At 38.4% G+C, this 135,093-nt stretch overlaps 3 protein-coding genes across 8 annotated transcripts in view; 1 reads left to right on the forward strand and 2 right to left on the reverse strand.

Annotated features, from left to right (window-relative positions):
* Positions 1 to 49,775: 49,775 nt before the first annotated feature.
* On the reverse strand, positions 49,776 to 106,329 carry HEMK1 (HemK methyltransferase 1, mitochondrial release factors N(5)-glutamine). 4 transcript variants are annotated; one of them, XM_087924062.1, is made up of 12 exons: positions 105,116 to 105,452; positions 103,291 to 103,739; positions 101,024 to 101,115; positions 97,654 to 97,747; positions 83,878 to 84,039; positions 82,523 to 82,587; positions 71,222 to 71,271; positions 68,210 to 68,315; positions 66,620 to 66,715; positions 56,537 to 56,650; positions 55,586 to 55,687; positions 49,776 to 54,942 (listed from the first exon to the last, which is right to left on the reverse strand). In XM_087924062.1, the coding sequence occupies exons 2-11, from the start codon at positions 103,549 to 103,551 to the stop codon at positions 55,633 to 55,635; spliced, it is 1,095 nt and encodes a 364-aa protein (XP_087780188.1). In that variant the 5' UTR covers positions 103,552 to 103,739; positions 105,116 to 105,452; the 3' UTR covers positions 49,776 to 54,942; positions 55,586 to 55,632. The 4 variants fall into 4 exon arrangements, with proteins under 4 accessions (XP_087780188.1, XP_087780189.1, XP_026581103.2 ...); XM_087924063.1 differs by lacking the exons at positions 49,776 to 54,942; positions 66,620 to 66,715 and adding an exon at positions 106,294 to 106,329 and having other exon boundaries at positions 55,327 to 55,687; XM_026725318.2 differs by lacking the exon at positions 49,776 to 54,942 and having other exon boundaries at positions 55,327 to 55,687.
* Positions 106,330 to 106,412: 83 nt separating this feature from the next.
* On the forward strand, positions 106,413 to 121,553 carry C2H3orf18 (chromosome 2 C3orf18 homolog). 2 transcript variants are annotated; one of them, XM_087924065.1, is made up of 5 exons: positions 106,413 to 106,564; positions 112,341 to 112,766; positions 115,010 to 115,035; positions 115,840 to 115,972; positions 117,914 to 121,553. In XM_087924065.1, the coding sequence occupies exons 2-5, from the start codon at positions 112,533 to 112,535 to the stop codon at positions 117,983 to 117,985; spliced, it is 465 nt and encodes a 154-aa protein (XP_087780191.1). In that variant the 5' UTR covers positions 106,413 to 106,564; positions 112,341 to 112,532; the 3' UTR covers positions 117,986 to 121,553. The 2 variants fall into 2 exon arrangements, with proteins under 2 accessions (XP_087780191.1, XP_087780192.1); XM_087924066.1 differs by having other exon boundaries at positions 115,843 to 115,972.
* Positions 121,554 to 129,335: 7,782 nt separating this feature from the next.
* LOC148126875 (uncharacterized) overlaps positions 129,336 to 135,093 on the reverse strand; it is a 14,042-nt gene continuing 8,284 nt past the window's right edge. For both annotated transcript variants that reach the window (XM_087924060.1, XM_087924061.1), the window contains 2 exons: positions 132,496 to 132,580; positions 129,336 to 130,208 (listed from right to left, as the gene is read on the reverse strand). In XM_087924060.1, coding sequence (XP_087780186.1) covers positions 130,126 to 130,208; positions 132,496 to 132,580 — 168 coding nt within the window. In that variant the 3' untranslated portion in view covers positions 129,336 to 130,125. The remainder of the gene's footprint in view (positions 130,209 to 132,495; positions 132,581 to 135,093) is intronic.

Raw genomic sequence — 135,093 nt, forward strand, 5'->3', positions numbered from 1 at the left:
GACTGTTTTTCACACTTAAGACCAATGCAGTATCCCGTGGTCATGTAAGCATTTATATTTGCTCTATCAAGGGATTTATAAATATGTTGGGTAAAGCATATACATTTAATTAAAAAATAGGGAAAATAACAAGGGCAAGGCATGAAAAAATGGTTCTATTGACAGATATAAAGTTTAAAAAATTAAGGTATTAAAATATATTTATTAATGATATGAATAATATCCTTTAGAGATTTAGTATTTCTGGATTTTAAGTATTGCTGATTTTAAGTTGTTCTAAGACATGCAACTTATGTCTCAGTTTCATTAAATGCCCCTGTATTCTGAGAAATATGTTTCTTCCTCATTTAGTTAAGAAGAAGTTGGTACTACTGAAGAGGAAATGACAATTTAGAAATGTCTCAGTGAAGACATAGTTGATAGAGAAAATAGAATAGTTACTGAGGGCAGCAGCCTCGGAATTTGCATTGTGAAATATGTAGGGATTTCTTTGTCATTAGCTTTCAGTTACATACCTAGAAATATAGCTAAAGGGTAGGTAAAACATGAATACAACTTTTTCAATTCAATTCAGAATAGAGCTGGCAGGGACCTTGGAGGTCTTCTAGTCCAACCCTCTGCTCAATCAGGAGACCTTATACCATTTCAGACAAGTGACTTTCTAATCTCTCCTTAAAAACCTCCAGTGATGAAGCACCCACAACTTCTGAAAGCCAATTGCTCTCAGAGTTAGGAAGGTTAATTCCTAACTTTAATTCCAAGTTGCTTCTCTCCTTTATTACTTTCCATCCATTGTTTCTTGTCCTGCCCTCTTGGAAAATCAGTTGACAGGCTTCTTCTTTGTGGCAGCCCCTCAAATACTGGAATAGTGCTATCATGTCACTCCTAGTACTTTTTTTCTAGACTAGCTATACTCAGTTCCTGCAACCATTCATTGTTTTAGTCTCCAGGCCCTTATCAAAATAAAGGTCACAACAAAATTATGTTTAATTTTTCTCAGTACATATATGACATGGTTAAATAGATTTTGTGTACTTAGCGCAGATCCAGAAATAACTGATGTATTACATTTATTTTTCTTCCAAATGCTTCCTTGTTTCATCGGCAGAGCAAATACAAAAACATATGAGAAGCTGTGGAGAGACTAAAAATTTGTTAGAGCATTCTGATAGCCAGGTGCTTTCACCTTGCCATCTTGACTGTTACTATTAGGGATAATTTTGCTTTGTTCATTCCATTTGATGTTGTTTTTAATTGATCAATGACCAAAATAAAGTTTTGGTCAGTCTATGGAGTGCTATTTATTTTATGCATGAAAAAAGCTGTCCATATGATTAGTATTCAACTTTACCACTTTGCATTTGAATCATCTGGTGACATTACTTCAGTCTAAGAATCGGCATTTGTTCCATTTGGGTCTAAGAGGCACAAATAAAATTGTGGTAGGACCATGGTAGTTTTGTTTTGCTATGATTACAATTTAAAAAAAGCATTGCACTTTTAATGGATAAGATTGTGCAGGAGCAGGAATTTCTGTTACATGGCATGTAATTAGCCTCGTGCAACACATTTCTATTAAGTAAATCTGACCTGTAACTACCTTGCAATTATAAAACCATTTAATTATAAAGTCAAAAGATAAATTATATAGAATTATAGAACGGGGAGGGGTCATTTAGGCCATTGAATTGAACATCCCTCCTCAATGAAGCACCCCAAAAGCACAGCCTTACAATGAACACATCCACTAAAAGGCAGCCAACTAATTCCCCTAGTAATAAATTCCACTATATGCTGCTCTTTGAGGAGATTCTTCTTAACATTAAATTGGAATCTGCCTTTATGTAACTTGAGATCACTATTTTATGTCCTTAATTTGGGATGTGTCAAGCTAGAATAATCTCTATAGTATTACTTCAGGTACTAAAGAAAAGTGTCATCATATCCATCTTCATTGTCCTTCCACAAGGTAAATATAGCTAAGGGAGTCCATGGTAAACTGAGACTTTATTAAAATGATGAAAAGTGTATTGCCATGCCATAATGCAAACTCTGCCTCTCATATATTTGCATGCAATCTTGCAGTCTAAATATAAGAGGAACAGCTTGTGTTATGACACCACATGTGTACATTTTGAATGCCCCTTGCATGAGCACCTATGATCCATGTAGAAATAGTTCATAATTTGTAATATTTCTTGTGGCTTTCTCAGAAAAGCCAGGTACTACCCAGAATCTCTTGAACCGGAAGATTACATAAGCAGATGAAAATGCATATATACATAAATGTCACATGCTTTCATAACATAGCACATTCACATGAATGTTAGGAAAGGAAGGAGTCTGATTATGGCATGCAATTACATAAGGGCGGGGATTTCTATCATGACATCCCTGTGTATGTGTCATCGTTCTGCTACTGTTGTTTCTGCAAGCCTCACAGCTTGGATAAATCACCATGTGGAAGATGTGTGTATAACTATGGCATTTTTTTTTATAATTTTACACTTGAACACAGCTTTTCCTAGTAATATCCTTCACCTTCTTTTACAATTCAGCATCTTTTCACAAATTTCAACTTTGTAAAAAATTACATTGACAATACGAGCTAATTTATAACGGTCAAAGTAGCAACAGAAATTGAAATTTAATAAAAGATGGAAAATACCATTTTGATGAATACATTAGAAGATAATTTTTCACTGATCTAGGCTACAAATATATTATGGGTAATATTGCAATTGTAATTCTTTTTCCATGGATTTACCAATGACAGGATATAGTAGAAATTACATTTTTATGCAAAAGTTTTCAATTTCAAATCTTAGCATCTGTAGGCTGTGGGAAAGTAGGCTGCCATTTTATGGAAAAAAATTCCAACTTAGTACCTTACAAATGTGTTAAAACTATGTCTCCCAGAATTCTTATCTATTAACCATGCTAATTCAGACTTTTAATTGCAACTATACTTCCCTAACAAGCTGAAGGAGGCTAGCATAGAACATACCAAGCATAGGTTGGATACCTTAATTAGTACATGTAGTCCTCATTTAGTAACAAAAACTGAGACCACCAGTTGCCTGGGATAATGAAATGTCTGCAAGCAAACAACCAAACTTAGAGAGTACCCAGGACTCTCTACTTTTCCTCTAGCTAGCATCTCAAGGCAGCCCACGTACTACTTCCTCCTTCCTCTTTCTTCAGAAAACAAACAGCCCTATAAGAAAGCTTTGAATGCAGAGGTGATTTCAAAACATCCAGGATGTTTTTATAGATGAAGGTAGATTTGAACTTGAGTTAGGATCTTAAACCAAGCAACAATATTACACCCCAGGTTAAGAACCGCTGTAATCTTGGGTGAGGTATGCATATGAATGGACACTTTCTCCTTCTGCCATTTAAAAATCCTTTGTTTTGTTCCTCCTCATTCCCACCCCACTTTTACTACAGGTAGTCCTCAATTTATGACAATTGAGCCCAAAATGTATGTTGCTAAGTGAAACATTTGAGTTTTGTTTCATTTTGCGACCTTCCTTGCCAGTTAAGTGAATCACTGCAGTTAAGCTAGTGACATAGTTGTTAAGTGAATCTGGCTTCCCCCTTGCTTGTCACGAAAGGTGATCACATGTCCCCAGGACACTGCAACCGTCATAAACATGAATTAGTTGCCAAGCGTCTGAATTTTTATCCCGTGCCCACCAGGATGCTGCCAACAGTCATAAGTATGAAAAATGATCATAAGCCACTTTTTTTCGGTGCCCTTGTAACTTTGAACGGTCACTGAACGAACGATTTTAAGATGAGGACTACTGTAAAAGAGTTAAGTAAGTTAAATAAATAAAAATTGGTGAATAGTGAATAGTGAAATAGGGTGGAGGAAGTGAATGCATTTTCTTGAAATGTTCAGTGTAAAATATTTGGTGTAAAGCCGAGGGCTAGCTGTACTTAGTCTACTTTAAATTGTGTGCAGAGAAGTGGATAGAGATACAATGCACATACAGCATAAACCTCATTATTGGCACGGCCTTTTCGTTGAGCTCTGAGGGGAACGTATTGCACACTGGGGGGATCGTGCAGGCTCGCAAAGATTAATGGCGCTCTTGGCTGAACAGAGCCCGCCACCCGAGTTCACCTCTTCTCGAGCTTAACAGCCGAACGGCGTCATCCATTAACCTGACAGATATCCCTTTTCCAAGTCCCGTGGCAGTTAACTGCCGCCCCCCACCCCTCGCCGGTTTCCCACACTTTCCCAACGGAATGAATCGTCTGTACGCCGAGCCCGACAACCAAACCAACTTCCTCGCCTCCCCACCCCCACCCCCGGGAGGGTGGGAGCTCTCCTCGCGCTACCGGCGTCCTCGTCTTCAGACGTTCTAACTAAGGTCACGGCGAGAGCGCGCTCGCTTGTTGCATTCCACAGATGGAGCCAGAGGATTCCCAGAAGCGCCGCTCCAAGCCTAAGCAGCCACGCTTCCAAGAACTGGAATCAACAGCTGCTGACTCCACAACCCTTTTCCTAGAAAAGCGGGGACTGTAATTGCCTCGGGAAGGGCGGGCAAGGAGAAAGGGGGGAGGGGGGGGGGAGAAAATCCCCATCCTGAACAAACGAGAGTTCACGGGCGGGGCTTCTTAATTAGAGAAGGAGGAGGAAAGACTTAAAAAAGAAAAACAGTCAGAATTGCCTCTACTATATATACACACTGCCTGTGTTTCTTCCTTTTGCACTTAATTCAGGCCCAAGTAAAGTAAAACTTTATTCCCTTTTGGTATTCCTCAGAAGCCCGAGCAAGTACAATTAGTGGGTGACTCAGTCTCATTGTGGGTTTTGCAAGATATTCCGCTTGTAAAGCCGCCTCAGAATTCTTTTTATTGGGGAGGAGTTTTCAGAAAGGTGAAGAAGAATATCATTGTATTTTTTAAATCTCTTTCAGCTTTCTCAAATTTACTTGAACTGCAAAGTTCTAGGTTAATAAAATAAAATTTGTCCTAGCACTGGGTACAGAAAAGAATCATAGTAGCCATCCTTTATGCATTAAGAGATCATTTTCTCTGTCCACTTCTAAATTAGTTTTTTGGGAAAAGTAAAATAGGTTTCAGTGAAATGTATTAATTTAATTGGCTTTAAATCACAGCCTGAAAATGATTTTAGTTATGATGCCTACATAGATGCTTACTCAATTTTTGTCAGTAATGCAAATAAGACACAGGCAGGGACAATGTTGAATAGTATTTAGATACTTCTCCTTGATGCTTGGTAAACTTTCTCCCCATTTGGCTTTAGTTTTTTTTTAAAAAAAAGAACTGGGTTTATTCAAGGCACCATACGTCTATAAACCATGGATCAGCATGTTAGGTGAACACAGCCTAGATATTAAGAATTTGGGTGTCTAAGCAGTGTTAGGGTGAGTAGACAATGAAGGTAGGTTCTGGGATTATTTCATTTGGGGAAGTCAAACATTAAAAATAATTCAATTTCTTTTCTTCCATTTTGTTTATCTGAAAATATCAGTGAGTTGAAATGTAATTGGTAAGATGAAGGATCTGGGACTGTACTGTAACTCCATCTTGTTCCCTACGTTTTGTAGTATTGTACTAGGTAATTGATGATGGATGGCATCATCAACCACCTAGTGCAGCAGGAAGCAATATGGTAGGCTGATTTACTCAGATTAAATTATTAATTAGGAGGCAGTGTGGGTGAAAATGAGATGAGACATTATTTGTGTAAGTTACTGTTCTCTTGTAAAAAGCTCACCTGAAATAAACAGATGATGCATAAGTTCAGCTATGTCCTTGTACTGATGCTATTGCCGATGCTTGTCCTGGAAACCTAAAATTTATTTGATTACTATTCTTCTAGCTTCCCTTTTTATTTATTTCTTCTGGAGCTGGAGTGTCAAATTCACAGTCCGTGATCCAAATATGTCACATGCTGGCCACGGCCACCCTCAGGTTAGCAAAGGGGGAAAAAGTTGTGATATATCACATGACGACAGCATGTCATCGCGAGTTTGACACCCCTGTTATAGACTAATAAGAGGCCCATAAGAGAAACTTGTTTTAGTAACCCATGAAAGATTTTTATTTTTTGGTACTCTGCATTCTCTCTCAAGATTCAAACTAAATGCAAATCCTATGCAGTATTAGATACTTCTGACAGTTTACTAAAGTTCACTCTTGATTAGGCATATTTGCTTTTCCAGCACAAAAGTATCTCTTACTGACCCATCATAACCAGAAATATTTTTCTGAAGGTTGAACTTATTTTTCAGCAAAGCAACCAATTTCCCAATTTAGATTGTTTCCCTTTTGCCCCAGTATGCCTTTGAACCGGTTATTGATGATGCTAATCTAATAGGCCACAAATAGCCTAAGTTATGATGGGTTTCTAAAAATTATGTAATAATGTTAGCAAAAGGGTTTCTTAGAAGAAACACATCCTGGAACAGTATTTCACTATGCTGCCAAATTCAGCTGAAAGATTGTGGGGACATTTGGACAAATTTTAAGGTCAAAATGCCCCAGAACATATTACATAATGGTCATTTTGGGGGGAAAATAACACACATAAAATACATGTGATACAGCAAATTGGGTGAAAAGAGTGACTTTTATGGATCCTATGGAGATGGCTGAAAATGTAAATAACTGGATTCATTGATAACAATTTCAAAACCCAAGGTATACATTTTAATTTTAATTTTCCACTGAACTTTGTAGGATTTTTAAAAGGGTATTTGTAATTTTCTATCACTCAATAAAATCATTTCTCTGAATTTGATTTTTAGAATGTATATTACTATGCATTTTAGAATATACTAGTATAAAGCATAAATATTTGAATTAAAAAACTTGATACACTGCTGTTTACAGCTGTTCTAGAACCTTGGAAAAAAGCTGAAAAAATACGCCGTCTCTATTTATTTATTTATAAATGTATAAGACTGATTTAGAGGGTAAGGAAGATGACCTTCATGGGAATATTCAGAAACTATTACTTAGACAAAAGGCAGTGGAATACTTTTTAAGCCCAGAACAATGTAATAACATTTGGAAGTGGCCTAGGCAGGTCCCTCCCTAAATCACTGGAGTATGAGGAGGAAGAGATACAGAACAATCAGACTTGCCAGATTTTGTTACTATAGCTCATTGCAATTAAAGTAGTTTTAGTTTTTGTATGGAGTTTATTTTATGGTGTGATCTATCTGTTGGGGCTGATAGATACCCAATTCTATAGAAACTGGGAGGCATATCTTAAAAACAGTAATAAAATACAAATTTAAAACCCCAAGCCCTAGAAGAAAAACAACGATGAAAAAACAAACACACAGAATCCACCACTCTCTCTTAACCTTGAGGGAGGAGCTGGATTTTCAAGATTATTTTAAATATCGCTAGCGATGGGACCGAATACATCTTGAGGAGATGATGTTCCAGAAGGCTTCCTCAGTCCCTTCAAGTGGCAGTGTTTAATGGATGGGACACTGAGTATGCTTACTCTGCCCAGTTGTATAGGCCTTAAAAGATATGGCTTTAGATAACTAGGCCCTATGCCACAGCCAGCTGTAGAGTAAGCTGATCTTGAGGGAAATAGGGAAGAACTGTTATATAACCCAAGAGGACTGATAGATTCCTTGAATCCCGGGAAACAGGATAGTACTTGGAAGTGATTCAGACAGGGTCCTCCCTGATTCACTGGAGTATAGGGCTGGGGTTCAATCAGATTGCAAGATTCCATTATTATAGCCCATTATATATACTTACTCCATAATTATAAAGTATAATTCTAGTCTTCCTTAGAATCTGTTTCCTGATCTATCCCAAATGGCTGACACTGACATCCTGAATTGTGTCAGAAGCCTAATAGCAACCAATGCAGCTCATGGATCAAAGGTGTTACGTGGACTGATGAGATATGCCTGTAAATTGTCTGTGTTGCTGTGTTTTGTGCTGGCAGCTTCAAAGTGGTTCTCAAAAAATACACTGTAGTTAGGGTACTCATTTCTGAAAAGACCAAAGTGTGACTCTGAAGGCCTCCTGATTCATGTAAGAATGCACTTGGTGCACCATAAGGATTTGTACAATGGCCTTAGCCACAGCTTTCCAAATTTCTTGCAATATTCACAACTTCCTATGACCTGTTAGGAAAATGATGTCCATATTTTTGTTGGAAGATTCGATTCCCCCCTCTTCTAGGAAAACAGCCCCCACCCTTTGTCAAGCAGGGCTATTAAAATAGCTGGAGCCAGCTTATCTGCCTTCCTATTAATAAACTGATTCTGACTTCCAAGCAGCTGACCAAATCATTTTGCATTTCTCACAGCCCGGAAATTTGAATGCACAAAAGGAAAGAACTTTGCCTATTACAAAAGGGCAAGGCTTCTTTTTCCTTTCCTCATTTTTTTTAAAAAAATCTTTATCAGATGTAGAATCTGAGAAAGCTGTACTGTATTATATCTTCCATAGTAGAAAAGGAAGACAAAGATGGACCATATTGAAAGATGAATAGTTACAAAGTTACATGTGGACAGCAATAAAAATTAAAATATTAAGTCATGCCTACTTGCATTGATGACTGATTTAACACACACAGAATGTCCATTAGAACTAGTGTTCCTGAGTGTACTTTGAGACTACAGGTAGTCCTCGCCTTACAACAGTTTATTTAGTGATTGTTCGAAGTTAAAATGGCACAAAAAAGTGACTTATGACTTTCACACTTACGACCATTGCAACATCCCCATGGTCACATGATCAAAATTCAGATGCTTGGCAAGTGGTTCATACTTATGACAGTTGCGGTTTCCCAAGGTCATGTGATTCCCCCTTTGCTTTTGTGACTTTTTGACAAGCAAAGTCAATGGGAAATACAGATTCAATTAATGACCATGTTACTAACCTAACAAATGCTACGATTCACTTAACAAAAAGTCGTATCATGGAGCAAACTCACTTAACAAGTGTTTCACTTAGCAACATAAATTTTGGGCTCGATTTGTCGTAATTCGAGGACTACCTGTGTAGTGTGCAGCAGCAGGAGAAATAAAAAAGCAGACTGTAATATCCTAATTGAATTTGGATTACAATATTTCCACTAATTGTATTCTGAAGGCATATTTTTTTTCTTTCTTTCAGAACGGCATATTTTGAATCTGATTGGTTATGCTTTTTAGAAAAACCCTGGCAGCAACAGAACAAGGTGATTATTTCTGGTAGAGATAGTCCTCAACTTAAAACCATTTGCTTAGTGACCATTTGAAGTTACAACAGCACTGAAAAAAGTCACTTATAACTATTTTTCACATTTATGACCGTTGCGGCATCCGCATGGTCACATGACCAAAATTCGGTCGCTTGGCAATTGGCATGTATTTATGATGTTTGCACTGACCCAGGTCATGTGATCACCATTTGTAACCTTCCCAGCCAGTTTTTGAGAAGCAAAGTCAATTGGGGGGGGTCAGATTCACTTAACAACCACATGATTCACTTAACAACTACAGTGATTTGCTCAATAACTATGGCAAAAAAAGGTTGTGAAATGAGACAATGAAAATTTGGCTCTCAAATATGATTGTACGTCAAGGACCACTTGTACCTAAAACTGCAGCCACCCTCTTAGCACCAAGCTGGGTGAGATAAGTAGACTTGGGAAATCAGATGGGGACCCCTAATACTGCCTAGAAAATAGTCAGTTAAGACAGGACATAGCCTGAACCTGCACACTGAGTGGAGAAAGAACGCAGTTGAAAAATCTATAATATGAAATCCCAATAAAAATAAGTAAAAAAATAAAACAAAAAATGTGGTAACCAAGGACAACTGTCTACAGTAATTAGCAATATCTCACAGGCTCATCTCATCTCGACATCTGTGCCACTATGCCAATTTTCTAAAATTATTACTTTAAAGAATATTTTAAAACTGTGGTGTGGCTAATAACTCAAGTTCTTTTTTTTTTAATGTATTCATTTGATAACCTCGAAGCTGAAGAATCAAGAAGTGATAATGTATTTCTCATAGTTATTTCATGCTCACTGTGATAAATTGTATCTTTTTCCAGCAATCTAGTGCAAGATTGTTATAATAATAATACCGCAAAACATTGGTTCTGATGACCCCGAACAGACTTAAGGAATATGTGAACTGAAGTTTAAAACATTTGGAAGGCACTAAATTAATGATATCTGCTTGGAATATTCATACACAGTAATAGATGTTTGCTAAGTGTGGAAAGTAACTTATATTTTCAGTCAGGTAGGTTAACTGATTACATATTTTTAATGTTGTTCTGTTCTTCTTTTCCGTGAAAATAAACTTTAAAAATGCTAACAATTGAACATTCAAAATGTAATGAAAAACAATGTTAGTTAATCAAACCATATATTAAGATATATTGCAGAAAAATAACACAGAATTTACAATAGATATACAGCATAAAATCAACACAACGAACTTTTAAACAGTAACAGTAGTGTAAAAAGCTATAAAAATCATAGCAGCATGAATACAATGTTAAAAGATTGGAAGTAAAAAACATCTTTGCTTGGCATAAAAAGGACAACAAAGACAGCTCCAAATTAGCTTCAAGGGCAGGCCTACATATGGCAGTAATCAAAATAGGAAGTTATCAGAGTATGGATTGCTCTAGTCATGCAGATTCCATCTCACTAGAGCAGACGTGTCAAACACATGGCCCATGGGCCAAATCCAGCCTGTGATAGGCCCAGAGTTGTCTTGCAGGCTGACCTGGAGATGGCGAGGGACCGGTCCCTGCTGCCCTGGCCCACCCTGGCCACACCTACCCAGTCAGCCATGATGACCAGGCAATGCCCCCCTGCTCCCCCAAGGGCAAACAAAATCCCGATGATGGCTCACAATGGGATCAAGTTTGGCACCCCTGCACCCCTGCACAAACCTGATGTAGTGAAAGATGCTTAATATCAGAGGCCCCTCTTGTGTCAATGGATCCAGAATCACCCTGGAGCTACAAATCTGATCTTTTATAGCACAGCAACCCATCTAAAACAGGTTGAACTCCACTCACATATAAATTATCTGCCAGTGAGGAAAGGAAAAAAGAAGCCTTGCCCTTTTGTAATAGGCAAAGTTCTTTCCTGTTGTGGATTTAAATTTAAAACCGCTCTTTTATACACTTCAGGTTCTTTGATTTGTAGGTGTGAATCTTTGAAGACTTTGATTTGTGTGTGTTGATTTCCTGTCTCTTTGGGATCTCTTCCTGGGGTCTTGGTTTTATGGTCCTGATCCTTTGTAGTTGCTTGTTTGCTATCATGTTTCCTTCCTGCCATGCCTTTGGGTTTGCTTTTCACAAGTTTTTATAACTTGCCATCTATTTGATTTCTATGGGAAAGGATCTTAGCTAGTTTGTAGGGTTTTTTCTCTGTATCTCATGCCTGTAATTTTCTCCTTCCTTTGTTGTGAAAAGTACGCAGGCTCCAGCTATTTTAATAGCCCTACTTGACAAAGGGTGGGGGCTGTTTCCCTAGAAGAGGGGGGAATCATAACTTCCAACACCAGTTTGGACTTTAATATACATGGCCCTTGTTCAATCCATACTACAGCCAAGCTATTTCAGGAATTCTATTGCCTCCCCTGGATGAAAAGGAGAGATAGAGCTGTTATCATCAATATACTAATGACACTTGACTAAATCTCTGAATGACTTCCCTCAGTAGCTTCATGTAGATGCATGATGGAAAAGATGGAAACTTCTAGAAACCCACAGCATAAATGTCATAAGGTCAAGTAAGTATCTTTCAGCACTTGTATTGAAGATAGCCCTCCAGATATGCATTGAAGCATTTTAAGTTTCTTCTATCCACAGCTAATTTGAAATCTTTACAGAAAGGTACCATCATCAAATTAGAATGGCTCCTGTTAGTACTAAGAGTTTAAAGCTCTAAACCTGGCTGTGTTCCCGAGCCTTGCGTGCTGAATGTGTCAAGATCCCTGTTTCCTGGCTTTATTGCTAACTGGCCAAGTATCTCATCTGCTATACATATTCATTTTTTATAAATATTTTTATTTAGTTTTTTATTGTTTAAAAATGTTTTAATTGTAGTATATATGTGTGAATTGTAAGCCACTCAGAGTCATTGATTGATATAGGAAGCTGTAGAAATTGAATAAATACATAAGTTTATCTGATAGATCCCAGGGGATCAACAAGGTTGCACTCCTCCCATCACTTTCCTTAGTTCTAGGTTGCTTCTCTCCTTGATTAATTTCCATCCATTGCTTGTTGTCTTGCCTTCAGGTGCTTTGGAGAATAGCTTGACTACCTCTTCTTTGAAGGGAAAGAGGGGACATGATTGAAACTTATATATATTAAGGGTATGAAAAAGATTCTAGAAAATAGTCAATATCAAGCAAAAATCAAGAACACATGGGCATAATCTCAAACAGACAGGAGAGAAGTTCAAAACTAATGTTAGAAAGTATTACTTCACAGAAAGAGTGGTGGAAGCTTGAACCAACTTCCAGCAGAGGTAGTGGGTTAATCATCAGTAACTGAGTTTTAAAATATTTGCCATAAACACACATCTATTATCTCACAAAAAATAATAAATACATCAATATAAAATAATAATTATATTATTTGTTTTCAATCACTGTATATTTGCAATGGGTAAACACATTTTTTTCCAGTAGTTCTGCAGGTGCTGACGCTGGTTGCTCAGCCAACAATCCTGAGTCTTTTCACCAGATAACTAGGAACTCCAACATCTAGTGCAGACCTTGCTAACCAGGTGACATCCGAGTTGGTATGGCTTTCTGAAATTTACATCTCACCGTATTTTTAATGGGAGAGACATTCTTTGTCTGACTCCTTTGATGAGACTTGTCCAGTATGGCTAAGCCTCTTGCATAGCTCTCATCTGGCTATCCCAAAACAACTGGAGCACCACTTGAACACCATTGGCATTGACAAATTCGCCATCAGTCAGTTGCAAAAGGCAGCTTTACTCGAACAACTTCCATCCTGCAATGATATCTGTAACCCCATCATGCATCCATATCTGCCTAACCAGTGATGGGATTCAAATAACTTAACAACCTGTTCTCTGCCCTAATGATTTCTTCCAACAACCAGTTCACCAAACTGCTCAGAAAGTTAACAATCGGTTCTAGTGAACAGGTGCAAACTGGCTGAATCCCGCCAGTATACCTAACCTAGGTCGTTGGTAAGGACTCGATAGGTAGACAAAAATGCCAAACCCAGTCTGAACATCTGGCTGACTGTGCGATGAACAATAATAATAATAAAATAAAAATAAAAAGTAATAATTAAAAAAGACCTTCAAGAAACGACATCCATTGTGTAACCTGTCAATATGTTAAGGTAGAGCCATAGTAGCAGTGAAAGGCTGAGCAATTCCAGTATAAATATTCAAAATAACTTTTAGGAATTCTCAATCCCATATTCAAGACCATCTCTATCAGGTGAGGAATGGAAACTGTTGGGCACAGGGTAGGCGATGCTCAATAAAAATTCCAATCTGTTGTGTTGAGGGTTGAATGAATAGGAATCCATTCAGGAGAGAAATAAAAAACTTATTTATTCATTAGACTTAAAATCACTACTCTGCAAATGCAAATTGGGGTAGATTGATAAGAAAGAGGTAGTGACTTGATTATGGAATGCCTTAGAGTTGGGGCCCTCAACCCCCAGTTTGTGGATCGGCCTGCACAAACAAGCAAAGCTCCATCCACAGGATGCAGGCAGCACATGAAGCCATGCCCCCTCCAGTCTGTGGAAAAACACACAACTGGCCACTGGTGCCCAAATGGTTGGGGGCCACTGCCTTAGAGGAACTGGATTACCTAGTTCCTTCTTGTATTGAAATCCAATCCAAGCATAAGATGGATGGTCCAGCCCACTCCAATAGAGGACCTTTGTCATGACTCAGGTGAGGGGAGGTAATGTGTTGTTTCTGGTCTTAGTTTTCTCGGTAGCATTCACTACTGACCATGGTGTCTCTCAGGATTTCTGTGGAATCAGTATGGAGTTGCCATGGAAACCTTGATCCAGTATCTAGAGGCCGTTAGATTGAAATTGAGAAAAAGCAATCTCAATTTGAATCCTCTCAAATTTCTGTTTATTTAAAAGGGCTCTGGCTATAATTATGAGGAGATGAGGGTGGGACTATACAGGAAAAGGTTTGTAGGGCTCTTTTTAAAGCTACTGTTTCATAGGCAGGCGAAAGCCCAGAAAGGCCTTTGCTTAATTTCAGCTGGTATGCCAGTTGCAGCTCTACTAGGAGCAGGACGCCCTGGCAATGGGGATCCTTGTTTGTATCAGAACACAACTGGACTGTTCCCTAGCACATTATATCAGACTGCCTTTGGAAACCATTTTGAAACAGAAATTGGCTTGCTGGCAAAAAACAATAGTCACAGCCATGTAGTTCCTGGTTGCTAATAGATTTTCAAGTGCAATTCAAAGTGTTGTTGAATATGGATTGACTCTTAAGCTTCAGAAGCACTTCAGGACTGGCTTCTTTAGTTCTCTGGTATGCAGTCCCTAGGAAAAATTAATAATCTCCCATTATGCAGAGAATTAGGACGTATTGGACTAACAGACAATGTTTTTCTGTGGCACACCATCAATTATAAAACATTTTCTCTCTTGAGCACTCTAATGGATTCTGAACACTAGTAAAAATGAAGCTTTCCCAGAGAGCATTTGGAGAATGATGAATGTGCACACTTTGTATTGCTGTTGTTATTACCGATCAATGTGGCTGATGACTGCACTTGGGGAGCTTCCATCACCCAAAAGAGACTGCCTAAAGGTGAGGGGACATGGGCAGCCTTGCCATGCCCTGAAGCTGCTGGGGACTCTGCCTTCAAGGGAACTTTCGTCTGCCAACAGAAGTGGCCTCGCAGCGAGGGGAGTGTGTGTGTGCGCTCGCCCCGAGGCCGCTTCTACCGGCCAATCAAAGTGGCTGTTGATTGCACTTGGGGAGCTTCCATTGCCCAAAAGAGACTGCCTAAAGGTTGAGGGTACACAGGCAGCCATGCCACGCCCTGAAGCGGCTGGGGACTCTGCCTTCAGGGTGCTTCTATCAGCTATTGGGGTATTCTAGCCTAGGCTACCTGCAGGGCACTCCTAAAGGCAACTTTTCTCCCCATCTCCCCGCCCTTCCCCCCCCCCAGTTCTCTTCACCTCGTGTAGTTCTAACGAACGATGTGAGAAATGGCGGGGAAACACATGGTTTTAATAGGCCTAAATTTTGGGGGTGGGGCTTAATTTCACCTCATGCCTAGAAATCATACTGGGCCTTCCTATTGGTGGAGGCTGTATTGTTGGAGAAACACGATATTATTGTTATTATTATTGTTAATAATATTTTGGTCTTGGTTTTAGTGTGTTTTAGTTTTTCATAAACTGATGGAAGTGTGCACAAGTCACAACATGGAACATAAATGGCAGAAATAAATAAATACATAATGTACAACAAACACAACAAGTTTTATCATGTTTAAGAGCCATGGTGGCACAATGGTTAGAATGCAGTATTGTAGGCCAACTCTGCTGACTGCTAGTTCAATTCTGACTGGCTCAAGGTTGACTCAGCCTTTCATCTTTCTGAGTTCAATAAAATGAGGACCCAGATAGTTGAGGGGCAACATGCAGACTCTGTAAATTGCTTAGAGAGGGCTGTAAAGTACTGTTAAACAATATATAAGACTAAGTGCTATTGCTATGTTAACTTGGTAAAACAAAACAAAACAAAATAGGACAAATATTTAGGAAAAACAAAGGAAAATGCAGTAGTAATTTATCTGAAATCATCATCCTGAGAGGTACTGGATCCATGAAAAGACAAGGCAGAATTTTAATTCTGAAATTAAAAAAGAAGATAAATCTTAACACTGCCTTCCATCTATGTCCCACATAAGGTCCAGTAACAATTTTAGGAACGTTATTTCAATACAAATCATGGAATAGAAGTAGAAATAACCATTGTTGGAGATATTAACAGAACACAGACAAATAATTTCAAGGGAAAAAAGAGGAAAACTTCTGAGAAATGTTTTCAGTATATCGATACATTATTCGATAACTGCTTGGAAATAAAAAAGAATCCAGAAGAGACAACTCATTCTCAGCAAGATATTAAATGTACTCAAGAAGTGTTTGTTGGGTCTCCAAGGCTCTCACACATTCCATCAGGGAAGGGAAGATACTTTCAATGACGTATGCAATTTTATTATCATGGTTCCAAGGGGGGAAAATTGTCTTTTAAAAGGGAACAAATGGCACATAGTTACTCCAAGGAGGGATATTAGAAAAGTGTTAAGAAAGCAGCCATCTACATTAGGATCCCAGCCTTCTCTGTGGAAAATGATTAGCTGTCCTGCTGATTTTTTATCTTCTGAATCTGATCTTAAAAAGTAAATATCCATGCTAGCCTAAGCAAGGTCAGAGCCACCCTGGTGGATTGGTGGTGATGACTTAGCCCTTTTCACCCTAGGGGAACTACGGGAGGACTAAACAAACAAAAAATAAATCAGAGAAGGGCTGCCTCAATGGTCACCCTTTTCACAAAGCTGTTCTATGTGATACTTCCGTTTCTGACAGATGTTTCACATTTAGTATTCTGGAAGAAGGGTTAATACCAAGGTGGGATTCAACCGGCATTACTACCTGTTCAGTAATTACATAATTATGCTGCGGGTGTGGGTAATACACCATAAGCTGTGCCGCCCGGATAGCTGATAAGCACTGCGTGTGGGTGCACAGCGCTTCAAAAAGCACTTTTTTTTACTGCTTTTTCTACCTCAGCTGTGCTGCGCAAAGCAGCTGAGGTTGAAAAAGCAGGAAATAAAGATCAGGTAACAGCTTAGACGGGCGAGCCAAACAGCAGCAGACACAGAACCGGTTCTGTGTCTGCTGCTCTTCTATAGAACCGGTAGCATCCCACCCCTAGTTAACACTGTTAATCATCTTTCCATGTCTCCAGAAATTGATCGGCAGGAAGTCTGTCTAACATAATACTAAGCAGACCCTGTTTAGTATTGTACCTGTTTGGATTAAAAATGGGTTTTCTCTATGCAGAGCATAACACCCCTCCACCCATCCCCACATTCACCATTTCTTATCATCTTTTCTTTTTTCATTAGTTTATAAGTGGTCCCGGAACATCCGCCCACCTGCCTGGCAACCACCCTCCCGGAGCATGCTTTCTTCCTTCTGGAGATTTTTTTTTTCAGAGGCGGGGTGTATTAAAATGACCAACGGGCCAGATGTGGCCCGCGGGCCGTAGTTTGCCCACCCCTGGTTTATAGTATAAAATACAAAAACAAATAGTAGGGAAAATAGGGGAAAAGAAAGGGAAAAGGGCAGAAAAAAAGGGGAAAAGGAAGGAAAGGCGTTGACTTCTAACTCCCTTTGATGCAGTAAAATAAAATAGTAACATTAAACCTCAACTTTTTACTTTTACATAGTAGTATAAACTAGCAATTTCTATATCAATAAATCTATTTAGTCACATTCAGCATTTCTTAGGAAGAAGTTCATCATGTTTCACTTTATTTCCTTTATTTATTACACTCTTTATCTGTTGAATTTCTACACTGTTTTCTACACTGTTTTCTCCATCAAAGCAGCTTACAGTGATAAAAGCATCACAAAGTCCAAACTAAACAGTTGAAATCAGAATTAAAATAAAATATAGACAATATTGGAGTAAGATTGGCATGTTGATTTTGATATGGCATTTGGAAGTGTTAAACTAGCAATGATCTAAAAAGACTGTGGAGACATCCGCCGCCCATGTTTTGGGATGAATGTCCTGACAGCAGCTATCTGCAAATTCTGTACAAGAATATGAGCTCAGAGAATTTTCTCTTCTCAGCCAAAGTTTCTGCCACCAACTTGCTGCAAAGCAGGGTGTCCATCGCCCCTCCCTTTCACTTGTGCTTCAAAGCTTCCAAGAAATTAGACAAGGTGAGAGCCAAGCCACTCCTTGAGCAGCTGTCCAATAAAGCCGAAAAGAGCATGATTCTAAGTAGCATCAGATTCTCTGCAAAGAAACAGCAGCATGATGATACATAGGCTCTAACTTCTTACACAAGGTAAGTACCTTTTAAAATCCAGAAGGATACAAGGAAGGCAGGTTTTATTTATTTATTTTATTTTATTTATTTATTTGATTTGTCAATTGTTTACAAGATAATAAGTATAAGTGTATACATAGTCATGAATACATGAAATGGGTACATATAAGAAAAATAAAAGAAACAATAGGACAGGGACGGTAGGCACGTTGGTGTGCTTATGCACGCCCCCTAGAGACCTCTTAGGAAAGGGGTGAGGTCAATAGTAGACAGTCTAAGGTTAAAGTTTTTGGGGTTTGGGGAAGAAACTACAGAGTCGGGCAGAGTATTCCAGATATTGATCACTCTGTTGCTGAAGTCATATTTCCTGCAATCAAGCTTGGTGCAGTTAACCTTGAGTTTGTATCTATTGTGTGCTCTTGTGTTGTTATGGTTGAAGCTGAAGTATTCATTGACAGGTAGGACATAGCAATGTATGATTTTATATACCATGTTTAAATCAGACCGAAGACGGTGTAATTCAAGGTTTTCTAGTTCTAGAATTTCAAGTCTGGTGGCATAAGGTATTCTACAATGAGTAGAGGAGTGGAGAACTCTTCTTGTGAAATATTTCTGGACTTTCTCAATTGTGCTAATATCAGATACGTAATGTGGGTTCCAGACTGATGAGCTGTATTCAAGTATTGGTCTAGCAAATGTTTTGTATGCTCTAGTTAGTAGTGTGATATTACCAGAGGAAAAGCTACGTAGGATTAGGTTAACAACTCTTAATGCCTTTTTGGCTATGTAGTTGCAGTGGGCTCTAGCACTTAGATCATTAGTGGTGAGTATTCCAAGGTCCTTTACAGAGCTTGGATCATCAACAAGATCTTGACTATTCAGCTTGTATTTTATTTTCTGAATTTTTTTGCCAATATGTAAGGCAGAGCATTTATTTGTTGAGATTTGAAGTTGCCATTTGTTTGACCATTCTGATACATAGTCAAGATCTTTTTGAAGGGTAGCAGTATTGTCTGTGGTATTGAACAGCTTTACATCATCAGCGAAAAGAACACAGTTGCTCTTAATATGATCACAGAGGTCATTTATGTAGAGTATGAAGAGAGTTGGTCCTAGAACACTGCCTTGGGGGACACCACTATTGACAGGTACAGAATTTGATAGGACGCTCCCAATTTTGACCCTTTGTTGTCTGTTTGACAGGAATGCTTCTATCCAGTTATGCAGTTGTCCAGAGATACCATAGGATTTTATTTTTAGGAGTAGTGTGACGTGTACCACTGAATCAAAGGCTTTACAGAAGTCTATGTAGATTGCATCTATTGTTTTGCCCTGATCAAGTTGTGTAGTCCATATGTTTTTGCAGTGTAAGAGTTGCAGATTACAGGATAGTTTTTTTCTGAAACCAAATTGTTTATTGGAGTGTAGGTTGTTTGTGTCTAAGTGGAGGATGATGGATTGGTTAATAATTGATTCCATGACTTTACAGGTGATGCAGCATAAGGAGATTGGTCTGTAATTTTCAACTAGGCTGGGGTGTCCCTTTTTGAAGATGGGGATGACCATGGCTTGTGACCATAGCTTAGGCAAGGAACTGATCCTGAAAGATTTTTCAAAGATTATGCTTAGAGGTTTGGCTATGGCAGTGGGTAGCTTTTTAAAGAAGTAGGCACATATTCCATCCGGTCCAATAGATAGAGATGGTTTTAGATTGCAAAGTGCTTTTTCAACATTGTCTTCTGTAAAATCAATATGTATTAGATCATTGTAGTTATCTGTGGTTCAGCTAGGAAATACTGGGCATGATCCATTGCTGTTTACAAATACTGAGCCAAAAAACGTGTTAAAGAGGTTGGCTTTAATGGTGTCGTCGTTGCAGTCTTTACCATTAGGTCCTATCAGGGGTGGGATGGACCTTGAATCTTTTAGTTTGTTGTTTACAAAATTGTAAAGCACAGGTGGAATTGGTGCTTAGAAGGTTTTCCTCTTGTTTAATGTGATAATTGGTGCATTCAGTCTTTATCTGGTGGCATAAATTTTTGTATCGGCTTTTGAAATTGGCAACGTGACCAGATTTGTTTTTCCGCCAGAGTGATCTCTTTTTGGATTGAAGTGTCCTTATTGTTATGGGTAATCTGTTTTTTTGTTTTGTTTTGGGAGTTGTTGTTGGTACATATAGTTTGATGACTCTTTTGACTTCAAGTAAAAATATGTTGTAATGGTCTTCAACAGTATTGCATCCAGTGAATAGAGATTTCCAATCAAGGGATGAGAGATCGTTGTCTATAAGATCATAGGTTCTGAGAGAAGTTTCCAACACAGTTAATATGAAGAGGACATCCATAAAATGCTTTCCTCAGAATGTCTGAATATATGCAGAGATAGTCCTTTCTACATCTTGACTCATCTAACTCTTGACTGGGTGCAACTCTGACTTGTTTTGAAGCTCAGAGGCAAATTAATGCAAGCACACATAATAAAGGTCTCTCACATACTTTTTTTAAAAAGGGAAACTGTTTAAATATTTAAACTTTTTCTGTGTAGAAGTGGCAACAGGAGAAGTTACATAACTTTAATTGCTGAATATTTTGCCATACCCAGTCCCTATAGAGTTGTTTTTTTTAAATCTCTACATAAAATTGTAATTACTTTACAAATGTATACTTGAAACCACAGGTACCCCCCCGCCCCGGGGTGCAATTTGGCCATTAGCAAAGGATTTACTTCTTTCTTCCACTCAAAATAGCCCTTAAGCATTTATCTCCCCCGCCTTTTTAAAAGGCATTATTTTAAAGAAAAATGTTTATGATTTCTCAAATAATCTGATATGAATTTAATTTAAATAGGAGTCTCCAGACAATTTTTGGCTTTTTTGTCATAAGAAGCAATAAAATGAGAGCTGAACATCATCCAAAGTAGATTGTTTTGAGCAATAGTATTTGACTAAGGTCCACAGCAAGCTTCTAAGACCAAGAATAAATTTGAATCTAGATGTTTTTGGCTCTAATCCAACCCTGATTAAAGCTTAAGATATAGGCCTATATGTTCTCTTCAAAGTCCTTACACTGGCGGTTCTATCATAGAACAATACGCAATGACAAATATTCAATGGCAAAGACCTGCATGTTGGAAAGATAAAGCCATTTATTTATTTAAAACATTTACATAGCTGCCCATCTTTTAACCAATTTTGGGTAACTTCCAGTCAAAGATTAAAAAAAACATACACAATCATTTTAAAAACTACAAACACAACTAATTAAAATATAAAACATTTAAAAACAACAACTTTCCCTGTACCTTGGTTTAGTGATGGCAGCTGTTCTATGTCACCCTTTCCAGTGAAAGAAAGAATGATTTTCCTACCTTTGCATAATTGGCCTCTGGACTTGGCCACTGCTACCTGCTTCTGCCTGGTTGATGCCCTACTTCTGACTTCATTTGTTTTTATTTAACTTAGATGTTGATCAACAATGGATTCAGAAAGGATTACTTATAAGGCATATTATTGAATGTATTTTGCCTGATAAGGAATTCATAATGGAGAACTTAAATTGTAGGAATGGGAAGAGGCAGAAGCCAATCATTGTGAGAGAAAATAGAATGATCCAATTAGTTTGGCTCAGAAGATTTACTGGACTGAAAAGAAAACAGGAACCCAAGCAATGTGGTCAATTTAATCTACTTTAAAAAGTTTGCAGAAACCATGACTGACCTGTCAAAAATATATAATTTTTCCTAAGATCTTCCTCTGTACTAGAAACCTGGAGGCCATTCTTTAAAAGGAGCTTAAGAGGGGGTGGGAATCATGTAAATGATAGAAAGTTTTATCTTTATTTTTATCTGTATTCTGGATAAGTTGCTGAGAAGAATGATTAAATATAAATTTATTCAGTATATAAAGTGTTCAGTAAGAACAAACATGGTTAAGGAAAAATAATGACTTCAAAATTTCCCGAATGTCAACAAGACTATGGAGAGAGGTAATTCAGTAGTCATAATTTAGTTGGGCTTTCAAAATCCCTCACCAAAGTCCATGATTTTTGCATTCATGCATAAGAAGATAGGATTTTTAACGACTAAATCGAAATTTAATAAGGAGTTGTTTGAAATATCTAAATTAAGACTAATGATTTTGAACTTAGTCATACATGATCTGGATTTGGGGTGAGCAATGGCATTTCAAGTTCTTAATTTAAACTGGTTAAAATTAAAAGGGAAAAAGAAAGTTTTAATGGTCAGGTTTGTGGAATGGATAGTGAAATGGCAAATTCAGCTCAATTTACGCAAGTGTAGTGATTCATACTGAGGCAAAAGGCCCAACTTCATAATTATTTCATGAAATTAATCCCAGCTGTAAAGATCTGGGGTTTGGGTAGTCAGCTAGATCATAATGTTTACCCAGAAAAAAGTGTATAAACCCGTGTTACAGATTAGTGGAAAGGAACTGAAATAGCTGTAACTTTTATGTATCACAATTGGAATATAAAGCACAATTCTGAATCAGGAAAAAAAGCAGTCAAGCAGCTGGATCTATTTCTCCCTTAAAAAGAAAAACACTTTATTTAATCTTAGAAAAAAAAGAGGTACTAGGGATGATGACAATGATGCCAAAACATGGAAGTTTTTCCTCTTTTCCTATAATGGCAGTATTTGAATGAAACTAATTTAAGTAATGCTGAGAGATTTAGTTCAGATAAAAGGAAACCTTGCTTCAGAGCATACAGTTTTATAAAGTGGTACTAACACTTCATGTGATCTTGATTCTATGCTTCTTTTTATACAACGTGGGATTTTTGGTGGCTGCTGCACACTGCTGGCTCATGTTCAAATGATCATCCAGTAGGACTCACTGTTTTTGAACCAGGTCTCGCCTAATCTGTACTTAGACCTTTGATTTTTCCTGCTTTAATGTAAAACTTTGATTTTCTCCACATTGAAATTCATTTTGTTGTATACGGCCCATTGTTCAAGTTTGTCAAGATCTTTTTGGATCCTGAGCTTGTCTTCTGGGGTGTTGGCTATTCCTGCCAGTTTAGTGTCATCTGCAAATTTGACAAGTTCCCCTTTTATTCCCTCATCTAAATCACTTATGAAGATACTGAAGAGTACTGGGCCTAAGGCGGAGCCTTGTGGTACCCACTACTTCCTTCTCTCCATATGGATTAAGGTCTACTTGTTGAGTACAGTTTGACAGCCAGCTACAAATCCATCTGGTGGTGATGTCTATTCCACATTTTTCTAGGTTACATTTATTTGTTTGTTTGTTTATTTATTTATTTGTTCATTATATTTATATGCTACCCATCTCATTGTCAAGCATTTGTAAAGCAGCTTACAAACATTACAAGTTTATTCAGTAAATTGCCCCAGGCCATACTATGGTATTTTATTATAAGGAATACTTTAGCAATGTCAACCCTTAAAGCAAAAAAAAAAAAAATCTGTAAAACTATAACAAAAGATATTTGAATATATAAAGTAAAGGAAATCAGTGCAGGTATTCCTTGACTTAAACAGTTCACTTAGTGAACATTCGAAGTTACAACAGCACTGGAAAGGGTGATTTATGACCCCTTTTCACATTTCTGACCATTGCAGCATTCCCATGGTCTTGGGGATTGTCTATGCTTGACAACTGACTTACATTTATGATGGTTTCAGTGTCCCGGGGTCAGGTGATCACTTTTGCAACCTTCTGACAAGCAAAGTCAATGGGGAAACCAGATTCACTTCACAACTGTGTTACTAATATAACAACTGCAGTGATTCACTTAACAAATGTGGCAAAAGTCATAAAATGGGACAAAACTCATTTAACAAATTTCTCACTTAGTGACATAAATTTTGGGCTCAATTGTGGTTTGAGGACTACCTGTGCACATCAAACATGGAATGGGTTCATGTTCTGCTAAGCCATGCTTTATTAACTATAACTGATTAAATGTATTACAACTGGCTAGATTCACACAACATCCTTGGCAGGACACAAGCAAACGTTGACCATAAGGTGTGAGTCCAAATGCACCCATGAAAACTACTAATCAAGGGAAAGGTGTGGGACAGTATTTCACATCCTTCCCCCCTTTGATTTCTGAAAACAGCTACGCAGAGCCACACTATCTAAAAGAACATCCAGTTTTCATCATTAAAGAAACATTAAGATGGAGAAATCTTTTGTTGGGAATGTTGAAGCATGGATGCCAAGTAAACAGTGTTCCTTGCTAATTGAGTTTCAAAGAATTTTGAGCCTTTTAATGTGGCCTTGCCGTTTCTGAGTATTAATTAATGAGATGGCAGGAAAGGAGATAACTGCATATTGGATGGCAATGTATGTGTCAAAATTGCTACTTAGCTACACTCTTATCTGTTGATTGCTTAACCATGCTGGTGGGAGGGTTCGTGGGATTGAAAGATTGTGGCACAGTGACAAAATTCTTTGCGTACATTTCCTAGGATATGACTGCCTCAACATCTTCGCATTTTATCAAATTTTAATTGAAGGATAGCCACAAGGCTATCAAAATATCTCCAAACAAGTATTTCTCCATCACAGTCGGAACTTAAAATTGGAAGATTCAGAAATGGTTTAGAAAACAAATAAGGAGGAGACTAATTTAATCTTAAACTGTATTTTAGACCTGACAAACTGGCGGCAAAAAACATTGCGTCACGTGACGCAATCGAGTTTGACACCAGTGCTTAATTGGAATAACAACATATAGGAACAATCCAGATAAATATGTTTAGGACATTTACACTGTATATTTCAAGGAAATATACATTCACTTCCTTCATCCTATTTCACTGGTTCTCATTTATTTAACTTATTTAATTCATTTACAGGTAGACCTCATATTAAAACCATTTGTTTAGTGACAGTTCAAAGTTACAGCGGCCCTGAAAAAAGTGGCTTATGATCATTTTTCACACTTTCCCATAGTCACGTAATCAAAATTCGGATGCTTGGCAACTGGTTCATATTTATGACAGTTGCAGTGCCCTGGGGTCGTGTGATCATGTTTTGCGACCTTCGGATAAGCAAAGTCAATGAGGAAACCAAATTCACTTAACATCTGTGCTACTAACATAACAACTATATTGATTCACTTAACAACTGTAGCAAAAAAGGTCATAAAATGGGGCAAAACTCACTTAACAAATGTCTCGCTTACCAACAGAAACTGGTTTGGTGACTATGTTTTGCGTGCGCAAGCGCGCTTCGTGTGCATGCACACCAGATGCACGCGTATAAAAAAACCTTAAGCTGTGCTGCCTGGACAGCTGAAAAGCGCAGCGCGCAGGTGCGCAGCATTTGAAAAGCCTCTTTTTTCCTGCTTTTTCAACCTCAGCTGTGCCGTGCAAAGCAGCTGAGGGTGAAAAAGCAGGAAATAAAGGACAGATAAGAGCCCGGGCGGGCAGGTGGGCCATGCAGCAGCAAAACACAAAACCAGTTTGGTGTCTGCTGCTCTTCAGAGCTACCAGTTCTATAGAGCCAGGTAGAACCGGTAACATCCCCCGCACCCGGGTCTACTATAGTTATTGAGAAGTCCTTGATTGAGTAAAAGCCCCCAGAAACGAGACTCCTCTAGAGTCTGGTCCTGACTGAAAACATCTCATATTGAAAATACCCAAGTTTGGATTTGGGCCTGCAGTTGTTTCTTCTCGTCCTCGAGTGCAAAGGAGTCTTCTCATCTCAGGGAGCTGGCAGAAAAAGCTCCATGTTGAAATCCAAGCAATGCCAAGCCAGCTCCATATGGTCCAGAAATGTGGTGCAATGGGGAGTGCTGCGGCCCCTTTAAGCTACTTTTTCACTGTGTGAATCCAGCCCTATAAGTCCTGCCTCCAGGTCAGGCCTATCTTGTAGCAGTGGGGGCAAGAAGGCAGTGGCAGAAGTCATCTAGGGTGGTGGAGTGCTGAGTGGCAGGGGGTGGGGGTAAAAGGAAACAAACAGGGGGAACTAGGTGGGTGGGGGAAGTTGCATCGGCCCTGTGGTTGTATGTGCGGGTGGACTGCCAAGTGCCTGGATTTTGATCATGTAACCACAGGGTTGCTGCAACAGTTGTAACTTTGGGCACGGGCCACAAGTCCCTTTGTGCAAGTCCTTTTGTGTAAATGTAACTTTGTGTAATTTTGTCGAGGACTACATATATAAATGCAGGCTGAAGTAACTGTATTATTAGTTTAGAGTCTTAATTTATGGTCCATTCATGGGTCAAGTAACAATTGCTGCCTATATCTGTTGTGCTGGTTCAAGCTTTAAACTCTATTAATTTGCTCACCTTTTAGAATAATCAGATTTGATATCATTAACGCTTTTTGTTTCAGATGAGGAGGATCTTCAAATTCACATGAAAGAAAGCTTTAGTGTACTCATGCAGCAAAGCCACTGACTTAAACCATCCAGTTATCTGAATTCTTGCTCATTTTAATATTGGAGCAGCAGCTGGCCCGCCACAAAGGAGAGTGGGCTGATTTATCATTTTAAATTGAGAGATGCATGATGTGATTTGGGGACCAGGATTAACTTGCAAGGTTTGAGAATCCAACCTGCCTTCTTTTGTTCTCCTATGGTATAATGAAACAACAGTAGGAGGAAATGAGTCAGATAACTCCACACTGCTTTGAGAGGGAGTATGATTCACTGTAGTGTTGGCCTACTTCTCCAAGGGCTTTGCAGGAGGTGATAAGGAATTGTGTAATTCACCAAGACAACTCACTGTACATCCTAAACATGGTGATTTTCCCATGGTATGAGAGCACTTACTCAGTACTGTATGTGAGCAGATTTCTTGGAAGAACACATTTCAGCTGAGTGCTGGCTGCCTGCCCATACTGATATCAGAACTAGAAACCACAGAAGTATAGATGAATGACAAGCTCAGCAATGATTCAGCTGAGGCCTTGTAGCTAATCTCCCTTTGTGTCTTGTGTACAAATTAGAAAGGCTAAAGATATTCATTTGTATTGACTGAAAGGATGAAATAACAATCAAGTTATGTTGCCTTGGAGACATGTAAAGAATAAAGAAGAAAGCAACAAAGGAGCAAAGTCAATAGATCTTTCTAAAGATTTCCCTGGTTAATGGGATTATGTTTTAATTTTTAAGAAAATAAAAATAGGGAAATAGCACCACTCTCCAAACAGTGAGAGATGTGACAACATCCTATGGTGGTTTAATGTAAATGTGACTGACAAGAAGGAATCTAGTCACAGCCTAGATGTTGAAAAGCACTAACTCAGGGTGCTGATCAGTCTATATTTAACAGAATAGGATAAGCTACCATTACTTAGTTTTAATCAAATCAGTGTATTGAAGCCAAACAAATAGACAGGTAAATAAAGGCATGAAATAACTAGACTTGGTAATAGCACTCATGACATTGAATAACTCTCCATATACCTGTTGGTTGAAGCAAGAAATACATTATCTCAGTAAAGGATTGAATTACTTCAAGAACTTAAAGGAGTCTACTAGGTGTGTGCCTATCAAGAACTAATATCAAATATGGCAGCCCCTAAATAGACTTCATCTAATTATATAAAGAGTTATATAATATAACAACGACAAATTCCCAGCCATTGCTATGGCAGTCATTTCCCCTGTTGCACCTTCCTCTTACCCCACTCTAGCTATTCATAAGGGATGAAAAGCAAAATGAGCAGTGAGGCATTATTTTTAGAGATCTTGCTTTTGTGCCCTAGGACTTAATTTTTCTGCTAGCAGCATTTTTATTCTTGTTTCAACAACATGGCTGATTAGGTGAAGTTAAGGCTCAATTATGAATAGAATAGAATAGAATAGAATAGAATAGAATAGAATAGAATAGAATAGAGTAACAGAATTGGAAAGGACCTTGGAAGTCTTCTAGTCCAACCCCCTGCTTAGGCAGGAAACCCTACTATTTTGCATATTGCAACATATTGTACATGAGGCTATCTTGAAAAAGAATTGGAAGCTTCAGCTGGTGCAGAATACAGCTGGCATAGTTTATGTTTTGTGAACTGCATGGGGCTGCCAGTCTGCCTACGGGTGCAATTCAAGATCACTTATCTGCCATAGTTTCTGCTTGCTTGGTATGTGTCAGTAGAGCTGGAACGCTTTGAATCCCTTCAATTAAACAGTGCCAAAGAAGTGTGCCTTCTTTGTCAAGGCACCTAACATTTGGAATGAGATCTCTCCTGAAATCCATGTTTCTCCTACTCTATTGGCATTTTAGTCTTCAAGACTTGAGTGAGGTTGCAGGGCAGAGGTGGTATTCAGCAGGTTCTGACCAGTTCTGGAGAACCGGTAGCAGAAATTTTGAATAGTTTGGAGAACTGACAAATACCACTTCTGACTGGAGATTTTGCAGTATACTTCCTGTTCTGTCGCGGGAAAAAGATCAGACTCGAGACCAGCGTTGAATTCAGCTCTTTATTAACTCTCAGTAACTTCAACTCAGCTGGAGCCGCGGCAGCCTCTTTTACATCCTTTTAAACTTCCCGCCGTTGGCGGACCAATCTTAATGGTTGTTAAACAACCAATCAATAGGTGGCAGTGGCGGTCCAATCAGAATGCAGTATTACAAGAATGCAAATGTCTATATACAACACCCCTCCCCTCTTGGTTCGGTCCATCCTACGTTATGTAGTTGCGTAAGTAGGTGGGGCTTTTATGGTTCCTATTTGATCTGCGCAGTTCAGTCCCGGCGTTGTCTTCGGTTGGTTCGGACGGGATCGCTGTCTCTCTCGTCCTTCTCTGTGGAACCTCCTGGAAGGGTGAATCAGCCATGCCACTCCTGCCTGGTCTCTTCGGGCTGGTCGAGTCGGCTCTGCCGCTCCTTCCTGGTTCACCCGGGCTGGCTCGGCTGCTTCTTCCAGGGTGGCTTCGTGCTGTTTTTCCGCTGCCAGCTCCTTTCCTCCAGACTCACCTGCAGGTAAGTAGTTTTTATTTTTTGGTGGGCCTTCTGGTACTGGTTGGTGATTTGTTTTTTGTCGTGTTAGTGGAGGGTCTTCCCTCCCCTTTTTATTGTTTGAGGGTTTCCCCCCCCTCTGGTTTTATTATTGTCTATTTGATGTGGTGTTTGCGTATGTCGGGGTTTGTTGGTGTTTCGTTCTATTGTTCTAGACGATAGTTGGTCTATGTATCTCTTCCAGGTTCTTCCGTCCTCCGTTTCTAGTCGGTATGACCGGGGTCTCGTTATTTGTGTTATTGTAGCTGGTAGCCATAATGGGTCCCCAGTGAGATTCTTAGCGTATACAAGGTCCCCTGGAATAAATGTATGGTACTTACTGGAGGAGTCTGTTGGCTTTTCGGGGTTGTAGGCTGGGTGCAATCTATCTAAATGTGACTGCAGTTTTCTGCCCATCAGAAGTTCAGCTGGGCTCTTGTTAGTCAATGTGCTTGGGGTTATATGTTGGATGGATAGCATTTTATTGACTTTGTCTTGGATGTCACCCGTGTCTATTTTGTCTAATGCCTCTTTCGTATATTGAACCATGCATTCTGCCCGTCCGTTTGAAGCCAGGTGAGCGGCGCTGTTAGGTCATGCTGTATGCCCTGTTCAGCGAGGAATTGTTCAAATGCCAAGGCTGTGAACTGCGGGTCGTTGTCTGAGACTAACAAGTCCGGTAACCCATGCATTGTGAAAAACTTTTTTAGTTGTTTGGTGACAGCTTCAGTCATCGTGGAATTCATGACGCTGACCTCCAGCCAATTTGAGTAGGCGTTGACAATGATTAAAAATGTATATCCATTTGTGGGGCTGGCAAAATCTATGTGGATCCTTGACCAGGGGCCTCTGGCTGTCTCCTAGTTGAGGACCGGTGCTGGAGGGGTGGTAGGTCTGGACTTTTGACATTTATTGCATGTTCCCACCCATGTCTCAATGTCTTTGTCCATCCCTGGCCACCAGATGTAGCTCCTGGCCAGGGACTTCATTTTTACGATACCCGGGTGTCCTTTATGTAACATGCACAGTACTTCCTTCTGCAGTTTTTCAGGAATGACAACCCTATCCCCCCCCACAGTATGCATCCCTTTGCCATTGAGAGTTCAGTTTGCTGGGTACGGAAAGGTTTAAAAGTCTCGTTCCTATCGTATTCTGGCCAGCCCCTCCCTACCCAGTTTAGAATCCGGGCCAGCAGTGCATCTTTTGCGGTTTCTTTTGCGATGTCTGCTGCGGTGATAGGCAGGTTTGGCAATGTTTCAATTTGTAGAGTGGACATGGTAGGAGCCACTTCGTCGTCCAGGTCTGGTAGGGGTGAGCGGCTCAGCACGTCGGCATGGGTTATGGCTTTCCCTGGTCAGTGGATGAGCTTGTAACTGTAGGCAGTGAGGAATTCTGACCACCGTGTCATCCTTGGTGACAGGAAGTTGGGGGTGGCCTTGTTCTCCGCGAGTATTCCCAGCAGTGGCTTGTGGTCAGTAATGAAGGAAAATGTCCTACCATAAAGGTATTCGTTGAATCGTTTGACCCCAGTTATAGTGTTTAGAGCTTCTCTATCCAGCTGACTGTAGTTTCTTTCAGCTTTTGACAGTGTTTTGGAGTAAAAGGCGATCGGTGCCTCTTTGCCATCAGGTAGTGTATGGCTGAGTATGGCACCGACGCCGAATGGTGATGCATTGCAGGTGACCGTCAGTGGCAAGGTGTCGCTATATTGGATTAAGACAGATTCGGACGTCAATAAGTCTTTAACTCCCTGGAATGCAGCTTCTTCTTGTTGGCCCCAGGCCCAGGTAGCTTTCTTATTGAGTAATCTGTGCAGTGGCTCCGCTATTGTTGCCTTCTGCAAAAAGACGTTGTAAAAGTTAATGAGTCCCCAAAATGCCTGTAAGTCTGTTTTATTTTTGGGTCTGGGTGCTTCTTTGATAGCCCCCCCTTTTTTTTCCGGTGGGGTGGATCCCTTCTGCATCTATGAGGTATCCTAAGAATTCGACCTGACTTGTGGCTAGTTGGCATTTTTCCTTTTTGACTTTGAGTCCTGCTTCTCTAAATCTTCGCAAGACTTCCCTCAATTGGTCTTTTAATTGCTTTTTGTTTCCGGCGGATACCAATACATCATCAAAATAAGGGACCACCCCCTTGAGTCCTTGCAGAAGGTGCTCCATCAGGATTTGGAAAACGCCTGGGGGTATGCTGACGCCAAATTGCAGTCTGTTGCATTTGAATGCCCCCCTATGCGTCACAATAGTCTGTGCCTCTGCTGTCTCGGGGTTGACTGGCAATTGTTGATATGCTTGCGTGAGATCGAGCTTTACAGAAACTTTTCCTCGTCCCAATGAGTGCAAAAGGTGCTGGACTACTGGAACGGGGTATGCGCTTTGTTGAAGTGTGCGGTTGAGGGTGGCCTTATAGTCTCTGCAGATGTGCACGGACCCATCTGGCTTCATGGGAGTCACAATTGGGGTTTCCCATCTTGCATGGGCTCTAATACTCCTTGTGCGATGAGTTTGTTCAATTGCTCATCGATTTTCGGTTTTAAGGTGAAGGGAACGCGTCTGGCCTTTAGCTTGATGGGGGCTATATTCAGGTTCAGACTGAATGATATAGGGGTCCCACAGTACTTGCCTAGCATCCCGTCGAATACGTCCTGGAACTCCTTCATCAGGCTCTCCTCCCAGTCTGTCTCGGTGACACTGTTGATTCCCATCACTCCGATTCCTAGGGGTGCAAACCATTCGAGTCCAAGCAGGCTAGGGCGATCCCGTTCGACGATCGTCAATGGAAAGACCTCAGTATGCCTTTTGAAATTTACCTTGAAATGTCCAAGTCCAACTACCAGGATTCTGTTTCCCTGGTAGTCTTTTAATGTCAGGCTTTGCTTTTCGAGTTCTTTTCTTTGTATGTCTGGTATCAAGTTCTTTATGGTGTTCCATGATACCATTGACAGATATGAGCTGGAGTCTACTTCCATCTCACATGGCTGTCCTTCTATCTTTACGTTTATGCGAACCTTTCTTGCATTGGTTGCACTGGCATTTCCAGTGATGATCGTTTGGTGTGTTTCCTCTTTTTCGTTTAGTCACTTACTTCTGTTTTCCCGGCTCCAGTGACTTCCGGGTTGTCTCTCTCTGGTTCTGGTGGGGGGGCATGCTGCCTCGTCTTTTAGGACTATAGCTCTTTTTGTTTCGGCAGACTTTTGTGATGTGCCCCCGTTTTTCATAGTATCTGCAAATGGCATCCAGGAAACGGCACTCAGAGCGCGGGTGGTCTCCTCTGCATCCGGCACACTGAAACTCAGGCTTCCTTTCCCTCTTTCCTCGCCGATTCCGTTCTGACTGGAGCCTATGTATTTCTTCATCCTCGTCATTGGTGTCGGCCGAGGAATCGATGTCCTCATGGTGGGTGGTTATGGTGGTGTGTTTCTGAGTACCCTCTGCTTTTTTGTCTCGGGCTTGGCTTGGACTGCTTTGCGTTTCTTGGGTAGCCGTATTCATTTGTCGCATGGTGGCTGCTGATTTCTTAGCTGCTTCAGCTGCAGTGGCTTCGGGGATAGCCTCGTTCACGGTGATGTTGGGTCGGTTCAGCAGTCAGCTTTGTAGGGTAGTATCTCTCAATCCGAGGACCACGCAGTCTCTCATGGCTTTGTCCATGTTGAGGAATTTGCACGCTCCTCCAATGTCCCTTAGGGCCACTACGAAATCCCCAATGCTTTTGCCTTCTCGTTGATCTCGTTTATAAAATTCATGTCTCCAGATAAGGTTGGAGACAGCCGGCGTGTAATGGGCCCTCAGCATCCAGTTCAAATCTGGCCACGCCATCTGCTTAACGTCCTGGGGTTTGGCCAATGCCTTGGCCATTTTGAAAATTGTGGGGCCACAATGCGTCAGGAATATGGCTCTCTTCCTTTGGTCGGTTATTCCTTGTAGCTCATTGCTCTCAAGGAATATGAGGAATCTGTCAATGTACAACTCCCAGTCCTCTTCGGCTGGGTTGAATGGTGCGGTTGGCGAGTTGTTACTGGCCATCTTATTGGTTGCTTGGTTCTCGTTGCCATGTGCTTACTGGTCTCTTTTTCTTAGCATCCCATCCTCATTGCCAGTGTTCTGTCATGGGAAAAAGATCAGATTCGAGACCACTGTTGAATTCAGCTCTTTATTAACTCTCAGTAACTTCAACTCAGCCGGAGCCGCGGCAGCCTCTTTTATAGCGGCTGCTCACGGCTCGCGGCCAATGACATCCTTTTAAACTTCCCGCCGTCAGCGGACCAACCGTAACGGTTATTAAACAACCAATCAATAGGTGGCAGTGGCGGTCCAATCAGAATGCAGTATTATGAGAATGCAAATGTCTATATACAACACTTCCCCTGCCACGCCCACCAAGCCATGCCCACAGAACTGGTAGTAAAAAAATTTGAATCCCACCACTGTTGCAGGGGCTCCATAGGTGTGTTTTTTACTTTTGGTTTCTGTCTGTATATTTCACCTAGATCCTATATTGTTTTTTTATTGTTATTATTTTTGAAACTTCCAAATCAGAATCCAGCAACATGCAAATCAAATATATAAGCCAAAACAATCCTGAATCCATTTGGCTGTAACTGACCCTCTCTGTAATAACTCTTTAATAACTTTACACAGTTGTAACTAACTGTGTAAAGCAATTATTGAAGTAAAGAGGCCTTCATGGTAGAAAGAAAAAAATGGACAACAAGGCAAGGAAAACATGTAATATATGCTAAAAACTGAAATTCCAGGGCCAACTAAAAGATATGAAAGAGTTGTGGGCAACTAAAGGTATGAGGACATAAGCAGTCTCTCAGTTCCATTTTAAAACAAGACCAGGAGTGCTCTCTGAACATTATTGCTCATTGATGATTTTCATAAAATTGAAAATCAGTGGTTTAGTTTCCCACCATTTTGAAGTGAGAAGCACCCAAAAGCAGTCCAAAAGTTTCTTCAAAATCTAAAATAATAACCCAATGTGCATAATACACCTTGCTGTGCCATTGTCCATGAATTGTGGATCTCAGTCAACCTCAAAATAGCAGGAATGGCTTCAGCAACAAAAAGTGATGATAAAAGAAAAGTGCCAAGAAAGAATCAATCAATTCAACTAGCAGGCTTGCAGGTTAACAATTAGAATAGAATCCTGGCCATGGAATATCCTAGGCTGGTGTCTAAGTGAGAGAGAAATTGCAGCAGAAGAACAAAATATTTTATCCTGACTCAAAGGACAAAGACAAACCATTATGTTGAAGAAAAAGGCAACCAATTTATTTTCTTGAGAATGGTCAGCCAAAGTACAGCTATTCACTCAGAACATTTCTTTAAAAAGAACAGCAGCTGAAGGGGAAATATATTTTAGGCTCTGTTAATTTAAACTCTAGGGGGAAGCTCATGTATTTGAATCCCAATTCTTAACAATATAAGGAATGGCATTATATATGTCCATCATTTAAGAATGGCCAAAAGAACTCACAGCTCTTCACTAAAAAATATGAAGGACATGTTTAAAAAAACAACAACCAAGCACTCCATAAGGTTCTATTTGCTGTATGAGATTTTGGAGGGAGTTTTGACAGAGCTGCTCTTTAAAAAAAACCATTGCTTCATGATAAATATGTCAAAGAGAGTCTTGTTCCATCAACAACATAGCATTAAACAAACAATTTCCATGCTTTTTAAGTCTAGGGCAGACAGAGAAACATCTGAAAAACTGGGGAAAGGACAATAGAGGAAAGATGGCTGAAAGACTAATCTTTTCCATTCAGCAGCTTCTAGCTACTGAGAATGTCTGTTTCCTGATATAGTAAGCCTCACTGACTTCCAGGAACAGAGAGTTAAACTCTTCTGTTTTCCCCAGCAGCATCTGAGGGAGTGGCTAAAGACTGCAAATTATGTTCCTGGAAAATCCAGAAAAATAAATCCTTGCCAAGGCTACAACATTTCCCCTTCCCACTCTCTGTCTGTGAGTTGGCAACTCTCTAGGCAAAAACAAGCTTTGCTTAATTTTATCAAATAAACATACAAAATATCATACATGAACAGAGACTAAAATGTGAAGCTTATTATAGTGATTCTCATAAAATCAACAATGACATCTTAAGTAGTTTCCCACTTTGGGAATGTATGGTCATGTTAGCTTTTATTTTTATTATAAGACCAGAGATTCTAATAACATAAAACATAAAAACAAAAACTTAATTGTTTAAATAAAATGAAACAGGCATAAAAGAGCAAATGCAAATGACTTGCTAGGAATATTAAAGAGTGGTTGGCTAGGCCTGAATGGAAATCTAGATGGTTTTATTGGAAAATAACTTCTACTGAAAGTAGCAGCACTTGCTTTTGAGTTTCAATTGGCTATAAATTGTAAATATTATTATAGCCTTGACATTTTAAAATCTTTTTATAAAAAAATTGGGAATTCAAAGACTGGAAATCAAGAGAGAACCACAGCATCTTATATAACCTCAAATACAGTTGAATTCCCGAGTCTCTTAGGAGTCTTACATAGAGCAGTTTTACACAATATACAGTTCTATAATAGTTTTATAATAGGTTCTATAACAGTAATACTTTATTGATTAGCCATATTTGGCTGTATCAGAATACAAAATGTATATGAGAGAAAAGCAGTAAAGCCATGTTAAAAATAGACTAAAATAATTAAAAGAAAATGCAATCATATTTCTGTGTCACTCCTACAATTTATCCCAAACAGATCTACACACACAATTTTCAATGTACTGTTTTGTTCAGAAAAATTTTGCTTATATGTAATTTTTTATTTTGATTGCACATATATGTTTTAATATAAGGATCCTAGTATGCCGTTCATCTAATGTACAGTGCAGAGTAATAATCTCTCTCTCTTTTATATAATTGACATTCAAATATATACGTGATGTGTCTTCTCTTTCTGGGGCTCCGCAAATACAAGTACATTCATTACAAGGGACTTGGTTAAAACTCTGGAAACAATTTAACCATTGTTTCCAGATGTTCAAATCTTGCTCAAGTAATTACCTCCTTGTTGTGGAATTTTTGTGTTGTTTAAATACTTGGCAATTTGAAGGTATATTTATAGCAACTCATCCATTTCAATGTGCCAGCCTTGCCAAGGATGGTTATATTTTTGTGACTTCAATATCCAAAATTATCTATGCAGCATTTTTGTGTTCTGGAGATAAGAAAAAGAGAGACCACAGCTCCTGTGTAATCCAAGAGTCTATTTTTTCTGTTCCAAAAGCCACACTTTTGTGAATCTGCTGGTTTTCATAATATTGATTTTCACCAATTATTGCATGTCCTGATTTTACACAAATAATAAATTGTATAAATTTCTAATTTGGCTTTAAATGCAGCAGCTGAGGACTTTTTATACATACCCAAGTTACTTCTCAGATGCTACACAATCCAACTTGCAAATACAATACTAAAATCATATTGTTAGCATAAAACAGCAACATGTTGCAATTTCTGCTAAATGCCTTAGGCATGCGTACTTCAGGATCCTTCATTAGTACTTGTAGGCTGTTAATGTACAGACTGAATAGCAGTTATGCAGGTATGTACTTGACTTGCTCCTTTATATTTCTCCTACTTACAGACTGAATGTACAGACTGAATAGCAGTTATGCAAGTATGTACTTGACTTGCTTCTTTATATTTCTCCTACTTATCATAACCTCATTAATCCCAAACTGTACTCTCAAGCAAGTAGGTGTGTAAAGGGCTTTGATCACTGCTAACAATCTGAGTTCCATATTGAGGGCAATCAATTTCCTCCATAAAGTTTCCTTATTTACTATGCCAAATGCTGCATTAAAGTTTATAAAGGTATCAAAAAGTTGATCCCATTTAATGATAAATTTGATAATAAAATGTTTCAAGACAAAGCAATTGTTGATAGTGGATCAACTCTGTCCTAAACTAGCTTGTTATTCCGGAAGAGTGTCTTTTACAGCTACCAACTCATACTTCCATTCAAAAAGAATCCCGTCTATGTTTTAGATAGTATTAGACTATTCGGGCTGTAATTGCTAGAGTCCTTTTTATCTTTCCACCCTTTTATATATAGAAACTAGTATTGCCATTTCATACTCAACTGGGATATATCAAGTATTAATTATATGTTTGACTAAACCCACCGAAGGAAGAGCTCACCAATTGGGGTATTTCTTGAGAAGCTTGGCTAGTAGAAAACGCCAGGGGCTTTATTGGTTTTCAAATCCTTTCTAATAGAGATTTGATCTTGATTTCTGATACTGATGGCCAGAAGGATGAGTCTTCAGTAGGTGGTAAATCACTACTTAAGAACTGTTGCCAAGCTGGTTCTGAGAAAGCAAAGATAATAGTTTCCCCAATCCTCATCAGAAAGAGGTATGCTGAATGCAAATCTCTTTTCTTTCAGGAATCAGGCCATACAGCGCCAAAATATATCTGAATGATCACCTTTTGCTGACAGCTCAAATTTCTGACAGCTGACCAAATTAAAGCAGCATGTCAGTTTTCTTTGATTTAATGAATTTTCTATATTCTTTTCTTAGAGATAGCATCTTAGCTTGAATATATATGGAGGAATGCCTCTGAGTAAGTCTTATAGCTGCCTTTAATTTTTGTTTTTCATCAAACATTCATTGTCAAACCATGGAGGTCTATCTGTAGGCAAACTTTTGAAGTTATTAGTTTAGTTATTAGGTACAATTTTGTGAATGCATTGGAGAATGACTGCCAGTCAGCTGTGGGTGGATTGTTAGGGCTAAACTGACTATATTCTTGTATTTGGGGCTATTCAGTGTTCCCTCATGATCTACTTTGGACTATAATAATCTTTTATTCTGACCCATCTCTGATTTTATTCAGAATTTTATTCTGGCCCACCTATCATCAAGTTATATGATCTTTAGTCTGAACAGCCTAGAAATTTCACACTCAATGGCTAATCACTGTTTTCTCCTGTTGGCTAGACAATGACCTTTAAGAAAGGAGTAGTTTTACTTTTCAATACACAAATAAGATCTAATACAAAAAAAAAAAAGATCTCAAACAGCCCCAGTGGAAGCTGCCTAGGTACACATATTTATTATCCTTGCCTTCCAGAAGATGCAGTTTACATTTAAAAATCAGTGACAGCAATTATACACCAGCCGTTTTATTTTTGTTATCTCTTGAAAACCAATGTGGATGATTATCAAAACATTCATTCTGCAGGGTACTATATTGAGTGAAAACATGAAAAGATTGGCCGAGTATTCCATTTAAAATTACCAACAATTATTGCTTGGATATGCCAAATAATTATTTCTTCCAATCTGTAAATGTATCCAATAGTCAGAACTATAATAAGAGGATGTATTTATGGGAATATAAACACCACTATAAGCTCAAAATCTTTATATCTGAGTTTTACTGCCAGTAGTATGCAGATTAACCTTGTTACATTATTTCTCACCTGCCATTGTAATTCTTCCATAATAAGAATTGAGATTCACCCTTTTTTCTTTAATTTATGCACAGGAGTATACAAATATTGAAGGATAGGGAGTTGTCCTGGGCCACTCTCTCTTGATAGCCAGGTTTCTTATAAATCTTATCTCAGATTCAGAAAGGAATTTCACCCAATCACTGTCCCAGATTCTTCCCAGACAACTATACATTCTAAGCTACAATGTATATGGGTCTCTCCAAGACAAAATATTCTGGATTGGGATGGTGAATAGAAGATGAATATTCAGACAGTTGATTTCTTTCTGAGGCTGGAATAATATTGGCAGTGCTTCCCGAATATACACAATTATTATAAAATTTAGCTTTCTTCTCATTTTCTGATTGCTTGGCTTGAGGAAAATAGGATCAGATTGAGGGTTTACAGTAGAAAAGTCCCCAATTCAGGGTTGCTGTGGCTGGAGTTGGCCTGCAATTATGAATGGCTAGATATGGATGGAGCATCAAGTTGAGGAATATGATTAGGGTTAGGGCCCATTCTAGGGCCAACTAATGGAAACATTTCTGTTTGATTGTTTAGACCAGAAGTGTCAAACTAGCATTGTCATGGCGTCATCACGTGACGTATCATGACTTCCCCCCTTCACTAAACCAGGCATGGGTGTGGCCAGCGCATGACGCATCCAGCTTATGGGCTGTGAGTTTGACACCCTGGTTTAGACTGAAGCTTGGGAACTAAAGACTTATCTTCCAAATAATTAGGTGATTCGTTGACCTACTGGATGTTCTTTTCTTTTATTTAGTTTTATTTTGGAATGGAATGCCTTTATTTATTAGGGATTTTCTATTTTTAGAGACTGGACTTAGCAGCATTTCCACAGCAAAGCAGCCAGAAAGAAATAAGGTAGAAAAAGACTCAAGTTGCAACATGGGCTGATTGCAACATAGGTCAAACTTTTTCAAGCTTGCTTAAGATCAATTGTCATTCCTATGGGAAAGATGGCAAATCGTTGAGTTAAATCATCTTCCAAAAAATCAGCTGAAACTGCTATCTTTCATTTGATTAAATCTAGGGCATTTCTTTCTCTTTCTCTTTTTCGAACCCTGACATGAAAACAATTTTCCATTTTACAGATAGTGGATGGTTGTGATTAGAAGCTCTAGGATTTGTGTCGCTCTCCCTCTCTGACTTGGCTCTCTTCCCAGAATTTAGCAAGGGCTGCATACAGCTGCTATAACAAGACACATGTTGGCAGAATGCAGAACCTCCTTAAAAAGTTATTAAGTTTGAAAAACAACCATGGAAAGAGAAACTGTCTGAAAGTGAACATTATCCTTTTAAATCTATGTCCTGGTAAGAAGCCAGAAGTTTTCTGTAAGCTCATCACGGTATATTTTACAATACAAAAATTTGTGAAAGGAAGCATATATTCCTGTCTGTTATGTCATCTACCTTCATGCAAAGGAATATCAGCAACTTAAAGCAACATCCTGTGTGTCTGCAAAGTTACTTCCTCCTCAGTGGCTCCTTTAACTGGAAGCATTTGTACAGTCCATTGTGGTCAGTTTTGAAATATAGGAGTTGCGGTTTGATTCTATCAAATAGTTTTAATAGTTTGTCTTTAACTCATCTATTTTTATTGGTATTCAGAAGTTGACTGAATATAGAAACTGTTTGAGCTGTTGAAAGGCAATTCTTAGCAATCAAATCCAAGTCTTTCAAAATACTCCTAGCCTAAGCAGCATCCTCTCCTCTATCTGCTATCAGAGGCACTTCTTTTGAGGAAGGGCAACAATCCACTTCCTCTCTATGAGGAAGAAGAATGATTCATGAAGATGACAAGAGGGGAGGGAAACTTTCATGCAGTGTTCTTAAGCAGGAATAAGCCCTCTATTTTTGGTTGCCAAGAAACAGGGGTGGGATTCAACCGGTGTTACTATGGTTTGGTGACTATGTTTTGTGCGTGCATGCGTGCCTCATGGACACATGTGCCTGACACACGCTGTGCGCGTGTGTAAAAACATCAGCTGTGCCACCCGGATAGTTGAAAAGCACTGCACACGGGTGCACAGCATTTGAAAAGCTTCTTTTTTTCCTGCTTTTTCAACCTCAGTGGTGCTGTGCAAAGCAGCTGAGGTTGAAAAAGCAGGAAATAAAGGACAGGTAAGAGCCGGGTGTGCCAAAATAGCAGCAAAGACAGAACTAGTTTGGTGTCTGGTGTTCTTTAGAGCTACCGGTTCTTTAGAACCGGGCAGAACCGGTATCATTCCACTCCTGCCTAGAAATCATCACAGTTGCATCTTGTTTGGGATTTCCTCTTTGCTGAATCTCATGCTTCGGCTTCCCTTTGTCCTTTCTTTTCAGGTTCTTGTTTGTTCCTGGTATATAATTTTGCATCCTCAGTTAACATTTGAAATTATACAGAACAATATAGGATACCAGGAAATCTTCTTTCTTTTTTTTTTTTTTTGAAAATTTTATTGATTTTTAAAAACAGACATAAACAAACAAAACATAAAACATAAAAACATAAAACATCTTTTTTGAAAGCAGCATGATCCCGGGTTACATCTCTTCGTACAGACACAAATTCAAATTCATGCTCATTTTTATATTCCATTCCATATCTTATTACCATTCTACATTTTCTATATAGCTTCTCCCCTCTTTTAACTTTCTTAATTTTATTTATTTCATCTCAATTCAAATCATTGTACTTATATTCTTTGTCTGTCCTGTTTCAACTGTTTATTATCTTTTCTCATTAAACAAAATTTCTTCTGTAATCACTGATTGGAGTATGACGCCTTTATATCTTTCCCCTATAATTATAACACTTAATATAATACATAACTTCCGTTCGGATTCTGCTTGGTACATTCTAAAACTACACACTGTATTTTAAAAAAAGAAAAAAATTATAAATATATAATATAATTAAAACAATCCATACCAATTCAATTCTATCATTAATATTGATATTCATTTAAATCTTAAACATTTTACACATTACTTTTCAAATAAGTATCATACTTCTATGGGAACACTTATAAACTTTCCATAGTTACTTCCCCCCCACTTCACTTATATTTTATAAAACATTGAATAGTTAAAATGTTCCCATTCCTTCCTAATTCAATTCTCTCATTTATTTCATCTCATTTATTTTGTTCACAAAAGTTTCACTGAATTACACTGACTATTTTATCCCACTTTTTAATCATATGTTGTTTCCAATTTTCTAACATTATTTCTATTACAAATATAACAATACAATCTTATGTACCTTTACAGAATCCCTTTTTCAGTTGAATTTTCACCCATTATCTCTAAATAAGTCCTGTTTCTTTACATCTTTCTCCAAACCTTTGTAACTTCTCTTCCCTTCCTTCTTCCCTTTCTTCTTCTCTCTCCCCTTTTTACCCTCCCCATCTCTCCACCTCCATTACCCTCTTCTGTATTCCCCTTTTCTGTTGCTTTCCAACATTATATCCACTTTTCACATTATTTTTTCCCTTTTTTGGCTGTTTTTTTAAGTTCTAAAAAAAGTTCTAAATTCTCCATTCTCTTTCCCCCCTTTCCCCTTTCTTCCCCAGATAGAGTTACTTGTTCATTAAAGATGGCTTCTTCTTTGTCCCAATCTTCTTGTTGCGCAATCTTTTCTTTTTGTTTCTTGTAAACACAGGTCACCATTTCTAAGAATTGAAAAACGGAGCCAAAGGAGCCCTTACGTTCTTGTGCCTCTTCTTTATATTTTTTAAATTCCATTTTCAGTTCATCCATAAGTGATGCCATTGTAGAATTTTTTAAACAACCACCCAATTGTTTTTAGTCATTCAAATATAATTTCCAGAAATCCCAAAGTCACCAAGCAATCCAAATACACACAAGCTGTTTCTTTTAACATTTTCTTCTTTTTTTCACTTTCTCTTCCTGGGGTTACTATTTAGTTGCAAAGTTCCAGTTAAAGTGTATCTTTTAGAAGTCTTATTAAGATTTAACTTTAGTTTCTTTTGAATTCCAGGCAGACTCCTCCTTCCAAATCCTGCCCTTATTCTTTTCCTCTCCCTTCCCACTTATAGCAAAAAAAGAATTTTTTAGTGTTCAGAAATCTTTATTGTCCCTTTGGCATTTAATTATATTTCCAGTTTAATTACCTATTGGTGCCAAAGCGGATTTTTCCGATTTCTTATTCAGCTCTCTTTGTTGTCAACATGAGGAAGGAGAGTGAAGAAAAAAAAACTTTCCCTTTTCACTTTCATTTGCTGCTTCTGACTCTTCTTTGGGAGCGATGTTATCTTTTATAAAATTTAAATTCCAGGGTACCTTGGTTGTTGCTTTTTATCCCGGTCAGCCAAAACTTTCACTTAACTTCCTCCTGCACTTTCTTTTCCGGTTGAGTGCTTCTTTGAGGCGGCCATTTCTGACCGCCACTCTTACTGCCTTCAAGAAAGGGAGTTTGGCCAGCTGAGGAGGAGAGATGCGGCTCTCCTCAACCCTGCTGGCGATCTTCCCCATCTTCACCACCTCTACGGAGTGGCTTAGCCCCGTAGCCAGCTGGCTCGGGGCACTCCAGCGGCGAGCCCAGGCAGGAACCACGCATGATCGCGGATTCCTGCCTGCTGCTGAAGCCCTGCAAACCGGAAGCTCCAGGAAACCTTAGTTCTAATTACAAAGAGTTAAAAATAAAAAGGTAATAAGGAAATGAAAGAAACCCCAGGAAGTGCTTTATTAAAACTAGATAAAAGAACTAAAATGAATAGAAAACCAGGAGCTCTTTAAAGAGATGTCACTCTGTTGTCATCTTGAGTGGGAGTTTATCTCCACTGCATCAGTTCTATAACGATTACAAGTAGATTACCTTACTTAAGATCAGATTTATGTTATTGACAGGAGCTAAATATTCCTTGAATATAAATGGTTTTTGAAGGCATACTATTTAGTTTTTCATCTTAGAAAATCAATATTTTATCTCCATTTTTAAACTATTCATTGATTTTATTTTATAATTTTGTCACAAAACCTCCAGGAAATTCAGGATTATAATGTTTGGTATGAGGCTTAATACCCAAATAAACACTGAGATTCTCTGCAGACAACCTTATTTTTTAAAAAAGTAAACAATTTCCATTTGTCCCCGATATTATTTTTCTTTCCCCTCCTACTCCTTCAAGATGGAAATAGCTTGTTATTTTAACCAGAACGCTTAGATCCTTCAATAACTATTTCTTTAAAATGGGCTGTTTTCTGTTTTTCCTGGATTCAGCACATACCAGTTTAGCTGCTACTCACAAATGTTATGAATTTCTTTGAACATTCTTATTATGGACTAATCTTAAGGCCCATGGCCCTTAGCCTAATTTCAAAATTTTCTGCAAATTATAAAATCAAATATCTGGCAACAAAAGTCTGATCTTCCTCTGATAATGAATGAACTACAAACTAGCCAAGTATATTTTAACTTAATGTTATTTGGACTCAATATATGGAATTAGTTAATGGCTTATGTCATCCGATAAAATTGAACTAATTGAATCAATCATGTGGGCATAAATAGAATGATAAAAAAGATGGTTTTACAGAGCTCTTGTTTTGGCTTATGCAGAAGTGGCTACTAGTAAACTATGGTTCTCAGCACACAATATTTTGAGATCATTCTAGACCAGGTGAAGGAAAATGTTACATTTTTGTTTTCTTTATAAATTATTTTTCAAGACTATATAGATGAAGATAATATTGTTGTTAATGATAAGTCCACATCAATCCTCTAACTGAAGATTATGGACCAAAAATCACTATGTTAGTCTACTTCAACTGCTATATTATATTAGCTCTTATCTATTTAGGTTGACATGCACAACCACAAGCCACTGAAAACTAACGGCTATTTTTGAAGCCAGTGGGAGATAAAAAAGTGAAAGAGGTCTAGGATAAATCGCCACAGCGAATTCATTGCAGCCAACTTGCCATGGCCAACTCGCCGTGGGCCAACTTGCTATGGACAAAAGTTATATAACATTGAAGAAATGTGAAATAGAATCATTAAAAAAGGATGCAAAAGGAGAGACAAAATGAAATGTGAATGACAAAAATTAAAATAACTTATTAATTATTTTAAATAATTAAATTGTTGAATTGTCCTGTAGTGAGTTGGCTATGGTGAGCTGTCTGCGGTGATTTGTCCATGGTGAATTGGCAGCAGTAAGTTGGCCATGGGAAGTTGGCCAAGGTGAGTTGTCTCATTCCAAAGTGAAAGAAAGTTAAACTTTTTAAATAAGTTAGAGAGACAGCTTCACTAATAAGGAATACTTTTTCTCTGTATGTATGTAGGTGTGAGGAGGGCAGAAGGGAGTATTCAGAAAGTGATGAAATATATGGGGTTTTGTGTGTGTGTAGGGAGGATAATATATCTGCAACTTTTAACTTAAGACATAAGATTGCTCAAGACCTTAAGAACACCCTGATTTCTAGGAAACCAGAGACAGATGGACTCAGATGGTGCAAGAATATGCATTTCACTTCTGTATAGAATTTGATGATAACTATTAGTTAATTTCTATTTTACTGTATTTTATGTGAAGCAATTAAAATAGATCCTCAAGTAAGCATTTAACATAAAGAAAGGTATTGATTGCTTTGTTGGAATCAAAGACAAAATCAGGAAAGAAAAGAAGGTGGAAAGTTGATAGTAATGTACTTCAACTACAGTCACTTGGGCATACTTTCTTAAAGCCATACACAATTTAACTGTGACCAAAAAGATCTGTGGTTACAGGAGGCCTACTAAAATCTTAATAATTCCAAAATATTCCAAGATTACAGCTTATGTTAGGATGAAATAATGCCTATATATACACACACACACATACACTATAATGTGTATTGAGATTTTTGCCTCATTAAGGGCATTCAAAGAGTTGGTTTCATAGCTCCCACAATAGGTTTCATGGAAAGTGCAAAAGTTACCAGTTTTGTGAATTGTTATAAAGAACTACACCAGTGAATTTTTAATTTTTCTTAGGCTTCCTGGAAAGTTGTCTGCTGGGTCATGTGAACTTTCGACATATCATTAAGCCAGTTATTGAATACACCAAATCAGGGAGTTGGAAACAATCTGAGAGATTGAATTCAGCCTCCTGCTTTTGCAGGATCTTTTAATGCATTTCAGAAAAATGACTAGCTAGCTTTTGTTTGAAGACCTCAAATGGACAGCTCTTGTCATAAAGAAAAGTAGTTATAATAGTTAATCTGAAATTATTTCTATATAATTTGGTTCTGTTTCTGCCTTGGGCAACACACAAACATTTTCAGTCCCTAATATATATGACAACTGTTTAGAAATCTGAAGACTGCAATCCTATATTTGCTTAGTCTTTTCTTCTGCCGGCTAAACATAATTGTTTTTCTTACAACTTGGCTTCCATATCCTGCACTATCTAGATTACCCTGAATTTGCTGCAGTTTGTCAATGCCTTTTTTAGACTGAAGTTCCAAGAAATGGACATAGTAGTTTCAGTGGGGCTTGGCCAAGGTAGAGTGGAATAATTTCTTCCCAGGGACTTTATCTATTTTCCTTTTTAGTAACTGGCTCCTTTTACCCAGTTTTCCACAAGTATACCCAGATTTCTTTCACATCAAGCCAGTTTGCCTCGATCCTATAGTGTTTTTATTTTTCCTCCCTAAAAAGAGGACATTGCATTTCTCCTTGTTAAATTTCAGCCTGTTGATTTTGACAATTGCTCAAGATTCTTAGTTTGAATCTTTTCTTTCTCTTCTAAACCGTTAGTTACTCCTCCTAGTTTTGTGTTGTCTGAAAATTTGATACACATCTTCTCAACCGTCATGTAATTAATCCAAATATTGAACATCACAGGACCCAGAACAGCTCTGTGGCATTCTACTAAATACTACTCTCCACTCTAATGTGAAGCCATGTTATTTCACTTATCTTTAACATATACATTAAACCATGCCATTATCCACTAGGAATAACAGAAGAAAATCAATCTGTGTGATCATCTTGCAGCAGCTAACTAGATGGCCTGTTGTTTCTTCAGTTTCTTTGTAGGGGTGGCATTTGCTGTCTGTTGCTGTCTTCTCAGTTCTGGCTTTGATACATTTATTGAGTCTTCCTTGTTGACAGCTTTGTTTTTCTTTCAAATTGATATATGTGCAATTTTAGGAAGAAAGATTATGGTTAAGAATAACTTTAAATATAATTCTTTTAATTACTTTTGGGGTTTGTTACTTTTAATTCATTTTATTTACAATAATATACGTAGTTACTTTCCCACCGTACCAATACCTAATGTGGACTCTTTTCTTATCTATTTTATAATTTTAGGAAGAAATAACTTTCTCTGATTCTAATTAAATGAAAATTGACCTGGTAATTAGAAGTTAAAATATGGAGAGTAATCCTTCTCTGTTTGTGTATGCTGCGATTCTTAATTGTGTACGTGCATATTACAGGTTTATAACCTGAACCTATAAAATTAGATTATAGTGTGATCTGAAGAGATTCCAAATGCTTTAAGTTCGGATGACTCAGTGATTTTCTAGGAAAGAAACATGCAATGTGTGAAGAGCTATGTAAAAATTATGACATGCACACACTCATTATCATGGTCCTTTGCCTTAGAATCGCTTGTAGAATATAACTGTTTCTTTGTTGAGTTCCTGTTCAAAAAAATAGAACGTACTGCCTAATTAAAAGAAGGCAAGCTTTGATCATGCAATAAAAATGAAAAGGACTGGTTTCATCACATTGGGAGGATCATTCTTTAATAAACTGAAAGTTTACAACATGCCAGTGATTATCTTAATATGAATTCAAACTTACTTTATGAAAGTTTCTATTACGTAGTGGATACTGGAAGATATTATAGTAGTAACACCAAAGACAAAGTTTTCCTGTGTAGCCAGTGCTAATTGATAAAAGGAAGAAGAGACACACTGACTCTCTGAAAGCTAGTTAGTTGTTGCACTTGTCTATATTTGTCTGAAGGAGAGAGAAGTAACGTCACTCTCTGACAAACACCAGATATAAACTTCCTTGATGAAGTTTATATCTACAAAACTTATATACATTGAAGGATTTATATCAGGACATTTTATATAGCAGCCTTTTCCTATCCTAAGATAATTAGAGAGTAATAGTATTAGTTGTAGCAGTAGCAGTTTTATTTGGACATATTTATCAGTACGTAGGTTATCCCTTTTAGTTAGAGTCCTGTAAACTCCTACTTGTTTCACACACCCATGTTTCATATTTCAAACACCATAAAGCCTTCCCGATCATAATGACCGATTAGTTAAACAAATTGGTTAACAGTCTTTCCCAACCAAATATTATTTAGACAGATGAGGATTGTAATTCCCAGAATTTCTTGCCAGCATTACTGAAAATGCACAATATTATTAAAGCTGAATTATGCAAAGGTTGATTAAGAATTCAATTAGGTGTCACTGAAAACACAACTTAAAGTTGGTAGATACCATTAAAAATATTCAGATGTTAAATTGGAACCTGATAGCTCACGTAACGGTAGTTATAAAGGAAAATTGCATGTTTATTTATTTTAAAAAATGTGTATCACCGCCCACTCACTACAAAAACGTGTATATTATATGTTTACTAATAGTACTATATTTTTGTTACTTTAAACATGCTTTAAATGGTACTGGTGAAAAGAGGTGGGATTCTACCGGTTCTGTCCATCTCTGTAGAAGCGGTAGTTCTGAAGAGCAGCAGACACGGAGCATACATAGAACCGGTTCTCATCTGCAGCTGCTTTGTGCAACACAGCTGCAGCAGGAAAAAAGGACTTTTCCAACCGCTGCGCACTTGCACACAGCGCTGCTCAGCTGTCTGGGCAGCTCAGCAGGGCGTAAATTGCACTCGTGTGCCTCGCGCGACTTATGCGCGCGTGACACACAGCAACAGAACCGGTAGTTCTACCGGTCGGATCCCATCCCTGCTGGTGAGATTACTGGAGTAAACTATATGTGGTTTTAAGAGAAGAACTGATGTTTAAAGAACCACTTCAAGTTTTTATTTCAGCACTATGAAAGGAATGATTATGAAGAATGTTTTTATTGACCTACTCTGATCCATCAACAGCAGTCCTTTGAGTCCTAAAAGTCATGCTTAAATTATATTCTGATTAGATTGCTGCAGCTGTACTCCCTTTTGGGTGGAGTCTCCCACTTCACTATCTAGGCATGGAGAGCATCTCCCTGAAGGATAATGCCAGCTATACTAGTCGCCTATTCATTCTTGTATGCAGTATTGCTTTTTAAAAATTCCTTTAGTATATTAGGACTAAGTGGATGCCTGAACATGAATAAAACTGGGTAAAGAAAATGAAATGAATAAAAAATATCATATTGTTCATAAAAAATAGAGAAAAACTATCCAAAGCTATATATTTGTATCTGGCAATATTGGTTGCTAAGTGCTTGCATTTTGTTCATGCAATTGTGATAATGCTGCAATGGTTCTAAGTGTGAGGACCAATCATAAGTCATTTTTCTGGGCAGTGTCATAACTTTAAAAGGTCACAGAAAAAATGGTCATAAAGTTGAAGGCTACCTGTATATTACCTGAGGACAGTAATTATCTAAACCCCAAGGAGACCATTTCAAATGTTTCTTTTTTCTTTTTTACTGTAGGTTTGTAGGTATTTACTGATTTTTGAAATTTGGAGATTACATAACATAACTGATAGACTTGAATTCATGTTGTTGCCTGTTGTTTGATACTAGGCCACTGTTCTCTTAATTTACTTTGATGTGAAAGGATATTAATTTACTAAGGAAAAGAAGAGAAGATATAATTAGCATTGCATCATCTCTACCATGGCCTCTGGAACTCTTGACTCATGTCTGTTAAGTAAGAAAGGAACAGAATTACTTATGATCTCTAAGCCTAAAGGATGGGGCAGAAACTCTAGCAGTGCAGAGGTCTATTTTAGCATGGATATATTTGTAACATGAAAGGTAGATCTCAAATGTCCTGGCTCTATATCAATCTTGCTCTGCCTCTTGTTGTGGTTGTGGCTTAATGATTACTCTTGGCACCTCCTCTTCCAAGGAGGCACCTCTCCTGCTGTTTTCCCTGTATCACTGGTGTGTGAGAAAGACTGGGCTCCCATGAACTGTATTGCTTTCCTGGTCATTATAAAGTAAAGGTAAAATAAGCTAATTGCAGGAGTAACACTCCTAGCTATACAGTGTGGAGCTGTGTGATTGGGATATTGACCTTTTTCTTCTCCAACACCTTGGAAGATAGATCAAACTCACAAGTGATAAATAAAATCAAACTTTATTGAAAATAATAATAAAATATGAAAGCCTTGTTTAATTTTAAACATTAACATGGAAATAATCAAAGTTAAATCATCATATATGCTGAATGGCTTCACAACTATTAATATTCAGCAAAAGAACATACAACCCTGTGCTGCAGCTGCCAAAAAAGCCAATGCGGTCCTAGGTTGCATCAACAGGGGAATAGTATCAAGATCATGTGAAGTATTAGTACTGCTATATACCCACCTGGTGACACCACACTTGGAATACTGCATGCAGTTCTGGTCACCAAGATACAAAAAAGATGTTGAAATTCTAGAAAGAGTTCTGAGAAGAGCAACAAAGATGATTAAAAGGCTGGAGGCTAAAACATATGATGAACTATTTCAGGAACTGGATGTGTCTAATCTAACAAAAAGAAGGCCTGGAATGACATGATAGCACTTTTTCAATATTTGACAGGCTGTCACAAAGATCAGGGAGACAATCTATTATTTAAAGTACCTTGATGGCAAGATAAGAAGTAACAGATGGAGACTTATCAAAGAGCGATCCAACCTAGAACTAAGGATTAATGTCCTGATGGCAAGAACAATTAATAAGTGAATTCAGAAACTCTGTGTGCTCCAACATTGGAGGTTTTAAAGAAGAGATTGGACAGTCATTTGTCCAGAATGATACATGGTCTCCTGCTTGATCAGGGGATTGGATTAAAAGACCTCCAAGGTACCTTCCAACTATGTTATTCTGTTGTCTTAGCCAGTTCCAGTAGGAAAGGCGATAAACTGGCATGTTGTGCAATAATGTGTTGTTGCATAGACAGCTTAAATCCTTGTATCCTGCATTCTGGATAATAGAAAACAGATATGTTGCAGTTTGTCTGATCCTTCTTAAAATGTAATACCTGGAATTGAACATAGTGCCTGGGATGGGGTCTGACCAATATAAAATAAAATAGAATTCCTATCTTTGGAAGCTATACCTCAATAGTGCAACTTAAAATTGCATTTGGCTATTTTAGCCATATTGCTACTGATCCATACATAGCTTGTAATCAACTACTACTACTAGCAATTTTTTACACATTTTATTACTTTAGCCAGGTACTGCTCTTCCTATAAATGTGCATTTGATTTTTCCCCATTACATTTGACTCTGTTAAATTTAATTGTTACATTTAGCCAATTATAATTTTGAATCTTACTTGTGTTTTTAGAATATTAGCTGTTCCATCCAGTTTTGCACCATCTGATAAGCCTTTAATCCAGCTCTTTCTCTGAATCCTTATAGAAAGTGTTGAAGAGTACTTGGCTCAGAACCAAAATCCATGTCATCTCACTCCAGATTTAAAGGGAAACTACTTTTCAACAACTTAAGTATGATTTTTAAGCTACTTATGGATCTATCCAATTTATATGCTATCCAGGTAATATTTAATTATTTTGTTAATAAAAATGTAGCTATATGGTATAATGTTTTGCTGATGTCTACACTAGTCCCAGATCCTACTACGGAAATTATCTGATGAAAAATGTAATAAGATTAGCCTGACACAACCTGTTCTTGACAAATCCACCACAGATACTAGCTATTATTGGATTATTTTTAAGTTGTTTACAAACCAACCGCTTTCTAATTTATTCTGTAGATCCCTAGATCCTTCTTACTTCGCTTTTTGAAGAATAGCCTTTGTAATCCTCTAGTTATCTGGTATGTCACCAATTCATGAGTTTTTCTTAGGTGGATTGGATCAGCAAGACTGAAGCTGTTGGAGATGTGAATTCCTTCAAAGGCAACACATACTCCCTGACTGTATTTCTATCAAACGCAGGCTACAATTCCTCTCTCCCACCAACACCCCATAACTGCTCCATGGAACACATATCCTCTTTTGAGGTCTTTTCATAGAAGGGTGAGGATCTCACTGTTAGAATGTAAAGGCTGTCTGAAAATTAAACCTGGGGAGCATGAAGCTTCAGCTTACTGGAAACAAACAGAAAGTTCATTTGAAAATAAATGAAACACGCCCCCCCCCCAGCTAATTCTAAAGGATAGATCAAAGCCTGGTATCAAGTAGCTTTTCTCTCCTTAATCAGTTTGTACACCATATGCACATTCTACTGGTGTCTAACTCTGAAAAATGCATCATGACATGACAGAATTAGACAACTGGTGCACCTGGTTTTTAAATTCTCAAAAGTGATACATATACTACTAAACTGTTCTCTAAAAAGGAAGTAGCTATAATATTATTTCTGTGGGTAGTGATTTCCTTTTTCAGTTGTGTTCCTTTGTACATATCACTGCAACCCCTAGTTGTTTACTTCTGAAAAAGCCAAAATAAAGCAAGTATGGGTTGGCCAATTTAGATTTGTTTGTAGCTTTATTTATACTGGTACATGCTGTACATACACACATACACACACATACACACCAGAGGTGATATTCAGCAGGTTCTAACCTGTTCTGGAGAACCGGTAGCAGAAATTTTGAGTAGTTCGGAGAACTGACAAATACCACCTCTGACTGGAGATTTTACAGTATCCTTCCCGTGCCACGCCCACCAAGCCATGCCCACAGAACCGGTAGTAAAAAAATTTGAATCCCACCACCGACACACACACACACACACACACACATGCAGACTACTTCAGTTTGGATGACTCTGGGCAAACCAATACAAAATGAATATTTCCATACCTTAAAAACAACTATCAAGATTATAATAATATTTTTAGAGGGTTGGGTGGAACACACAAAGCAGACTAGAAATGAGTAGTAAACTACAAACCAATCATGTTTTCTCATTTGTTAAGTCACAGTTTCAACCAGAAAGCCAGCAACGTTTTCAGATTGCATGTTACTTCCCTAAAAAAACCCCTCAAAGTTTATTCGTTGAACAATATACCAAGTAAAAAAGCAATACCACTTAGCTAAATTCAGTCATTTTACAATGTAGCTAAACCATGTCACAGTTCAAAAAACTTGTGACAAAAGGCCTGTCCACATTCTACCTTCTTTTATCTTCACTGGGAGAATCCTATCTATGCAACCAATATTTTGCCTCCAGGTGCCTTTAAACATTTGCAATAGCTGGCATAATGAATCAGCAGCTGCTCAAACTACAGGGGGGCAGAGAATTTCAGTACAATACTGAATTAAGATCTTTGTGGGGGGAAAATGCTACAAAGAAACGGTGATGTCAGGCTGTGCTTCCTTGAAAATAGCCAAAATCAATTACAGGTAGTCCTTGACTTACAACAGTTCATTTAGTGACCGTTTGAAGTTACTACGTAATTGAAAAAAGTGACTTATGGCCGTTTTTCACACTTACAATCACTGCAGCATTCCCATAATCATGTGATCAAAATTTGGATGCTTGGCAACTGCTTTATATTTACGACAGTTGCAATGTCCTGGATCCATGTGATCACCTTTGGGGAATTTCTGACAAGTAAAGTCAATGGGGAAGCGAGATTCACCTAACAACCATGTTGCTAATTTAAGCTCTTCAATGATTCAATTTAACAACTATGGCAAGAAAGTTCGTAAAATGGGGCCAAATTTACTTAACAACAGTTTCACTTAGCAATGGAAATTTTGGGCTCAATTGTGCTCTCAAGTCGAGGACTATCTGTAGTGTGATATTTTTTTATCCTTCAGCTAATTTTTTTTTAAAAAAAATCCAGTTAATTAGTGCTTGTGGATATGTAACAAAGTAGGATTGCATTATCACAAGGGCAGGTTCTCTGGCTTTGAATCAAGCATTTCAGGCAGCAGAAGATACAAAACTTATTTTATAGAAGACCATTTTAAGAGTAGTTAGAATCTCAAAAAGGTTAATTCAGTAACCATATAATAACTCTACAAAGTCTTGGATTTAGTCTAAACATGGATTGCATTTTTGGGACTGTTGCTTGGATTGCAGTCTTGGGTTTAATCTAAAAATGCAATTTACCTTTCAATTCTATGGTTTAGATCATGTGACGTATCATATTCCCCCCCCCCTCCCATTCACTAAACCAGGTGTGGGCGTGGCCAGCGCGTGATGCATCTGGGCTGGCCCACGGGCTGCAAGTTTGACAGCCTTGGTATAGATTGATGTTTCTCAACCCTGGCAACTTTAAGACAAATGGACTTTAATTCCCAGGAAAACTTATTAGATGAAATGAACTGAGGATATCCAGTCCCTCACTTTGCCCTCTTTGCTGCTAAGTCATCCAATATTTCAAACAGGGAAGAGAGTCAGGCTGAAACAGTACAGAAGCAGCTAAAGTCTTCCAATCCCCAAACTCTGGGGATAAGCAAGTATAATCCTTACATGGTCTCTTATTAGAGATTAAGCCTCTGATTAGGCTGGAATTTCATTTGCACCCTTGAAGCAAAGTGCATGTCCACGTCAGGAACCACAGCAACTTTCCAGCTCTACTTAAGCTCCTTTTGATAATTACAGCTATGTACCTACCACTGGAAGCACTGTGACACCACCTGGCACCAAGCCCATGTTATTTCTAAGAAAACTGACACTGTTGAACAGCTATAGTAGAAATCCATCTCGTAGCAGCTGCAGGGCAAACAAAACCCAACCTCTGCAGATTTATTGTCGAAAACCACTATTTACTTTCTTATCCTTGTTAATTCTAAAAGGAACTGAAATCTGTGCCAGCTTGTACCAAGAGAATAACAAGTCACATAAAATGACAAAACATTATTATTACCTGCCTGCAAATTTATGACACAAATACTAAGTCTTGGAGAGTTGTAGTTAAACTATAAAGGTTTTCCTTGTTAGAAACTCCCCTCAAGGGACATCCAATGGTTTTGGGAATGTCACCACTTATAGGCTGCCATGTTAATATATCTTATGAAAGGCATCTGTAATCTTTTGCCCAAAGTGCATTAGATGTTATGGTACACATTGTAATGAAAGAAGACAGGTTGTTCTTTAACAATACACTTTGGCAACGAACCCCATCTCGTGCCAGAAGAAATGGCAATTCCGTTTGTGTCCTTAAGACAGGGTCAGCATTTGTGGTATCACTTTGCAGATCATTGGCACAAGGTTGAGGAAATGAATGTTACCAGGAGGAAGAAAACAGAAGAATGCAGTTCAGCGATACAGGCAGCGTGTACCAGTGGAAAGTTATATTTGGATCCAGCTCTAAATAAGCAATGAAACTATTGGTTAAATTTTTAAATAATGCAAACAGCTGAATACAACAGAGTGCTTTTTTCATTCTGAAAATAATGCACTGGACAAAAACAACATGCTATTTTACAATAGTATTTATCAAAAGGAATACTAAGCAGCAAAATTCAATACTGATACACTTTGAAGCTTCCCTCTGATATGCACTAATTCCTGATACATACACAATTGGTTCTTTTGTTCAGCAAATTCAATTCCTGCTTCTTAGTACATGATTTACAGATCAAAAGCTCTAAATAGGCAAATACTTAAATAGCGATTAGGGGACAATTGAAAGGAAAGGAAAAATAATCTCTAGGTTTCTCCTTATGATTAAAAATGTTTCAGTATCTCATGTTTCTGTAAAAGTATTTTATTCACTATTCATAGCATTTTATTTTTAACTCCATTCTATACTCTTGAATTGAGGAATGTATAAAGTGATTATAAAATAAAAGCACAATAGCAATTACACATTGGATATAAATGCTATGTCTCTGACATAACAACTGGAATAAACACAAAATAACTTGAAAATTTGAAAACTTAAATCATCCTCAGCAAAATGCAAGTTAGCAGATGTTATCAAGAGACATCTGGCTTTCTGAGAACATACCCTTAGAAAGCACTGTGAACACTCCCAGGGTTGGGATACAGAACTCGTCATGATTCTTGGTGATCTTCTTTCCTACGTTTTTGAATATGCAGAAACCTTGGCCTGGATAGAAATAAGACAAATCACAACATTAAATCTTACTAAAGAGTATAGAAGTTAAAAAGGGAGCTTTGTAAAAGTTTAAAAGTCTAGCACATTTTACAGAATGAGCTTTCTTGGAGTTTATTAGATGTTGAAAGTTTTATGATCCCTTAATAATATGCAAGAGTGGTTTTTAACTAAGAGCTGTGGGTTACAAAGAGTTCATTTTAAATCCGCTTAGTATAGGATTGTTTGTATCTGGAGACAAAGGTGTTAATTAATTTTTTCATGCTGTAAATACATTTCCAAGCTCTTCTTAAATTTCACGAGAGTCATTTTACTACTCCAGGTGTTCAATGAAAAGAATAAAATACAATATTTGGCTCAACTTCTGCATAATATACAAATAAACTGAAACAGGTTCAACCACATTTCACCATATTCTATGAAGGAAGCAACATCTCTTTTCAAAGTTTCCTATGCTAAGTGAATAACTGCAGATGTTAAATTAGTGACATGGTTGTTAAGTGGCTGTGACGTCCCCATTGACTTCGCTTGTCAGAAGGTCGCAAAAGGGGATCACATGACTTTGGGACACTGCAACCGTTGTAAATATGAGTCAGCTGCCAAGCAAGTGAATTTTGATCATGTGACCATGGGGATGCTGCAACAATTGTGAGTGTGAAAAATGGCCATAAATCACATTTTTCAGTGCCGTTGTAACTTTGAACAACCACTAAACAAACTGTTGTAAGTTGAAGACTACCTTTACGGTGGGTTGCCTATAGAACTTGGTACATGAGTTCTAGAAGAAGCTTGCTGCATAAAGAAAGAAGAAAAATGAAAATCTAGGAATCCGCTAACTCTTACTTTCCATAGACGTCCTTGTGTGTAGCAGATACAAAGAGGAACAAATCCGGATGACTGGACAGCCAATTTGTTACCATTTGGGGGTGTCTGGGGTCAACCTCCAAATACACACTCCTGAAAGAAGAAAAAAACAACCATCTTGATTAAAACTTGCTTTAATGAAAAATACACAAATTAGCATACTATGAATGTGGAGTTTTACAAATGTAAAAACATATTGGGGTGGTTTTTGCAACAATTCAAAGACATTAAACTTCCAATTTAACCAAGAGCCATGGTGGAATGTGCTGAAATGAGTAAATTGACATTTGAAATTAGAGAACAAGAAGATTTTATAAGATTTGGGATCTATTTTATCAATGGCTAGAAAATAAAATAAGGTAATGAAATATGTGGAATTTTACAATATAAGGAGAATAGAATTATATATAATATAAAGATGTATTATTATTGGATGGTCTCAGCTACTCTTCAGCACAAATGCAGGGAGAAAATAAGACACTCTTCGCTTCAGTATTTTGTAACACAAAAGCTTATTTTTTATTCCTTCCTCCGCAAGGAGTCCGAGATGATAGCTAAGCAACCAAAATAAAGTTGGATCTAACCCGAGTTTCCTGGGACTCGATATTTATAATGATTTCCCCTCCTTACCCTTCATTACCCGATTACCCTTATTACCCATGATTGCCGTTTTTAATGATAATTATTCATATGAACTGAATCACATGAATCGTGATGAATGCATAGAGTTTCACCTCACAGTATTTTGCATAGACCGTGCATATAATCATGATGCAGAGTTTATTCTGATGAAGAGGAATGCCATCCTTCAGGTCGCTGTGGCTTCGATGCAAACGCGTGTGTTGCGTAGTCACGACAAATGGATTTAGGATGATAATATGAATTGTTATAATATAAATCAATTTAAAAATATGGAATATCTCGCATAACATGAAGGAACAATAGTACAGTCAAATGAATGATTAACAATGATAATAATATATTCAGAAATATTTGATTGATAATATGAGAATATATACAAATAATTTTAAATGAGGACTATGGAGAGGAACTACAAAAAATTTGTAACCAACCGACACACTGTATGTACATAATTGGAAGATGGCTTTATGTTTTTATGTTTTGTTTGTGTATGTTTGTCTAAAAATTAAAAAAATTAAAAAACAAAAACCAAGAGCCATGGTGGCACAGTGGTTAGAATGCAGTACTGCAAGCTACGGCAGTTCGATTCTCACCGGCTTAAGGTTGACTCAGCCTTCCGTCCTTCCAAGGTCAGTAAAATGAGGGCCGAGAATGTTGGGGGCAATATGTTGACTCTGTGAACCACTTAGAGAGGGCTGTAAAAGCACTGTGAAACGGCATATAAGTCTAAGTGTTATTATTATTATATTTATGGTTTGCTTTTGGCAGCTTTTTGATTTTATTATGCTCATGAGTTAAATGAAAAATTGGATAAATGCTGATGCAATCATATGCCCCCTAGGTAGAGGTCTCACAGATCAGACCCTAGGTTATGAGAAAGAAATCTCCCAGATAATCATGCAGTAGATCCTATATTCTTGTAGAAAAAAATCCATTTAATGCAGTAAAATCCATTGTTATTCATCCCTTTCTTTTATCTGAGGAAAATAAACTCTATTTCTTTTATTATATAAACTGATGAATATTTATAAGAATAGTACTAGTTCAAAGTTTGATGAGGTCTGACTCTCAGAGGGGTAGCTTTTACCTAAGTGACTTCCCCATTTTCTTGTGCCAGCTCCTCCCTTCCATCAAAGCAATTCAAGCATTTTTATTGTAATTCATTTCTTCACTTATAGAAATGTCTTTTGTGAACGTGGATTATGCAGTCACATCACTGTAAGTTTTTCAGTTTTTGGTTTTTCCAGTTTTCCAGTTTCTTTTATTTTTCTTGTTGCATATATTGATTTATTTTTAGATTGTAAGACACCAGAGATTTCCCTGGAGATCTCATTAGCTCATCCCCTTTTATCATTCTATCATTTAGAATCGTGTGCATCTTCTCAGGTCTTTTTGTTCAGCAGTTCATTCTGCACGAATGCTTTACTGACATCCCATACTATTTTATCATCAGTACACATTGAAATTATTCTCAAAAAAATTAAGTCTCCTTTTACATTTTCCCACTATCAATTTATATTGTAGTATATTTCATTTGATCTCCATCTATAAGTCCCATTTATAAATCTTCTTGTATATTCAAGTCACTAAATTATGGACAGAGAACATTTTTGGCAATATTTCAACTTCATTAACACAAGTGGCCAAATTTTGATTCTATTCTGGAGAAAGATATATGCCTTTCTGAAAAATACGTATATTCTTTAGAATCAGCACTTTTATGTCTCCATATATTAATTAATTCAAGATTAGTCATCATTTTGAAATGTAATTTTGGTAGTTTATGCTGCACCATTTAAATTCCATTCATTGATGCTCTATTTTGTTGTGGGCAAGCTACTCAGTCCCAGTCTCCCACTAGGCGCCAGTTTACATATGACAGCCCCATTAATTTTCATTCAAGTCCATTGAAAAATGCAGCTTTATTTTAGTTTGGAGCATAAATTCCCACTAAAAGGATCTTACTTGTATTTAAATGGTACAAGTAGTCCTTGACTTACAGCAGTTTGTTTAGTAACTGTTCAAAGTTACAACGGCATTGAAAAAGTGACTTATGACTGTCTTTCACCACTTAAGACCATTGCAGCATCTCTATGGTCATATGAACAAAATTTGGATGCTTGGCAATTGGTTCCTATTTATGATGGTTGCAGTGTCCTGGGTGTTGGGCTCCGAGTTCGCTACAGAGCCCATCAGCTCCGAACATGCCTTGCAGCAAGTCAGCTGGCAGTGGAGAATGTCACCTTATATCTGCTGATGCTGGATCTGTATTTCTGTTTGCATGCTGGCCGATGGTGTGAGGGTCACTTTGGAATGACTTGGCAGAGCTTTGGCTACACTACAGGATGGATTCTGAAGCAACTGCTGGACTGCAGGGTGGATTCTGAAACAACCGAGGGGCTGCAGGATGGATTCTGAAACTGCAGGGCTGCAGGATGGAGTCTGAAGCAACTGTGGGGCTGCAGGATGGAGTCTGAAGCAACTGCGGGGCTGCAGGATGGAGTCTGAAGCAACTGCGGGGCTGCAGGATGGAGTCTGAAGCAACTGCGGGGCTGCAGGATGGAGTCTGAAGCAACTGCAGGGCTGCAGGATGGAGTCTGAAGCAACTGCAGGGCTGCAGGATGGAGTCTGAAGCAACTGCAGGGCTGCAGGATGGAGTCTGAAGCAACTGCGGGACTGCAGCAACTGCAGGGCTGCAGGATGGAGTCTGAAGCAACTGCAGGGCTGCAGGATGGAGTCTGAAGCAACTGCGGGACTGCAGGATGGAGTCTGAAGCAACTGCGGGGCTGCAGGATGGAGTCTGAAGCAACTGCAGGGCTGCAGGATGGAGTCTGAAGCAACTGCGGGGCTGGAAATGGCTCCTTTCATGTATTGATGTGGTGCATATTGCTAGAGGGGGTTGGGGCACATAGAGGTGGTAATTAAGCTTTAGGTTAAAACATGGTGAAGGTGACACCAGGTAGGGATCAGTTAGAGAGGGTCGGAGGTTAGTAGGTTAGGGATGTAGACATGTTATAGGGTTAATAGCATTTAGGGATAATGGGTTAGGCATGGCCAGAACTAGAACTGCGTATAGGCCTGGGTGTGGTGTTGTGTGTTTCATGATAATGGTAATAAAAGGAAAGGGAGTAAACTCAAACCCAACACTAACCTTGCCTGGCTTTTAGCCTTTCTTGTCAGATAGGAGTATTTGTTGTTTGCTGATCTAATGAATAAACCATCATTGTACAACAAAGGAGCTGGAGTTTGTATTCATTTTAGGACAAATCTTTAATACTGAAGGACTGGCTGAGACTGGGGTCATGTGATCCCCTTTGTGACCTTCTGACAAGCAAAGTCAACGGGGAAGCCAGATTTGCTTACCAACCATGTTCCTAACTTAACTGCCATGACTCACTTAACAAATGTTGCAAAAAGGTCATAAAATAGGGCTAAATTTACTTAACAAATGTCTCACTAAGCAACATAAATTTTGGGATCAATTGTGATCGTAAGTTGAGGACTACCTGTACATTCTTATTTCTGAGGGCTATCCAAAATTTTGTAGTCTACAAAGTGAAAAGCCTTAAAACATAAGCTATTTTTTCTTGATTCTATTTCCTCTTGATTCCCCCCCCACTAATAAATGCTACCAATATATTCTCAGGTACCCCTGTCTCTTTTGAAACTGGTTTGTACATCTGGCAAAGTTCTTGTTCCATGTGTTATTGAAGTATGGGCTAGAAAATCATGATTATTATTATACTAGTATAGGAGATAAATGAAAGTGCTTTGTAGTTAAAGCACCCTTCAGTACCGGTTTTTCTAGTATTGGAATATAAATTCATCCTTATAATGAGTTATCTATAATTGCCTACAAATGGCTTACAAAAATTGACTGCATCAACTATAAGTTCAGCTGGCATTTCATCAATTCTCGCAACATTGTTGTTAGCAATTATTTTCCTGGAAATAATTTAATTTTACTTTTCAGAATGTCTGCTCTAATTCCAAGATCAAGCCTTAGAACCAATGGCCACTCCAAGCTGTGCACTTGTGTGGCAGCAAGCAACCATTGCACAAGAATCTGTCACCTGCTCACTGAGATGATGCACCAGCAAAGGAAGGGGAGAGAGATAGAGAGAGACCCAGAGAAAGAGGGAGGAACAGGACAGGGAAACTTTTTGCTCAGCCCTTGGGAACTGGGTAGAAGCATGCAGACCTTCTATTGACCTCCAGGCAAAGAAGGGATTCAGCTGTAGCAGGAAGAGGATAAAGTTCTTGCCTAGGACTTAAGCTGAACCCAACGCTGCAATAGATCAATAGTTTAATGCAGGAGTCTCCAAACTTGGCAACTTTAAGACTTGTGGACTTCAATTCCCAGAATTGCCCAGCCAGCATGACTAGCTGAGGAATTCTGGGAATTGAAGTCCACAAATCTTAAAGTTGCCAAGTTTGGGGACCCCTGGTGTAATGTCAAACCATGTAGTTCAAAGATTGGTGCAAGCCTATTACAATATTAAGACAACCGAACAGTGGCAGGAAGTTTTAAGTTATCAGGGCTTCCTGGCATAAATGAATTAGTTTCAACTAAGGAAATTTTAAACACCTACCTGAGCTGGTTCACTAAATATTTTCTTATATTCTCTTAAACTGAAACTGGAGATGTGGTATGCCTTCAAGTGCAGAAATCAAAGTTTGTTATGATTTTGCTGATGGAAAGCTGTGAAATTCATAGCAGATTGAGCACCCGTATACGTAGATACTCAATCAAAAAGCCCATCTTTTTGCACCCCAAGCAAATTATGAAGAATTCTAGAAGGCAGTAGAATAAATCACTTAAGAATGGAATCAAAACTAATAGGAAACAGCCCAAGTTGCAGCCTATGATGTAGTCCCATATAGACCATTCAACAAAGTTAGGTGGATGTTAAGTCATTTTGCAACGAAAGAATGAATTAAAAATTACAAAACACTAGTTCAATATTTCTCAAAGGGAGTTGAGGATAGAAATTAACTTGCAGCCAAGTACTGTTTGACAATACTGCAGAATCCATAATGGTCTGTTTTTTAATGGAGCTACATGTGCCATTTGAGATTTTTGAGCTTGCTAAGGCCAAGATAGGAAAGCTGAAAGCCAATATTTGGGATACTTTGCTCGCTTCAGCCCTGAAGTGATTTTTTTTTTTTTGCAAGTATGGTAACTAAAATAAATAATGATAACATGCCACAGTATTGAACCATCTGGCAGGGAAATTCCCAGATGGTAAAATGGATTGCATTTGAAATATTAATCTTGCAACAGGATAGTATTTTTGGCAATGAAGAAATTCAGTATCTGGTTTGTAGCTACTCAAACATTCTCATAAAACAAATTTCATAAAACAAATTTCTGCTATAAGAAAGACTTACAGTAAGTAGCAAAAATAAATATAATGAAAAAGATTTAGCTATTAAACTGAAACCTGGCTTAGCTTTCACATTGAAGCCTGTAATATGGCACACAGATTTAGTAAATGAAAAAGAAATGTGAACTTTGTACAATTGATGATACAGATGACAATGTAAGTGATTGATTTTAGGATGCAATTTTTTTTATTTCCTGTACAATGAAACTTTAACTTACTTGTACACAGAAATTGTTATCTATTTCAGTTACTTTTTAACATTGTTTTGATGTGTATGTATTGTACACATAACATAGTATATTGTTTTCATTTGGATAAAAACATGTAACATTTCAAGTGTTAAATAATTTCAAATTTTACATTTTATATATGTAAAGTATATTATGTGCTATTTTTGAAAATACTTCAGCAAGGACAAAGGAACCACAAAATGCACAGTGATAATGACTTAATCATTCTGTATCCAAACTCATGCCTAAGCTTACTCATAACATTTTGCAGTCCGCAAAATAAACTGACAACAACAAAAAAACTAAAATGACGTAAACATTATCCTGTTTTTCACCCTAAACATTGAATCAACCAGGCTCAGTTAAAGTTACATATGGAAGAAGTTCACGTTAGCGAGAGAAGGACTTTTTTTCTCTCTGTGTTGCTGACTTCTCTATCTTAGGAAGAGAACTACGAGAAAGAATTCATTTTTTGAAGAAATTAAGACCTTGGAAAACGATAGTTAATGACTCAGGTTACAAATGAAAGTTCTCTCAAAGTTCTTTCCTTTAAACTGGTCTTCTAAGAGAGCAGGAAAAAATTCTAACCAGCTTTTACTCTGTTTTAGAACAGCCCCCCCAATGGACTGGTATCGGTCTGTGGCATGCCAGCAACTGGGCCATGCAAGCAAGCAAAACCGCATCTGCAGGATGCAAGAAGCACACAAAGCCATGTTCCTCTGGTCCATGAAAAAACCTTTCTCCACGGAACCAGTCCCTGATGCCCAAAAAGATTGGGAGCCACTACTTTAGAAGAAGCACTGTATTTTCCCTTCAATGGAAATTATTTGAAATTTGCAGTCTTATTTCAAGCTTGATAAGAATTTTCTGCATTGTGTTCTGTTTTTTTTTTTTTGCAAATTCCCTTCTGTTCTTCTTTATATAGCATATACTAGAATACTATAAATGGGCTGAAATATAGCAAGCATTTTGCCTGCTGGTTTGAACAGAGTTTTACTTGTAAACAATGAAACCACCTAGAATTTCTTATCTCCCAACCTGTTTTCTACAGAGCAGCAGAGCAAGGTTTTCTGGTAAACAGGTGTGTCCATAATGACAGAAGGAGACACCAAAGCCAAAGCACAGGATGATACCCAGAGAAGCAGCCTTTATCTTCCCCAAAGGAGCTCTCGCAAATTGCTATAATTGTTTCTGAACATAGTCCAAGAACATAGAATACGTCCATCCCATAGTTTATCCTCTTTCAATGTTTCATTTATAATTCCATCTTTTCCACTGTAATTTTCTTCAATTATATAATTCTTAAATCTCAAAGATCCAGAAGCATTCTTGGAAACAGCAGTTTCAGTCAATATTACTGGTAGTTAAAGGCTATGTGAGAAGAAAGTTTTTTATTCTTATAATTTCACATTTTGAAAATTGCCCAAATTCTCAATAACTCCAGGCAATCTACAAATTGAAAACCAAAGAAACAGAACAACAATAGTCAACAGAAAAGCAAGATGGTCACCCTGCTGGAACAGACGTAAGAATTCCTCACAAAAAGAATCTTGTCCCGGCCTAAAGTCTAGGGGAAAAGCCTGTTTCCTGGGTCTCATCAGATGACATTGTTTAATGAACAGGACCCAGGACATGCTGACTCCATTTAATCTTGTAGGATGGGCAGAAACAAAAACAAAGAGAGAGGGACGATCCCTCAAATAACTAACCTATCTAGGCGATAACTAGACTTTAAATTACACTCATAGGTCTATCAGTAACCAGTGTAGGTTGCACATTCTGTTGGTGATAATTTTCACACTATGTAGGTTGTAGAATAATACTTCTCAGAACAAAAACAATGAATATAATTTAATAGTTCGTCCAAGATACATGGTAATGCATGCTTGTAAATAAGAATGGAAGGCAGGGGAATAACAACCTGTATGTATGTATGTAGGCGTGCATGCATGCATGTAGGTATGTACATACATATGTTTTAATTTATAATACACCTTCCTCCTACAACAACAATACCCTGGCTAAGGTGGGACTTAAACTTACGATCTCTTGCTTTCTAGTCATTAAACTGGCTCTCATATATGACTCTATATGATCTGCCAGTAAACATGTTTTTCCCTTCTCCTTTCCTACTCAAAAGATGAAGGGGAGGGGACAGAATTTTACTCAGAATAAAAAAAAATAGTTTCATTCTCTATCTCTCTTCTTTCTGATTTGAAAATTACTAAATAGGAAAACAAAATCCAGATAAGTCAAATTTCTTGGACATGTGGGAACCTTTTCAATTACGGAAGTGTGCTAGAAAACCTTCCCATTCCAACACTCCACAGAAGCTTGTCAGAGGCATCCTCATAAGTGGATGTTATATCTCACCCATTCAAAAAATGATTACCATGGTGATCAACAACAGTAACAGAATAATCATTTATGAAAAAACATTGATACATATTCCTCAATCTTGAAGTTTGAAGGTTCTGCACAGTATCTTAGCTATTTCCAGCACTGCCCTCTTCTGTACAGAGAGGTCTAATGTTGTTCCTCGGGTCTATTAAAGCTACGTTCCCAGCTTAATAGTTACATCCCCAACTGCTCCTACCATCACTGGAGTCACTTTGGCCTTTACTTCTCACATCCTCTCTAGCTCCTGGTACATTTCCTGCTTCTCATACTCTTTCCAGATGTTGCTGTCTCTTGGCACTGCTAAATCTACCACCAGCATTGTCTTCTGGCCCTTGTCTATTATCATATCTAATTGATTGGCTAGTCCCTTCTTCTCATTTTACACCACTAATGTGTTGGAGTGTCTCTGAGGCCTTTCTGTATAGTTAGCCCCTTGGGTCCTGTCTGGTGTGGTAGACTCCCACTTCTATGGCTCTGGTGTTTAATATCAGGTGTAGGAAACCAGAAGCCAGATTAGAGTTCAAAAGCACTACAAGTTTATTTCATTCACAAGAATCTGATCAAGACAAATGGGTGCCAGTTAAGAATCAAGAGGCTTCAAGGGGTTGGGGGTAGATTTAGCTCTTTTATGGGGACATAGCAACTCCAAAATGATATGTCAAGCTCAGCCTGATCATTTTTGCACTTCTACTGCTATAATCAGTACCTAAGCACTGTTTTTTAGTCTAGCCCTTTCCAGCCACTGGTAGGATTTCCCAATGCCTGCCACCTCATCCATCTGTCAATGGTATATCTCATTCAGGATCTTATCTTGCAAAGACTCTTTGTTTGATCTTCTTTCCCTGTCTGCTGCTGGCCCTTCAGCCATTCTCTTAGCAGCTTATCTTTGGGTGTCATTTTATTGATTCACTCCTGGTTGCTCAGTGTTTCGTCCAAAACAATGGATTTAACACTGACAGACCCTGTTGTTTGGCAATTGACTCATTGCCCAGGTCTTCCAGAAGGATGGCTGGTTCTATTTCTGTTTCCTTACCTCATAATCTTGAGAATTATGTTCTTTGTTGCTCTTCTGTGTATTCTTGCCATCTGTTCTTGACACCTTGTCGATCAGATACCTCTGTCCCGTGCTTGTTTTTGATGATGCTTTTATGAGCAGTAAATGGTGTTCATATATTTTTGAGTTAGCCAAATGCATTCCTGGGGTGGCTCTTCATGCAACCCTCTTTTATCTGCTTGTAATGCTGGTCCCAGTAAACTTCATTGTCTCTCTTTGCTGCACTTTGAAAATGTGCTTTCAAATCTCCTTGCTTCCTCCTTTCCTTGCTATTTTGGTTGCTTTTCTTCGCCAGTTCCTTAGACCCCCAGAACTTATTTCAAAAGAAGCAGTCAGTATCAGAACTTACCCACAATCCTTGAGGATGTAAGAGGCCACTGCCAGAATTTCTTTGATGATGCTCATCCCATCAATTCCTCCATCCAGGGCACCAAGGTCCTCAAAGCTATAAACCAAAGACATGTCTAAAAACCAAGTCATATCCTATTCTTATCTTTGTTCTTATCTTTGAATCACATCGAAGATAGTATTGATAATGTTGGCCTGATTTTTCCAATAAGAGAGATGAACAAGTCATACATGGAGACCTGATCATGCTTTTCTCCAAACTTAGTACTTTGCTCTAGGTGTGGGACTGTCAGGTGTGGCTCTATTCAGAATCCAAGAAAGAAAGCCTTAGATTCCACTTTTATAGAGAAAAGAACTTTTACTGAAATTGAAGTGGTAGCAACAGGACAAATGCAAGATCTGAAGCAAAAGGCGCGGAAATTACATATAGAAAGTTATCCCATGTCCCCACCCCCAACCATTCAAACTGGACATTCAATCTGAGGTGTGTATAATGTCATGTGAGTACATCTTCAGGTGGCATGTCAGACATCTTGTATGTCAAGACGGTTGTCCTTGGCCTAGAAAAGATAAGTGGTTGCATTTGCGCAGTAAGCAAGAAAACATCCCAAATTTACAATTCACACAACTTCAACCTCCAGCACCCTTCCCCCCATGAGGCCCAATTATTCCTTCCCCCCTGTTTCTATGGCAGTCGGAAAGAGTCAAGCAGAAGAAAGAATCTTGGAGGATGACAGGGACTAAATAAGAACAGGACTGATTAAAGAGAGATATGCTGAAATCTATTATTTGTATAATATTACAAAGAAAATGTTATAAAGTCCCTTGAATTATTTACAGTGGCAGTAACCGCAGCCCCTTTAGACAAAAAGAACCCAAAATCCTACAATGCTTTGTTTAATCTAATAGATAATTGAATGGTTAACTGAAATATTCTTAGTCTCCTAGAATCTGAAATAGTTTTTTCAATCCTAAATCTCCATGTTAATAGATTTTGGAAAGAGCCAAGAGGACAACAAAGGATACTCATAAAGGAAACCTCACTTCGTTTTTCGACAGCTAAAAGCAGAAATAAACTGCCTGGATTACAATTGTGATATCTAAGGAAGGGTTTTTTTAAAAGAAAAAAATCTTTCTATGCAATTTTCTCCTTACCTCTTTGCCATGGTATAAAAAAATCCAATTATCTATATGGAACCTAAAATCAGGAGGAGTTTGGTAGCACTTTTTCAGATGAACTAATTTTATTAAAAAGCATAAGCTTTTGTTGAGATTTTCTGACAGGAAAATAAATGTGCTAGCCTGAAAAAAATGCTTCAGATTCTTTCTGATTTTTGACTAAAATGGACTAATACAACTATCCTTCTACAATGTCTATATGTAATCTATTCTTCCTCCCATGCATTGTCAGAGGAAGGGAAAACATATCTGAATTCAGATTTGGGAGAGATTGCAGTTGCTGTTATTTCCTTAATAATTATAAGAGTTTGTATTAATGGCAGGGCTTTCAAAATCACAGTCTTTGGCTTTAAAACTGCAGCAAAGAAAAAACAATACACAATGTGGAAAATAAAGAAAAGATGGGTTATACCAGAGAATTTCTGCTGCCAAGTCACTCATATCTTCGTGAAAAATGTAAGGTGGATTACTGATGATAGTATCTACCAAACCCCAAGGCTGAAGGCATTCCCAAGAACCTACAATGAAGAAAGCATTAAAATGCTTTTTAGACATTCAAAGTAACAGGCAAGCATTTATTCCTTTATTTTAAAAACTACACAGATGGCCATGAAAAAGAGCTTTTAATATTCTTTTGAATTTTAAGCAATCCGATTCCAAGCATAATCCTAGTGAGAGTCTATTTCAAGAACTGGAATCCAATAAGAAAAAACTGTAACATGATTATTTTCATGTATCATATAATAGATCATATTGAAAATAAAAGAAATATCTATCCAAAAGAAAATTGTAAAATATAACGGAACAGCTCTAGTTTAATTGAAAAGAGAATATATGGAAGGTATATTAATTTTACAAATAGAGGTAATCCCTGGGTTATGAATGTTCCCTTAATAAACGTTGGAAGTTCCGTGATAAGCACTCCTAGCGTTTATGAACAACTCCCAAAACTACAAATCTTGTACCACCACGGCAGTTGTTCGCCCTTACGAACAGCCGCAGAGACTCTGAAACATTTGTCCGGCACGTTGCCAGTAAAAATGGAGCTTCTGAAACTCCATTTTGGCCAGCAATGTGCCAGGCGAGGCCTCTAGACACCCAAATGGAGCGTCGCAGGGGAGGATCTGCCCCTCAGAAGCTCCACTTCCACTGGAAACATGCCAGGTGAGGCCTGCAGAGGCCTGAAAGGAGCACCGGAGGGGCGCACACAACTGAGAGGCTGGAGAGGAGACCACTTGCTAGATCTTCACAAGGTAAGTGACCCAGCGTGGCAGGTTGGGTGGGGGGAAGCAATTTTGGAGAGCATGAGGTATTTCAGTACGTTCAGGAGGCCTTGGGTGATCTTAGGCAAGTGGCCTGTTCCATCACTAGGCCCCCATGGCCTTCCTCACCCTGAAATACCTCATGTGCACTTAACAAGCCTTGCATTCAATTCGGAGGGAGTGATCCTATTCAAGGTATGAGATTCACTCCTACGAATCCTTGAGGTACAAATGGAATGGGCAGGCTCCATTTCATTCATAACTTGAGGACTACCTGTAATAACAATATTGATGATGATGTATAAGTGATGATAATGTATAAACTGTACAAGTAATTTGATAAGCTAATCCTCTGGATTCGGTCTTTAAAACAATGAAGTAGCGATAGCACCATCAACACTTGGAACAGTTTCTTAAACAAGACGGGTGCTTCAGGAGGATCTTCAAGAAAAACTGGATGCATTCAAACACAGATTAGATTTTAATAAGCTGGAATTAGACTTGAAAGCCTGCTTCACTCCCTTCATAACTGATTCTATGATATCTATAAAGTAGCTGATAACAATAAGAAGCTCTAGAAAAAAAACATTTAAAAGGAGAACATGACACATTTACAACTGGGACAGAAAATGCCTTTCATAAAGCCTAAAGCCATTAAGCATCCAAAAGGTAACATCAGGTAAAATGAGAATGGGAATTTCTAGAAATTAGAGGTGGATTGAAAAGGCCCTCTGTTATCGACTTAGAACAGGGGTCCCTAACACCCAGGCTGCGCCCCACTACCAGGCGGTGACCTATGGGCACAGTTCCACGCAAGCACATGTGTGTGCAGCCTGCCTGCTACTCACACAATTGAGCTGTGCATGTTCCATGGGCAAAAGCGCGCTGCTCATGCAGCCCAGTTCCTCTCTCCCCCCGCAAGCCGCAAAGGTTGGGCACCATTGATTTAGAAGAAGGAGTTGGGTGGCTAAGAAGTATGAAATATAAATATATACATACATGCATAGATGATAAATAGATAGATAGATAGATCGAAAAGGGAAGAAAGAAAGAAAGAAAGAAAGAAAGAAAGAAAGAAAGAAAGAAAGAAAGAAAGAAAGAAAGAAAGAAAGAAAGAAAAGAAAAAAGAAAGAAAAAAAGAAAGGAAGGATGAATTAATTTCAGAAATTTCTTAATGCATATGTAGGTTGATGTAACAGATGATATTCCTCAAGCATATCATTCCAAAATTAGGGAGGGCTTTAAATTTAAGTGCTAGGATTGTGCAAATCATCACTCAACCAATTCAAATAGTGGATTCACTGATTTATTTTGAATGGTTGAGTGTGTTCTTGTGTCCAAAAGTTGATTATATTGATGCATTGATTTGAAGACACTCCATTGAATATATCTATTTGACTAAGATTCAGTTTGAGGGTTTGATTCATTCTAATTTTTGTTCGGATCTCTGATTTGAAGTTGCATTAAAGACCCCACCTCTTCCTGGCATGCTTCTTGTTCTGTTTCTTCCCATCTTCATCAATTTTAACATCAATTTTAATGTTAATATTTTAAAAAGGTTTTAACGTTATCTTGTTTTTAGTGATTGTTAACCACCTAGATTTGCCTGTAGGTGATATGGGCGGCCTATAAGTTAAATAAATAAACAAAAGGTATTCATTCACATGCCAATGCTGTCCCTTTTGAATTGAAATTGAAGGATTGTGCATCTCTAGTAGTAAGCATTTACACTTGAGTATGCATTCAGAAATGAACTAGCAGCCGGAGAAGCCATTTATACATCACTTTCAAGATAAACTTCCATTGCTTAATCTCATTTATCAGCCTAATGTTTCTGTTCTGAGCCCGCCACAATTTTTGAGCACATTTTACACTTAATAAATTGTATGTAAGAACTTCCTGTGCTCTATTTCCTTTCTTTAACAATGTACAATGCACACAAAAAATGTGCAGCCTGACCTTATAGTAGAAGTTATTGTTTAAAACATGTACCAAGTTAAGAGCACATACTGGGGAGATTCAGAAGCCGTCATTTCATTTTGCAGTCATTGTGTGATTAAGTACATTAAAAGCCTTCCCAGCTTTCTTGTACATTCTTGCAAGAGAATGTTCTTCCCTCAAATCATTTACAATGGACAATTAAAAATATGAAGAGAACTTACATGAAGTTATATCATGGTGAAAGATATGGATTCTTTCCTGAAGATGTAACCTGTAGAGAGAAGATTCGACATAATACCTTTGATTTACACACATCTCACTTATCACCTTATGATTAGTTTTAACAGTGGTCTCAATCATAGTAAATTAACATTTTGGTTGCATAATAACTCATTCTGATTTCCATAGTACTGAATCAAAACACAACAACCTGAGGTTGCTGCAACCCATCAATTATGTACTTTTATTATGCAATGAATGTTGCACACATTACTGCAATCTCTGTTTTGAAACATGAGCCACTTTTGCTCCATTCCTTCCTTATGTGCAATATCTCTGATAGTAGTCTTACTATCAGATACTCATTCCTTTATTTAATGTATTATGCTGGCAGACAACAATTATGTTGGCAGACAAAAATTAAGAAAGACTAAAAATCAAAAGTCTAGAGACTAGCGTCTTTTTGTTGTGGATGTTCCGTGCGTGGGTATGTGTATCTACATATATGGAGATAATTAGATTTCATATATATCCTAGCTATTTTTGTTCCGACCTTCCCTTCTTTTTTTTTGCAATCACTGATAAAACTTATTCCATATTTCATAACAATCTGATTCCCTCTTGTTTTTCAATTCTAAGGTTAGCCTATCCAATTTTGCACCAGTCATTGTTTTCCTTATTATCTCTCTTTCTGGTGGTATGATTTCATTCTTCCAATATTGTGCATATACCATTCTCGCCACTGTCAATATATGTATTATTAAATAAGTTATACCTTTCCTATAACCTTCTCTCATTATTCCTAAGAGAAATAATTCTGGCTTAAATGGAATATGCTCTTCCACCATTTGCTCCAACCCATGTCTGTATCAATCTCCAATATTTTCTTGCATAGTTACACGTTACAAGGAATTAGATTTATTCTTGATCATCTCCAAACAATTCAAACATTCTACTGTAGCTTTAGAACCATGAAGTCCTCAATTCACCCGCCCTGAAAATTTGCATAGCTGCACTATGCAGGAGCACATTCTATAATTCCAAAGCATCAAACTCAACTTTTCCTGAGATTTTTTTTCTTATTTGTAACCTGCCTACTAGTTTTTTTAAAAAAATTCAACCATCTAATCCTGATAAAAGACACATCTGCTTTAAAAAATTGCACATAGGAGCTATGTTGCCCCCCAGTATGTCTCAAACCATCTTTCTGTCTTCCAAGCCGATGTACAACATTACTCCAGTGTAACTATAAACTTAAGATCGGTATGACTGATGCTGGTGCAGGCCTATGTCAGACTTGCAGAATACGTTTGATTTGGATTGTTGAAAAAACAAAAAGTCGTACAAGCTCAGATCATTCTACCACTCTCCCAAGGTTATTGTGACCCTATTCAGCTCACTGAGGGAACAAACAGGGGAGCAACCAAGTTTGGCAGATGATTTTTATTGATTGTACTCTTCTTCCGAAAAACAGGGAGAAAACTGCTCTTGGGGCCTGCAAAGCATGTGATATGCTTATTTATGCCATCAGTTGAGACTTTCAAGAAGAGGTTGGACTGCCATTTGTCAGAAATGGTGTAGGGTCTCCCACTTGGGCAGGGGGTTGGACTAGATGACCTACAAGGTCCCTTCCAACTCTGATTATCTGTATCTGTACTTCTATAAGTCAACAAAATCGTTATATGGCTAAAAGCACAGCTAACTGCACGACTAAAAAAAAAGTGTGGGGGGGGAAGGCCTGGTGGCAAAATGATCCATTTTCCAGCTTATCTGTGGATTCTTGAATAGGATATAGGGAACATTGACAGAGAAGCATCAAGAACCCTTCCAATCCAAAAGACTGAAGGTCTTGGAGCTGAGGTCATGGACAAATAGATAGAGGAACATGACATGATGACTCAAGCCTAACAAGAAGAATTCCTATACTCAGAAGCTCAAAAATAAATGGCCTTACTGTTGTTAATGAAGAGCAGCTGCAGACTAAGGAAGATGATTCTGCAAAGGGAAGATCTGTCTGCTCAACTGGAAGCAATGACAGGTGGTCGTCATAAATGACAAGTTCCCTTCTGAGAAAGACTGAAGCAACAATCTGTCAGAAGCTGTCAAAAGAAGTATGCTGCCTTTCTGTGGCATACCTTCAGAAAGGTTACGGAAAGGCTCCCAAGATGTTTTAAGGCCACAGGCAAATATTCCTTTCTAGAAATCTATATGGGAATGCATGACATAACCAGATACACTCTTGTAGATACCGTAGGGGACTATAATGCACTGAAGAAAATGGAACACAAATGATGTTTTCTTCACTTTTTTTGATTGAGGAACATGGCCCAGGAAAAGAGAGAATACTGGAAATGAACAAATGGATACACAGTTGGTGCCAATGGAAATTGTTTCAATTTGCTTGTAAAGACACTTTAACAAATGCGGGTTACACTTGAAAAAAACTGGGAAGAATATGTTCAAAAGGCACCTGACAAATCTGATTTAAATTGGATCTGGGTGCTAGAAAATAGAATCCAGACCCTAAGTGGGTACATAGGATGTTTGATTACATGCTGTCAAGTTGGTGATGGCTATTATAAAACCTTAGATAGATTTTCTTCATTTTCTTCTGTAACCTGGTCTTCCAACAGTGCATTCATTGCCACTGTAAATCAGTCTACCCACATAGTTTCTGGTCATTTTCTTCGCTTTCCTTCAAACATGATCCAATATAACCCTTCTATTTTGCCTCACTTCAAGATTAGTTAGTAGCCTCTCCACAAGGCGTGGATAATCTAATATCAGATATGCCTTTGAAGTAAATTGTGGTCAGTTGATGATCACTAGTCTCCCTCACATGGACTTCAATGTCTGTAAACAGCTTACTCTTGTTTTGTGTAACACACATATAATCTTAAAAAATTAAACTGCTGGAATTTCTTGCCTGGTATGTAAAATGATATATACCAGTTTCTTCACCTCTGAAAATATGGAGGTTACATTTATAGATCAGGGAGACCAGTTGTGAGCTTCCCCCCCCCTTTTTTTTTTTTGATGTCTCTAGAGGGCCAGACTGAGTCATTTATATGATAAAACCTCAAAAAGAAAACTCAGGCTACAGTAGCTTCAGGACGGGGGTGTCAAACCCACGGTGTCACAGTGGCGTCATGTAATGTTTTGGGACTCCCCCCCCCCTTTTGTTAAACCAGGGAAGAGCGTGACCAACACATGACGCGTCTGGCCTGTGGGCCACGAGTTTGACAGCCCTGCTTTAGGATGATTTAAATTTTCTAGCTTCACAGGATAAACTATTGTCTAAGAGGATATCTACTCATAATGATGTTAGAATGGTTGTATTCTAGTCCCAGTGCTTCTAAATTGTATGTCAATGATATTCTAGGATTCCTTCAGACACTCATGTGCCAAATATCCATGATAAATTTATTAATATCCTTTTACATGCTGTCATTATTGTTCTAATGGCATATTCTCAAATAGGCTGAGGAGACTGTTGTGAAAACTAAACACCTACTGTGTTCTTAATCCTTTAAACATCAATAAAACAAAATCTAACATTTACTTTAAAAAAGCATGGAATATAAATGGCAGTTAAATGGGGAGCCTATGGAATAAGTTAATTTGTTTACTCATTTAGGAGTGTTTTCTTTAACCAACTCATAGCTGTGAGTAAAGCATTTAAAAATAAATTCAGCAAGGGCCAAGACAAGCACTAAAATATAATATAAACTATTTAATTATAATTGATTAGGTATCTTGAGCCCCTGAATGCATTCAGACCAAAAATAGTCCCAACGTCGACTTATGGTGCAGACTTTTGCGGCGGGGGGCTTACAAAAGCTATCTAAATTGATCAAGTTCGTGTTTTTTAAGAAGCAAACTGGGAACTGATAAGAACATGTCAATCCCTGCAGTCAGAGTAGAAACAGGTATCCATTCCATACATATTCAATAATTAAAGTTTTCACACACTGGCAGAAGATCCATTCTATGGATCTTTATAGATTAAATATGTTTAATGGATTAGTTAAGGATGGTAAAGCTCCATTCCTGGATAAGCTTATTTATTCACAGCATTGGTTTTCCACCTAGTATTTACTCTCAACTGCCTCCCAGGCAAGAGACATTTTTAAACAGAGTCCTAGATATCAATGTCAAACTGGCATGGAATTATTAGTTAAAAAAATTAAGATTCTTCCATTGGTTGGCAAATAATAAAACTATTTTCCAAGATACCTGGCAATGAATTTGACACAATTATTAACAAGGACCTGTCCTAGAGCAAGATTTGAATTGTTAGATTCTATTGCCAGATATGAGTGCTGCCATCACCTGCCATATCAGGAGAGGATGTATCATGTTTTGTGTCAAGTAACTGTATGCCCCTTTTAGGCTTATTTAACCTCACTAAAGGGGGTGCGATAGCTCAGCAATGAAAGATGCTGAGCTTGTCAGCTGGAAAGCTGATAGGCTGAATTTGAGACCCAAGTGCCACATGACAGGGTGAGCTTGCCCTAGTTCCTGCCCATCTAGCAATTCTAAAGCATGCAAATGCCAGTAGATAAATAGATACCACTTTGATGGGAAAGTAACAGCATTCCTGGCACCTCATGCTGACCACATGACTACAGAAGCGTCTTCGGGCAACGCTGCCTCCCTCAGCTAGGAAACGGAGATGAGCGTCGGCCCTAGAGTCAGTAATGATTGGACACTGTTAACTCTACCTTTATTTAACCTCATTACTTAAAAGAAAAGCCCACTGGGATCTGAACTGCAGATTATCCTATTTCCTCCTCGGCTCAAATGCTAAATTTAAAGTTAAGGCACTTCAGTTCAGAACCTGAACAGATCAGGTTATCATGCAAAGGTAGTGTGAATTCTTTGTATTTATCACATATGCATTTTATTACTGTATTCTCTTCTATTTATTTTACTCTGGAATTAGATTCTGTATTTTGTTTTTATTTTATTTTATATGGGCCTAAGACGAATCAATGAATAAACTACTACCATATTTACCGGACTATAGAGCACCTCAGAATATAAGCCGCACCCACTAAATTTTAAAAGAAAAATTTTTTTTTTTACATATATTAGCCGCACCAGCCTATAAGCTGCAGATATATATGTTGTGAAATGAGATATTTACACAGAAAAAGAAGAATGCTCTTCACATGCGTCCAGACGTCTCCAACATCTCACCATTGATTCATTAATGCCAAGCTTACGTGCAGCAGCTCTATTTCCTTCCTGGATAGACAGATCGATTGCTTTCAACTTAAAAGCTGCATCATATGCTTTTCTTCATGTACTTTCCATGATGAGGCTGTGAAAAATATTTTGCGTTCGTGCCGTACTGCTTGTGTCGAGTGCGCCAAAAACTACTGGTAGTGTCTTCTTTGCATTGACCTCTTGCGTCTGTCACGTTTTTGTGCCCCCTGATAGCAGTTAGTGAAGAAAAATCTATAGATAAGCCGCATTGTTGTACAAGCCGCAGGGTTTAAAGCGTGGGAAAAAAGGAGCGGCTTATAGTCTGGTAAATACGGTACTATTTTTTTCCCCTTTCATCTTTCTCAGCATTGGAGCCTTCTCCAGAGAATTATGTCTTTGCACAGCATTTACATACTAGGTCATTTGTGCCTTCAGTAAGAACTCTGATTTGTTTAATGATCTGTTTGCTTGTTTTCCTGGATGTCCATGGTATTCTCAGAGGTCTTCTCCAACATCAAAGATCAAGAGTTAATACTCTTCCTCCTTCAAGTTCAACTTTCACTTCTATCGAATGTCACAGGAAATACCTCAGCTTGCACAATTCAGATATTTGTAGATATAGAGGCATCATGGTATTTGAATATAGATGTAATTGCCAAACTACCAAAGATATCTACTAGCAAGTAGGTAATGTCTGTGGAAATATTATTTCTCCTACAAAAGGAACGTAACCTGGCAAGGGACAACAAAAAGGTCATTTTTAACTATGTAAATTGAACGAAAAAAAAGGAAGAGGTAGACTCAAAGCTAGAAGAAAATAACAAGCGATGGTCAGAGGGCCGTGCTCCTCAATGCCTACTTTGCTCTGGTCTTCTCCAAAGGGGAACTAAAAATCCTAAAAGTCCCTGACCTACAGCCATAACTGAACCTGAAATTACAGTCATAGGCCATTGCTGCTGTTAAGTGGATCATGGCTGACCGCACCTGATTTTATGCCCTTTTTGTTGGGGTTGTTAAGTGAACCCCACAATTGTTAAGCAATTCCATTATATCCAATGGACTTTTTTTGCTGGAAATGGAAAGTTAAATGCCGGTTTCTGGCAAAAATCAGTGTCATGTGACTGGGATGTATAAAAGGCCATAAATGCAGGCCAGTTGCCCAAAATGCGATCACCCGACCGTACGCGTGGAGGTTGGCTTTTGAATTTCAAAATTGGATTGTAAGTAGCCCTAGGAAGGTTCATTGTAACTTTGAACAGTTGTTAAGAGACTGATCCTAAGTCAAAGACTACCTATATCCTCAAACATACATCAACAGAATGAATGATGAAAGCAGGAAATGGAAATGCAAGGTTAGTAAAAAAATAGTCAAGGAGCATGTGGCTACCACAAATGAGTGGAAATCTTCAGGACACCACCAATTATAACTGAGAATCTTTAAAGAATTGGTAGAAAAAAAAACACGAATGGCCATAGTGTCAAAGGATTAGAGTAGGTCAAATGATATTCTTTTTTTTTCAGAAATACAAAACAAAAACAAAACCAAACCCTGAGTAACTAGAGATTGATGTTGATATCATACAAAATTCTAGAGTACATTATAATGTAACTGTTAAATAAATCATGTAGAAAAAGAAATGCATTGCTAGTCATTAATAGTGTGGGCTTATTAAGGATAAATCATTTGTAAACAACCTTATCTTTTTTTTTATAGTGGCCAATTTAGATAATCAAGGAAACGTGATGGACATAATCTGGTTTGCCATCAGCAAAGCATTCAGCAAAAAAAAAAAAAAGAAGTCTTCTGTAAGATTTCCAGTAAAGAAGATAACACAATGTAGGTTGCATTGTGCTTCCATACAGAAATGGTTTGAAACAATTGTACCTACTGAATGCACCCAATAGCTCCAATACAAGTTAAAGGAAAGTGTTAAGTGGGGTATCAGAGGGCACCATTCTGAACTCCACACTATTTCATAGATTTATAAGTGGAGGCAGAGTTCTTGAACTTTAGAGAAAGAGATGTCAAATTCCACAGCTGTGCCCAGATATGACTATCAAAGATTCTTAAGTCTAAGGCAGATCATAGTTAAGAAAATAGGATCAAAACAGAAAATTTATTCCGTAACCACAAGCCTTTGAGACATTTAGGTGTGGCATCCCATTAGCAGAAAATGACTCTTATTTGCTTTGCCCACAGGGACACGCTGACATTTTCACATGCAGTTTAAGAAGCAGGAGAAACCTATAATTGTCTTAGATGGGAAGATAACATGGCTTAACATGCTGGTCTCAGGGAAACAGCTGCAGGGAAATGAGTTTGGCAAAGTTATAACTAGAAATTAAAAAAAGGTGAATGTGTTAAGGTTTCATGTTGATTTTTTTTACCAGAAATTATTTATCAGATTCTGCTGTTTGCAGCTCTGAAGACAATTTGACAAACTGTAACATCCAAAATTTAGATTTTTACCTCGAGTACCAGTAGAAGCATAAATAAGAAAAATATGGCATCTCCTCTTCTAGAAATAACCTAGTATATTAACATAGTTCAGTTTTTATCCACTGACATTATCAATGACTTAATGATCAACTTTTTCTAATCAGGGCAAAAACATGATGTAAAATAACTTAAAAACAGTAATAAAACAAAGCACAATGCATTATTTGCCAGGGAAATTCAAGCTAATTATGCTGAGATGAAAACTGCAAAGTATACAAAATAAGAAATATGTCATTTGGCATGCTCCTTTCCAGCCTACACTTCAAAGTAAAGAGGACGTAGACTGAGAGCAAGGGTGGGGACATTTGTTCAAGTCCTTTCAGGGTCTGATTTAATTGTTCAATACAGTATATGAATATTAAACTGAGTGCAAACTGATGATATCATCCTGGAAAGATATCTGTTGTGCTTTTATTAAAGGACTTTGTATGTGTGTAGCTTTGTTTACAGGAGGAGTTGTTCTGTCTATAAGTGGAAGAATAATCTCCACTGGCATGAGAAAGCCCTTTTTAATAACAAGTGAAGCAGCAAGAAGTGTCCTTCCTCAAAATTGGGGTTTCCCCGTGAATGGAAAACAGTTGCACTCTCTTCTACAGATGTCAGCAAATGAGGAAAACACTCATAAACATTACAGAATTTACATCCATTAACAATTAAGGTATAAATGATTCTAAGAAATACATTGTATATAGTTGTACATATTGAATGCATAATAATAGTGATCTCAAGCTTCTCTTCTATTATGAAATCTATAAGTGACAAGGAATATTGGCCAATTACTATTTACTATTGTTTATTATGAAATATCCAATCTACTATCAAATGCAATAGAAAGAAATATGTTTATTATGTTCTAACTACACATTTTTTCTTATTTTATTTTTTTGTATAATTGTATGTTTGTGTTTGTTTTTAAAATTTTTCTTGTAAATAAAATATTTTAAAACTGTAAAAAAACAACAACAACCATTAAAGCACCATCATTAACAAATGTAAATGCACTGGTTTCTGGCTACCAATGTTAAGAGTTAAGAATGGTGCAAGAGAATAAGTTATAGCTCCATAGTGCTTCCCATACATAGCATGACAAGAATTTCTAGCTCAATTTCTACTAGAAAGGGCTTGAGGTTATTGGTGGAAAGAACCCCACTGAAACTGGGGTGCTTCTGGAATTAGAACTATGTTGCATTTTTACATAGATGAGAAAACTCAGTGACTTTATAATGAAGGGGGCAAAAATATATGTGGAAAAATCCGCGTTTGTGCTTGTTCTTAGTTAGCCCTACTTTCCTGAACAGCTACTTTTTTATGGCAAGGGAGGCAAGGCATTTGCAAGTCAAGGCAAGAGATCTTCACTCTTATTCTGCAGAATTTGTACCACTCTGGAGGACAGTTCTGGGTACAAATACATTTGCCCAACATTATTGTCAGTGGGCTCATGTAAGATCAATTCTGAATATGCTTGAAGTTTTTGGATGGAAAAAAAAGAAGAAATATGAATATCTGCCTTATGTCAAGTCAGATTATTAGATTATCCTGTTCACTATTGTTGAATTCAGATTCCAGACAGATATTTCCTCAGCTACAGCCACAAATACATATAAAACATATACTGTATTGTGCTGCTTTGGCATTTTACTGTTCCAATTTAGCTGATTACTAAATAACAGCAGACAGAGCTGTGGTAAGGGGACTGGTAATCAAACTCAGGTTATAGGATATACATGAGTTCCGCTGTAAACTCTAATGTCTCAAAGCTGCTTTTTCAGGAGGCAATTAGACTTTCTGGTTTTTCTTTGAAGATCTTTTGCTTCTTATCCAAGAAGTTTCTTCAGCTCTGACTGAATGGTGGGGAATGGAAGGATTTATGTTCCTTGCAGACAGTGGTCATTTGCATCCCTGAGGACACAGATAAACCTCCAAGTGCCTCAACGACTGTCTAAAAGGATACAAATGGCCAGCTGTCTGCAACGAATACAAATCCTTCCATTCCCCACCATCCAGCCAGAGTTGAAGAGGCTTCCTGCATGAGAAGTGAAATGTCTTCAAAGAAAAAACAAGAAAGTCCTGTTGCCTCCTGGAAAAGCACCTGTGGGACAATCATGATCTGGATAACTGAGACTCTCCATAGATTTTTTTGCAAATTCTAATCTTCTGTGTAACAGTCCTTTGCTAAATTATTATGACTTTTAATAAACAGACTTTTCTTTCTGTGGCAGTTTTAAATTATTTTGCTTGCCTGCAACAGAAAAGTTATTTATATTTGTAAATCAGAACTGATGTTCTCCCAGAGAGAGATGTGATCCTACAATTCTGTTATTCCCATAGTTATGCATCAGTATTACAAAACAGCCTTTCAATCACAGTTGCATTACTTCAAATATATATGAATGCACTAACAGAAGTATAGGTGTAGAGTTATCATTGCTCTTTATTCCGTGTTGGTCATACTATATCTAGAATATTGCATACTACATTTCAGGAGAAAGCTGAACAGCAACTCAAAAAAAAAAAAACCAGCATGGAAGGAAACATGTACGAGGAGGTGTTCAATCACCTTAGTTAGCCAAAAAACCCAGTAGATTATGGAAGATATCGGAACGCCACGGTCCTTTTGAACATTTATATTTTGATACTGAGAAACAATTACTTATTTCAAGAATTAATGCCAATTAATTTTAAAACGAGATTAAAACAAGTCAGATGAGTATTGTTCCTTTCCCTCATTCTGTCATATATATATGTGTGTGTGTGTGTGTGTGTCATCTGTAAACAGTGTAGGTAGTTCTAATTTATTGACTTCAGTAAGAATTGGCAATTGCATTGCTAAGCAGTCATAAAGTGAAACATCACGTGGCTGCACCCGATTTTTTAAAAATCAATTATAGGCTGGTTTTATGACTGCTCATTTTAGATGCCTTGGTCACCAAAGTACTTATACAACGAAGCCTCTGCATCTATACTGTCTGAAATCTGAAAGGTAATCCATCTGTTGTCTGTAAGTTCAGTAACTTTTAACTGTTGAGAAATAGCTCATGATGCAATATTTCTCCCGATGTATTTCTTTGAAATGTGTCCAAAAGATTGCGAAAATTTCTAGCCTCTTGCTTTCAATGTTTATTCAAAATCCTTTTTTTTAATGTGTAAGTTTATATTCTTGAAACTTTAAATGGAAACAAATTGCTTGATAGTTTCATTGCAACATTCATCAGAATGTTCAATTAACTCTTTCAAGGAAGAACTTCTTCCATTATGAAAGATTACTGCTGCCAAGTCAGGAATACCAAATGTATCAAATGTTTGGAAATTTGTCTAATTGTAATAATAAAATGAAATTTATAAGAATAGTAAAACTTATGCTTGTTCTCTGTATTGTTTCATGAGTTCCACGGTGTGTTTTTGGATATTTGATCAATACACAAACTGCACCAACAGAGCAAAACAGCATGGAGTGTTTGTCTGACGCTCCAGTTATTTTTGCAAAACCTGGGTTTTCTCAAACATTCTGTCAACAATCTTCTCGTCCCCAGAGAATGCTGTTTTGGCTCAAATAATGTGTTCACTGTAATACACAAGAATAAAAGATTTTTACCGTTCTGCATTTTCCTTGGTGAGATTAACAGCAGCTTCTAATTTATCGATGGCAATAAGCTGACTCTAGGAACAAAAGAGACAAAGCATAATAAAAGCAAATATGAAAACATTTCTCAAACACAGTAGAATATCCTTGGGAAAAAGTAGTTTGAAGTGAGCAATGCTAAATGCAATGTTTTGGAAATGAGCTTTTATTAATCTATATCAGGGAAGGATATACTTTTAAAATGCAAACTAGCAAATTTTATCTGGTTATAGCTTTCCATGTGCTTTCTGGCAAAGTTGTACAATGGTGTAAACCATGCTTAAAAGAATAAATGTTGATTGTTGGGAACATGCAACACGCTAGGCCATAATCCATGGTTTCCAAATTACTCTAGATTCATGCATCTTTCTAACCTATTAAATAAGCAAATCACGCTAAACATTATCAGGCTATAACAAACCACCTTCTGGTATGATCACAAATCTGTTTCTAAGAAGATAAGAAGAGCCATACTGGATCAGATTAAGATAAAACTGATCCAGGATTCTGTTTACACAATCAGCAATCAAGGCAGCCCATGAGTTTTATATAGGCCAAGAGGCCTACTATACAGCAACTGGTGTTCAGGCCAAATTGCTCCAGATTTTGGAGATAACACAAAGCAGCTTAATCAGTAAAAGAAGAGGAATTGAAATTGGATGTTGAAGTCAAAGTGGCTCATCTTTGTTCTCCTTGTTCATTTTTGCTCTAAGAAATAAAGGACAAGGTTAGCATGATTCAGAGTTTGGTGTATGGATTAAGGCAGTGGCCCCCAACCATTTTTGAACCAGGGACCGGTTTCACGATTATTTATTCTTCCACAGACTGGTACCTCAGTAACGTGAGACTCCACCGCCATCGGGACGGCTCTTTGTTCGAAGCCGCCCCCCCTCTTTGACGAAACTAAGGCGCGAGCACCCAAACGCCGCTTTCCAACTGAAAACCCGGAAGCACTTTCCAACCGAAAACCTGGAAGCAACCGAAAACCTGGAAGCGCCATTGAAACAAGATGGCGGTGCCCAAGTTTTGTGTCCCAGTAAAAAATGATCCACGGACCGGTACCGGTCCAGGGACCGGTGGTTGGGGACCCCTGGGTTAAAGCACCAGGCTAGAATCTGGGAGACTGAATTCTAGTCCTGCCTTGGGCACAAAATCAATTAGGTGACCTTGGGTTAGTCATTTTCTCTCAACTGTAGGAAGGAGACAATGGCAAACCACTTCTGAAAAACCTTGCCAAGAAAAATTCAGGGACTTGTCCAGGTAGCCTCTGAGAATTGGACACAACTGAATGGAAGGAAAAAAAAATTATCTAATGAAATGTCACTTACATAAGGAAGTTTTTTCAGAAGACTTAAACCAATTGCCCCTGAGCCACAACCAACTTCCAGAATAACAGGACCACGGGGCTCTGGGAAATCCTGAAGGACCTTGCTGCATGCAGAAGTCAATCTTTTCCTCCGTTCTTCATCCAGAATGAGAGAAACCAGTTCCTAGAAGATACAACTATTTATTTATTTACTAAAATTTGTATGCTGCCACAATCATAGATTCTGGTGACTCACAATTATATCAAATCCACAGTCCGCAACCAATACCCAAACCTTAACTATTACACCAATTCCACATAGGTTCCAAAGCTTGGAAAGATGGATAGCCTTTCTGCATTTCAATGCCGAATGGCTGTGCAAGGCAGAAAGGAGACGGCAGTTGAAAGTTGTTGGGAAGTGGTGGAGAGACTAGAATTAAAAAACAACAGTGTGTTAAAAGGTAAGGGCACTGGTAGAAAAATGTAAGATCACTACAATCAAAATTTCATTTTAAAAAATTCTATGTAATACTGTAGTGCAGCGTTTAGGTTTACTCAGAAGAAGCTCTACACTTCCTTTGATAAAGACTTGTAGGATTGCTGCTTTGTTAATAAAAATCACATTTACTTCATAAACATCTCTTCCTCCCTCCAACAGAATTTGAACTCACAGCTGATCTTGGAAGAATAGGAGGTAGCTATGGAAAGAGAACATCTGCATTCCTTTGAGTTATGTATCTGTCGGGCCATTCTTGGACCAATAGGCTCTGCTTTTTGTCACTCATGCCCTTGTGATTTCCTGTTTGGACTATTGCAATGTATTGCAAAAGGGCTCCCTTAAGAGCATTCGGAAGTTCCAACTATGTTCAGGTCCTGTTGCTCCTGATTCTGGAGGTAACACAGAATCAGCTTCACTACTAGCTGTTTAGTACTTGATTGTTAATAAACTTATTTACCTTTTTAATGCCTTTCAAACGGACAATCATTGCTAACTTTCTGGAAGCAAATTCAATAATTTAATCATTTTAGGGTTATATATGCTATCAGCTGTTCAGCTCATGAAGCACCACTACTTCAGGGGTTACACTGGTGCTTCTGGGTGCAATTTAATGAGCTGATTGTCACATGTAAAGCCCTTCAAGAATTATCCGAGGGTCTGCCTTCCCCCAGCTATTTCTACCTGGTCCAGCAGGATGTGTATGTTCTGGATCCCATTAACCATTGAATGTCAGCTGGCGGGACTAGATGTGCCTTCTTGGCCATAGCGCCTGCCCTTTGCAACATTCTCCCTCCAGAGATTAGGATGGGCCTTACTCTGTTGCTCTTTTGGAAGGCCTTGAAGATCGGATTATGAGCCTGCGTCTGGGATCCTGAGTGTGTGAAGGGGCTTGTTTCCTGGTTATGGGGACACTGACAGGTATAATATCTCTTGGCTGCTGTTTGTATTTAATTTATTTTTGTATTATTTTAACTGTTTTATGGTTGTTCATTAGGTTCAAATGGTTGGCTATACAAATTGAATAAACAAACAAATTAAAAGTGCTTAGTCCTAGTTAAAAAAAAGCAGTTTCTCAATGTTTCTGTATATTTTTAAAATCTGAATCTAACCTTTGTGCACCAGTAAAATCCATAAAGAGGACAAATGTTTGCAGGTCTGAAAACATAAAGTGGAAAAGGCTTTTCTTTAACTTTGACCAGTGGTGGGATACATATTTGTTTACTACCAGTTCTGTGGGCGTGGCTTGATAGGCATACTGTAAAATCTCCAGTCAGAGGTGGGATTTGCTGGTTTTCTGAATTACTCAACATTTCCGCTACCGGTTCTCCAGAACTGGTCAGAATCTGCTGAATACCATCTCTGACTTTTGACAACCATCTGTAGTTTGTAAACAATGAACTATCATGAATATTTATAACGGCAGGTGTTTTTTCTTATTTTTGCATTCACTGCCGAATGACTTGAAAAACAAACTCTATACTCATATACCTGGCATTCACAAACCCCTCCTCCTCCTCTTCCAGCTAGCAAACAATACAAAGTAGGTCACAGTGCAGCAGAAGCCACAGAAACCTAGAAGGAAAATTTTCCCATCTCTCCCGGGTTACTCAAAGGGAGTCAATGCAATTGTGTGACACAATATGTGATCACTGTGGAAATATTTCACAATTTGTAAAAGGTAATAAAATAAAGCAGCTGGCACCAATGAGTTCTTGTGAGTGGAATTACACCCTATTATACTTATTTAAGGGAGTGCCTATCACTCACCCACCCACCCCAACTCTGCCCTTTCGGCCGCCCTGTCCACCTTTACCCTTGGTTTGTTGCCTGTCGATCTTCGTCATCTTCTTCCTCCCACTGCTGAAGTGCACCTGGCCTGGCTCTTTTGTAGACCATGCCAGGCCTCAGAAAGGCGGTGCACGGCTTCAAAGTCTTGTGCAGCCAGCAGCTGCCTCGCAAAGAGTCAGGCAAAATGTGCCTCGTCAGCAGTGGGAGGAAGAAGTCTGCGAAGGTCAGTTGGGGCAGGCTAGGCAGTGGAGCACAAAGTGGCTAGAGCGATGGTGGCGGAGTGCAGGCACAACGGAGCCCAGAGTGGCCAAAAGGGCAGAGAAGGCGGTGGGGATAGGTGTGTGTGTGTGTGTGTGTATGTGGGAGTCGAGACCGAGGTGAGCTTGGCAAGACAGGACAAGTGTGAGGTCTTGCTTGAACAGCTGCAACTGGCACTACTGAAACTGCGATTGCTAAGTGGTGTGTCCACACAATGTTTCGGTTAGCAATGAAAACTCCATTCACAATTATAGGGTTATTAAGCGAAGACTTATTTGCAACCCAGCATTGTCTCTTATACGTAAATCCTAGAGTTCCAATAAGGAGACAGATGTTAATAAATGCACACCACTCAGATTTCAAGATGAAAGATTGGCAAAAGTCTGGCAGGCTAAGAGATGCTTCTGGAACAATCTAGGAAACCATTGGGAACTTTTTTCTAATTAACTCTAAGCAGTTTGTAAGCAGTGAAATACTTTTTTTTAAATTAAATCATCAATGAAACTGAATCCCGTACATGTATCATTGTATTTGTATTTTCCACTATTCTCCAATTACTATTGTGAAAACTAAAATAAAGTACTAAAAGTAAAAAAGACCATTTCTTGTATAATTATAATCACCTCTCCTTTTCTATTGCTCTGAGCAAATTTTGATCTGCTGTTGGGTTTTATTGATTTTAGTCGAGTTTTTAAAGGATCAGAATAACTTTCCCATTGAAAAATGCCTAAGATATTAAATATTTTTTTCTTAGGAATAGCACAATATGTTACTTTTTTTCTTTATGTCAATAATTAAGAATTTACAAAATTAAAAGCTGGATATTTTGGAGAAAAAGATCACTTTTTTTCTGGAAAAAAAAAGGCATTTTTGCTAAGATTCAAAGACATGTTTTTACGAAAATAGTCCAACAGCTATCCAATGTTTTTCAGAAAACCTGTAATATCAGAAGTGCATTGCAGTAAACAGAAACTGCAATGCAGATAGGACACAGCCCGAAGGAGCCAATGTACTAGAAAATGTGGCTGTTTGTTTTCCTCCTCTCCTTATCAAGTAAAATGGTTTAGCCATGAACTGAGGAACCAAACAGTTCCATACATTTTATATTATAGAATCCAAGTACACAGATAGAGCAGATATCTGAAAGAAGAAAGAATGAATTCAAGTGTTTTAACTATTTTCACCATCGAATGATAAGGGATCCACAAAATATGCGGAGACAAGGGTAATTACAATGTCACAGAAAACAACCAAGTAAGACATATATCATAGAAATCACTGCTTGGGGTGTTCTACATGAAGAAGGCCAGAGGTTTTAATTCTAGGCATGTCCAGCCATCCTGTCCTCTCCAATTTTTCTGCCTGTAATGTTTCTTTCATGCAGAATTTAGACTGGGTTTGTAACCATATTTACAAAGAATCTAAGATTAGCTCTGTTTTGTGTCTTCTGAAACCCTAAAGATCTGAAAAAGACCTGCTCCAAGCTGTTTCAAGGAAACCTGCTTTGTATCAGCCAGAGCCTGTCAAAAAAGTTACCACTGTAACCACACAAAATTCACCTATCATATTTGGCAAACTACTTATTTTGGTCATTTGTTGTTGGAAAAGCTATAGTCCTTTTTGTAAAAAAAAAAGAGGCATACTGTTGCATTTCTCAGAACAAAGAACAGGAACAAATGTTTCCTAGAAGAAGTAGGTTGTAAAATAAATACAAACTTTGACCAAACTTACTTTCCTTTTCTCTAAAAAGCGAAGCGTCAATAGGGAAGAAGAAACTTACACCAGGAAGCTCATTAAAACAGCAGAGCAATAATTCCTAGAAGTCAACTCAATAAAATAACTGTTCTCTGAATTTAAAACCAATCTGCCTCCTGGTGGCCAGACCTTTTTTTTTGTTTTTTTTTACAGAAATAAGCACTAATAGGAAAAAGCCCCCTTTTCTATGTAGCCCATCACTTGATTCTTTTTCAGGAAAAGCAATGTTATATTATAAGTAGTAAAAAAAACAGTAAGCTATATAAATTAAGGGAATTACATCTACCCAAAAAAGGAAACACACACTGCTCAAAAAAATAAATGGAACACTTAAACAACACAATGTAACTCCAGGTCAATCACACTTCTGTGAAATCAAACTGTCCACTTAGGTAGCAACACTGATTGACAATCAATTTCACATGCTGTTGTGCAAATGGAATAGACAACAGGTGGAAAGCATAGGCAATTAGCAAGACATCCCCAATAAAGGAGTGGTTCTGCAGGTGGTGACCACAGACCACTTCTCAGTTCCTATGCTTTCTGGCTGATGGTTTGGTCACTTTGAATGCTGGCGGTGCTTTCACTCTAGTGGTAGCATGAGATGGAGTCTACAACCCACACAAGTGGCTCAGGTAGTACAGCTGATCCAGGATGGCACATCAATGCGAGCTGTGGCAAGAAAGTTTGCTGTGTCTGTCAGCGTGGTGTCCAGAACATGGAGGCGCTACCAGGAGACAGGCCAGTACATCAGGAGACATGGAGGAGGCCATAGGAGAGCAACAACCCAGCATCAGGACTTCTACCTCCACCTTTGTGCAAGGAGGGACAGGAGGAGCACTGCCAGAGCCCTGCAAAATGACCTCCAGCGGGCCACAAATGTGCGTGTGGCTGCTCAAGCGGTCAGAAATAGACTCCATGAGGATGGTATGAGGGCCTGATGTCCACAGGTGGGGGTTGTGCTTAGAGCCCAACACCGTGCAGGACATTTGGCATTTGCCAGAGAACACCAAGATTGGCAAATTCGCCACTAGCACCCTGTGTTCTTCACAGATGAAAGCAGGTTCACACTGAGCACATGTGACAGATGTGGCAGGGTCTGGAGATGCCGTGGAGAATGTTCTGCTGCCTGCAACATCCTCCAGAATGACCGGTTTGGCAGTGGCTCAGTAATGGTGTGGGGTGGCATTTCTTTAGGGGGCCGCACAGCCCTCCATGTGCTCGCCAGAGGTAGTCTGACTGCCATCAGATACCGAGATGAGATCCTCAGACCCCTTGTGAGACCATATGCTGGTGCAGTTGGCCCTGGGTTCCTCCTAATGCACGACAATGCTAGACCTCATGTGACTGGAGTGTCAGCAGTTCCTGCAAGACAAAGGCATTGATGCTATGGACTGGACCTCCTGTTCCCCAGACCTGAATCCAATTGAGCACATCTGGGACATCATGTCTTGCTCCATCCACCAATGCCATGTTGCACCACAGACTGTCCAGGAGTTGGGGGATTCTTTAGTCCAGGTGTGGGAGGAGATCCCTCAGGAGACCATCTGCCACCTCATCAGGAGCATGCCCAGGTGTTGTAGGGAGGTCATACAGGCACGTGGAGGCCACACACACTACTGAGCCTCATTTTGACTTGTTTTAAGGACATTACATCAAAGTTGGATCAGCCTGTAGTGTTTTTTTCCACTTTAATTTTGAGTGTAACTCCAAATCTAGACCTCCATGGGTTGCTAAATTTGATTTCCATTGATAATTTTTGTATGATTTTGTTGTCAGCACATTCAACTATGTAATGAACAAAGTAAGAATATTTCATTCATTCAGATCTAGGATGTCTTCTTTTTGTGTTCCGTTTATTTTTTTTGAGCAATGTAGTTTATACTAATATGATTCACTATTTGGAACCAATGCAGGCAAATACTTCTTGGACCTGTTGTGGGCACCCGTGCTATAGCTGTCGAGAATTCCTTAAAGGAGCTACACCTTCACTACATGGCCCATAAAAATTACCAGCTGAATCCAGGAAGCATTAGGGAAGCAGTGGTGTGGGCAACACTCCCTTTCTAACAACAAAGGAATGGGGCTCCAAGTCTAGCAAAGGAGAAGGGCAGTCATTTTGGAAAACTTTAATAGCATAACAATGGAAGGACAGAATTGGGAGGGACTTTGGAAGTCTTCTAATCCAAACTTCTGCTCAAGCAGGAGATCCTATTCATTCAAATGGTTGCCCAAACTCTTCTTAAAAATGTCCAGTGTTGGAGCATCCAACACTGTTGTTCCACTGATTAATTGTTCTCACTGTCAGGAAATTTCTTCTCAGTTCTAGGTTGGTTCTCTCCTTGATTGGTTTTCAACCGTTGCTTCCTGTCCTCCCTTCAGATGTTTTGGAGAATAGGCTGACACTCTCGTCTTTGTGAAGATATGAATCCCTAGGAAATGGCTAATCTTACAATAAATACTCACAGCACTGGACTACAATACCATGTTTAGTCCTTTAGAAAGCCCAAAGGAAACTTTATTGGGTTACTGTTCTTTCCTTATCTGAGGAAAAACCTTTCTTTTCTTTTCAATCTGCACTGGGATAAATGAGGAAAATCCTCCATGCACATAAGCAGCACATTATTAACCCTTTTTATTTTAAGACTCACTGCAAATTTCATCAAGCAAATGGATAGATTTATTGTAAATTTCATAAGTTTTTTCAATATTCTCAAGTGTAAAAAATGTTACAGCCAGCCGATTAGAGAGTAGAAAATTGGATTTATGTTCTTCTGGTAAACAGAAAAAGAGAAGCATTTTGTAGCTGCAGTTTCTTTCATCATCTACCACTTAAATGACATTCCTGGAAAAAGACCCACAAGAAAAATCCCGTTGTTTTGAACTAAGCAAAGTGACCTTGTACAGCCTATGAACTTTGAGTGATTAAAAGACTGGTCAGCCACTCAGCTTGTGCAACAAGATTTATATAAATACTGTTTTGGTGATTCTTGGAAGACCCACAGTCATGTAGCTCTTGCTACAAGCTGCTTGGGCATTCAGTTTTTCTCTATTCTTTTTGACTAAGATGATGATGATTATCAATATACCCATACCTAGTTAAATACACTAAACCCAAGATAGAAATACCCAGAACCACAGACCTCATCAACTTCTGCCTCAGTACCTACTTCCAGTTTGATGGACAAATATGACCAACAAATCAGAGGCCTCACAGCAAAACCCATTATACAGCCTCTACTAAAAAGATCTGGAAAGTAGATATGTCATAATAAAAAAGGGAGAACTAGTGAAGGCACATGGAAGAATCAACAATATCTTCAGAGGAATAAAGTTCACAATGGGAGAAGAAAATATAACATACTACTCTTCCTGAATATTCTCATAGAGAAAAATAAACAATAGCAACTGAGAAATGCACGTCTATTGAAAAATAATAACCCAAACTTTCACAAGAGGAGCTGTGCAAGAACATTATTCAGACAAATGCACTGCAGCAAACACAGAACAGCAGAAAAAAGTAAACAGACTGCCTATGCAACAGTGGTTCCCAACCTTTCCGGCTTGGCGGTCCAGCTGGGGGGGAGGAAGAAGAAAACCAGGATGTGTGACTGGTGGGCTGGTGTGCATGCGGGCACTAGCCCGCTGCTCACATGAGTTGAACTGCGCACGTATGTGTGCCGGCCCATAGCCCAGTTGCAAATAGGCCACAGCCTGACAGTGGGACACAGCCTGGGGGTTGGGGATCTCTGCTATACAATATTTCCCAACAAAATGGATACCACACAACTTTATCAATAAGTACCTGACCCCTCAACCCACTATAGCACGAGCAAAATATAAGCTGTGAAAAATAGTACAGTACCATACATCAAAAACGTTTTAGAAACAACTAACAGACTATTACAACTTCACAGCATCTCTGGGGTAAATAAAGTAACTAAAGCCCTCCAAAACAACTTAAACCAGAAGCCCCAGTAGCCCAAAACGGGGAAAAAACCAAAAGCCATTACAATATACAGTGTGACTGTATTAGCCACAATGTAGTACAACTGGGAAGAAGACTAAAGAGTGCATCCATGAACACCACGTAGCAGTTAGAAGACACAATGAAAACTGCTTACTTTCACAATGCAGATAGACTCACCCATAATTTGAACAGGGAAACTGTGAGCATCCTAGACCAAACTAGATCTAAAAATGCTAGGGAATTTCTGGAAGTGTGGCATTCAAACAAAGCAGCTTTCAATAGATACATAGAGATAAAACTACTTTTAAAGTCTATTCAAAAGAGACAATTAAAAAGAATGAAGCAAAAAGATCAGAACAATCCTCTCCAGAGCCTACACCCAGATAGGTAGGGATTAACATCAGACAATCAATCAAGAGAAAACAATGCCGTGATCAGGGTACTCTCTGGGAGAAAACCCCACTTCTGCCAACACTGGCAGGGCAAGTATATAAACAGGAAGCAAACCCACACTCATCAAGACTGATGATTTTATTTAATCATTAGGTAATGAAATGTCTGCAAGCAAACAATCAAGCTCAGAGAAAACCAAGGACTCCACAGATAATTGTTTTTCTCTACATCAGGGATGTCAAACTCAATTTTCTTGAGGATCGTATCAGGGTTGTGTTTGACCTAGTGGGGGCTGGGGTGAGTGTGGCCAGGGTGGGCCTGGCCAGCATTGTGTTGGGGGCCCCTGTGGTAGCCCGAGTGCACTGCCAGTGAAAATGGAGCTTGGGACGGCAGTACGCAGCCCTCCTGAGCTCCATTTTCAATGGCAGAGGCACCACAGAACAGTCCTTCAATATTTCCAGGGCAGCCTGGCGCGCCAGATCTAAACACCCCATGGGCTGGCCCTAGCCCCGGCCCCCGGGCCTTGAGTTTGACACCCCTGCTCTACACAAATAAACTGAGCCAGTAATATGGAAGCATTTTTAAAAAGAATGTTAAAATAGGACTTATTTAGAGAATTTCAAGTGTTAAAGTAGCTGTAGTATTCCAGGAAGATAAATGAAGAAATGTCTGGTTCTAACGTTCTGTTCTTCAGACTGTCAGTCTCTGTTACCCATTACATTAAATGTACATTTAATTGGTAAGAAGATCATTCAAAAACCAGTACAGTGTAACTAACTGATAACAAACTGCCAAACCCCACACATTCAGTTCAGGGCCATTCAGGAATTTGAGCAAAGAGACAGAGAAGGATAGAGGATCAGCTAAAATTAAGGCATGAAAAAAGAAGCCAATTGCTGTGTTTTGTTTTGAAATTAGCCCCATGCAGTATTTGATTTGTTGGCAAAGACAAAGATAGAACATGATGGTGTACTTAACTACAAACCAGGCTGGCCTAGGTAGATTTCAAAATAGTGAGACTATTGTTTTCCCTATGACTGCTTGCATCACAAACTCTGTCAAAGATCTTGGAGTACTCATCTGAAATGACCTAAGTGCCCACTGTAACTACACAGCCAAAAAGGCATTAAGAGTTGTTAACCTAATCTTACATAGCTTTTTCTCTGGTAATATTACACTAATAACTAGAGCATACAAAACATTTGCTAGACCAATACATCAGTCTGGAACCCGTATTATGTATCTGATATTAACACAGTTGAGAAAGTCCAGAAATATTTCACAAGAAGAGTTCTCCACTCCTCTATTCATTACAAAATACCTTATGCCACCACTCGAAATTCTAGACCTAGAAAACCTAGAACTATGCCGCCTTCGGTCCGATCTAAGTATAGTATATAAAATCATACATTGCAATGTCCTACCTGTCAAAGAATACTTCAGTTTCAACCATAACAACACTACAGCAGACAATAGATACAAACTCAAGCTTAACTGCACCAAACTTGATTGTAGGAAATACGACTTCAGCAACAGAGTGGTCAATGTCTGGAATACTCTACCTGAGTCTGTGGTTTCTTCCCCAAACCCCAAAAACTTTAACCTTAGACTGCCTACTATTGACCTCACCCCTTTCCTAAGAGGTCTGCAGGGGGCTTGCATAAGCGCACCAATGTGCCTATCGTCCCTGTCCTATTGTTTCTTTTATTTTTTTAAAAAAATTTCTTATATGTATCCATGTATTCATAACTATGTTTTTACTTATATCTATTATCTTGTAAGCAATTAACAAATAAATATAAAATAAATAAAAATAAAGCATACTTGTTTAAAAAACTGGGTGGGCAGGTTGTAGCTCTGCAACAATGAGAGCCTGGCATAGAAAGAAACATTATGATTGCCAGTTTGGGGTTAGGCTATTACTTTTAAGCTCCTTTTGCAAACGAAGATCTGGCATCCAGATTATTAAGGGATGTAGTGAGGTTTAGATCTTGTGTTAGAATCTGGGATCTATAAGGGATCACAAAATAATTCAGCATCATCTTCCATAGCAAGGCAGAAATTGTCTTTGCCCAATGGTTAAACTGTAATTTTCTAACCTAGAAACCTTCAGGAACGGGAAACTTTTAGTTGTTGCTTTTTGGTAAACATCCACAATCTAGACAACAGGTTTGTGAAAAAAGTAAAATATTCAAGAGAAAGAAATTGCATCATGGGAGATAAGAAAATGGCAATTAAACTTATTCTGAAGTTTCTTTCAAGTCATCAGACAATGGGACTGACATACAAATGTAAAATTCCTATGCTTATGAGAAGGCAGAGTCAAGAAGAACCTCCTGTTCCGGCTCTTCTGGTTTGGGTTTCTTCAGCGACAGACTGAAATCTGTGATCATGCATGGTTTCGATCTATGCTCACCACTGGAGCTCCCCGATCCTTTGGATTTGGGGCTGAAGCCATCCCGTAGAGGTGGTGAAGAGGGGGGAGATTGCTAGCTGAGTAGAGGGGAGCCGCATCTCTCCTCCTTGGCTGGTCTAAACTCCCTTTCCTGAAGGCGGTTGCAGTGGTGGTCAGAAATGGCCACCTCAAAGAAGAACCCGACTGGATAAGGTTGTGCAGGAGGAAGACAAAGAGGAAAGCAGGACAGACCGGGCTAAACAACAGAGAACATCTAAGCAAGGTATGCTGAATCTAAAAGTACTTAGAGGGATACTTCTGAAAGAAGACTTTTAAGCGGCAAAGGAGAGAGAAAAAGAGGTTAAAACCCCCTTTTTAAACCTTTATATTGACAATTACAAATGATATGGAAAGAAATCTGTATTAATTTACTTTGACGCTAATAGGCAACTTTAAGCTGAAATTTAATTGTCAAAAGGAAAATAAAGATTTTTTCCTTGGTCATTTTAAAGCCCTAAAAAGAAGAGTGGAGGAAAAAGGGTGGAACTTGGAATAATGGAAACATGGAGTGCAACCTGGAAAAAAGAAGATTAACAGCGAAACTTTGAAAATACTCCCAAGGATACATTGTAACTGAAACCTTATTAAAAGATACAGTAACCCATGGAAAGGAAAAGGAAAGGAAAGAAACAAGAAGGAACAGTCTGGGATCATTTGGCATTGGTTTTTTCTTTCTTTTTCTGTTTTTACTTAAAGTCAATTGGGTGGTTGTTCAAAAGTGTTTAAAATGGCATCACTCCTGGAGGAATTGAAGATGAGTCTTAAAAAACAGAAAGAAGATGAAGAAAGGGGAGGAAGATCCTTTGGCTTCGTATTTGAATTTCTTGAAATGGAGATCCTGAACTCTGAAAAGCAAAAGGAAAAGCTTCAAGAGCAAGAAGAAGGGCGGGACAAAGAAGAAGCCATTTTCAATGATCAAATAATGCAAAGTGTGGTAATAAGGGGAAAAAGGGGGAAAGGAGTTAAAAGTTTGTGATTAAAGGGAACAGCCAAAAAGAAAAATAGTCTGAAAAGGAACTATAACAGCAAGGAGAAGCAGAAAAGAAAACCACAGAAGGGAAAATTATAGAGAGAAGGGTATAAAAAAGGGATGAGAAAAAGAGGAGAAAGATAGAAAGGGAAAGAACTCATGAGGGACAAAAGCAGGAAATAAAGAAAAAGGGGAAACGTACTAGGATTAAAGGTATTTGCTCAGCTAGAAAACACAGAGACAATGGCTAAATTAAGTTAAAAGTGAGGATTCTGCAAAGGTACAAAAGGTAGTGTTGTGACAGTAGAATACGGTAATGAGTTAGAAATGAAATAAGTAAATAATCTATGAGATAAAACTGTATTGTTCTGTAATGGTATGTTTATTTATAATTAATGCAATAATAAAGAAGAGAGGGAAACATTGTAATTGTTTCTAAAGATTGATAAAATATTGAAAAGAAATGTGAAAGATTTATAAAGAAATTTATACCAGTTACTAGAATGAATTTGAATAATTATTTTGCTTATTAATAGTAAATAACTTATAAGATACAACTGTATGATTATCCAAAGGTATGCTTATTAAAAGTTAAGTAATAATGAAGAAGGGAGGGAAATATTTCAACTGTTCTCAAAGATTGATAAATATTGAAAAGAAACGTGAAAGATTTACAAGGCTCATACCAGAATGAAATTGAATAACTACTTTGCTCACTAATGTTTTTATATATATATATATGGCATTCAGCTTTGTTCGGGTATTTTCCCACGTCGTTGTAGTTGTGCTTTTAAAGTTGTAGCAACATTTCGGCAGAATCTCATCTGCCATCATCAGGCTTCTGTATAGTGTTCATCTGTGAGTCAGACTTTTACAGTGGTTGTAACCACTGCTACAACTTGCTACAACTTTAAAAGCACAACTACTATGATGTGGGAAAATACCCGAACAAAGCTGAATGCCATACATGTAAGTACCCGCAAAAACTTAAGAAAACCTATATGTATGTATGTATGTATGTATGTATGTATGTATATGTATATATATATTGTTTTTGCTGTTTTTAGAATTTTTCTTTTTACATTTTTAAGGGGAAGTACCAAGATGAGATTTACATAATATAAAATAGATATTAGAAATTTGAATGTTATAATGTCAGAATGCATATATTTAATGTTTAATGAAATTTTATATGATAATGACAATAAGACTTAAAGGTGTTGCACTCCGATTGGCAATCATAGAGGGAATTTTGCTTTTTAAGAATGTTGGAAGAGAACATAATGATATTGTAAACAAGACAGACGAAAGTATAAGTATAATTAATAAAAAGATATAGAAATTTCGGTAAAAGAAATACAATTAAATAAGAAGAAAATGAGATAACCATAAAAGAAAATTAAGAGAAGTAAAGGGAGAAATAGTGAGAAGCTGGATAAAGAGTAATTAAGATATGAAGTTGAATACATAAGATGAATATGCATATGAAATTGTGTCTGTATGGAAATGTGATAACCCAGAATCATGCTGTACTCAAATAAGATGTTTTATTTGTTTTGTTAAAACTGAATAAAACTTTATTTTTTTTAAAAAGAAGAACCTCCTGTTCCTAATTAGGTTCCCTGGAGCTGGCTTCCTTCAAAACAAAAGGTTGCAGGCACTTATATGCATGTAGAAAACAGCTGCAGTTTTTCCTTTCTAATAACTTGCCTCTGTCTCTGGCCGAGGAATGAAAACTGGAGGCTTCATCTTGAGTGTCAGATCTTGGAAATCCCATTCACCAAGAACATACTGTACTGGCATCCTGGAATAGAAGATGAATTGTGTGGTAATTTTTGGCCAACGTTGTACAAGATGTTGTTATCACATTTATTTTCACATCATTTGCTAAAAATTGAACTGAACTGGCAGTCCTCTCCTCCATGAATGAAATGAGAAGGAAGAACATTCAGTACTACCAGAGACCATTTTATCATACATAATTTCTAAATGTACCTTGATGTCATTAAGAAGCTTTTACTTCTGAAGCAAAAATATTATCACCCATTTTCCACAAGAGCTTATCCATTTCTCTGCCAATTGTTCAATTATGACCTCCTTCAACATGGTTTTAGTCCACTTTTAGAGACTAGTTTAGCATTCAAGCTTCCCAAAACCTAAGACTACTCTTAGCAGAGTTCTGCTTCTGATCAAACAGAGGAGTACAATAGATCCTGAAAGCTTCATAAGCATAATATTGTAACTTATTTCAAAGTACGATTACACTAATAACCAGATGCTGTACGTTCTTTTACTGTAGAAATAGGACTTTAGTAACTAGCTTGTGCATGTTACTACATGACAAATACTTTTCTGATTGTTATGTTTCATTTAAAGTGCTCTATTTTATGTGAATCTCATATATACATACTTTTATATAGCTATACATAAAGATGTATACATAAATTTTGATTGCAGGCATCCCTTAAGCTTTTGCATTGGGTGAAATCAACTAAGTAATTCTGTCATAGCTGGAATTACTTTTTCTTCTGTTTTCAGATATTTATCCCCTCCCCCCCCCTATTTTCTTTTTCTGTCTATAAGTTTTACTTTTTTTAATACAGATGCTGCCCATTATGTTGTAAGCTGTGACAGTAATAAAACAGACCACTCAATTTAATGACCTTTTGTGCAGGTCATTAAGCGAACTACTGTTAAGTAGGCTATGGGCCAGTTTTGCTGAAAACTGAAAGTAAATGCCAGTATTCAGCAAAAAGGTTATCAATTCCTATTCCTTTCTAGCTCCAAATTACCCACCACTTAGTTCAGTAAAAACTAATGAAACCTGAAAGAAAACAACCAACCCCAGGGTATACCAAGGATCCCACAAACTGGAAACTGTAGAGAACTCTTGAAATGTCAATAATAAACATACAGGCCAGTGGTGGGATTCAAATCTTTTACTACCAGTTCTATGGGCATGGCTTGGTGGGTGTGGCAAGGGAAGGATACTGTAAAATCTCCCATCAGAGATGGTGTTTGCCGGTTCTCCGAACTACTCAAAATTTCCACCACCGATTCTCCAGAACTGGTCAGAACCTGCTAAATACTACCTCTGACACAGGCTATTCTGAGTTAATAACCCAGCAGTTCTGCTTTGGATCTATAGAGGTTAGTCACACATAAAACACTAATCAAAGTGTGTGTGGGGGGGGGGATTTCCAAAAGAACATTACTGTCCAAATAAATTTGTAGCTGATAAATGAATCTAAGCTGAGTACATTGAATGATGTCACAGAGGCCACTTCTGACTCCAGTAACCCAAATGGATCAGGAACACTCAAAAACCATTCATTTGATTCTTCAGGAGAATACCAAGTGTGTACCACCAACACGCACAGAACATGCTAACCCTCACTTCACACCATGTTCAACTTATTCGTTCCAAAAAGAAAATGAACTTTAAACTATTGTTAATTTATAATCAGACAGAAAGTGAGCAAATAAATTCAAACTACTGAAACTATCAATTTCAATCAAGTTCAACTTTTCTTAAAAGTAGTCCATTTCAATGAAAAAATTGCTAAAATTAATTGTAACTCAGATATGTAGAAAGTGCAGCTGCTTGATACTTTTAAATAGAAATAGTGCTCATTTCAACTTGTAAGAAACCAAAAGTAATAATGAGTCAATTACCCTCCCAGTAAATATTTTTGTTTAGAATCGGTGAAGTCTTATCTGATTCCTGCTTTGCTCAAAATAACTCCTTTATTTAAATGGTTGTATGATAATTTAGGAGGGATATGATGGCTCAGCAGTTAAAGTCATTGAGTTTGTCAGTTGGAAAGCTGACAGAGTTTAAGATCTAAGATGTTTAAGATCTTAAGATCCACCATGCAACGGAGTGACTCCTGTTATTTGCCCCTGCTTCTGCCCATCTAGCCATTCGAAATAATACAAATGTGAGTAGATAAACAGGGACCATGTTGATGGAAAGGTAACAGTGTTCTGTGCACCTCAGGGTATATTCATGCTGACCAGATGATTACAGAGATGTCTGTGGACAATGCTGGTTCCCTTGGCTAAGAAACAGAGATGAGCACTACCCCCTACAGTTGAACACGATTGGACGAGGGAAACCTTCATGATAGTTTAAGCTATCATGTTTCCCCGAAAATAAGACCTGGTCTTATTTTTTTTTTGCCACCAAAAAAGGCACCAGGTCTCATTTTGGGGGGATGTCTTCCACTAACTCACCTTGCAGTGGTGGCAATGGCCGCCCTGCCCAATAGGAACCCGCTGCCACCCCTTCTGCAGCCACTTGTTGCTGCTTGTGCTCTGGATCCGTTATTGGCTGCAGAGGCCTTTCCTGAAAACTTCTGACAGCGAAACTGAGGCCAGGGGTGATGCATGCAAGCAGCAGCAAGTGGCTGCAGAAGAAGTGGGATGGCAAGGCAAGACAGGTGTCAGAGTGTGTGAGGCCTGGCTGCAACTGTTTGAAGGTAAGTAGTAGGGAAGTTCCACCCCTCCATCCCCACCCTAGCTTAATTTTTATCCATGCACTGCAGAGTGGGCAGGGTCTTAACTAGGACTTATTTGGGGGGTGGGTAGGTAGGGCTTATATCAGGCGCTCGTGTAAAAATCAAGCTAGGGCTTATTTTTGGGATAGGCCTTATTTTGGGGAAAACATAGTAGTAAATATTACTAGGTCTGCTAGCTCTAACATCTCTTTGCTGGTGCACTTCTTAGTAAAGCTTCATAGATTCCGAACAGATTTACTCACAAATTAATTAAATGGTAAATGCAAATCTATAATTTTGCCATAAAGGCAGTGGGGATAGTTAATACCTGCATTGTTGAACTCTCTTTTATTGCTTCAAGTGTAGGGGGAAAAATCTCTTTTCTGGGTTATCTTGAAACTGTCCCTCTTAAAAAGATTTATATACATATCTTGTTATCTCTTCTCTCCCATTATTTCAGGACACAGGCCTCAGCGAAGGCTTCAAATTAGCCAATGTTGCAATTTGGCTGCTTTATTTTCTACTTGCTCCATGTTTACCAAGAACTCCCAGAGGAAAAAAAGAAAGACCAGAGTGCTTACCGTTGTAGTCGTTTAGCACAGAGCTGTTGGATCTCTTTCTGTTGCTTTGCTGAAAGGGGAGCAGAAATGCTGCTGGCATTCAGATTCTGGAACTGAATAATAAATATTTTATTTTAAACTACGTTACACATTCTTTGTACAACAGTCTTCTATTCACCATAGATATATGGCCGTTATTTAAAAAAACCTATGGAAACACTAAATTCATCTAATTCAATATGTTGTATGCCATTCTAACATGTCACCATGGTATGATGTCATCCAGAAACACTGGACTTTTAACATATGTTGATGTGTCTCCTCCCCATAGAGAAATTATGGAGGTGGCCTTGAAGAAGGAATTCAGCCACCATTACATAAACCTCACCTTAGCCCAGATTGTTTCTTTCCTTTGGGGTGATGGTGGTGAAGGATAAACTAACATCAACAAAGGAGAATAGCAACAATTTCAGTACTGTAAATTCCTTTCAAGGTCATACTGTTTCCTTTTAAGTAAACACTGGCAAAAAAGAGGTTCAAAGCTGACAACGTGAAGGCTGACAGAGGATAAAATTTCTCATCTACTGTACAAGCCTGCCAATGCTCAAGTCTAACTGACTGTTCAATACAGAAATCTAAATTAAAAGTGTATTTGACAGATGCCTCTCCAGCATCCAATGAAGGGAAATTCAGTGTTGGCATAAATGGCCCCACTAACAAATTGCTCTATCATTTCCTTTAAGCAGAATAACTCATAAAGGCTAACTTTCATTAAATTAATTATAAACACTGATGGTATTTTGACCATAAAGAGTAAGAAAAATGGGTAAGTACCTTAATTATTTTACTCTTCTGTGTTTCCTAATTCAATTTCTGTCTTTCATCAATCCTCTTCCAAATGAAATATTTTTGGTCATATTTTACAAATTTTCCCCAAAAATCTAAATCAGTATCTACCTTCTTGCAACTTAAATTTATTATTTAGCATACCATACTGAGACAAAGCAATATAATTAATTCTAAATATCCATATTAACAAATATATTCAGCAGGAAATGATAAAATCACAGAGTTGGAATGCATTATTTAAGCCATCATATCCAAATTCCTGCTCAGTGCAGAAATTCAAATTAAAAGCATCTCTAAAAGATGGTTGTTCAGTCTCTGCTTGAACACATTCAGTGACATCAGTGAAATGAAATTTATTAGCTATATAAAACTGTATGCAGGTTATTTATTTTTATTTGTTAAATATTTATGTTGCCCATCTTCCCCTATAAGGTAACCATTTATTTTCATGGGTTTCTTAAGATATAAAGGTAGTTTTTAATCCAAACACCTTTTTATGAAGAATTGCACTTATATATGCTAAGCTACTTGTGACACAGGTAGGATTAAGGCTAGAAAATGTAATTACTAGAAAATCCTTTTTATGAAAATCTCTATTTACCAAAGCACTTATAGCTGGTGACAATGCTAAAAATGTCAGTATCCCCCCCAAAAGTTAGTGTCTAAAGTAGAAGAAAAGGAAGTAATACATACTTTAATAATGCCAAAAATGATATCGCTGCAGTTGGCTGAGAAAGCTATAAATGTAAGGAAAAAATGTGGAACACGGTACATGGAAATGCTAGAAACAATGATGTGAATAGACAGAAAAGTAGGGGTGAATAATGTTGGTGTAAATTAGCTTCAGCTGTTGTCTTTTCTTACTGCATGCCTTCAGTGTAACTATTTTATTTTTCTTCTCGGCACTCTGAATATTACTTACCCCCAAAGGGAATAGTGAGGTAAGTGTTCATGTTCTTCTAACTGCTGATTAAACCTAATTTCTAGTTATGAAGCAGGAGTAGGAGCTTAGCCATTATATTCTATGGCAAATGAAGGCACAATATACATCTGCTGTACTTAATAATCAAGAAAAATATATAATGCCATTGCAAACAGCGAACATTTCCATGTACTTTGACAGCAAAATTCTTTGGAAGCCCGCCTGCAAGCTACAATTTGCCTGCAAGAAGTGCTGCTTATCTCATAGGGAGATTTGTCATGGGCCAAAGCACAGGTAAGATTGATCCTGAGAGATCCATTTTGATGCTCGGCACAGACATATACATATTATATTAGATCATCCAATTCTGGACTGAAAATATTTGGACAACCATCACAGTGTAGCAGAGATACAGAAAAAATATTAAAAATATATATTTCAGTCACTGCATTTTAGTATTGATCTGTAGCTTTATAAATCTTGTACCATAGCTCTACTTTCACCCATTGCACTTAACTGTTTTTGATCCCAGGACATGAGAAACAATATATTCAGAGGATGTCTGCGCTTCTGGGATATTGTTTGCCTCAAACACGCCTTGCCAATACTTGACCACATCAACAGCTGAGACCAAATTGGCTTTATAATAAGAGGAATTTCTCAGAAGTCTGTGCCAGGGATTTAGAAGAGTATCTTCAATTCGATTGATTCTAAAATATCCATGGTAAGAGAACAGACACAAAACCTTCCTGTAAAAAACACTACTAAAAGGTGTCATTGCTTTAGAAAAATATCAGTTTTTAGGTACAAGCACTGATTCTCCTTTGCAGGTCTATTGCGGGGCCTCTGCCAGTAGTCTGGTGTAACAATATACATCTCCAAGGTACAATATTCTTTGGAACTCAGCGTTTTTGTAGAGAAGAACATCAGTGTCAGATTCAAATGCCATCTTGTCCTAGTAGTACACTAAGAGATGGAGAGATAAACAAATGAATCTTCTCAAATTCAAAACAGGTTTACTTTGCATAGGAAAAAATAGAACATTACAGTATCATATATTATGTCAACATGGGATTTTTTTTTACAACTGTATCTGTAGCCATGTTCTTCTGAGTGTGCACCACTCAGGTAACAAAGTTGGTTTCAATCAATAGCACATTAAAATCCCTTCACTTTTCAAAAAATTTCATATACAGATACACCTCTCACATAGACACATTATATATTATATGAAGTGACTGTCAATTGTTGCTTCTCAGTACACTTAGGCTAACTTTTTTGTTGTTAACCTGTACATTATATAACTTCTAAAAGGTTCACACACACACACACACATCCCATTTTAATATCATAATATTTTAATTCTACAAGATCAATTATGGTGAAATAAAATCAAGCATGATCAGCTCTAGCAAATTGCTTTTGAACCTTGGCAGTGCATCTCTTTTGAATCCAATGAGATAAACAGATTTGCTACCCTGTGCATAAAAACTTCCAAATACTTTATGCTGCATATAGTGCGTAAGTACACTGCTGAACTGAGCATGTGACAAATCTTCACCGTCATCACATAAGACTGTTATTTATTTAATCATAGACAGCTGCATAAACAACAATCAGAGCCAGACACTAAGCATTATTTCTGAATCATAACAGATATTCACATAATATCCAAGAAATCACATCATACTTGAAACAAAATTGAGTCTCCTAGCTGAACAGGGTTTGACCAGACGAAAAAGGAAGCTTCTCCCTTGTATTTTCCTCATTCTTAAAGGGCAGTTCATTTATTCCATTAAAAAAAATTACTTATCCTTTTTCCTCATTAATTTGCATGGAACTTATAAAATCTGTTAAATAAATTGTTTATTACAATGGGAGGTCCCAAAGGTGCTTTTTCAAGAAGCAACTGGTCTTTCTGGTTTCTCTTTTAAGACCTTTCCTTTCTCATTCAAGAAGCTTCTCAGAAACTAAACGTCTTCAAAGAAAAAACCAGAAAGTCCCGTTGGCTCTTGAAAAAAGCACCTTTGGGACAACCATGACCTGGATGACTGAGAATCTCCACAGACATTACAACGGGACCTACAATTATACAACCTTAATCTGAATCCACTTAATCTTTCGTCATAAACTTTTTGAACCCTTACTAAGAATTCATCCACATTTTGAAAAATTGCTGGCCTTCGCACAGTATTTGCAAGTATACAACTGACCAAAGTATGCGAAATCAAACACAGACGCCTTCCTTGATGCGCAATTAAAAAAAGGACTATATACAAAAGCGAAAGGGGGGGGTTCTTTCAGATACGAGGATGGGCACGACAGAGACTTTCAGCTTTTACCTGTAAAAAGGGAAAATTGCAAGTCTGCGTCGGATGGTGGAGATCAGATGCTCGAGAGGGAACAACTCTTCCGGTGCGAGCGGCAAACGCTTCAGCTCGGCTGCCAACAGCGCCATTGAAGCGAGGTTCCTAGGGAGCCAAAGCTCCACCTTCCAAAATGCCTTTTTTTTTTCCGGAGCGCGTTGAATGAGGCAAGGGAGACGCCGCGTGGAAGCCGGAGGTAATTCTGCTAAAGAAGTTCAGGATTACGAAAAACGGACACCACCTTTGAATCGAGCTCGAGCCTTGTCGACTTCATCGGTGATTTTCTTGGCAGAAATACAGTACACAAATGGCCCTAAAATTATTTTAATGTATACCGATTAGCGTACATTTCAATTGTACAATAAAGTTACTTTAAGTCTAAATCATATATTTATTCCCACCCTAAATTATCCCGTAATTTGTTTGGCTGGATTCAGACTAAACCCATCCTCCCCTCCCCCAGTAAATCGTTTAGCTATCGCTAAATGTGATCCGGCGTCTTATTTAGCAAAACATAAAACGAACAAAATCATGGCTTGGCAATGTGCATAGTAGACTCAATCCTGATCAGATATCATGTTTTAAACCTTGTTTAGTCTTATCCGTGGACTAGGACGACCTTGTCTTAAACCCTTTCCTAATGACTTTCATTATAGTGCCGAACTTCATCGAAGTAATGGTTTCTTATCAAGTAATTTGCCAGTCGAAAAATTGGATGGGTGAGTGGAGTAAAGGAGCAGAAATGCATTTCTCACGTCCATTACGCGAGCGATTTTATTAAGTACATCTATGTCCCGCACCTTGAACATAATGTAGATGCCCGATTTCCCAAAGGTTGTAAAAATCATCGTCTTTTCGTAGGGGGCGTGTTTAAGCGCACAATCGTGCCTACCGTCCCTATCCTATATTCCCCAATTATTAGTTCCTATTTCTTGTATTTAAAGAATTATGTTTATTCGTGTTTCTGTTGTATTGCAAGCTTCTAACAAATAAATAAATAAAGGATGGTGGGCTCATTCCAAAAAAGGAGGCACAAGAAGGGAATCCTCGGGAAGTGACCCACAAGCACCTCTAATAAATAAGGCCGTGCACCTCCCAAGGTACCACTTTCCCCTGTCCGAGCCCCGCGACGCTCCTTCGGCTGAGAAACCAACCTGGACCACATAAATCTCACTTTGCATTCCCGGGCTTCGGAACTTGCCAGCAGCCATCCTCCTCTTTCTGAGTGACATGCCGAGCGGCCCAATCCTTAACCAAAGCGCCGTCCTGCGTTAGCCAATCCCGGGGAAAGGAGAGATCAAAGCCGGAGATTAAGAGGGGCAGCGGCAGAAACGGGGTGAGGCTGCTTTGTAGCATCTTGGAAAGCACAATGGCCCGTCAGGCCGTGCCAGCACCCCGGCAGCTATTCATTCCTCTCCGATGCAGGTAATCCGAATTGCAGCAAAGCGGTAGATACCCCCAGGCAGCCCAGCCTCCAGCAAAACAATCCGATTATTGCTGTCCCTTCGGACGGCCATTAAAAGCCTGCTTTAGTGAAAGAGGGCCGGCCAGAGTCTTCCACTCTCCGGGACACGCATCTCCGCAACCCATCCTCCTCGCTTGATTCAGTAGTCGGTGTCACCTCTTAAGTTATAGGCGGGGAGTGAGTCTCAGGCAGGCTCTCTCTTTCCGAAGCTTCCAAAAACCACGAAGGGATTAATCCGGGGACTGTGGGAAGAAGGGTTCCTCTCTTCCCAGTGTGATAGCGATCTTGGCCTGAGGGTATTTTCTCAATCTAAGGTGAACCCCTGAGACAGGGATAGGGCTTAATTCCTCTTCGCCTAGGCATGATCTCAGTAGGTGCTGATGTCCCTGGCTGAGCTGGGGATAGGCAAGGCAAGCCAGCAAGGAGTTGAGGGCATGGGTGGGAACAGAGCAGGCCATAGGGAGCAGGAGAAGCTGTCACCTTGAGCAATAAAGGGAGGGCAATCCCCTGCATTCTGCTCTGGGGCTGTCCTCCCCCTCCTCCCAAGCTGTCGACTCCAAGTTTCTTTCTTTACCTCCTGCCCTGTCAAATCACAGCCCTGGGAAAGAAGAGAGATGCTAGATTTGGTTCAGGTCAAGACTACTTCCCTCTGCAGGCATTACAATAAGGAAAATTCTTTTTCCTTGGGTGGAAAGTCTGAGCGAGGCCTGACTAAGCAGCCAAAGGCTCCTGGTGTTCAGCAGCACTTTAGGGATTAGACTGGACTGTTCTTTTAAATGACTCTTACCCAGTCTGCCTGCAGCAAAACTGATCTGACTAGCAAGAGAAAGAAAGATATAAACTTGGTCATGATCAGCTCTTGGCATGTTTGTTTGAGCCACAGCGGGATTTGCATGTTGGGAAAAACTAGTTAAGACAAATTGGTCCAAATTACCTCTTTTGTTTTAGAGTTTACCACTTTCCTAGTATTAAACTGCCTAAATTGAGTTAGTTTTGTGGATCTTAAATAAAGGCACACCAAAGGCAATGCTTATAAGTGATTGCTAAGAAACTCTAACCATATCTGTACTGTACAGTGGTTGAAAGGTTTGAACTAGCACTGACTTTTGTGAGGAGAGATGTTGCGATTGTAGTTCAAAGTTCTGTGAATATGTCAACATGGTTGACAGCTGCAGTGACAACACGGGAATGAAAATGTTTAGATAATAAATATGAAGAAATAAATATAAAATGTAACCAAGGCTACAATATCATCCACAATACCATCACATGCTAGCAAAATAGTGCTTAGATCATTCAGTAAACATTAGAATCTTATATGGAAAGGGAGATGCTGGTTTTGGAAAAGGCTAAAGAACAAGAAACTTAGTGCTGATGCACGAAAACATACAAAAGGGAAGGTAGCATGTGTTCCTAGAAAGTCCCTCAGTTGTGTCAGTCATGCCAAACTGTAGAGTGTCTTTTGGAAAAAGGGAATTCCAGAACATTTCATTGTCCTCATGAGAAATTAATCCACAAGATTAATCCACTAACCATAGTGCAGGCAGAAAGTGTAAAAACAGATTGTCTCTTGGGTCTATGATTAAATAAAAACTAATAACAACAGATAACACTGAATCAATCAAGCAGTCAAGAAATTATCACAGGGTAGCCTTGGAAAAGATATTTCAAGCTGTGATGTGTTTAGGTTAGTTTAGTTTATTGTCATTGCACCTCATACAAAGAAATCAAACACCATCTTCAGTGCACATCATGAACATGAAAATAAACACAAACACACATCCTTCATACTCCACACATTGAATTGAAACACCCCCCCGCCCCCCGACACCACATCAACATTGCACTATACAGTAAAATTCAACAGAGTTACTGCCCTGGGATAGAAGCTGTTTTTCAGCCTATTTGTCCTTGTTTTTATTATTCTGTACCGTCTGCCAGATGGTAATAGTTCAAAAAATGGGTTCCCAGGATGAGATGGATCTTTGAGAATGTTTTGAACTTTCTTAAGGCAATGGGAGCTATAAAGCTCTTCCAAAGAGGGGAGAGGGCAACCAATGATCTTTTGGACAATGACATTAACCCTCTGGAGTGCTTTCCTATCTGCCACTGTGCAATTAGCAAACCATATGGAGATGCAATAAGTTAAGATACTCTCTATGGTGCAGCGGTAGAAGGTCACCAGCAGTTTTTCATTCAGTTGTTTTCTGAGAAGTCTCAGGTAGTATAATCTCTGCTGGGCCCTTCTGACAAGTGCTGCAATGTGAGCATCCCAGGTCAGGTTGTTTATCCCATAAAAATTAGAATTATGAAGGCAGTGGTTTTCCCTGTGAGTCTATGGATGTTAGACTTTGAAGAATAAGGATAGGGTTAATGTTTTTGAACTTTGGTGTTTGGAGAGGACTCTTGAGAATACCATAGACATCCAAGAAAAGCAACAACAAAGGGATCACTGGATAAATCAACCTAGAATTCTTGCTTAAGGCTCAAATGACCAAACTCATATAATATCCTATTTTGGACACAATATGCGAAAACCTAGTTCTTGAGAAGACTATAAAGCTGGAAAAAGTGAAAGTTAGGAGAAAAAGAAGATGCCAATATCAAGATGGATAGACTCAATTATGGCAGTGAGGGGTAGGTACACAATTCGTTGGGGACAGAACTTCCTAGAAAATGACTTGCTGGCACATAATCATTGACTGGGCTGGGCGGCTATAAAAATTGAATAAAGAAATAATCAGTCAAACTGTAAAGTTTGTAAGGGCCAACCTTTAAGATAGCCATGTATCAAGTTACAAAGTGCATCACTAACAGTTACTTTCTCCTTACTGCATCTTTCTCATCGTCCTGTGTTTTATAACTGTTTTTCAGGTGATCCTCATAGAGCAAATAAAGGAAAGTAACTTTGCATTGTGCACATAAGAAACACACTCAGCATGTTTCCTTGTTCTACTTGCTTTTGCAAGTCTTGATCCTTAAAAAGGCCTCCTTTGTACAAGTACCATTTTCTTATTTTAAAAAATATATTTACATGAAAAATACATTCATACATTTTAATCTCTCTCTCTCTCTCACACACACACATACACACATACTATCTATCTATAACTATAACTAACTGTAACTATGAGCCTCTGTGGCGCAGTGATTAGAGTGCGGTACCGCAAGCTACTTCTGCAGCCAGCTGCCTACAATTTGCCAGTTCAGATCCCACCAGGCTCAAGGTTGACTGAGCCTTCCATCCTTCCGAGGTGGGTAAAATGGGGACCCGAATTGTTGAGGGCAATATGCTGACTCTTAGAATTGTAAAGCACTGTAAAGCGGTATGTAAGTGCTATTGCTATAACTATGCACACACAGACACACAGATGTAACTATAACACAAGCACGAAGCCACACAAGCACTAGGCTGAAAGCACCAGCCTGAAGATGGCGAGTAGGACCTTGTCGAAATGTTGCCAAGATGCTCTCAATCTTCCATGGGAAAAGATCCGAACACGCCAAGACGTGCATATAACTATATATAACTATATATAACATATAACTATAAATAAACACACACACACACGCACAGAGTTAATCACCCTGACAATAAAATAGCATTTAAATTTGCCAAGGAAGAAAGGCTGCAGCAGATGGTGTGTTGGTGGTCATTTGGAGTCTCTGGACTGTTATCCTTATCTATATTAATAGATAAAAATAAAATTAAAATCTATTAAAAATCCAACAAATAGGAAACAGAATCTACATAGGGCAATAGAATAATGTAATAAATCAGTTACATGTCCTTTGTTTCGCTTTCCCTGACCCTAATCACAGCCTACACAGATGACACTATTGCAGTAACCCGGTCATAACCTGTAAACTCTAGCAACCTTTTAAATACAGATAATCCTAAGAGGTTAAATAATTTCTTCAGTGAGTGATTGGCTTGGTTTGAATAAATGTAAACGCACTCATAGGACATAATGGAAATATTAAAATCTTTAAAGCTTCCTTTAATTCTAACCCAAAGAAATATATTACATATGTCAGCCCTAAGACCAGACAAGAAGCACCAACTATGACTATTAACATTACCCCTATTATAAGGTACAGTAATAGAATCTTGCAAGTTTGAAAATACATCTCTTCCCTCTTGCTTTTACCATCCAAGAAACTGGGGAGAATCCCTTCTGAGAAGGGATATCAGATCCGCATTCCTTCTGTGAGCTTATCTGCCTCTTATGTGTTGCCTATCTATTGCCTAGTTCTCATTCTGCCTCCTATCCATCAAGGACATTTTCACAGTCTGTATACTATTCCTAAAAACTGATCTGTTTTCGGTTACAGAAGAAAAGATGTATATCAATAATATATCACTTTATTTCTTTACTGTCTCTTCTCTGATTTTTAGCCCTTTGATCATTTGAAACTTGGAATCTCCAGTCATTAACAATCCCAGCAGACCTTAGAGCAGTTTTTTTCCTTTTTGCAGGCCCTGCTTCACAGGGAGGTCAAATTAAAATTCAGGAGTGCAGATGCTATGTTCCCCTAAACATCTTGGAGGAAGAATGAGATATAAATATAATTAATAATAAAGTAGGAACATGGGAATGTCATAGCAGTGTCCCAATATCTAAGGGGTTGCCAGAAAGAAGAGGGAGTCAAGCTATTCTCCAAAGTGCCTGAGGGCAGGACAAGAAGCAATGGGTGGAAACTAATGAAGGAGAGAAGCAACCTAGAACTAAGGAGAAATTTCCTGACAGTGAGAACAATTATTCAGTGGAACGACTTGCCTCCAGAAGTTTTTAAGAAGAGATTGGGCAACTGTTTGAAATGGTATAGGGCTGTGATGGCGAACATATGGCACTTGTGCCACAGGTGGCATGCAGAACTATTTGTGCCGATACGCGAGGTGCAGGCAAACATACCTCACTGCGCATGCGTGCACTTCATAGCTGATTTTTGGCCAGTTTGAGGCCTTTTTCGGCCTCCCAGAGGCTTGAGGAAAGCTTCTGCAGGCTTTCCAGGCCGAAAACTAGGCCCATTTCATTACTTCCTGTTTTTCCGGAAATACTGGAAGTGATGAAATGGGCCTAGTTTTCAGCCTGCAAAGCCTGCAGAACCCTTCTTCAAGCCTCTGGGAGGCCGAAAATCAGCTGTGAGGCACAGTGCAGGTAAGGGGGCAGCGGGGTGGGGTGCGAATTGCGCACGCACGCATAGGGGGCATGGGAGACGCGCATTGCCTTCTAGGTGCTGGCACGCGAGTGTGCAAATGCGTGCACAATTTTTGGCAGAGGAGCTCAAAAAGGTTAGCCACCACTGGTATAGGGTTTTCTACCTGAGCAAGGGGTTGGACTAGAAGACTTCCAAGGTCTCTTCCAACTCTGTTATTCTGTCTTCTATTCTGTATTTATTGGTTGAGCATAAGATCATGAATTAGTGCAAATCCTGGCATTAAATTAGACCCTCAAACCTAATTTATTTGGAAAGAGAAGAGCACCCATTAGTCCACGAAAAGATGATCGAAAAGATTAATGCAGCAGGACTTTTGAACAGAAAAATGGAATTACATTGTCAGGGTTGAGGTTATGAACTAGGAAGTCCCCAGCTGACTTTTCATCTTGGTCATGCATAGATATGCTCTCCTGAGGTTTGCATTTGTGGTGTCGATACAGAAATGTTTACTGTTCAGTGCAAGATAATTTGGGAGGCAAATTATCCCTTTTCTCTCTCTCTTTCTATGCCTAGGCATTAGTCAACAAGAACTTCCTTTCAGAAGAGCCATTAAAGGTAATAAGTGAAAAAAAACACCCTTTCCCATCTTGAGAGAAGAAGAGAAACAATGAATTCATAACTGAAAAAGAAGAACGCTGTGGTTGAAACCATCATTCAAACGAACAAACAAACAAACCAAGAAGAAATAAAGCTCTCTGGTTCAAGATGAATTACAGAACACCCACTGTAAGCAATCTGTACCTCAGTGGCACCACCAGGCCTGAGACAGACCATGGGACAACTGTTGATGAGACTGGATCAGAAACTGTTGCAATGACACCTGAACCCAGCAGCTTTATCAGCACCAAAATTCCAGATGTGGTCAGCAATGGCCCAGTCATGGAGACCATGCTGTTGTCCTTTGGCATCATTACTGTTATCGGGTTGGCGGTAGCAGTGGTAAGACTTGGGGCTATGTTTGGGAATGTAACCACCAGATTTTATGCCAATTCAGCTTCACCGCTTGAGTTTAAGGCTGCCCAAAAATTCCTGCAAAAGGAATCTGGTCCTTGCTTTAACAAAGAATTGTAGTCACTTTGCAATAATTGTTAAACTATTACATGATTTAGATCAGTTCCCCCAAACTTTCTGGCTTTGTTAGACTGGCAGGGGGAGGAGAGGGTAAAAAAAAAGTGGCTGGCAAGCGAGAGTGCTGGGGGAGCAGTGGGCATGCACGCTGCTGACACAAATGGAGCACCTGTGCACACACTTGTCCATAGCTTGTGCAGGTGGGGATGCATGCGCGCCCACGCATTTTCGCCTGCTGCTTCTGTGGCCCAATTCTGAATGGCTCATGGCCCAGTAGTGGGCTGTGGCTTGTGGGTTGGGGACCCCTGATTTAGATAAATAGATATAGCTGTAAACAGATGTGCAGGTCATTTAAAGACTTGCTTTCATCTGTGGTCTCCTACTTGGAATTGACTTGGGGATTCCTACTCACTTCCTTGTCAATAAAATCTGTGAAAAGAGGCAGAGACTTTCTTGTGGTGGCTCCATTTTAAGAAAGGATATGCTGGACTGTGATTACAGTCTTAATTTGTAGGTGCCAGTGATTCAGTACAGCTGTTTTCATCAGTTGTTTTAGGTTGTTATCATTTTATCTTGTTACTGTTGTGAGAAAGCCTATTCCAAAAGGCAGTAAAATTATGTTAAATGATTTTAGTTATTCAGTAGAATACACTTATCCTAAGATTTCAAATAGTTCCTTCACTCTCATTAAGAATAAGAACTTGGTGACAGCAGCGTTCTTCCCAGCATGCAAGTCCACTATACATATTTATATTCCAAATTGCTTTAAAGCAAGCCAGATGTATTAAATGTGGGTAAAGTCCAAGTACTAGTCCCTTGTCCATCACAGAAACTCACTGGGTGACTTTGGCCAGTCATTCTTTCTCAGTCCATCCTACTTTGCAAAGTTGCTGTAGTACAGGAAGGCTGATATAAATCTAATAAATCAGTTCATATGTTTTCCCAAATCTTATTGCTTTTTTAATAGATTTGCGCACATGTATTTATTTCTTATTTTTATATTCTTTCTTTCTGTTCAAGAGCAAAAGGCAACATACATAGCTCTTCTTCCTCTTACTTTCCCCACACAACCTTTTGAGGTGGATTGTGCTGAGAGACAATGATTGACTCTTTCATATAAATTTTATTGAATTTACAATTAAAAAAATAACATAACAACATTACATAAGAAACAGAGAGAGAAAAAGAAGAAAGAAAGAAGAGAAAGAGAGAGGAAAAAAAAAAAAAAACCGCTCGGTCTTGCGACCGAAAAAGGAGAAGAAGAAGTATAAAAGAGAGAGAAAAAAAAAAAAAAAAACAAAGAGACGAAAGAAAAAAGAAAATACGTTAAAACCAGACAAATATTCTTTTTGACAGTCTACAAGATCCAATTCTCCTACCTTACTTTAAATATACACATCTTATCGCTATTTATGGATATTTATGCTTATTTATGCTCATTAAACAGTTTATCTCTGATAAAACCAATTATACCATGCATTCCAATTATTATCAAATGCTGAAGACTCTTTATTTTTAAGAGCTATGGTTAAATTGTCCATTTCTGCGCAGTCACATATTTTCTGAATGACCAATTGATCTGTAGGTAAACGGGATGATTTCCAGCATTGGGCAAATGCTAATCTGGCCGCAGTTAGAATATGAATTATTATGTATTTCGTCTTTTTAGGAAAATGTTTATCAGAGATCCCTAGTAGGAAGAACTCTGGTTTGTATTCAATTTGATCTTTGGTTATCTCCTCCAGCCATTTTCTAATTTTTTGCCAGTATTTCTGGGCTTCTTTACAGGTCCACCACATATGAAAGTAGGTTCCCTCTATGTTTTTACATTTCCAACATTTTGGACTAGAGTTTGGGTTCATTTTCGCTAACCTCGAAGGGGGTAAGTGCCATCTATATAACATTTTATACATATTTTCTTTGGACAATGATTGACTCAAAGCTGTGAGCTGCCATGGCTAAGGGCACGTGAGATCCAAAGCTGGTCTAACCCCTTAACAACTAACTACACAACTTCTTCCTTTTCAAGCACACATTACAATTATTCAGTGCAAAGGCTCCCACTGAAAAACTGCTTACAACAATAATGTTTTTCTAATTTTTTTCTCCCCTAGGTTTTGTATATTCGGAAGAGGAAACGGTAAGTGTTCTGTAAATATGAGTTAAGCAGTTTCTTTAACTTTTGCTAGTGTTTGTTTTTCAGAAAGCTTCCTCCAAAATCTTCATATTTGAAAGAGCAGAGACTGTTTTTCTCTTTCCAACTTTAAAAGTAACGATGCATTGATATATGCTGATGTAGGGCAGTGGTGGCTAACCTTTTTGGGCTCCTGTGCCAAAACTCAATGCTCACTCCCCCACATCCCCTACACATGCACATGCAAGCCCCCCACCCCGCCGTCCCCTTACCTGCACTGTGCCTCACGGCTGATTTTCGACTGGTTTGAGGCTTCTTTCGGTCTCTCAAAGGCTTGAGGAAGGCTTCTGCAGACTTCTACAAGCTTTGAAGGCTGAAATCTAGCCCTGTTTTGTCACTTCCAGTTTTTTTATTTTGGAAAAACAGGAAGTGACAAAACGGGGTTAGATTTCGGCCTACAAAGCTTGTATTCTGCAGAAGCCTTTCTCAAGCCTTTGGGAGGCCAAAAAAGGCCTCAAGCCAGCCAAAAGTCAAGTGTGAAGCGTGCACATGTGCAGTGAGGTAAGTTTGCCTGCAGCTCATGTGTTGGCACAAATGGGTCTGCGTGCCACCTGTGGCATGCGTGCCATAGGTTGGCCATCACGAATATAGGGTGATTTTTGGAACCAAATCAGGAGATTTGGTTCCAAAATAGTTACTGAGCAAAACCTGGAAAGTTTAAATTTTCTCTTGGTTTGGTGCTTCATGTAGTGGAACACTCACTCACTCTCTCTCTCTCTTTCTCTCTCTCTCTCTCTCTTATTTCCTCAGTAGACTGGAAAAGTTACGACACCAGCTCATGCCCATGTACAATTTTGATCCTACAGAAGAACAAGATGAGCTAGAGCAAGAACTGCTGGAGCATGGCAGAGATGCTGCTTCTGTTCAGGCTGCCCAAAGCAAGGTAATACGTTTTCTTTCCATCAATTTCTCCTACTCTCAAATCTGGGGATTTGTGTGTGGCCCCCAAAACTGAATAGAGCTGGAAGCAGTGGTGGGATCCAATTTTTTTTTACTACTGGTTAGGTGCGTGTGGTGGGGAAGGATTCTCAAAATCCCCTTTCCCTCCCCACCCCACTAGCCTGATTTCCAGCTCTGTTCTCCTGGGCGGGCAACAAAAGAAGACCCAGCCGATCAGCTGGGACTCAGGAGGCAGAGAATAGATGGGGGCAGGGCCAGTCAGAGGTGGTATTTGCCGGTTCTCTGAACTACTCAAAATTTCCCCTTCTGGTTCTCCAGTACTGGTCAGACCCTGCTGAATACCACTGCTGGCTGGAAGGAACCTTTGAGGTCTTCTAGTCCAACCACCTGCTCACGCAAGAGACCCTGTACAATTTGAGACAAATGGCTGACCAGTTTCTTCTTAAAAACCTCCAGTGATGCAATGCTGTCAACTTCTGAAGGAGAGCTGTTCCACTGATTAATTGTTTTCACTGTTAGGAAGTTTCTCTTTAATTCCAGGTTGCTTTTCTCCTTGATTAGTTTCCATCCATTATTTCTTGTCTTGCCTTCTGGTGCTTTGAAAAAAATAAGTTGGCCCCCTCTTTGTGATAGCCCCTCAAATACTGGAAATACTGGAATACTGCTAACATGTGACCTCTGGTCCTTTCTCGACTAGACATACCCAGTTTGTGAATCCATTCTTCATATGTTTTAGTCTCCAGGACTTTAATCATACTACTTTGCTCTTTTCCATCTTTTTTGTAATAGGATGACCAAAACTGGATGCTGTATTCCCAGTGTGGTCTTACTAAGGTTTTATTTATGATGAAATTATACTTTGAAATATGATAGAAATTATTAAACACGTGACTGGAGAGTTGCCATATCTATGATTGCAATTGTTAAAATATAAATCAAATTAGATTCTAGTATTCTTTTTCCCTGACCCTTCCTTCCATTCACTTTTCAAATTCAGCCCTGTCGAACTATTTAAAGAGCAAGCATGGCCCTCAGCCTGAAAAATATGTGCAATATTGTTTTATCAGATATATTGATTTTCAGCTTTTATAAATCCCTGCCGGTATAAGCACTGAACCATTCCCAGCAGGCTGAAATTTTGAGAGTTGAAAAACTATACACCTGGAAGATTAGTTTGAGAGGATATTTGTAGGCTAGATGATGGTGAGATTCTCTCCCCTGGATGTGAAGCTATAGCTATTCTCATATTGCCAGTTTTAAAATTAAGTTCTTTTTCTAAATTAAAATATGAAATCTAGTAATATAATCTGAATAATTGATCTCACACCTACAAACCTTGAATGCTGTGGACAGGTGCTACAGAGCAGACCTGCGTAAGTCCTTCTCATTTAGCATTGCTGTAACTGAACAAATGGTCATTTTATTTGTTTCCTTGTATGATTTGATTGCTTATTAGTAACCTATGACTATCACTAAGTGTTATATCTTATGACTCTTGATGAATGTATTTTATTTTTTCTTTATGTACACTGAGAGCATATGCACCAAAGACAAATTCCTTGTGTGTCCAGCCACACTTGGCTAATAAAGACTTCTCTTCTCTTCTCTTCTCTTCTCTTCTCTTCTCTTCTCTTCTCTTCTCTTCTCTTCTCTTCTCTTCTCTTCTCTTCTCTTCTCTTTTATTCCTTGAGAAATATCTGTACTTACATAATGCTAAAATGCATCTTTATAAAAATATAACATATACTTTGGTCAACAGGATTTTTATTCCCATGTTTTATTTCTTTCAATCCACTAGTGGCATGTTTATTAATGTACAATATTTTGCAATCTTGGGAGAATCGTATGAAAATGAAATATTCATGTATTTCTTGCAACCCTGTTTTCCTCTCTCCCTCCCCATTTTTTGTTTGCCTTGTTCTAGGCAAATCAAGGTGTTCTCCAGAGACCCAGTCGTCTTGTGTTCACAGATGTTGCGAATGCCATCAGTGCATGAAGAATTCTTCCTCTACACGAGATACAGGAAGACAACACCAGCCAGTTAGCAAGCTACTCTGGGTAGTGACTATCAGTTTTTGCTGGGGGAAAGAGGCCAAGAACCAAGATTGCCTGTGCTCCTGTTGCCAAGAAACTGCCCCTTGCTGCAGAGTTTATTGGCAATGTTGCAGGTATCAAGTAATGCATGATAGAAGAAGAGAGGTTATTTATAGCTACAATGATTGGAATGAATATAGTAACAGGCTTTGGAAATAATAGCATCAATTCCTAAGGCCGTCCTTCCCTGAGATATTGACAAAGGTATCTAGAGTTTGAGACTGCAGATTCAGCTAGGCCATACTATGCAGTAGACCCAAAATATGATCCTGTTGGTTTAACTCCTAGGAACCTGGAATATATGAAGTTGTCAACATATATCAGTGTCATCTCATCTCATGTTCTCTGGTGCAGTAAAAGCTGCCCTTCAGTATAATCATAAGAGTTAGCTGCTGTCTTTCCATTATATTTCTACAATGTAAGGTGTTCTACTAGCTGGTTTTTTGAGGAGGGATAACTTGGAATAAAGGCACTGCTAATAGTAACCTCTATGCTTATAGAGGCTGGTAAACCTCACAGGGCATAAGGATCACCCCTTCTAATACTAATTCTTGCTGTAGGGGAAGAATCTTAGAAATAAGAACAATGAAACTAACTTGTAAATCCCGAGATGATTCACTCCAGTCAGCATTGGCTGAAATGAATTTTTTTTTTTAAAGTGAAAGGAAATCTTATTTGGAAAAATAGTGTTACATATGCATGTTCTTGCATATATTAAATAATCAGAAATCCCCACATCTCTATATTGAATGGACTAATAACTCATTTGAAGTCCATTGGAAAGTCTCAACACTTTTTAACCTTGGCAAGAAGAGCAGTTCTAAATGGAGGAAATAACACACTTATTTTACAATTTAAGGGAAAAATGCATCTGCCTACCTAGATTATTTGTTTATTAGATAAACTGGGATACCATCCCTATGGTTAAGATCATTTATTTTGTTTATCTGATTTGCAGCTGGGTAGAATGTTGAGTTACTTATTTATTAAGCTAATTTATTTTCTTCTCGTCACTAAAACTGATTTTATTTATTTATTTATTTAATTTCTTTGGGTTCAGTAGCTGTCCAGCTCAACAAGTGATTCTGGGCAGCATACCATTTATTCACAAGAGATTTGAGCACAGAATTTGGATTTTGTTTTGTTCCAGTTTGGAAATGGAAGAAGGGGGAGTTGGAAATTGGAGGCAAGGAAGAAAGGCCAGCAAATGATAATTGAACAGATGCCAAGAAGTCTGTGCTAAGTAAAGGCCTTTGTTAAAAAAAGCTTTGCATTTTTTATGGATTAGCGAAAACAATTGGGAACAAGTTTCATTTACATTCATCTAAACCCTAGTGAGGGCATAGATCCTCAGGAATCTGCAAGAGTAGCCAGTCTCTGTGTTATATTTTGCTTTGTAGCATGATGGTGACTCTGCCTGTTTCTGAACCTGCCTCTAATATTTATGTTTACATTGGATTTCTATCCTGTCTTTCTGTTGCTTTGTCCAGGAAGGCAAACAAAAGAGCCACTACAATAAAGGGCTACAACAAATCAATAAAAAGGGGGGGGAAGCAAGCTAGGGCACACAAGAAATCACTGTGGAGAAAATAATTCCTGATGAAAAATTGGAAGGCTGGGTGAACAGTTACAGCCTAATTATGTGTTCAGTGTACAAATAAAAATACAAAATTTCAGATCTAGCAAGTCAACTTCCCTTCCTGTTAATCATTCCTGCTGTGAAAACTAATGTTAAATACCTGTGCATGTTTATCTATTGTAGTTTGGGTGAAAAGGAGAGTGTGGGGAACTCATTCCCGCTCTCCTTGCAAAGAATCGGATCACAGATGCTTTGGAGCATCTTGTCTTTCAGAGCCAGGGCAGGGGTTATATGTGTGATACAAAGCCACTTGCTTTGGCAGTTGCTAAAAGAAACCACCTGGTGAAGAATCTGTAAGGATAACAGGCCACAATAATGGGTTCCAGCTACAAGAGGTAAATGAAAAACAGTATGAAGACGAGTGTTTGTGGGCACTCACATCCTTTCCAACAAATTTTGGAACCCAACCACAACCCCCTGGCCAAATGCTTACATTTGTCAGCAGTTAATCAAGGCAGAAGAAAGTGCAGATTAAGTACAAATAGGATTTCATGCGATGATGCAATATGTCTGTGTGTCTCTGTGTGTTTTGCTGGCTGTTCTTTTTCGTGTTCTCAAGATAGTAAACTATCTGCCATCTCTTTTCAGAAGGAACATTTTTGAAATGTTTCTCAATCCTGTTCTTCCCTGAATTGTGTGGGAAACTGTAAATCACACAGGACCAGTTCTGTATGATGTATGCATAACTTTTGGCTGTCACACCAATGAGTTAATAGCATGATATATGTGGTGCGGGTATCTCTATATATCAATGCTATTACTGTCCTGTCACCTAATTTTTTTTCCTGTGCATGCATTTTGACAGAAGTGATTTTCTCTGCAACCATAGAGCAGTTATGTAGCCATTTATTGTACTGTACATGTGGATGGCTGTGTTAATACAGTGATTAACTCCACAAAATATACCTCTTAACTAAGTTAGCTCCTCCCCATCCCCCAGGCCTCATGCCCTTGAAAGATAGTGATCACACGTAAGAAGGGGTGTGTGATAAAACCTTCCTTAGCCAAAACGAGTCCTTTAGAGTAATCGCACAGATATAGGTAACAATTTCTTCTGTCCCACTACTGTTCATTCTTTAAAAAGAAATTCAAAGGACTTCAAAGGACCCAGATGAATCTACGTTTCTCAATTGACATTACTTCAGTTTCCACAACTCAAATCAATAAGCCAGAACTCAGTCTTTGTACAATTCTGCAGACAATGTCTGGGGTTATTGTGGGCTTCTAGGCATTGGTGGATTCCAGTTCACCTTGTCCCTTGGCCACTGGCTTAAACTGATGAGTATTTGAATCTAAATGTTTGGGGAGATTGTGGTTCCTCAACACTGTTATTATAGAGAAGCTGCTGGTTAAAAAAAGTATCTCAAAGAAGCAGTCCTTGTTTGGGGCAGCCGTAAAGTAATTTTGCTCCACTGACTAGTGCAGTTGCTGATCCACCATGCATACCTGCACTAGATCCTGCTATTTTGAGACCTTTTGATTTGCATTCCAATTAGTTGATTGCTGATGTTGCAAATGAAACTTCGGGCCAGTTTCTTTTACAGGCAATAATTTAGCTATGCCAATTCTCTGCAAGCTCTCTGCCAGCCACTCTAAACTTACAGCTGTCAGATATGGTGGAAATACAACTCCCTGGAAATTGTGGAAGTTTCTGCCCCCCAAATAATTGATGTGATCCAGGTTGTCAAAGGCTGCACTGTGCTTTGCAATGCTGCCACTGCTAAATAAGACCAGGTTTATTTTCTTCTGATTTCTGTTTCTCGGTGGCAGCATTGTCTCTCTCTTTCAGCCGCTCTCATTAGCAATGCAAAAGATGCAACCCACTCCCCCCCCCCAAAACTGGAAAATAAGTTTTTGTAAATGCAGCAAGATGTTCGATGAAGTGCCATTAATGGAAATCCTTCAGTTCTCAGACACTTTAAATCATAGAGGCTGAGCGATTCGTTTACTGAGTATTTGGTATAAACCTGCACTTTTGGGCCATGGATTATTTCTGTATGATTCAGTAAGTCTGTATGAATGAATATGAATAGAGAAAGGGCTGTTCCCTTTGCTCAGCAAACTTCATTCTGTGTTGCAGCCTCTCTGATTGTGTTGTATCACTGATGACTAAGAGAGGAATGCAGAGATTTTGTCAGGGTTCTTCTACCACAGTATTCTAATGCAATAGCCCTTTCTAACATGTACTCGGATAACTGTTACAATATGTTCTTGTATTTGAGATGTTATTAAAATATTTATGTGAAATCAAGAATTTCATTGGACCCTCCCTTCATTTTGAATAATCCTACAAACGTTCATTCAGGAAGAGGGCACAATTGTTTTGTCTGGGGCATAATTGCCTTTTCATAACATTGAAAACCATAACACGCAGCAGAATGTCACAAGCTAGCAGAAAGGCACATCCTTCCTTTTCTCCTGTTTCTTTGTGGTCCTACCAGAGGGTAAAAAGTACCACTCTAGAAGTTCTAATCTCCTCAATCCTAACCAGCATGGTCAATAGGGATTGTTGTGCAACAGCATCTGAAAGTCCATACGCTGCTTTATTGTTCTGACCTAGGCTTCCCTAACAGCACGAAGCCGAGTCCCCATCCCGATAAGCCCCTTTTATTTAATTTACAGTGAATTCCTCTCCAGCAAAGTCCTGGCCTACAGTCTTTCAAGATAGTTCACAATTTACAGACTTTTATCAGGCTTGGAGAGAGGCCAAGCTGATATCTTCCAGACACCACCAGTGGTGGGATTCAGCCAGTTCGCACCACTTCGGGAGAACCGGTTGTTAACTTGCTGAGCAGTTTGGTGCACTGGTTGTTGGAAGAACTCATTAGGGCAGAGAACCGGCTGTTAAATTATTTGAATCCCACCACTGGATGCCACAATACTTGGCAAGAATACAGGAATGAACTAATTGTCTCCTGCAAAACCCCACTCCCCTTTCACTCCTCTTTTATTCCTTATGGGAGGGGCCATTCACCATCCACCTGTGGTTTTACTCCCAAGTTGATCCTTGTTCTCTAGCTGTTCCCTTTGTCTGGCAACTCTGCACATGTGCACACTGGGAACAGGCTCCAGCTGTTCTTCTGCCTCACTGATGTCCAACTCCAAAGGCAGCGGATAACTGTCAGGCAGCCCTGGCCCCATCTCTGCCTCCGACGCAGAACACTCGTCAGAGCCTTCCCCAGACTCCAGGACTGGCCCATGTTCCTCCCCAACCTCCTCACTGTCTGATCAGTTGCCAGCTTTGCTGGCTGCTGATAAGCCACAACATTTATTTTCACCTTAAAAGTGACAAAGATGTTCTGATCCCAGTAGGCCACAACAAGCAAAAAGGAGTTGGGATCTTTTCCTGGTTCCATTGCTTCCTGGGAGAGAAAAATGAGAACCATTTGATGAGCCCACTTTGGTACCAAAATATTAGCCCTGCCAGGTGGGATAGTTCCAGAGGGCATTGCATTGGGGAAGGTTGCTATGGATATACAAAGAACATGCGATTCCATTTGCCAGCCTCCTTATCTTGGGGACCCAATTGCATGTTACCATTTTAAATGGTAAGAACTAATTGCAAACCTTCCTGTCAGTTTCAGAAAGCTGTCTCCCGTCTCGTTCACATTTTATAAGCCTTCCTCATCTACTGCCTTACAGTATACATTTGTTGAACTTTGGGAAGTCTGATTGTTTAAAGCCAAAGATAGATGGAATATGCTATGACATGATGCTTTTAATAGTTAAATCAGCCAAAGCTTGGCTGTTATATGCAAATAGTCTGCCTCCTAACTTGTTTATCACAATTTGTGGGAAAGTACAAAGTTAAAGAGAACTGGGAACCAAAAGGTGCTATTGGAGATACAGGTTTATTAACAATAAAATCAAAGAATACTTCCCAAGACATAATCTTTTTTTAACATATGAGGATCAGTTATCAAAAACCGTCCTCAATCCTCAGATGAAACAGGTTTCAGTGTCTTTTTCATTATTGTAGTCAGTTATCTTTTGAATATATGAAGCCACTTATCTCAACTGCTTTCTGCCACCTGTATTTCAAAGTGTTCAACTTCAAAAGCCAGTCCAGGGTTCTTCAGATGTTAGGGCTTCAGTTCTGGCTGAGCTGAAAAACTTGGAATGTGAATGCTGATAAAGCATTCCCATTTTAAAAATAAAAGCATCAATCTATTTAACTTCAGCTGCAAGATGCATAAAATGGTGCATGTAAATCACTCACAGGTGCAGACGTTTACAGAAACAAATTCATATTTTTGGTTGTCTTTTGTTCTTTGCAATTTATAAACTAGTTACAGAGGCAAGTTCTATTTTGGGGCTGGATAAGATACCTAGAGATGCAAAGAGGGGAAATACAAATGGAATCAAGGCAATTTATCTTCTTTTTATTATACAAAAACTTGGGGTGAAGGGTCATACAGTGCAATTTCTTAGTAGTTGACTCACAGGCCTCTCTTGTAAAAGCCCACATTGTTGCATATTGCATTATTCCTATTTTTTTTCCTCACAGGAACTGTTGAATATTGATCCCCCAAATCCAAAACTCTTTAATACCTAATCCTAAACCACAGTGCTTCACATACATTTTTTTAAAAATATCCTCTGCCAGAAAATGGCCATTAAAACAATACCTTTAAAGGAGAAAAGACAAATATCTGGAAAATAAGTATCTCAGTGCTATATAGGCTGTAATTTTACATCTCTGGAAGAATGAAGCCTGGCAAGTTCTTGAACTTACTCCTGCTATTTTGCTGTTGGTACTCACAATGACAAATAAATAAATAAATAAATAAATACATACATACATACATACATACATACATACATACATACATACATGTATTGGGTGATCTAGGGTTCTCCAGCACTATTCCTTTGCATAGCACACATTGGATAAAAACCTTTGATTCATGATTTGGTCATTACCACTTACTTTTCCTGTATACTACATGTAACTACATAGCCAAAATGGAGTTAAGAGCTGTTAACCTAATCTTACATAGCTTTTTCTCTGGTAATATTACACTCATAACTAGAGCATACAAAACATTTGCTAGACCAATACTCGAATACAGCTCATCAGTCTGGAACCCACATTACATATCTGATATTAACACAGTTGAGAAAGTCTAGAAATATTTCACAAGAAGAGTTCTCCACTCCTCTACTTGTTGCAGAATAACTTAGGCCACCAGACTCAAAATTCTAGACCTAGAAAACTTAGAACTACACCGCCTTCGGTCCGATCTAAGTTTCGTATATAAAATCATACATTGCTATGTCCTACCTGTCAATGAATACTTCAGCTTCAACCATAACAACACAAGAGCAAACAATAGATACAATCTCAAGGTTAATCACACCAAACTTGATTGCAGGAAACACAACTTCAGCAACAGAGTGGTCAATGTCTGGAATACTCTACCTGAGTCTGTGGTTTCTTCCCCAAACCCCCAAAACCTTAGACTGTCTACTATTTACCTCACCCCTTTCCTAAGAGGTCTGTAGGGGGTGTGCATAAGCGCACCAACGTGCCTACCATCCCTGTCCTATTGTTTCTTTTATTTTTATTTTTTATTTTTCTTATATGTATCCATGTATTCATAACAATGTTTTTACTTATACCTATTATTTTGTAAGCAATTGACAAAATAAATAAATAAATAAAAAATATTGTCTTTGGCTGCTGTCTTGAAGATGGAACTCAAGTTTAGAGGCCTTCTAGGGAGCAAAAAATCCTGAAGACTAATACCCTCAGCCAGGCTGACAGATTTTTACAGGAATTGCAAATATTAGTACAATATTTTTCCCCTCCAAGTTTTTATTTTTTATAATACAGTATAAACATTCTATCTTCCATTAAACAGTGTGTCATCTGAGTACAACTATCTCTGTGCAATAACAATCAAAATTTACAACAGCATTCATTACATTGATATTAGTTATCTGATCTTACAATAGTAGTATTGAACATAATAAACCTATTCATTTCTCTCTCTTAACATATCTTCTAATAAGAGTATACTACTAATATTAAATATAATCCTAATAGTCATAATAATAACAATCATATTGCTTACATCTCTATCTTAACATATTTTCTATATTTCATTGATCTCCTTTTATTTCTAACTTCCATTTTTATTCTTTAGCCATTGACAGAATAATTCCCATGTTGTATACTATTCAGTTTGTTCTTTCTGCTTAATTGCAAGTGTTAATCTATTCATTTTTGCACACTCTAATATTTTCCCAATCACATTCCCAACTCTTCATTTTTCCAGTTTTGTGCAAATACAATTCTAATTAGTACAATATTTGAGGGAGCACTGGCACTCCAATCTTAGTAAAGATTAAAAAAAGTAGCTAGAGAACAAGCTGCCTTGTAAGACTTGAAGATCCAATCTTACAGTGAAGGTTCTTTCTTTTCCAAGAAGTGATGCACCTTAGGGTAGCAGATAACTGTACAGAAACTCTTTATTGTGGCACACACACCTTCCCCAGCAACAGGATGTTGCTCTGGGCTAACTCTATCCTCCTAAGCCTTGCAGATTGATGTAATCACAGCAATGCATCTTTATTACTCAGCCCTTAAAAGAAACTGGTGCTACTTCAATGTCATTGTCCCTCTTTTGATTTGCATCAAGCTCTACGTCAATCTCTAAGCGAAATTCCAGGCAGGAATCACACCACAGTAGGCTGTTTACTGTAGTTTGTATTCCTGGCAGTTGACTGATAGCTGTCTTGCTTGCCTGTAATAGTCACGTCCTACTTCCTTGTCCAAAAGATTGAGGGCAATAGAAGAAGGGGATGACAGAGAATGAGGTGGCTGGATGGAGTCACTGAAGCAGTAGGCATGAGCTTAAATGGACTCCAGAAGATGGTAGAGGACAGGAAGGCCTGGAGGAACGTTGTCCATGGGGTCACGATGGGTCAGACATGACTTCGCAACTAAGAACAGCACTTCCTTGTCTGTTTGTGATATTCTTCTCTTTCTTTCATACACATTCATACTTTTGTAGGTTAAGGACCTAGGTGGGGTGAAGCTGCCTATGGACATCTGCATGTTCCTAAAAACATGCAGGGTGTAGCTAACCAGATACATGGAATGCTGGTGTGGATGCTTGTGAGTAAACCATGAGGACGTGGAATGAATGAGCCCACCTTCTCTCAAATTGCTAAGCTTGTAAACGTTTACAGCCCCTTGGGAGAATGGATGAGCTGAGCCGACTTTGAGGAAGTTGGGGAGTAGGAAGTGTTCCTGCCTGGCTGCAGCCGCTTTTCTGACATGTAGACAGCACCTCCAGCTTCATTCCCTTATGCATCTTGCGCTTAACAGCCAAGTGGCCAACTGTTGCACTAGTAAGATGTCAAGTACAAATGCAAGTAAGTATTCCACTATGTGTAAACAGGATAGGGGATGGATTGAAGCCGCATTTCCCAAATAACTGATCTCGATTGTTTGTCATCTAGAATAAAATTGGACACCACTTTACATCTGAAAGTATATGTTTAGCAAAAAAAAAGAAAAAAGGCCACTTTAGTTAAGAGGTTGGGTTAATTACAGGTAGTTGCGAACTTATGACCACAATTGAACCCCAAATTGATGTTGCTAAGTGAGAAATTTGTTAAGAGAGTTTTTACCCATTTTGCGATTTTTCTCACCACATTTGTTAAGTGAATTACTGCCGATGTTAAATTAGTCCCACGGTTGTTAAGGGAATCTGGCTTCCCTACTGACTTTGCTTGTCAGAAAGTTGCAAAAGGAGATCATATGACTCTGGGACGCTGCAAACGTCATAAATATGAGCCAGTTGTCAAGCATCCAAATATAAGTCACGTGACCATGGTGATGCTGCAATGGTCATAAGTATGAAAAATGGTCACAAGTCACTTTTTTCAGTGCCGTTGTAACTTCGAACAGCCAGTAAGCCAACTGTTGTAAGTTGAGGACTACCTGTACATGGAAACTGGTTGGAACGGATAATGCCTCAGAGCTGCATGCAGTCCAAGGCCTCGGAGCTTCCCGTTTATCCAGACAGAATAGGCAGAATGCAAACATAGTGTGGCAGTCATCTAGATATGTACAGCGTGCATAAGCCAGACTTGCACATGAATTGAAGCTCAATTGCTTTCAGAAGTTGCTTCTGGAACTAGGGATTTCTGACATCCTTTAAACCACAAGAATGGTTCCTGCCACAGCCTCCACCCATCTGTAAATGATGCCCCAAGCGGCTGAAGTATGTGGTCCCTGGATTTCAGCTTCAGTTTCAAGATGTTATCCTTCTGCAAGAAGTGAATGGGGTACTGTACAAGGTCATTTAAGTTCTGGGATTTAAAACCAAATTTCACTTGAGTTGAAGTCAACTCCTACATGAACATGTCTATGCAGTTTTGTTGGCAGCAATGCAGAATGATTTGTATTGTCTTCTTCCGGGATGATTTAACAAAAATCCTATCTCATCTGATCTATAGCTTAGGGTTTCCTTCTGGTCTCCCATCTTAGTATAAATGAGATATACTCTGGTTTGGTTTCTGAGTGAAATCCAAGATGAGTTACATGCTGCTGCCTACTGTGGACCTTCCCAGAATGCTCTTAAAATAATGTGGAAATCCGCAGCTGTTTTGACCAGAGACCATAGCAGGAAAGATGTGTTTGTGTGCACACAGTCACTGTCTCATTCTCTTTCACACAGATACACACATGTGTTTGTTTACCAGTAACATTCTTTTTACAGTATATGGCCTCAGGTCTTGTAAGTATAAGGATTCTATTAAAATAACCAGTCTTTCCGTTTCCCTTCTCTTTTGAATCCAATTTTTAAAAAAGCATCCAAGATAATCAGAGCTTTTCTTTTGTCTGTTAACAATCCATTTACCCGTCAGGACACAATAAAAATACCACTTTTATTAGTGGAGAGCGGGTTTCCCCCCAAAAACCTGGCAACTTTAGGATGTGTGGATTTCAACGCTCCAAATTCCTAGACTACAAAGAATCCCCCAGCTTGTCTAGACTCTATGAAGGAGCATTGGACCTACTTGGTGTTTGCCCCATTGGGGCTTCACCAAGTAGGTCTGATTCAGAGAATGATTGGCCAGTCATTGGTCACTAGCTGAGCAGGAACTGTTTCCTTTGTCCTGTTGCCCGGGCCTTTGTTTTTCTTCTCTTTGCAGAGAAGATCTGATGTTATTAATCTTTTCCCATGCTTCTGTGATCACCATGGTGGCAACTTTTCACTGCTGTCTTAACTCCTCAGTGCTTTTCTGCTGGCAGTTATGCCTTTGGGCTCATTTCATAATCATATCAATAGGCTGTTGCAATGGATTTCCAGGAATTGGAAAGTCTAGAAAACCAAGAATCCTCCCAAAGCATGTATAGACCGTTGCAAGGCAACAGTCCTTTGGCATGAAGTGAAGGCCGTAAAAACTTCAAAACAAAACAAAACAAAACCCAGCAACAGATGCAACACCACTGTTGTGCACAATTGCCCACACATAGTCATAACATAATGTGATTGGCAGACAATTCCTTTTGTCCCCTAAGTATTATTTCACCATTGTTTGAAAGATCCCTGGGGATATATATACACAAAAGAAAGAAAATTAATCAACAAACTCATTTTTCCAGTTTATACAATATGCTAGACTAGAAACTAAGTATACATACTGGGTGTGTACAACATCCTAGGCCAAAATAAGATAATTTAGTTTATGATATCCTGGTTGCAACATTACATGCTTCATTAAGGAACTTAGAGACCTAGTTATTATGTGCATGCAACATGCTAAGGTTATCTAATATTAACATTAGTGAGGAGGTTGAGTGGGAATGGTTGATATATTTATTTATTAATCAAATATATTTGGCATATTGTTCAACTCCAGTATTTATAAATGACTTGCTCAACCATAAATTAAATATACTGAAAACGTACATTAATCTAGTAACCAAAGTGAGTGTGTTGTGTTGCACCTGTCCTGTTTGTCAAGTGAACTTGGCATAAATGTAACTGAAAGCTGCAAAACTCAGCACTCTTATTTTTAAAAAGTATTGCCCTAAGTGGGATTTTTTTTGAGTAAGCATGTATAGTTAGGAATTATATCTTTCCCATTTCTTAAAACCAGGCTCTTGGCATGCTAAAATAATTAATGTTCCCAATGGTACAAGACTCAAATCAACAAAGATTTTCAAAACACATAACATGGTTCGATTTTCCTGCAAATGCTTACTAGATCTAAACCCTCTTTTTGGGTGGTGGTGGTGTTAAGATTGCTGTTACAAATATGAATGACTGAACTTTGCAAGAGGCAGGTATTGGTAAAGGTAAAACAGAAAAATGGTGGGGGGGGGCTTTCCTTTGCACATGGCAGAACAGGAACTCAATTCATTTTGCTCTAGTGACACATCAACAAGGAGATTGTTGTTCACTTAATGTTCTCCTGAATTCTGTGGCTCCCTTCTTCATGTGACAGCCTTTTGTAGATGTCCCTAAAGAGAATAAGAGATGAAGAATGAACTGGAGCACACTTTCTATCTTTACTCTTTGTCTATAAAGAACACTTGTACACAAAAGAGATTCTGATATTTACTCTAGAGTTGCCCAATCTGCTGTCATGGGACCATAGCATTATAACTACTCTATGGGGACAGGAAGTTGGTGCTCTCTTTCAGAACATAGTAAGGGAAATCTATAAATGTTTAGAAAAGTACAGGGATTTCCAAAACATCATTGTGAAAGTCAAAATGTCAGAGTACCAGACAGAGCCCCACATAACTGATCTTATTCAGATAACTGAAACAAAGAGAAGTGGATTTATTTACTTATTAAATTTATATTCCACCCCTCTCACCCAGCGATAACTCTAGGTGAGAAGGGTGGCATATTCCCGAACCTACTGTAAATTTCTCAACATACATCCAGGTTTATGGATTGTTTTCAAAATAACAGGTCCCCTTGGTTGAAACATTTTCCTCAAACACTTTTTGTGGGGATAAAAAAGCGCACCAATCTTGTCTTTAAATTCTTAGTCAAAAAGCTATTTGAGCTGCAACCTTATTCTTCCTGGGGCTTGGCTCCATATTTTGTAGAATTCCATGCCTATATATCAATACTTCCTTTCTCTTTTCCTTCCTACAATTTATTTTTCAATTTATTTATTTTACAATTTATTTTATTTTATTATTGTTAATGGGATTAAAGGATAGCACATCATGCAGACATTTTCGAAGAAATGTCAGTTATTTCACAGTTTCAGTTTCATGGGTGGCACTAATAGGAGTTGATCTATAGCAACAGCTATAGACTTCAGTACCACTTCACAGTGCTTTACATCCTTCTCTAGAGAGTCAGCATATTGCCCCCAACAATCTGGGTCCTCATACATGCACACAAACACATGAGCATGAAAGGAGATTTTCTAAACAGAAGAGAAAAACACAACATGTTGTTACTAATGTTTTGAATGGCATGAGTGATGTATATGAAATACTGATTTGGCAGAGATCTGGGCAGGATATGAGGCACAACAGTGAAGTCTGTGGCTGTGCTGATGTCACCAGACTCCTTAGAAGTAATAACAGCAGGAGTCAGAGAGGAAGTGGGGGTTAAACGCCTCCAAATTTATCAGGTAGCATCTACACTGACTTGTTGAAAAAACAACAACAAACACACAAGGCCATGTTTGGCTGCTAGACAGTCATCAGTATATTCCACATGACCAAAGTAACAAAGAAGATGAAGATAGATTTCATCAGCTGCTCTGTAACTTGATTTCAGCATCAAATCCATTCAAAGCAAGAGCTAGTTCTTCTTCCTGCAATGTCTCCATTTATATTTTTAATTTTATTTATCACATGTAGATATTTTCTTTGGGAAGTTGAGATGGTGCATATCTGGGTCACCCAATATGGTCAATACCAATTCACAAAGGTTGATGGGACTAGTCAAGGGGTTGATTATGTTTGGTCACACAATCAGCTAGATATTTGGACTGGATTTTTTTCCACCTATGAAGTCCTTCCCAAGGATTTGGGTTAGGCAGATGTTGTTTGATGGTGTTAAAGATATTGTCACAGGATGTAAGCTGTTCTAAGTAAAACTGCCTTTTGCAATTGACTGATTTACTTTCTTAATGCCAATCATGCTCAAGTAGAGCTCTAGCTGTTTTTGGATTGCACCTAAGGTGCTTATTATTATTTGCAGTACTATTAGTTAAAGCAGTATTTATTAAATTATTTTCATGTAATAAATGTATGTGGATTGATGAGCATTCTGAAAAATTCTGCTCATAATTTTTCTGTACATCTGGTGATGTAAGCTGGGCTGAGAAAGAATGGATATAGCAAAAAGCACAGATTCTGGAACACCCACAACTCCCCTACTCACTTACACAGAAGATCCACCATCTTAAATACAACATAATATTCCTTATCATGTTACCTTTCAAGGGTTGGGAAACCTAGGTAGTGAGTACCATGAGAGTAAATGGAGGTACCTGGTTATTGGTTTTAAAGTTCATATATGCCTATGCCTATGTATATATGTATGTGTGTATGTATGTATGTATGTATGTATGTATGTATGTATGTATGTATGAATATATGTCAATGGTTTTATAAAGTAGACTATTGTGTCTATTAAATATTATGATTGTGTAGTCATGGTTTCATGGATTATGTTGCTACTGTGAATTGCTTAGAATCCTGGTGAGTGAAGCAATGCAAAAACATCTGTAATAAACAGAAAAAAGATTGACTAAACAAATGAATTACACACCTTCTGTGGCAGGGCATGTGTTAAAACCTGGATTGCTTTCTCCTTGGACTTCAGTTTTGTGATATTCTTCCTCGGGGACAAAAAGCTGTAAGGGAATTATAAGTATTTGCTAGTATAAAACAACATGAAAATCCTCCTTCAATGTAATACCATTGAACAGGCTTTATGAAATGTTTCTTAAATGATCCTCAAACTAGATAACCTATAGAAGTGATATTTTTCTTTCTCACCTTTCATCTATACACAGCCAAAGTTTCATGTTTCTTTCCTTATTTTCACTTGGGGAAAATGCTGTGTACTTATTTATGTATTTTTGCTCTTTTGTTCCTAAACCTTTACAGCATTTTCCTAAACCTTTACAGCATTTTCATGATATAATAAGAAACTGATCCTTCTCATTATATACATATAAACAAAAGCAAGGATTTCATTGAATTTCACCTCTTGCAGATCTGATTTTAGAGCTCAATTAAAAAGTGCATTTTCCCCTTCATAGGCTAATAATGAGGAGTTTCAAGAAGGCTAGAAACAAACAAACAAACACAAAACAAGAAAACCCAGTTGCCTATTGAAAAAGCACGTTTGGGCTAGAAACAAGCTCTGATTGTTGGTGAAAGGCAGACATAAACCACCTGATGGCCTCCAGATAGCTTTGATTTCAAATTTTCTCAATTTAAGCCAGCATGGATTAGAGCATGGGTGTCCAATCTTTTGGCTTGCCAGGGCCACATTGAGTGAGGAGGAATTGTCTTGGGCCGCATATAAAATAGGTAATGTGGGTAATGTATATAAATCACATTAAAAGGTTAAAAGTTTAAAAGCTCTTGTGGGGCTGCATTACTAGCTGTCCAGTGTTGCATGCAGCCCATGGGCCACGGATTGGGCCCATTAGAGTAAGAATATGAAAGTTTGAGTCAACATCATACAAAAGGCGCACTGATTGTCTATCACACGCACAGAAGCAATATCATTTCATATGAAAAATGTAACACAAAAGAACCCTCTTGCATATTGGTATTTATTTTAAAAAAATGCTTGCTGTGTCTGAGTTACTCACCCAGGAAACCCCTCTTTCTATATGGGGATCAGCAGTTTACAGAGGCACTTTGGCATGATAGTTTAGCAATCTTCATGCCTATCCTGGAAGAGCTGGACAAGGAAATCTGGAGTTGCAGAACTTTTTGTGAACTAGAATATAACTGTGCTATACCCGCGGTAAGTTCTATAACTTCTATAACTTTATAGAACAAGTTCTCTGATGGATGATGCCATCTAGGGTCTAGGGGCTCCAATATTTATTCTTGAGTAATCGTATGAAAATAAACCCTAGTGATTTTCATAAGATTTACATATACGCTGTAGGTAAAAGCGTACGAATCCTATCTTCAGCTTACCTTCTTGCATCTCTCCCCTGAACCACCATGCACTCTTTGAAAGCCAACACATTCTTTTATCTAATGGCCATGGTGTGGGAGGACAGTTGAAAGGCTTTTGTGTATTAATGCATTCAGATGTCTCTTTTGTCCTCCATGGCGATGAGCCAACAAAGCTAATTGGGGACATGGCAGGAGAGCCGCACATTGCAACTTTGAAGGTGACATTGATTATTGATGCCCATTTGACAGCTTAAGAGCTGCAACTTGCATTTGTCATTTTTGAACAAAAGGGTTTGCTTTGAGCATGGGGCCGACGACGCATCTGCAAACCCAGCTCTCTTTATGCCTTGTCCTTTTCTCCTTTCTGAACAGACTCCAGCTTGGGGCACTGCTTAATTGATGCTGGGTCACTGGAAAAAAAGCTGGACTCTTAACTATTGCAGACCATTCCTTCTGCTTCAGATCCCACATGCTCTCCTGCCCTGCACCAGATGTACTAAGCAGAGCGTTGTGGTGTGAGTCATGACTGAGACTTCTGCTCCCCTCTATGATGTTGGCAGTTTAACCACAGGCCAGCCTGTGGCAGCAGGTGCCATACAGTTGGCCACTGCAACAGTTTTGAACATAGTACTTGAGATCCTTAGTAAAAAAAAAAAAAGCACGCAGCCTCCTGCTTTTATTATGCAGCTTTGTTGTTGTTTTTTTGAAGGAGGAGGTTAAACAACGTTTTACCGAGACCACTCTGAAAATCCATGATGGAAATACTTTAGAAAGAAATATTTTAAACATTTAGTCTTTTGACATTGTGTTTCTGCTTTGATAAGCGATCTTCCTGCAAGCTATTGCAATCAACTAATCTATAAACAGTTCTCTTGAAAGCAATAGAAAAAGGCCTGACTGTAAAAAGATAACAGAACCTTCACTCTGGAACCATCACTTGTCTTTGTATGCAAATATAGACTGACTTTCACAAAGCGCCAAAGAGAAAAGATTAAAAGTTATTGGAGATGAAAGACTGATATTAATTGATAAAAGTCCTGCTTGACATAGAATTCTTGACATGTTTACAATAAGTTTCATTGTGTTTTAGTGGAGCTTATTTCTTGCTGTGAATTGCAATGTGACTATATCCTGCTTTATCTAGAGCTGTCCCTTTGCTGCCTTTGATTTTATAAGTTACAGTGAAAAAATGGAGAGGATTTAAGAAAATGTAAGGAGATGA

The sequence above is a fragment of the Pseudonaja textilis genome, chromosome 2 (genome assembly GCF_049901715.1).
Source record: "Pseudonaja textilis isolate UNSWEBS1 chromosome 2, rPseTex1.2, whole genome shotgun sequence".
Lineage (NCBI taxonomy): Eukaryota > Metazoa > Chordata > Lepidosauria > Squamata > Elapidae > Pseudonaja > Pseudonaja textilis.

Excerpts from the sequence above, each read along its gene's own strand:
- HEMK1 (XM_087924062.1), bottom strand. The coding sequence starts at position 103,551 with ATGACACCTTTTAGTAGTGTTTTTTACAGGAAGGTTTTGTGTCTGTTC. Across the intron at positions 84,040-97,653 it reads TTCCTCGGCCAGAGACAGAG|GAACTGGTTTCTCTCATTCT; the intron begins GCAAGTTATTAG and ends TGTATCTTCTAG. Across the intron at positions 71,272-82,522 it reads ACCAAGGAAAATGCAGAACG|GTTACATCTTCAGGAAAGAA; the intron begins GTAAAAATCTTT and ends TTCTCTCTACAG.
- C2H3orf18 (XM_087924065.1), top strand. The coding sequence starts at position 112,533 with ATGAATTACAGAACACCCACTGTAAGCAATCTGTACCTCAGTGGCACC. Across the intron at positions 112,767-115,009 it reads TCGGGTTGGCGGTAGCAGTG|GTTTTGTATATTCGGAAGAG; the intron begins GTAAGACTTGGG and ends TTTCTCCCCTAG. Across the intron at positions 115,036-115,839 it reads TATATTCGGAAGAGGAAACG|TAGACTGGAAAAGTTACGAC; the intron begins GTAAGTGTTCTG and ends TTATTTCCTCAG.